Genomic DNA, 144,179 nt, shown 5'->3' on the forward strand with positions numbered 1-144,179 from the left:
AATCGACAGAGACAGCACAACGGACATAGTACAACTAAACAGAGGTCAGCCAGAGAAATTCAACAAACACGGCACTCATCCACGGACTCCACCAATAAACACATTGACATATGCCAATCACTGCAACGAACAACCAGAACAGTCAAACAAAAGCAGCAGAAACAGAACCAAATACATTCCAGAAGACACAGTACAGCAGCGCTTCACAGGAGGCTCCAACGCACTGAAGATGTCACCTCGACAGAGGATGTAACGCCTGCAAATCAACTTCCCAGCTCGGCGAGCTGCGACAATCGGCAGCCGAGCTACAAAGCTTTCCGCAAATCTTGAACGGAAGTGTAATTCCTGTCGAAATTTGAGAGCATCCTGTTTATGTCACTCAGTTCCTGCAAGCAAAAACTTTGTTGTGGTTCTGTTCGCCGAGCTGGGAATTTGTGTTGCAGACGTTTCGTCCCCTGTCTAGGTGACATCCTCAGTGCTTGGGAGCCTCCTGTGAAGCGCTTCTGTGATGTTTCCTCCGGCATTTATAGTGGTTTGTACCTGCCGCTTCCGGTTGTCAGTTCCAGATGTCCGCTGCAGTGGCCGGTATATTGGGTCCAGGTCGATGTGCTTGTTGATAGAATCTGTGGATGAGTGCCATGCCTCTAGGAATTCCCGGGCTGTTCTCTGTTTTGGCTTGTCCTGTAATAGTAGTGTTGGCCCTAGTCAAACTCATGTTGCTTGTCATCTGAGAGAGATCCCGGGTTCAAATCGCCGTTTCGGACGTGAATGACAAGACGATCCGCATGTCAGAAACCGCATTCCGGGAACAGAATGACAAGCAGATGTTCTGGAAACTCTTTGCTGCTTGCAATTCTTGGAGCAAAGTGGAATGTATTTCACACTGAGCAAGTTTCAGCTGGCTCAGAGTCTCCTGTGTACATTGCTCTCTTTCACGGCAGCTCAAAGAGAGAACAATAGGAGGGATAAAGGAGTGAATAACGATCCGTGTGGGAGGGTGAATAACTGTTAATGGAGACCGTTAGTGGCTAACAATAAGTAGTGTGTCGTAGCAGACTATGTGATAACAAGGGCTCGTATGTGTGTGGTAGGGGTCAATGACATGGGGGATTTCAGGCCCTAAAGTCATGCAACTCGATCTTGAAGACCGGAGGGCTGTAGGGTTTTGAAGTGGAATATGAGGCGTTGTTCTTCCATCTGGAGCTGAGCTTTGCTGGAACACTGCTGCAAGCCTGAGACAGAGATGTTGGCCAGGGAACAGGGTGGCGTGTTAAAGTGGCAGTAAAGCAGAAGCCCAGGGCCTTTATTTGCCGGCATGGTGGCACAGTGATTAGCACTGCTGCCCCACAGCGCCAGAAACCCGGGTTCAATTCCCGCCTCAGAAGACTGTGTGGAGTTTGCACGTTCTCCCCGTCTCTGCGTGGGTTTCCTCCGGGTGCTCCGGTTTCCTCCCACAGGCCAGGTGAATTGGCCATGCTAATTTTCCCGTAGTGTGAGGTAAGGGGTACATGTAGGGGTATGGGTGGGTTGCGCTTCGGCGGGTCGGTGTGGGCTTGTTGGGCCGACGGGCCTGTTTCCACACTGTAATCTAATCGAGAACCGAGATGTTCTGCGAAGCAGTCACCCAGTTTATACTTCATACTCCGTTGGGGACACGACACTATGAGCAGCGAATGCAGGAGACTAGGTTGCGGCAAATGTGCAGGTAAAGTGCTGCTTCACCTGGAAGGTATGTTCGAGCCTGGAAGGATATTCAGGAGGGAGCAGGTAAATTGTGCTTCTGAGTGAAATCACGGTTCGTAAAAACAGAATGTGGCAATTTAGACAGAGTTAATATTTGCTTGTCGGCGATATGTCTGCCGGTGCGTGATGGGAGCATAACCCAGAAGGGAAACCATCTTTCCTATTCACTCAATGTCGTCTTTAGCAGCTTTCCCGTATAACGGCGCAATTTTTCGCACCTCGTCTTTTCATCTGCTTCCCAAAAAACTTCGACGTAAATATTTCACATTGATGCACAGGCCCAATGGGCACAGTTGAGATGACACACTCGTGGAGGTCTGCGGGGTCTTCTCCTGTTCTCTGTACCCTATATTGAGGAGGGCAATGCTTGTCACTGGTCACTCCGGTGTCAGAGAAAAGTTTAGAAAGAAAACGATTTAATTTTCTGCCAGTAGAGAGGGCCCGGTTCCTGGGGACGGGCAAACGGCAGCAGAGAGACAGAATGAGAAGCAGCTGTTCATAGAGTCATAGAGATGTACAGCATGGAAACAGACCCTTCGGTCCAACCCGTCCATGTCGATCAGATATCCCATCCAAATCTAGCCCCACCTGCCAGCACCCGGCCCATATCCCTCCAAACCCTTCCTATTCATATATCCATCCAAACGCCTCTTAAATGTTGCAATTGTACCAGCCTCCGCCACTTTCTCTGGCAGCTCATTCCATGCACGCACCACCCTCTGCGTGAAAAAGTTGCCCCTCAGGTCTCTTTTATATCTTTCCCCTCTCACCCTAAATCTATGCACTCTAGTTCTTGACTCCCCGAACCCAGGGAATAGACTTTGCCTATTTATCCTATCCATGCCCCTCATAATTTTGTAAACCTCTATAAAGTCACCCTTCAGCTTCCGACGTTCCAGAGAAAACAGCACCAGCCTGTTCAATGTCAACTATACTTCACTCTGAGCAAGACTCAGCTGGTTCAAGAGGTAGAGCGGGGCCGCAGGTGTGGCTCGTTGGTCTAGGGGTATGATTCTCGCTTTGGGTCTTCGTCTTCGCAGACGTGCGAGAGATCCCAGGTTCAAATCCCGGACGAGCCCGCGTTTCCTGACTTATGCAAACGTGCCTGCTTAATGTCCTCAAAAAGCACCTTCGTTCAACCAGGTTGGGCTCTCTGGCGTACCAATTGGACAGAAAGCAGCGAAGTGAAATGATTGGCGATACCGTTGAATAGGTTGATGTGAGTGGTGCGGTGTTTGAGGGCTGTCAGCGATGAGGGTCGATTGGAAATTTGGGACAGCTCTCTTCGGAGAACAGAAGTTTGAAATCTGGCCCGATTGAAGCTTTCCAAGTCATGCGAGGTCTAGACAGAGAAAGTAATGTAGTCAAAATGCTCCGACGCCTGAAAAGATCGGCAACGATTCGGCAGAGTTTTAAAGTCATGAGGAAAAGAACCAAAAGTGACATTAGGAAGAACGCTTTCATACAGGGAGTGGTTGGGGTCAGTAAATCCCTAACTGACACTGACAAAGAGGCAGATTCATTAGACGCAAACGGGAATTCGGTGGTCATGTTTAAAGTAACAATGTGCAGAATTACATGGAGAAGGCAAGAGAATGATACGAATAGAGACCCACGTTTACTTACTGTGTCGACCCAGCAGAGCGAAGGTGGGCCGCATGGCGTCTATTCAGAGTGAAATCCCAGTTCGACCAACAGAATGTGGGAAGTTAGAAAAAGTTTATATTTACACAGCCTCCATACGTCTGCGCAACACCATATAAGACGACAGCAGTGGAGATCTTTGACATCAGTCTCGAACGTTCATGCTACGCGGCAGGCGAAAGGTTGAAGGGACCTGTGGAAGAAGGCGCGGTGCGTAAGAGCAGAGTGGCGCAGCGGGAGCGTGCTGGGTCCATAACCCAGAGGTCGATGGATCGAAGCCATCCTCTGCTATTGTTCACTGTCTCCTTGAGCGACTTTCCTTTGTGATGGTATCCTGTCCAGCATCTTGCCTTTCAAACGACTTCCTGCATGTCTCTCTTGGCGCTCTGTTCGTTTCCTTGCCATGTCATTTGCTTCCCAAAACTTAGACTATCTGAGCTGGATATGTCACATCGAAACACAAGTCAAACACAGTTGCGCTGGCACCCTTGTGGAGTTCTGAGTTGTCTTGTCCTGTTCTCTGTCGGTGTGTCCTGATCTCGTGTGAAACCTCTTCTCTCAGATGGCAATGAACCGGTGAAGTTGAAACACATGACTTGCTGTTTTTGTCCATTTCCTGCAGTAAAGAAACCAACAGCCGTGTAATAAAAGACTTTCTGCAGGATTGCTGTGTCAAGACAAATTCTGAACACCAAGCAGGCTGCACAAAAATGTACTCATATCAATTTACCTGAGGGAAGAGTCTCCGGTGTCCATTTCTGTCTGTCCCGACGGCACAGCATCTTTCTATCTCTCCGTTAACAAGACCTTTGGAACAAGTTCAAAGTTGCCCATTTCCTATGCATGGCTGTAACTGACTTATCCTGCCTCACGTAATAGTGTGAGACAGCAGAAGAGTGAATGGGCTCTGCCTTCCACCAGCACAGCTTGCAAGTAGAAACGAAATGGTCCAATTATCCACCAGTGGAGAGAGCCCGGTCCCTGGGGACGGGACAAACAGCAGCGTCCTGGGAGCAGGGAGACAGATTGAGAAGCAGATGTTCTTGAAACTCTTCCCTGCTGGAATTCTGGGAGCAATGCACAATGTATTTCGTACTGAGCAAGTCTCAGCTGCTTCAGGAGGTGGCTGCACCCATGGCTGGTGGCTCGTTAGTCTGGGATATGATTCTAGCTTTGGGTCTTCGAGCATATGCAGCCGCGTGAGAATTCCCGGGTTCCAATCCCAGGCGAACCATCATTCCTTAAATTGACCTGAGCAAAAATACCTGATGATTTTTCTCAAAAAGCCGCTTCGTTAAATAAGATCGGACTGCCTGAATTAGGGACGGCGCAGAGCTGCCATTGCAGTGAACACGGCGAAGGGAAACACTTGTTCAAAGTGAAAGCAAGTATTGCAGATTTTTCGCCCGCGCAATCCGAGTCTGAATGAATCCTCCACCTGTATTACGCTCAATTCTGAGGGTGACACTTCAGGAAGCGGGGAAGTGAAGTGATTGCAGGCAGCGCTGAACAGGTTAACGTGAGTGGTGCCGTCCTCAGGGATGTCAGCAATGAAGGGAGATTGGAAAATTTGGGGCAGCTCTCTTTGGAGAACAGAGGGCTGAAAGCTTGTCTGAATGAAGTTTTCCACGTCATGAGGGTTTTAGACAGAGGAAATGATGCAGTGAAAATGCTCCCAGGCCTGAAAGGATCGAGAACGATTTGGCAGAGTTTTAAAGTCATCAGGAAAATAAGTAAAAGTGTCATTAGGAAGACCGTTTTCGCACAGGGAGTGGGGTCAGTAAGTCGCTGTCTGACAGTGACACAGAGGCAGATTCAATGGACACAAAAGGGAATTCGGTGGGCATGTTCAATGTAACAATGTGCAGATTTACAGGGAGAAGTCGACAGAATGAGACACTTATTTACATATTGTGTTGAGCCAGCAGAGCTAAGGTGGGCTGCATGGCCTCAGTCTGCGCTGTCACACATTTTGTGATTCTGAGTGAAATCGGAGTTGGACCAACAGAACGTAGGAAATTTGACAACGGGTATATTCTGCCCAACAGGATACTCCATCACAGCAATGAAGGTGTTTTGACATCATTCTCGAAGGTACATGACACAATGCAGATTCAAAACCGAGTATTCCTTTGAATCACGGAGTAATTTGTTTACAGTTATTCAGTTGAGGTGAGCGGAGTTGCGCATTGGGAGCCACTCCAGTTGATAGGTCGAAGCCGTTTTCTCCTGTGTGATAGTCCCACCAGCACTCCAATTTGCTGTGCTTCCAGTCAGTAGATGCAGATCACTATCCCATACTGATACACGGGCCACGATGACCCAGCTGTGGTGACAAGCTTGTGAAAGTCTGAGTGCTCTTCTCCTGTTCTCTGTCTGGCTGCTTTGATCCGAATCATGAAACCTCTCTTCTCCGAGATAGGAATAAACTGGTGAAGGTGAAACACATCAGTTGCGGTGTGTCCCATGCGCAGGAGGCCCTGCAGTAATTCCCCACGCTGTTTCACACAGCAGCATCCTCTCGGTGAATTACGCTTGGCAAAAAAAAACGATTGAACCAAATCAGTGTCCGTCATTGGATTTTACTGACACCGTTTATAAAATTCAGGCTCACCGTTAATGTGGAGAGAGGCCCTCAGACTGTTGGTTCCGCTCCTTCTGTTGAATAAAGATAATTTTAACTGTGTCCGGTGAGAGGAAAGGATTTGCTGTTGGTGGGAAACATTTCTATCTGAACTCGCTGTCACTCTGCTCTCACAGGAGGAGCTGTGAACTCTTGATAGATTGAAATATAAAGCTGGCAATCTTTAGATTATGTTGGAAAAATATCGGTATAATGTTATTCCCACCGCGCGGTCACCAACTGAACGAAGCGGCTGTGTGTTTAAATCCCGTGATGAACAGTTGGTGCTTTACTTCTCACATTGCGGGGAGCTGAGCATTTACCCAAACAATGGGCACACCACCTCCCTGACACAGTGTTCACAAATCAAACTGACAGCAAAGCTTCACGTGTGATCGAAAGTTTCCGCAAAGAAGATTTGGCTCAACAGATATCCGGAGTGAACGTACTCCTTTCTTGATTTGAAATGTAAGAAGAGGATACTATTGAGCCTGACGTGATTTGAACACGCAACCTACTAAACTAACGTTAGACGCGCTACCGTTGCGTTACAAGCTCACTGATCGCGCGCGATCTCTATTCATGCTTAAGGGAAGTGATCGCACTACAATGCTTTTACGTTGTGTCACAACGGCGATCAACAGTTCATGTTTGTTCTGTTTCTCCCCCTCTCTCTCTGTCTCTCGAAACAATTTCCAACTCTCTCTCAATAAAAATCTGAAAAAACTGCGGATGCTGTACATCAGAAACAAAAAAAACAGGAGTTGCCAGTGACCCTCCCACAGAAATGATGGTGATTGGGAAAATGTCGGTTTCTGCAGGAGATATTGTGGGAGGAAGACGGAGATCAGGACAGAGCCCAAAGCGAAGGAAGAATGGTTGGACAGAAAAAGGAGTTGATAACAATCTGCATGGGAGGGTGAATGGAGACTGTTCGTGGCTAAGTAGTGTGGAATGACAGACTGTGATATTAAGGATTGGTGTGTGTGGTAGGGACGATGATACTATGGAGTTTAGGCCCTAGAATTATTGAATTCGATATTAGGACCGGAGGGATGTATGGTCCCCAAGTGAAACATTCGGTGCTCTTCGTTCTGCTGGTGCTGAGCTTTGCTGGGACAATACAGCAAACCTGAGGCAGAGATGTTGGCCAAGGAACAGGGTGGGGTGTGGAATTGGCAGGCAACTGGAAGCTCAGGGCCTTTTTTGCGGGCAGAACGTAGATGTTCTGCGAAGCACTCACCCAGTTTATGCTTCGTTTTCCCCAATGTAGATGAGCCCATATTGTGAGCAGTAAATGCAGTAGATTGGGTTGTGGGTAGTGCAGGTAAATTGACGCTTCACCTGGAAGGTAAGTTTGGCCCCTTAGATAGCGAAGAGGGAAGAGGTAAATGGGCTGGTGTCACACATTCGGCAGTTTCAGGGGAAAGTGCAACTCAACCTGCAAGTTTACTTTGAGAAAATCCTGGACTTGAACTCCCAAGTCTCTTTGCACTTCGGATTTCTGCATTTTCTCCCCATAATCCTTCTGTTCCAACAGTGACTATCTGGTGTCAGGGCAGCACCAGTGATTTCCTGACATATGGATAGTATTTGGGGATGCCAAGGAATGTCAGGAACTGCGAGAATCTCAGGAGCAATCGTTATTCCTGGGGGAGGCAGAGAGGAATGTGGTGTGGTCCTGTAAACTCCAGAACTTTGATAACTTCATGAGTCAGCCATAACGCTTTCTGAACCAAGAAACGAAATGGCCAATGAGAAACTGCTACAAGGGAGTTAACAAATAACATACATTAACTATCGCTGGGAAGGAGGAGGCAGAACAATGAGCTGTTTCTTTGGACAGATGTGATAATGGTGTTTAATAACTGTGTGACAAAAGGACAATTAATTCTGCCTGTAGAAGGAAGGCCTTGGCGTAAAGGGGTTAATTGCAGGACAGGCTGTTTCAAACAGGTGGAAAACCCTCAAGGATAAGAAGGTAAGCTACAGACCTGAGGTCTCCAGAAGTGTAGGGAGGTGGTGTCAGAATCTAAAGAAACGTTACACCACAAATTTGAAAGTGAGGGAACTCCACCAGAATTCAACTGCAGAATGATTTAGCAGCAGTACTTGGAAGAACAACACTGCATCAAACCCCTGTCCACTTCCAGAGATGGGCACTGTTGGTGGAAACAATGTTAAATTTCACCATCACTTGGGCGATAGCCAATATGGGGGGGCGGTGGGGTGGGAAAGAGGCTGAACTTGCTTACTTGAGGGGTTTTATTTTTTGGTTGCTACCTACAATAAAGTGTAAATCATTGTTTCAACAGTTGGTTGTCTGTGCAGTTTCTGTGTCAGTATTCAAATTAAAGCGATTCACCCACAATCAGAGTGAGAGGCTGGGATTAATAATGACTCCTTTGCATTCAGCAGGACGGCACATCAATACTGTTATAAAGCGAATGCTGAATCCCCTCCCCTCTGAGATCTCAAACCGAAACACCAAAAGAGGAGCGCATTGCCCTATAATCTATAAAATTAGTGTGAAAAGTGGTGTCATCTGCTCTAGTCTTAAAAACAAAAATAAATTCCTGACACTTCAAAAATCAACAAAAAGCAATTTACGTATCCAACTTGAATGATGAACAACTGAACTAATTTATTAATAAACCGAATAAATCCCTTCGAACTACTGACAATTCTGGCATAAAACAGGATTCTTGTTATATCCTGTTCCAATAAATACAAGACCCACTCATATAACAAGAAATAGAATTTAGTCTCTCTGATTACACCAGGTTACATGTCTTCCAGAATATTCTATGCATCCTTCTATTGAATCTTTTGTCAGGAGTGTCTCCTCCAATTCCTGCTCTTCTGTTTTTTTTTGTAAATGTATTCATATTCACAATTTATGGTGAGTGTATTAACAAACAAATGTTGCCATTTGCCATTGAATTGCCTCAAACACAATTTGAAATTCTTGAATGAGTTGATTAAGGGGTACACTGTGAATATTTATTGCGCATTTCTGAAATTCTCTGCACTGCCATTGCATTTGGTTAAACAAGATATGTAACCCCCCTCATAACTTTGTATTTCTTTGATATTTCATTTGCTATTGCTATTGCCCAAATAACTTCTTCAAATGCCAAAACATTTTTTAAGCTGTGAATTTTCGGTCTGGTAATGTCATTCAGTTGTGAACAATCTGAAGATTAATTTAAACACATATAAGAATGTCAAAGAGATATTGATAACAGAAAGTCAACATGTAGAATTGCCAATGAAATGTAAACCAAGGCTGCTCTTAATTTGGTACAGACTAAATCGCAATCAAAATAATAAGAATAAGTAGAAATAACGGCATTGTGCACAAACTGTTTGTCGTGAGTTCAGAATTTTTATGATCATTTAATTCTGACACATGTAGTGTGCAGCACTTATTTGTTCATGGAATGTGAGCATCACTGGCAGAGCCAGTATTTTTCATCATCCCCTCTTTCCCTTGAAAACTTGACTGCTCAGCACCCATATGAATATTGGGTGAGGACACAGTGAGGTTGAGTTGCAAGGCCTACTGTGGCATAACAAATTGTACTGGCTTACACTGCACCCTGACAAGACAGATTTTTGGGAGGAGAACAAAAATTGGAATTCCTACTTAAATATTGATGCTCCCATTTATATCTCTCAAAGATATTGTTTGCTCCATAAATTTGTAATGGCTCTTTTGTTGAATTATTTTCCTGCATCCGCATATATCTGGAATCATTTTCTTTTCAAGAATTTTGTATTAACGTTTGCAACTTGCTGCTGCCATCACCCCTTCAAGATCATTCCAAATCGTAATAACTTGCTTATTTTCTTAATTAAATCTTACCCCCCGCCCCTTCTCCCCCGCGCCCCAGCCCAAATCCCTTTTCTTATAAAGTGGCTGCACTATTTCGAACATGGTCACGCTTTCTAAATATTACCATGTACTTTTAATTATGAGATTTCAATGTGTCTTTTTAAATATAAAAATGCCCCTTCAAATATAGTTATGCCCTTTAAATGTGTTATGTTCCTCGAAGTGCAATCTTGTCCCTCGATATTGTATCTTTACCCCTTTAGTTATGACTGTCTCTTAAAGCATCATTTCTACTTATAAATAGGGCAACGTCTCTTCGAAATGTAGATTAATTTAGATATGACTGCGTCATTTTGCATATTAAGATATCCCTTTGAATGTGCCTACATCCCTTTGAATGTAATTTTGTCCATTTCGATTTATTTGCAGAAATAGCCCGTTAAATGTCCATGTCCCTTTTAAAATGCAGATTTCCCGCTTCAGGTAGCAGCAGTTGTAGCGCGAGGTGGCTGTTGCTTGGTGATGGTGACGCTCCCCGGCCCCGCCCATCCCCCCGTGCAGACGTCACGCGGGGCGAAGGCGGTTGGGAGGAGAAGTCGCTAAAGCGGGGAAGCGGCGGGAGGGCGGTCGTTAGGAAAATGGCGCCGTGCGGCCCGGGGCAGACACCCGTCACTGGGCACCGCTGCCTTCCTGGCGCAGCTGCTGTGTCACGGCCACACCGGCCGGCTGTACAGCAGGCAGGAGCTGGTGACCATTCTGGAGGTGGATGTTCCTCAGTCATTGAAGGGGTAGGACCTGTTGAGAATGGTTAGTGAAGTGTGTGGTGTACTGAGCCTTATTAACATGGATATAGTTTGTAATTTGTCAAAGTATACATTTTATTATTTAGAATGGTAGAGATGTACAGCTCGGAAACAGACCCTTCGGTCCAACCCGTCCTTCCAACCAGATATCCTAAATTAATCCGGTCCCACTTGCCAGCACTTGGCTCATGCCTCTAAGCCCTTCCTATACGTATATCCATCCAGAAACCTTTTAAGTGCTTTAATTGTAGCAGCCTCCACCACTTCCTCTGGCAGCTCATTCCATTCACGCACCACTCGCTGCATGGAAACGTTGCCCCTTAAATACTTTTTATATCTTTCTGCTCTCACCCTGAACCTAGGCCCTCTAGTGCAGACCTTCACCCCCTACACTAGGGAAAAGACATAAGAAAGTTGAACAGCCAGACAAGACGGAAAAGCCACAAAATATCGAGCCAGATGGGGAAAAAAGTTGTGGTTCTACCTTTTTTTTTCCTCCTATTGGCATATGGACACTTCACAATCTGTCAATAATACCAGCATCACTACTGAGCATATTGCATACGTTCCTCTGTGTCAACAAGCATTGCGCATGTTCCTTGCTTTGGGTGTCACCCTTGTTCAGGACTGGGGGTGAGTGTTGGAAGAACTGCAGAACAAGGGTGTGCTGGGAACAGGGTGGTGAATTGGGGATAGGTGGAGACAAGTAGCGGGTACAAACTGGTTGGTCACTGGGAGGAAGGAATCTGGTTGGGGGCAGGGAGGGGTGGGGAAGAACCTGGGAAGGGATTCGAGGAGTCGGGAAGGAGGTTATTTGAAATTGGAGAACTCAGTGTTGAGTCCTCCAGGTTGTAGGCTGCCCAGGTGGAAGATGTTGTGGTGTTCCTCCAATTTGTAGTTTGGTTTGTTGTGGCAATGGAGGCGGCCTAAGATGGTCATGTCAGAAAGGGAGTGGGAAGGGGAATTAAAATGGGTGGTGATTGGGAGGTCCGGTCGGCCTCTGCAGAATCAGCTGTGACGCTCGGCGAACCGTTCCCCACGTTTACCCTCTGTCTCCCGAAGACCACAATTGGCAAACACATGGCAAATACAGTACCCCAATGTGAAGTTAGAGCCTTTGCTGTGTTTAAAAAAAAAAGCAGAAAAGAGATGCATTGTTTAAATGGTGACATATTGGGATATGGAGAAAGTGAGGACAGCAGATGCTGGAGATCAGAGTCAAAGTGTGGTGCTGGAAATGCTCAGTCAACATTCGATGAGCAGGAGAGTTGCGCTTCAGGCACAGGCCCTTCTTCAGGAATGACGTGTGGATGTACAAAGGGGCCTCAGCGTCCTTCTCCAACAGTCAATGCCAGTTGTCAGGTGCAGCGAGCAATGCAAGTGGTATATTAGCAAGTGGAAATGAGTTCAGAAGTGGGGATGCCTGCCTGCAGTTAGGGGATCATTGAATATATTCAAGGCTGGGTTCATCTGATTTTTGAACAACAAAGAGGAGGATGTTTATGGGGGAAGGTGAGAAAATGGCTTTTAAGACCAGTACAGAACAGTTACAGAGTCATACAGCATAGAAACAGACCCTTCAGTCCAACTCATCCATGCTGACTATGTTCTCAAACTGAACTAGTCATACCTGCCTGTGTTTGGCCCATATCCCTCTGAACCTTTCCTATTCATGTACTTATCCAAATGTCTTTTAAATGTTGTTACTGTACCTGCATCCACCACTGTGTCGGGATGTTCATTCCACATACAAACCACTCTTTAAAAAAATAATGCTGCCCCTCAAGTCTTTTTAAAATCTTTCTCCTCTCACCTTCAAAGTTTGCTCTCTAATCTTAAAATCCCCACGCGTGGGGATTGACACCCACCATTCACCTCATCTACCTCCCTCATGATTTTATAAATCTCTAAGGTTACCTCAACCTCCTGTGCTCCAGTGAGAAAAGTCCCAGCCTATCCACCTCTATGTAGGTAGATTAATATCCAGTTATGTATGGGACTTTGGTGGAAAGTGGGAATTCACTGCACTGTAGGGATGAAACCCTACCCTATCCAGACATTTCTGCTGGTGGATGAGACTAGGCCACATAATTTGGAGGACTGGATTTCGGACAGAGATGAGGAGGAACTATTTTTCATGGATAGTAGTCCATCTATGGAATTCTCTGCCCAAGGAAGCAGTAGAGACAGTCTCATTAAGTATATTGAAGACACAGTTGGTTAGGTTTTTGCAGGTAGGTTAATTAAGGATAGTTGGGATAATGCAGGGAGGAGGAGCTGAGACGATAGATAGTTTTACCATTATTTTAATGAATGGTGGAGCAGGCTGGATGGGCCAAATGGCGTATTCCTGCTTCTGTTACTATGAAACAATAACCCTGCATTTCCCATGGCTAACCCACCGAACCTGCACATCCCTGGACATGATCAGCAATTTTGCCTGGTCAATCCAAATCAAGGCTGGTGAGCAATGTAGTGATGTGGGAAATTAACATCAGAGAATGATAGAAAGGGACAAGGAGAGTAAATATACCAGCAATCAAAACTGGATTCTGAAGATCACAAAAATGGAAACAAAAAGTGGTGTGTCTGCATGTGTGCTGCACTGTAACAAAAGTAAATGAATTGTCTGCACACATTGACGATAATAATAATGATCGGAGACGCCTCACAGAAACATGGCTTCAGGATGACAAGGATTGGATCCTGAATATTGAGGTGTAGTCAAATGGGAAGCTCGGTAAAGGTAAAGGGTTGCCACTGCTAATCGAAGGACTGACCACAGGGTAGTCTGGTGTCCGCTCTGATTTAAGGTCCTCATTTCTCTGTCCTCTGATCTCCCTGTTCCCACTGAATAAGATGTCAGTCTGTTCTCAGCTCTACTGGATTTCTGCTGAAGCTTTGACCCCCACCCCCTCTTTTTACACCTTCTGGAACAATAAAATATTCAGTCAGTCAATTAAAGCCCAATGCACAATCTCCCAGTTTCCCAACCAACCAGACACAAAAGTGTAGTCATAGCAGGGAATCAAACAAGAAAAATGAAACGACATGAGAAACAAATAGGTGCTAGTGCTTAATGTCTGTTCATTAGGAAGCAAACCAGAAATAGGACTCTCCCAGGATTCTGATTGTGTCCAACTTGAGGATCCTCTCACCCTTACATCTAACTGTTAGTACCCAGCTATGATTTACAATATTTACACCAGAAATGAAGCATCTTATCAAATAGAGATAGACACGTACAGCACGGAAGTAGACTTTCTCTCTCTCACGCTCGCGTACACACAAGTCCATGGGGGTGAATTTTTATTTGCAGATACATCCTATTTTGCTTAAAAATGCACAATCTGCAGGCAAATTTGTAAATTTGACTTTGGAAATAGAACCAGTTTGATTCAAGGTTTGGACTCTGACCTCACACATTTAATGCATTGTCTAAGCTGAGATGTCATCTTTTGTTACAAAACCTTAAGTTATGTTGAGAAGTGCCTTACAGGAAGTTGTAAATTTACATATTAATGATGCCTGCAACCCATTTGAAAAGATGAAAGACTTAACAATCCAGGTTTGCTCAATATATCATTTCAGTGGCAGGACACTGCAATGTTTTTCCATAAATTCTGTCCCTTATGATCTTATTCTCCACAACCACCTGATGAAAGAGTTTTGTGCCGAAAGCCAGTGCTTCTAAATAGCTTGGTGTTGTGTGATTTTTAACTTTGTCCAGGTTAGGGTGGATTGGCCATGCTCAAATTACCCATAGTGCCCAGGGATGTCCAGGTTAGGTGCATTAGTTAGGGGTGAATGTAGAGAAATGGGGATAGGGGAGTTACTTTCTGGAAGGTCTGGTGGACTCATTTGGTCGAGTAACCTGCTTCCACACTGTGGGGACTCTCTGAAGAGAAGAGATTTCTGCAAACTATGCAGGGCAGCACAGGTGTCTCCATGTGAGTTTGTGCGTGAGTGTGTTTTTGCATGTGTGCTTGCTTGGTGAAGTGAGTGTTATGGAGTATCAGCCTGTGTGAGGGTGAGTATTGGGGATGTGTGTGTGTCAGAGAGTATGTGCATAAGAGAGGTGTCGATAAAAGCCAGGGGTTGCATTTTGCTAAAACAAGGAAGGGCAAGAGGGTCTTCAGAGGCTGACCAGATGTCCCAGTCACCGCCCTTTTTAATTCCTCTTCCCTCTCCCTTTCTGACATGACCAGCTTTGGCCTCCTGCATTGCCACAACGATCCAATCCACAAATTGGAGGAACAACACCTCATTTTCCACCTGGAGTTGTCTAATTTCTCCCCTCCCATCCCCCAACTCCCTTCACAGCCTCTGCCCCTCCCATTCACTCTTCCCTGCCACCAACCAGATTCCTTCCTCCCATCGATCATCAGGTTGTACCCTCTGTCTTCACCAATCCCCACTTCAACACCTTGTCCCCGGCACCCCTTTATCTGCATCTTGTTCTACACCCATCCCCCATCCGGAAGAAGGATTACACCTGAAACGTCGACCTCTCCACCCCCTGATGCTGCCTGGCTTGCTGTGTTCTTCCAGCCTCCTGACTGTCTATATTGTCAATCGAGACACAGACCTGGACCAACTGTTCCAGAGTCTGTCCCCTCCCTGGATTCACTCCCTTTCCATTCAGTTGCTGCAAGTCAACAATTGAACCCCATAATGAAAAATAAATTGAAAAAGTGGGTGAGAAAAGAGAGAATTGTACTCACAGATGTTGGACAGAGGAAGAAAGTTGCAGTCTGGGGTGAAGCTCAATCTTCATTCAGAGAGAGGAGCAGCAGCATCTGTAATCAAATAGACAGAGTCATAGATGTATAGCATAGAAACAGACCCTTCACTCGAACCTGTCCATGCGGAGCAGATATCCTAACCCAATCTCGTCCCACTTGCCAGCACCTGACCCATATCCCTCCAAACCCTTCCTATTCATAAACCCATCCAGATGCCTTTTAAATGTTGCAATTGTATGAGTGTCCACCACTTCCTCTGGCAGCTTACTCCTTAAATGCACCACACTCTGCGTGGAAAAATTGCCCCTCAGAGCTCATATCTTTCCCCTCTCACTGAAAACCTACGTCTCTATTCCCCTCCCCCCACCCCACCCAACCCCGCCACTGACTCCAGGGAAACGACCTTGTCTATTTATCCTCAGCCTCTCCTTGTAGCTGAAACCCTCCAACTCTGGCAACAGCCTTGTAAATCTTTTCTGATCCTTTTCAAAGTTTCACAACATCTTTCCGATAGAAAGGAGACAAGAAATGGATGTAGCATTCCAAATGTGGCTTAACCAATGTCCAGCACAGCCACAACGTGACCTCCCATACTCAATGCTGTGACCAATAATGGAAAGCATACCAAACACTGCCTTCACTATTCTGTCTACCCGACACTCCATTTTCAATGAAGTATGAACCTGCACTCCAAGGTCTCTTTATTCTGCAACACTCCCCAGTCAGTCCTGCCTGGATTGCTTGACCAAAATGTATTTCTCTAAATTAAACTCCATCTCCCATTGGCCTATCTGATCAATTCTAATTTATAGTGAACTCTTTTTCTCTCATTCTGCAGAAGCTGAAAGTCTCCATTCCTTCATACCCTCCTTTGATGCTGCCTGACCTGTTGTGCTTTTCCAACACCACACTCTCGACTCTGATCTTCAGCATCTGCAGTAGTCATTTCTCCAACATTTCCAGAGTCTTCCCCTCCCCCCCGATTCACTCTCTTCCGTTTCAGTTGCTGCAAGTCAACAATTGAAGCCCCAAATGAAAAATAAATGGAAGAAGAGGGTGAGAAAAGAGTGCCATACTCACAGATGTTGGACAAAGGAAGGAAGTTAGTCTGGGGCGAAGCTCAATCTTCATTTAGAGAGAGAGGAACAGCAGCAGCTTCAGAAGGACATGGTCCACCTTCCACATTCAGACAGTAGGGGGGCTCTGATTGGCAGAAGGAAAAGTTTCCTTCCAGTCCGCCAATGCTCTCCTTTGGTCCATGAAGGTCGCGAACCGTTTCCGGGGACAGCGATGAGCATGCAGTTTTTGCTGACACCGGCTAACCCGCACAGACCTTGCTGACACCGAGGAGCATGTGCAGTATGCTCTGCAGCTGCTGCTGTTACTGACAGATTTTAAGTGGTCAAATGCCAACAGAGAAAAAAAAAAGAGTAGAGCCACAATTGTGTTCTCCTGTAGCTTGATGTAACCGTACATGCTCGTCGCTATTTTTGCTATTTGTCTTACTGACACCACTCATGATTTTCTAAGTCTCAATAAGGTCACCCTTCAACCTCCTGCGCTCCACTGAAAAAAATCCCAGTCTCTCCTTATAACTCAATCCCTCCAGTACTGGCAACATCCTAGAAAACGTTTTCCAAACCCCCTCCATTCTTCCTATTATTCCTAAGTATTCTTCCTATTACACGGCGACCAGAACTGTACTCAGTACTCAAAGTGGCTTCACCAACATCCTGGATATCCTCAACATGATGTCCCAACTCCTATCTCAACGTTGTGAACAATGAAGGCAATGCTGCTAAATGCCGCCTTAACCATCCTGTGTCCCAGCAATGCACCTTTCAAGAACTATATACCTGAAAGCCACCATGTCTCTCTGTTCTACAACACGACCCAGTGCCCTACCATTACCTGTACAAGTCCTGCCCTTGTTTTAGCAAAATGCAACCCCTCGCTTTTATCCACAACTCTGTCATAAACATGCTGTCTCTCAGACACACACACATATGCACCACTCACCCCAACCAAAATACTCACCCTCTTACAGACTTATACTCCAATCACACTCACACTTTACCAAGCATGCACACACGCAAACACATACACACTCACACACAGATAATAGTCTATGGGGTGAATTTGCATTTGCAGATACATTCAATTTTGCTCAAAAAGTGCACAATCTGCAGGCAGTTATTCCATGTAATATTTTATAAATTCCTACTTTGGAAATAGAACCAGTCTGATTCAAGCAAGAGTGGGATACAGACAGACTTGAACCTCACACCTTCCATGCATTATATGAGCTGAGATGTCACCTATTTTTATAAAACCTTTATAAAACCATTTGAGAATGGGGACTTAAAGTAGTTCTGGGGTTTACATATGAATGAACGGAAACCTGCAACCCATTCTAAAAGATGAAAGACTTACTATCATTGTAGGTTTGTTCAATATATCCCATCAGTTGCATGACACTGTGATCTTTTGCTATAAATTGTGTCTTATGATCCAGTTCTACAGCTACCTGATGAAGACCAGCGCTCTGAAAGCTAAATAAACCTATTGGACTATAACTGATGTTGTGTTTTTAACTTTGTCTACCCCAGTCCAACACTGGCTCCACCACATCATTTCTAGTGGAGATAGCCCATACCTCCCGGTGCTGTCTGTGAACATTATGATGCCGATGAAATGACGCAGTAACCGCACTCCTGAAAAATTTACAATTTCAAATGATATTAGCTAGTCATTCACTGCTCCATCTGATACATGACATTGGAAACTTAGTGCAGGAGGCTGAAAGAAATGAGCAGCTTTAACGCAAAAACCTCTTGGAGGTCAAAGTTTTCAACTGTACCATTCAAAATCAGAAACAATTACACAGAGTGGTGAACTAAGCCTAGACAATTACAAAGGTCAACCTCCCATCTATACAATCCATCTATCAGGCCCACTGTCAAGGACAGGCCGCCAGCATTCTCAAAGACCCATCACAGCCTGGCAATGTTTTTCTTCAACCTCTACCATCGGGGTGGATAGTACAGAAACCTGAACACATACACCAGCCAGTTTTGAAACAGTTCCTACCATACTGTCGTTAGAATACTGAATGGACTCTCAAACTCTTAACATTCACCTGGACCTGTGTTTTTGTTTTTGCAGCTGTTTATTTATTATTTACATATCTTTGCGACTTAACTCTGATCTGCCTGTACTGCTCACAAGACAAAGCTTTTCACTGTATCGCGGCGCACGTGACAATAAATCAATTCAATGAGAGTCTGAGCCCTTCAGTAAATTCAGGTAACCTTTACTGCGACCCAACTTTGTTGCAACTGCAGATCCCCCCCAGCAAAAAGGTGTTGAGAATGTAGCTTTTTCTTTTAAACAGCTCAAGGCCCAAGTGCTCACACTCCTCCCACCCCCCACTTTCTTTACTATTGGTCAGCACCAAGCTGTCCCTTTGTAATTGGATCCTTGGTACAGCCTTAACCTGTATTGCCTCACTCAGCAATTTCAACCCACACCCTGTATCCAAGTACATTTCTCCCCACTCATTTGCTGGGGGTGGCAGTGTAGAGTCAACCACACTGCTATGGGTCTGGAGTCACGCAAAGGCCAGACCGGGTAAAGGATGCAGCTGGTTTTCAGTATCAGTGGGACTGGATGAGAGACCCGACTGTTGCAGCGCACTGAGTGTGGAGTCTAAAACAGATATACAAACCTGGAAAGAGGAATTCACAGCAGGGAGGGCCTGTGCACAATTTTGTGTGCATCTGAAGCTTTAGCCACGAAGAAACCAGAGGAGTCCCGCCCTGTGGTGAAACCGTGGAAGTGTGGCAACTGCGGGAAAGGCTCCTGTTTCCCGTCTGTGTTGGAGACTCATCGGCGCAGTCACACTGGGGAAAGGCTGTTCTCCTGCCCTGACTGAGTGAATCCTTTCCCACAACGGCAGTTTCCTTCCCTAAAAAGGACATGAGTGAATCAGCTGGGGATTTTCTCCAGCTCCCCCCACCCATGAAAACGGTTTCATCATTAGATTCTAAACCACAGATTTCTGACCAAATTCCAATTCCGCCATCTGACTCAGCGGGATTCGAACCCGGGAGTCTCCGGAACTGGGTTGATAACCCAGTCAATAACAGTACTCTGTCATCACTTCTTCAATCCCCTTGCAATGGCACATGAACTCTCTGGTGCCTCCGCAGGTGGGAGGAGCGGGTGAAGCCCTTCCCACAGTGAGAGCAGTTGAACGGCCCCTCCCTGGTGTGGACCCATTGGTGTCTCAACAAGTTGGAGGAATCGCCGAAGGCCTTCCCACACTCGAGGCAACTGAAGGGCCTCTCCCCAGTGTGGACCCGCTTGTGGTTCAGCCTGTCGGAGGAATGGCTGAAGACCTTCCCGCACTTGTTGCATGGGAAGGGCCTCTCCTCTGTGGGGAACTGCTGGTGGGTCAGTAGGTTGGAAGCCCAGGTAAAGCCCTTCCTACACATGGGCAGCTGAATGGCCTCTCCCCTGTGTGGACCCACTGGTGCCTCAGCAGGGCAGAGGCCTGGGTAAAGCCCTTCCCGCACTCAGGGCAGGTGAACAGCCTCTCCCCCGTTTGGACCCACTGGTGCCTCAGCAGGGCAGAGGCCTGGGTGAAGCCCTTCCCGCACTCAGGGCAGGTGAACAGCCTCTCCCCCGTGTGACTGCGCCGATAAGTCTCCAACACAGACGGGAAACAGAAGCCTTTCCCGCAGTTGTCACACTTCCACGGTTTCTCCACAGGGCGGGATTCCTTGGGTTTCTTCATGGCTAAAGCTTCAGCTGCACACAAAATTGTGTGCCTGCTGTGAATTCCTCTTTCCAGGCCGTATATTTGTTTCAGGCTGCACACTCAGCGTGCTGCAATAGGAGGGTCTCTCATCCAGTCCCACTGATACTGAAAACGCATTCAAGCAGGAACCAAAGGCTTTGCTCCTTCTCATAAATCCATAGTTGAAAATTGTTGCGGTCTCAATGGATTGAATGACTGTCAGACATTGACATCAAAGTGAGGATTGCAGACACTGGATAGTCAGAGTCGGAAAGTGCGGCACTGGCAAAACACAGCAGGTCAGGCAGCATCTGAGGAGCAGCAAAGTCTGTTTCGGGCATAAGTCCTTCATCTGCTGATGTTGAAACTTCCGTCTTCAGATCTTCAAATACTCTGTTAAAAGAGATTACAAAAGTCGTCACTGTCAGTCCAGGGTAGAAATTCAGAACAAGGAATTTTACTTGCCGTTGAACATTCTCTTCTTTTGTTATTTCATAAATTTGAAAGCACCATCCCACACTCTCTCCCCTTCTGTTCTCACTCTGCTCTAACAAATTCTCCTGAAGGTGCTGATTCAGTATCTGAGAGGGGCAGAAAAGCAAAAACGTCAGGACTGACATCACTGAATTTTGGATAACTCCACCTGAAAGTTAATATCTTTCACAACAACATTGGGATATTGCTGAGAGTGAGCAGGTCTGATTTTGGGGAGTAAAACAAGTGTAAATTCAGGTTGAACTTGCAATACAACTTCTTGAGAAAAAAATCAGACATGAAATGGTTAACATCCCGGGAGGTGGGAGTGGAATGAGATATTAAGGCTTTGACACAGACACCAGAGAGAGACTGAACTTACAGACGTGGCAAATGTCTAGTGGAAAGCCAGAGTCAGAGATATACAGCACAGAAACAGTCCCCTCAGTCCAACTTGTCCATGCCAACCAGATACCCCAAATTAATATCGCCTCGTTTGCTGGCACCTGGCTTCTATTTCTCTGTACCCTTCCAATTCATATACCCATCCAGAGGCCTTTTAAATGCTGTAATTGTACCAGCCTCCACCACTTTCTCTGGTAGCTCATTCGTTGCAAGCACCACCCTCTGAATGAAAAAGATGCCCAAGGTCCCTTTTAAATCTGCACCCCCATCCCACAGCCCTCACCCTGAACCTGTTACCCTCTAGCTCTGGACTCTCCCATCCCAAGGAAAAGGCCTTGTCTATTTACCCTATCCATGCCTCTCATGATTTTATAAACGTCTATAAGGTCACCTCTCAGCCTCCGGCGCGCAAGGGGAAATAGCCCCAGTCTATTTGGCCTCTCGCTATCACTCAAACCTCCTGGCTACATCATTCTGAACCCTTTCAAGCTTCACAACATCCTTCCAATAGGAGGGAGACCCGAATTGCACACAATCTCCCAAAAATTACAATGGTTCTATTGGCCAATGCCAATTTAATTCCAAAATGTTAATTCCTTCATGAGAAGGGAATAATTGGCGATGTAGCTGTGAGAGGTCCCTTGCGGAAGAGTGAAGAACTGAGTGAGAATTTTCCATTACGATGGAGAGCAACAGAGTTGATCCTGAGACTGGGGACTTAAATCTAAAGCAAGGAAATTACAGGCACAAACAGGCTGCAACAAATGAGGGCACATTATTGAAAGAAATGACAAACATTTAGATAGCACCTGGAGCAACTGCAAGAGTTGTTCCATCCTGTCTGAAAAATAAAACAAAAGGTGGCCCAGCCACCGCTAACAAGGGATATTAAGGGCAGGACTGGATCCAAAGAAGTGGCATACAAATTAGCTAAAAAAAGCAGCTAATCTGAAGACTGGGAGCAGTTCAGGTTTCAACAAAAGGATTGATTAAAAGGGGAAAATGGGGTATGTGAAGGGGGGAAAAAAAAGGATTGGTGAAAACAATTACAATTAGAAACAGGCAAAGTTCTCATGTGGAACAAAGATGGCAGACCAATTAACCACATATGTTGCTGATATAATCACAAAAGGAGGGCACAAATAACGTCCCCAAAATGTTGGGGAACACATGGTCCATTGAGAGCAGAACTGAAAGAACTGAGTAGTCGTAGGGAAATGGTGTTGGAGAAATTGATGGGATTAAAAGTTTACAAATCCCCACACCTGGTAATCCACACCCCAGACTATGGCCCGAGATGCATCATGCAGTTGTGCAATTTAGGCTGATCTTAGCAGGACTTGAACACATAATGATAAGGTCTTTGGGAGTATTGCTTAACAAAGAGACCTTGGAGTCTAGGTTCATCGTTTCTTAAAAATACATTAGGAAGTGCGGTGGAGATGGTGGATTCACTAGTTATAATATTCCAAAGTTTTCTCGACGTGAGAAAGATTCATTGAGTTTATTCAAGACTGAGATAGGTAGGTTGTTGATTGTCAAGGTGATCAAAGGTTATGGGGAGAAAGTGGGAGAATGGGGTTGAGAAACCAGTCATCCATGGTGGAGATGGGCTGAATGGCCTCATTTCTACTCCGAGATCTGTGGTTCCAGTGGATTTGAAAAATGCTAATGTAACATCTGTATTCAAAAAGGGAGGGAGGCAATATGTGGAAAATTGCAGACCAGTTAGTTGAACACCTGTTGTTAGAATCAATTATCAAGGAAGCAATATCAGAATGTCTGAAAGTCAAAAACCCATCCATCATGGTTTTATGAAGGGCAAATCAGATTTGACTAAGTTCTTCAAAGATGTAACAAGCAAAGAGGATAACGGTGATCCTGTAGATGTAATATATCTGGCCTTTCAGAAGGCATTTGCTAAAGTGCCACACAAAAAGTTACTTCACAGGTGGGATCATATGGGATTAGGGGTAATTTATCAGCTTCAATAGGTGACTGGCTGATCGGCAGAAGACAGACAGTCCGAATCTATGGCTTTTTTTCTGGACGGCAAGATGTAACTAGTGAGGTGCCACAGGGTAGGGTCCTTGGACCCCAGCTATTTACAATCCACATTAGCGACTTGGATACAGGGATAAAAGGCTCTTTTGCCAAATTTGTAAATGACACAAAAATAGGTGGGACGGTAAATTGCAATGAGGAAATAAGAACCTTACAAATGGATATAGATAGGTTAGGAGAGTGGGCCCAAATGTGGTAGATGGAGTTTAAGGTGGATAAGTGTGAGATCATGCATTTTGGTCAAAAAAAAGGAAGGTGACCTACTGTCTAAATGGGGAGAGACTTTGGGGTGCTCTGGTGCAGAGGGTTCTGGGTATCCTCATTAATGAGTCACAGAAAACTAGCATGCAGGTACAGGAGATCAGAAAGAAAGTGAATGCAACGTTGGCTTTGATAGCTAAAGGAATAGAATACAAAAGGTAAGGAAATGTTGCTGCAACTATACATGGCATTGCTGAGGCCGGACCTGGAGGATTGTGCCCAGTTTTAGACCCTTATTTCCCCTTATATGGTTATGGTAGGGGATTTAACTGTCCAAACATAGACCAGGACTGCCATAGGTTTAAGGATTTCGTTGGAGAGGAATTTAAGTGTGTACAAGAAAATTTCTGATTCAGTATGTGGATGTACCTACTAGAAAACTTGACTTACTCTTGGGAAATAAGGCAGGCAGGTGACAGAGGTGTCAGTGGGGGAGCACTTTGGGTCAGCAACCATAATTCTGTAGGTTTTAAAATAGTGGTGGAAAAGGATACTCTTAGAAGAGTATAAAAGGTACAAAGTATAAACAAGTATACTTAAGAGGGAAATCAGGAGGGCAAAAGGATAGACCAGATCTAAAAGTTGAAGTTCTAAATTGGAGGAAGCCTAATTCTGACAGTATTAGGCAAGAACTTTCAAAAGCTAATTAGGGCAGATGTTAGCAGGAAAAGGGACGGCTGGAAAATGGGAAGCCTTCAGAAATTAGATAATGAGGAGACCAGAGATGGTATATTCCTGTTGGTGTGAAAGGAAAGTCTGATAGGTGTAGGGAATGCTGGATGACTAGAGAAATTGAGGGTTTGATTCAAAAAATGAAGGAAGCATATGTCAGGTATAGACAGGATAGATCGAGTGAATTCTTAGAAAAGTATAAAGGTACAAAGTATAAACAAGTATACTTAAGAGGGAAATCAGGAGGTCAAAAAGGGGACATGAGATAGCTTTGGAAAATCGGGTGAAGGAGAATCAAAAGGGTTTTTACAAATACATTAAGGACAAGAGGGTAACTAGGGAGAGAATGGGGCACCTCAAAGATCAGCAAGGTGGATTGTGTGGGGAACCGCAGAAAATGGGGGAGATACTAAATGAGTATTTTGCATCAGTATTTCCTGTGGAAAAGGTTATGGAAGATATAGACTGTAGGGAAATAGATGGTGACATCTTGAAAAATATCCATATTACAGAGGTAGTGGTGCTGGATGTCTCGAAACACAAAGGTGGATAAATACCTGGGACCTTATCAGGTGCCCCTAGAACTCTGTGGGAAGCTAGGGAAGTGATTGCTGGGCCCCTTGCTGAGATATCTGTAAATCAATAGTCACAGGAGAGGTACCAGAGGTTGGTTAACTTCTGAACTCATTTTTTCTTGCTAATGTACCATTGCCTTGCTGATTGCCTGTTGCTCCTGTCTGACAACTGGCAGTGACTGGTGTAGGAGGACGCTGAGGCCCCTTTGTACGCCCATTCCTGATGAAAGACCGATGCCCAAAACGGCGACTCTCCTGCTCCTCCGTTACTGTCTGACCTGCTGTTTTTCCAGCACCACTCTGATCTCCAGTTCTCACTTTATCCACACCCCAATATATCACCATTTAAATAATGCACCTCCTTTCTGTTTTTTTTTACTGCAAACGCTATAACTTCACATTGTGGTACTGTATTTGCCATGTGTTTGTCAACTGTGGACTTCTCTACATCGGGGAGACCAAGAGTAAACTTGAGGAACGGTTCGCCGAGCATCGCAGCCGGGTCCGCAGAGACTGACTGGTCCTCCCAGTCACCACCCATTTTAATGCCTCATCTACAGTTCCCCCTGCACTCTCCCCCACCGCCCACTCCGCCACGAAGAAGGTTTACACCCAAAACATCGCCTTGGCCACCCCCTTATGCTGCCTGGCTTAGTGTGTTCTTGCAGTCTCCTGCCGATGTATTTTGCCAATTGAGACACAGACCTGGACCAACTTTTCCAGAGTTTGTCTCTGCCTGGATTCACTCCTTTTCCTTTCAGTTGCTGCAAGTCAACAACCGAACCCCAGAATGAAAAAAAGTGAAATGGAAAAAGTGGTTGAGAAAAGAGACGACCATACTCACAGATGTTGGACGGAGAAAGGAGGTTGGAGTCTGGGGTGAAGCTCAATCTACATTCCAAAGAGAGGAGCACGAGCAGCAGCTTCAGAAGCTCGTAGTCCAACTTCCGCATTCAGACAATGCGGTGGCTCTGATTGGCAGGAAGACCAATCTCCTACTGGTCCTCCAGGGCTTCCGATTGGTCCATCAAAAACAGGTCGCGCGCCTTTCGTTTGGGCAGCGATGAGCATGCGCACTGCGTTGCTGACACCAGCAAATATTGGCAATATACTCTTGTGGGGTTCTAGTTTTACGGACAGATTTTAAGTGTCCAAATGCAAATAGGAAAACAAAGGTAGAGCAACAATTTTGTTCCCCTGTGGCTCGACATTTTATTGCTTTTGCATTTTGTCTGGCTGATCAACTTTTGTATGTCTTTTCCGCATGTTTGGGGGGAGGGGAGTCCAGAACTGGAGGGCATAGGTTGAGGATGAGAGGGGAAAGATTTCTGAGGATCTTAAGGGCCAACCTTTTTGCACAAAGGGTGGTATGTGTATGCAATGAAGTGGTGGAGGCTGGTACAGTTACAATATTTAAAATGCATTCTCATAGGGCTATGAATAGGAAGGATTCAGAGGGAAATGGGCCAAATGCTGGCAAATGGGTCACGAGATTAATTTAGTTTGTTTCTGTGCTATACAAATCTATAACTCTATTTTGACATAGTCAGAACCAATTTCATGAGACTAAGAATAGGCCATTCACCCCTTACAGCTTGTCCTGAGCTGTGGCCTAACTGCGCCTATTTCAATGCTAGTTTCAGAAGATTTCAGCAGCTCTTAAAAATTGAACATGCTTTCAGACATTAATGATGTTTCTGAATGTATCATTTTAGCTATTCTCAATTTTAAAGATCAGCCATTTGTCACCCGTCCTGACTCCAAGTTGAGTCATCACCATCTATTCTCTCTCTCTTCTGAAAAGGCCTTGATACAGTAATCAAAGAGGGCTCGAGGCATGAGAAAGGATGGGGAGAAAAGAGAGAGAATGGATGAGAGGGCAGAGGGTGGTGTGTAGAGAAATAGAAAATGGACAGGAACAGAGGGTGGGGTTAGAGAAAGATTGGGGGGCAGAGGTTAGTGGGGGGGAGGGAAGAGAAAGACCTGCAGGGCAAAGGGTAGGGGGCAAAGTGAGAGAATGGGGCAGCAGAGAATGGTGGAGGGGGCCAAGGGAGAATGGGGTACAGAGCATTGTGGGGTAGAGAAATAGTGGAGTGCAGAGTGTGAGGGGAGAGAGAATAGATGGGAGTCATTGGATTGCAGGAGAATGGACAGAGGGCAGAACGTGGGTGGAGAAAGAGAATATATGGGGGAACAGAGGGATGGAGAGCAGAGGGTTTGGGGGAGAGAGAAAATGCATAGGGAGTCAGAAGATGGGAAGAGGCACTGGACAGGGATGCAGAGGGTGGGGGTGAGAGAAAGAAAGAGAGACAGAATGGACGGTGTGCTGGGGGTGATGAGGGAATGGACAGGGGTGCCGTGGGTGGCACGGGGGAATGGAGAGGGGGGAGCCATGAATGGCGGGGGAGAATTGATGGGGGTGTTGTGGGGCCACAGGGGAGAATGGGCAAGTCGTGCCGTAGTTGGTGGGGGAGAATTGACAGGGTGCTGTGGGTGGCAGAGAGAATGGTCAGTGGATGCTGTGGGTGGCGGGGAGAATGGATGGGAGGGCGCTGTGAGTGGCAGGGAGAATGGACAGTGGCACTGTGGTTGGCAGGGGGTAAGGCCAGAGGCACTGTGGTGTTGGAGGAATGGATAGGTGGTGCTGTGGGGATGTTTGGGTCTTGGAGGGAGATGGTGGTGGTGAAAGCATCCTACTCACTCCCAGCATCCCCTTCTCAGCACACATGCGGTGCACATTTTTGTGAGTCTGGATGGGATGCTGTTTGGAGGGTCAGTGTTGATTCGATGGGCCAAATGGCCTGCTCCCACACTGTAGGGATTCTATGATTAGGAGAGCTGTCAAACCAACAACTTCTAATTGGTGAAGTAAAAGACCAGGAGCCAATCTTTAAGCAGTTTTCCATTTATTCACTCAAACTGCGCTTTCAATTGAATTCCTTGAATTTAATGTGTTCCGTTGTAGTTTAATTATGATCCATGAAAAGCAACATCCAGTCACATCTGTGGGCAAACCCAACTCAACTGACTGAACAAGTGTAACAACTCTTCTGTATGCACTTTAGATGTGAGATCCTTTCCCTCTCTCTCTGTTGACCCAACAGGATTACCAGGGCTAGAATTACCACTTTCAAAATACAATTGCTGATCTACTGTTTGCTTCTGCTGCTTAACATAAGGATTTAAAAGCTGCTAGCCTGATCTCGCAGAAAGCACAAAAACAGACTGTTCACTTGTGCCTGCGCAGAGATAAAATTTCATTTGGAATAGATCACAAAATAACAACAGGTGCCAATCCCACAACTCTGTGTTGCACATGGAGGGAGGGGAGGGGAAGGAAAGTGTTTTACTCTCAGACGTTAGAGGGGAGGACAAAGTTTCAGCCAGTGGGAAGTTAAAATTAAACCCTGTGCTGTTTTCTGTTATAAAAACTCAAATCGCATGGATTTGGGGGAAATAAAAAATGAAGGAAAGGGAGTTTGCAAAGTTTCCAAGCCCCCACAACACACACACACAATTCCCACTGCTCAGCTGGAGACAGTGCTGCCCCCCTCTGTTTAGGAGTAAACTCTGGAAAGGTGGTGGTATTGATAGTGAGGAGGATGGTCTCCGGCTACACTTTGACACCAATCAGCTGGTAAATGGGGCAGAGAGATGGAATTTAATCTCCAGGCATTCTGGGAAAAGTAATAATGGAAGAAAGTAATCAATAAATAGTAGGTCCCTACAGAGTGCTGAGGAACAAAGGAACCTTGCTGTCCAAGTCCAGAGATCCCCGAAGGTATCAGTACAGATAAAACGAGGGAGTGAGGAAGGCATAGATTTGTATTTTTTTCATACAGAGGGTGGTACGTGTGTGCAATGGGCTGCCAGAGGAAGTGATGGGAGCTGGTACCATAATAATATTTAAAAGGCATCTGGTTGGGTATATGTATTGGAAGGGTCGAGAGAGATATGGGTCAAATACTGGCAAATGGGTCACGAGATTAATTTAGGATATCCAGTCAGCATGGGTGAGCTGGACTGCAGAGTCTGTTTCTGTGCTGCATGACTCTACCCGCCTAATTCAATGCAAGTTTCAGAAACATGTCTGCAGCTTTATGCTTTTAGATTAACAATGTTTCTGAATATATCATTTCAGCTGTTCTCAATTTTAAAGATCAGCCATTTCTTGTGCTCCCCTGTCTTCCAGGTTGAGTCATCACCATCCATTCTCTCTCTTTCCCGAGAAGGGCTTGATACAGCAATCAAAGAGGACTCGAGATACAAGAAAGGATGGGGGGAAGGTAGAAGGGAGAGAGAATGGACAGGGGTGCAGAGGGTGGGGGGAAAGAGAGAGAAAGAGAATGGATGGGGGGGCAGAGGGTAGAGGGAGAGAGAGATAAAATGGACAGGGGACAGAGGGTGGAGGGGAGGAGAAAGACTTGGAGACAGAGAATGGGGGGGAGAGAGAGAATGGCTGGGCAGAGAGATTTGGTGAGTGCAGACTGTAAGGAGAGAGAGAGAATGCACGGGGACAGTGGGTTGGGGAAGTGACAGCTCAAATCCCACCTTACCCAGGAACGGTGTCAGTGTTCCATGAACTGGAACCCACTCCATCCACAGCAGACTTGGGGGCAGTCGTTTCTCAATAGACACATGGCTAAGACAGTAGATTCATATAATCCCTATATAATCCATAAAATTCAGACTGACCTTCCAAACAGCATCCCACCCACTTTCCCTGCAGTTCCCCGTAGTTAACCCACCCTAGGTTGCAGATCCCTGGACACTTCAGCATGGCCAATCCACCCTACACTTCAGATGGTTAGACTGTCGGAGGAAACTGGAGCACCCAGAGTTCACCCACGCAGACACAAAGGTGAGAACATGCCAAAGTCCACACAGAGAGCTCCATGAGAGTGGAATTGAACCCAAGTCCGTGGTACTGTGAGGCAGTGGTGCTAACCACTGAGCCACCATGCCACCCAGAGCTTTGAAGTTCTGCTTTGTCTTTGTAGCTTCTGACTTCTCATGAGCCTTCAGCAGCGGCTCTCTCCTCCTGAGATTGTTAGACCACGCCCGCTGCAACTTCCCTTTTCCATTTCTCCAGCCCTGAGCACACCGGTTCCCAAATCCTGGCGCCAGGCAGACACTGATGCAACCTGGTCTTCTGCTGCCAACTGCAGAGAATGGTGACAATCCCTGCCACTATTCTCTCCCTGACCCACACTGCCCCCTCCCCAACATTGTTCTTACTCCCACCACACAGCCAGTTAGCTCCTCGCTCGTACAGAGCTCTCTCAGATCCCCTTTATTAGATTAGATTACTTACAATGTGGAAACAGGCCCTTTGGGCCAACAAGTCCACACCGCCCCACCGAAGCGCAACCCACCCATACAGCTACCCCTTACCTAACACTACGGGAAATTTACCATGGCTAATACACCTGACCTGCACATCTTTGTGACTGTGGGAGGAAACCGGAGCACCCGGAGGAAACCCACACAGACACGGGGAGAATGTGCAAACTCCATACAGTCAGTCGCTTGAGGTGGGAATTGAACCCGGGTCTCTGGTGCTGTGAGGCAGCAGTGCTAACCACTGTGCCACTGTGCCACCGTGCCGCCCGTTCTGTCTGACTTGTGCTGACATCCTCCTGACCCTGTCCATTGAACCAGTCAGAAGGCTTTGTCCGTAGAGGAAAGACCATCTCCCAGAACTTTCCCCTTTTCCCCCAACGTGTCTGCAGCCCGGCTTCCAGCTGCATGTTTCTGAGCCGAAGGTCCACCAGCCTGTGTTTGCCCTGGATCACAGTATCCAGAGCGTCTCAACTTCCGCAAATCGAAAGACAAGGCCCACCCTGCCCTCTCCAATGTGTGTTGTGTAACTGCTTAATCGTTTCTGGTGGCTGAGCAGAGGCTGATAGCCAAATTTGGAACCCCATGAGGGTGGTCTCAACTGGGATTTTGGGTTCATGTCACACTACAGGTGACCCCACTACACTATACTCTCTCTCTCTCTCTCACTCTCACACTCATGCTCGCACTCAGACACACACACATGCACACACCCTCTCACAGGCTTATACTCCATTACTCACACACTTTACCAAGCACGCACATACACAAACACACACTCTCTCATGCAGACACACACATCAGTCTATAGTGTGAATTTGCAATTGCAGGATTTTAATTGCAAGTACATTCTATTTTGCTCAAAAAAACGCACAATCTTCAGACAGTCTATCCATGTAATATGTTATAAATTCTACGATGGAAATAGAACCAGTCTGACTCAAAATTGGGACACAGACAGACTCTGACATCAGTGAATCTCATGGGATATTTTTTCCCCAGAAAATGGTTTCATCATTAGATTCTGAACTCCAGATTTCTGACTGAATTCGAATTCTGCCACCTGCCACAGTGTGATTCGAACCCAGGAGTCCCCAAAGCTGGGTTGATAGTCCAGTCGATAATGGCACTCGGCTGTCATTCCTTAAATCAACCTGCAATGGCCTCCACAGGTGGGAGGAGGGGGTAAAGCCCTTCCCACACTTACAGCAGGTGAGCAGACTGTCTCCAGTGTGGACCCGCTGGTGCGTCTGCAGGTTGGAAGAATCAATGAATTTCTTCCTGCATTCGGAGCAGGTGATTGGCCGCTCCCTGTTGTGGACCCGCTGGTGAGCTTCTAAAATCTCAAAACAAATAATCAAGAAAGAACCCACTCTATTCACTACCGCAGACTTACAGCAAGGCTACACATTAAAAACTATGCACTTGTCTGTTCCTGTGCTGTGAGCTCTCCCACACAGATTCCACCAAGACCAGTTGAGAATTTTGTGTTTGTTAATTTTTCCTAGACGCACTCCAATGTTCAGAGATACATGATTTCAAACAACAAAGGCAGTAACTACATAGATTCACTGCTGTGTCAGCTAGCAGTGTCGGATTTTCTCTATCTCTTTCTCTTTCAGACCATGTGCTCGCTGCCTTTAGCTGTCTTTCTCTCTTTTAAAAGTGCTGTTGACTTGATTTTTTTACTCCAAAGTTCCAAAACAATGCAACAGCATATAAAACAGTAAGTGCTGCTCCTGGAATTCAAGGAAATCGCCTCCAACACTGAAAATATCTTTAAAAAAGAGCAGCTCTTACAGCCACAAATTTTCCGGTCCTCCATCTTGGATTAGTTCTTGGTGAACATTCCCATCTCCCAGGTTACAGTTATTCAAATAATCTGCTTTTCTATTTTTGCTACCAAAGTGGATAACCTCACATTTATCCACACTAAACTGCACCTGCCATACATTTACCCACTCACTCAGCCTGTCCAAATAACATTGCATCCTCCTCACAGCTCACCCTTCCACCCAGCTTTGTGTCATCTGTAAATTGTGATACATTCCAATTAGTTTTCTCATCTAAATCACTGACATATTCTGTGAATACCTGGGGTCCTAGTCCCAATCCCTGCTGTTTCCCAATCATGAATCATTATACAACATCAATCTGACGGATCCTCCCTGACTGACCGTACAAAATAGCAGATATTAGCCTGATGTTCATAACTGACGGAGACCTGATAAGCAATTATGATCCACTGAAATACTAAATCACAGAAGCAGGCCATTCAGCCCATTGTGTCCATGCAATTCTCTAAATGAGCTTTCTGACGTTGTGCCATTTTCCTGATGTTTCCTTGGAAACTGGTACATTGCTTGTCATCAAATACTTGTCCAATGCCCTTAATTGAACCTGTTTCAACCACTTCTCCATGCAATGACTTCCAGATATATTTACTCACTGTGTGAGACTTCTTTCTCACATGACATTTTCTTTCTTGTAATCAACTTTAAATTTGCGTTCTTATTCTCAATGCTTTTACCATGGTGAACAGTTTTTCACTGTCTTTTCTGGGTATGATTTTCGTCATGATTTTCAAAACTTCTTTTAAATCTGGCTTCAGAGAGCAGTCCATGACGCCAAGCCCATCAACAATTCCAGCCTCGGGCGACTGTCTGTGTGGAGTTTGCACATTCTCCCCGTGTCTGCGAGGGTTTCGTCCAGGTGCTCCGGTTTCCTCCCACAGTCCAAAGATGTGCAGGTCAGGTGAATTGGCCATGTTAAAATGCCCATTGTGCTAGGTGCTTAGTCAGAGGGCTATGGGTCTGGATAGGTTCCTCTTCAGAGAGTCAGTGTGGACTTGTTGGGCTGAAGGGCCTGTTTCTACACTGTAGGGAATATAATCTAATAAAACAATACAGAAACAACCGAGCATCTAAAAGGACGGCACCTCAGTCATCACTGTGAGCCCCACAGCAACCATTGTTACCTGGGCGGTGGTATTGGTCCACAGTTTGGAAAACTGTGATTTTCGCTACGACTATAAAATTGAATGTTTTTTTAAGGCGGTTGTTGCTGAGAAGTTTAATCCTTTCTGTCCAGTAGGAAGTCAGTGATGTATTTGGGTTTGAATGTCATGTGGAGCAAGTGGATCACAGCTCCCTGGTATGCATGAGAACATTACATTCCAGATAAGCAGGGAATTGGATCTCTTCCTACAGCCCGTACATACCTCTGGTAACTTCCCAGGGGACTGTGCTTGTGTGACACAGGTCAGATCATTGGCTGGCTTAGAATGTTTTAGAATGTTACAGTACATAAGGAGGCCATTCAGACTATGATGTCAATAATAGTTCCTGAAACACCCACCCACTCTCCATCTCTATCTCCACCATCTTGCAACTGTCCAGCATCCTCGGTAGTGTAGTGGTTAGTATCCCCTGTGACTCAGGACACTGGGAGTACAATTCCCCATCGGGGAGGATTTGATATTTTTATGGATGTCTTGTAGCACAGAGGTAGTGACCCTAACTCTAGATCGGGTTCAAGTCCTGCCTGCTCCAGAGTTCAAAAGTTCACAAATATAGGAGTAGAATTAGGTCATTTAGCCCATCAGGTCTGCTCCACCATTCAATCAAGACTGCTCATCACCCCCTTTTCCTGCTTTCTCCCCAAACCCTTGAAAGGATTCAGAAAAGATTTACACGGATGTTTCCAGGATTTGAGAATTTGGGAGAGGCTTAATGGACCAGGACTGTTTTCCCTGGAACTTCAGAGGGTAAGGGGTGACTGTATGAAGGTTTATAAAAAATGAGGGGCATGGATAGGATAAACACAAATGGTGTTCAAAGTCTGTGAGAGGATTTGTAGCTCAGGTGCTTGTTGTTGTGGTTCTGTTCGCTGAGCTGGAAATTTGTGTTGCAGACGTTTCGTCCCCTGTCTAGGTGACACCCTCAGTGCTTGGGAGCCTCCTGTGAAGCGCTTCTGTGATCTTTCCTCCGGCATTTGTAGTGGTTTGAATCTGCCGCTTCCAGTTGTCAGTTACAGCTGTCCGCTGCAGTGGTCGGTATATTGGGTCCAGGTCGATGTGTTTATTGATTGAATCTGTGGATGAGTGCCATGCCTCTAGGAATTCCCTGGCTGTTCTCTGTTTTGAGAACTGACAACCGGAAGCGGCAGATTTAAACCACTACAAATGCCAGAGGAAAGATCACAGAAGCACTTCACAGGAGATTCCCAAGCACTGACGATGTCACCTAGATAGGGGAGGAAACGTCTGCAACACAAATTCCCAGCTCAGCGAACAGAAGAACAACAACAGAAAAAGTCTTTTCCCTTGGGTAGGAAAGTCCAGAATGAGATGGCATAGGTTTAGATTAGATTAGATTACATTACGGAAACAGGCCCTTCGGCCCAACAAGTCCACACCGACCCGCCGAAGCGCTACCCAACCCCTACCCCTACCCCTTCACCTAACTATGGACAATTTAGCATGGCCAATTCACCTGACCTGCACATCTTTGTGACTGTGGGAGGAAACCGGAGCACCCGGAGGAAACCCACGCAGACACGGGGAGAATGTGCAAACTCCACACAGTCAGTCGCCTGAGGCAGGAATTGAACCCGGGTCTCTGGCGCTGTGAGGCAGTAGTGCTAACCACTGTGCCACCGTGCCGTTTAGGTTGAGAGGGGAAAGATATCAAAGGGACCTAAGAGGCAATGTTTTCACACAGAGGGTGTGCTTATATGGAATTAGCTGCCAGAAATGTGGTGGAGGCTGGTACAATTACAGCATTTAAAGGGCATCTGGATGGGTAGATGAATAGGAAAGTTTTAGAGGATATGGACCAAGTGCTGGCAAATGGGACTAAATTAGGTTGGGATATCTGTCGGCATGGACAAGTTGGACTGAAGGGTCTGTTTCCATGCTGCACATCTCTATCACTCTAACAAATAGTAAACGAACTGGTCTGCAATTTCCCACATATTGCCTCCCTCCCATTTTGAATACATTAGCATTTTTCCAATCCAATGAAACCATAAGATTATAAGACATAGGAGCAGAAATTAGGCCATCCAATCCATTGAGTCTGCTCCACTATTCAATCATGGCTGATAAGTTTCTCAACTCCATTCTCCAGCTTTCTCCCCAGAACCTTTGATCCCCTTGACAATCAAGAACATATCTATACCAATCTTAAATAAACTCAATGAATCTTTTCCATGTTCAGAGATCTTCAGAATATTGTAACTAATGAATTCACTATCTCCGCTGCCACTTCCTTCAGGACCCTAGGATGTAGGCCATCAGGCCCAGGGGACCTGTCTCTGTCCTCAATCCTACTAGTTTGCTGTGTACCTTTTCCCTATCGATGTTAGTTGTTTAAGTTCTCCCCTTTCTATAGCCTCTGACTTGTCCATTTCAATAGGAATTGTTCTGTTGTCCTCCAACGTGAAAACTGAGGACAAGTATTGATTTAGCATCTCTGCCATTTCAGTATTCCCCCATTAACTCACCGTTTTCATCTTCCAAGGTATCAATACTTACCTTAACGACTCTGTTCCCTTTACCGTACCAACAAAAGCTTTTGCTGTTCTCTTTGATTTTTAGTGCAAGGTTACTTTTGTAATTTATCTCATCTATTTTAATTAATTTTTTTAGTATCCCTTTGTTTATGTTTGAAAGTTCAATGCTTCACCCATCCAGAGGTCTGGAATACTATTTCTGAACAGGCTGAAAAGTTTTTTAAAAAGTCAAAACGTTTTTCAAACCCCTTCATGTGGCTGGGGGCCGGCAAAACGATCGCCCCGCCCCCACCGTCTCCGATTGGTTGGTGGACTCCTCCAACCACGCCCCCTCCGGTGAAGACGTCATGCACCGGAATCCCCGCCCCTTGAGAGCTGGCGCATGTGCAGTGTAGGTCCTGCAGCGGGACAAAGACAGTGTGACTGTTTGTGGGAGAGAAATGGCGCCGGCGATTTAAGGAACAAGAACAGGAGCCGCTGGAAAAGCTGAGCAGGCCTGGTAGCATGTGTGGGGAGAAATGTGAGGAGGTGTTTCGGGTCCGGGGATCCTCCTTCAGAACAGGACCAGGTTTCAGGAACATCCCGGGGAAGGTCGCCAGGCCCGAGCGCCAAGACCTGGCTCCTGCCCCCGGGGAGAGGAGACAGTGAGACAGGGTAGGATTGGGACCCGCGGGAGGAGGGAGACTGGGGAGTTTATAAACTCCTAGGGGGAGGCCTGAGGCCTCGAATAAAATCCTCACAGAGGTAAAAACAATGACTGCAGAGGCTGGAAACCAGATTCTGGATTAGTGGTGCTGGAAGAGCACAGCAATTCAGGCAGCATCCAAGGACAGGCAAAATCGACGTTTCGGGCAAAAGCCCTTCATCAGGAATCAGGAATCCTCACAGGCCCAGTGTTTACTTCACTAGGGAAGGACCTCGCGGGTTGCCCGGCAACGGCCGCCATCTTTGTGAGGGTCAGGCGCCAGTTGTCTTGGGGAGCGTGGGCGGCCATCTTGGTGAGGGCACCATCAATTGTTATTTCTGGGAAAGACTTCCGGCCTTGTGGCAGCCCCGGCCTTGGCTGAGCTTAATTCCCCATATTGTCCAGCGATGTGCAGGTTAGGGTGGATCGGCCGTGCTAAATTACTGCTAATGCCCAAGGATGTTCTGGTTAGTGTTTATCGGCCATACTAACTTACCCTGATGAAGGGCTCCTGCCCGAAACGTCAATTCTCCTGCTCCTCGGATGCTGCCTGACCTGCTGCGCTTTTCCAGCAACACTTTTTCAGTTCTTTCCGTCTGTTGTAGGGTTCCGCTGTCGGACTAGCTCCGCTCCATTATGACGTCACAACACGGAAGTGGCCCTATCAGTTTCAATGTGAAACACCCTCCTCTGGGCAACTCCTCATCCTGGGAGGGAGAGAGGGAAGGGGGAATCAACTGGAGTGAATCTAGGGAGGGAGCAGCCTCTGCAAACTCGGGTATCTGGCTTAATTACCCGGGCGAGGAGGGACAGATGATAGCGATTCCCGCAAATAAATGCATCGGGTACAAGTACAGCGCATGCAATAATCCACATTGCAGCTTCAAGCCAGCTGCAATAGTTTTACATCCTCTGTTCTTCCTCTGTCTTGGCTCCTGCATTTCGGCTTCCTTCCCCCATTCCCACCCTGGACCCGAGACATTGGTGCTTCCAAGCTGACACTCATAAGTTCGGGTTGTCCCTCCATTCTTTCTCAATTTTCAAAACCCACAAAAGATAACTTTCCCAATCTTCTGAGCATTGGAGATGGGAGGTTACATTGAGACTGGTTAGGCCGCTTTTGGAATATTGTGTGCAGTTCTGGTCACCCTCCTATCGGAAGGATGTTGTGAAAAAAGATGACAAGGATGCTGCCAGAATTGGAGCGTTTGAGCTTAATTGGTTGGTGCTGTTTTCACGAGTGTGCCTAAGGCATTTGTACACATTTATAAAATCATGTAAGGCATGGATTGGTTAAATAGACAAGGTCTTTTCCCTGGGTTTGCAGGAGTCCAGAACTAAAGGGTAATAGCTTTAGGGTGAGGTGGATGAGCCAAGAATTAAAAGAAACCTAAGGGCAACTTTTTAATTCACAGTGTAGTGAATGTAAAGAATGAGCTGCCAGAGGAAATGGTGGAGGCTGGTACAATTACAATATGTGAAAGTCCTTGCGAGATCAAGAATTTATCAATCTCTGCCTTGAAGACATTTAACATCCTGGCCTCCACTGTCCTCTGTGGCAATGAATTCCACAGGCCCACACTATATGGCTGAAGAAATGTCTACTCATTTTTGTCCTAAGTTGACCCCCTCTAATGCTCAGGTTGTGCCCATGGGTCCTAGTCTCCCTGCCTAATGGAAACACCTTCCCAGCATCCACCCTTTCTAAGCTATGCATTATCTTATAAGTTTCTATTAGATCTCCCCTCAACCTTCTAAACTCTAATGAATACAATCCCAGGATCCTCAGCCATTCATCGTATGTTAGACGTACCATTCAGTGATTCTTCTACCCTGCTGGCCCACCGGGGGCTCCACTCTGGGGAGAGGTCCTTCAGCTGCCCAAAGTGAGGGAAGGCCTTCAGCAATTCCTCTGTCCAACTGAGGCACCAGCGGATCCACACGGGCGAGAGGCCCTTCAGCTGCCCTGAGTGCGGGAAGTGCTTTACCCAGGCTTCCCACCTGCTGACCCACCAGCGGGTTCACATGGGTGAACGACTGTTTACCCGCTCTGAGTGCGGGAAGGCCATCGGTGACTCGTCAGACCTGAGGAGGCACCAATGTGTCCACACCAGAGAGAGGCCGTTCCCCTGCCCTGAGTGCAGACAGAGGTTCACGTTGTCCTGCAACTTGCAGGGGCACCAATTCTCCCAACAATCGGATTCTGCCAGCGATGCTGCTGTGGATCACCACTAGTGTTGATTCCTCGGCATTATGATCTGCCTTCAAATTGGTCAATTGGTTCACTCAGCTGTTATTGGTATGATGTGAATTCAGTCCTGAGATTGAGTCAACTTTACAGTGGTCTCCTAAAAAGCTGGAAATAAAATTCTAGGACCTTTGCAGTTGTAGAGTCATCAAGTCCAACAGCAAGGAAACAGACCTTTCGGTCCAACCAGTCTATGCTGAACATAAGCTGAAAATGTGTTGCTGGAAGAAGGATTCCTGAAGAAGGGCTTATGTCCGAAACGTCGATTCTCCTGTTCCCTGGATGCTGCCTGACCTGCTGCGCTTTTCCAGCAACACATTTTCAGCTCTGATCTTCAGCATCTGCAGACCTCACTTTCTCCTATGCTGAACATAACCCAAACTGAACTCGTCCCACCTGCCTGCTCCCAGCCCATATCCCTCTAAGCCTTTTTTATTCATGTACTTATCCAAATCATTACAAATACCAAAGGAATTCACTCCTCTTAATCCTTTATTTCCAAAAGCAATTAGGAGTCTAACTGCTTCCTCCCCCACCTCACCCTAAGCCTTTGCCCTCTAGTTCTGGACTCTCCCAACCCAGGGAAAAGACCTTGTCTCTTTATCCTTTCAACGTCCCACATGATTTGATAAACCTCTATAAGGTCACCCCTCAGTCTCCAATGTTCCAGGAAAAACAGCCCCAGCCTATTCAGACCCTCCCTGTAGCTCAAACCCTGGCAACCTCCTTGTGAATCTTGAAACAGTTCAGAAAATATCTACAACATCCCTTCTATAGCAAGGAGATTGGTTAGACCACTTTTGGAATACTGTGTGTGTAATGTCCTGTACAGTTGCAACATGACCTCCTAAGTCCAATACTCGATGCTCTGACCAATAAAGGAGAGCGTGCCAAACGCCTTCTTCACTATTCTACCTACAACTCCATTTTCAAAGAACTATGAACCTGCGCCCCAAGATCTTTGTTCAGCAATACTCCCCAGGATCTTACCATTAAGTGTATAAGTCCTGCCCTGATTTGGCTTTCCCAAAATGCAACACTTAAGTAAACTACATCGGCAGAAAAAAACACAATGTCTTTTAAAGGGATCACGCAATGCTTTCCCCATTTTGCAATTTTACACATACCACCAAATTCGAAATTCTTGCCACCCAACCTACAATTACAGAGGAACCACGATTATCCAAACGAGATGGGCGGGCACTATTTCATTCAGATAACTGATTGTTTGGTTAATTGATTCAATGCCTGTCCTGTGGGGCTCAGTTTTCTGAAGTTTCCTTCTTCCTCGCTCTGCCTGTCTCAGGGTTTGTTTCTGAGCAGACACACACTTTTATGTGTAAGGGACCTGCAGCATTTCTGAAGCCCCAGGCGCCCCCCCCATCCCCCCGCCCCCATCAGCTCCCATGAGTATCCCGCCGGCCCCCTATCCCCTCTCTGGGGCAGCCGGACTGGACACCAACAGTAAGAATGTTGCTGCCCTTGGGGATGTTGGGGGGGGGGGGGTTAAGTCTCAAATAGTGCACACACTACTTTTATTTGCAACAGGTTCCACCTTTGCCCTGTACAGGATAATGCAAGCGGGCATCAGAGCCGCCCTGCTTTTGCCACGGGACTATGCCTACATCAGGAAACTATAAGAATTCATTTTGTGTTTTAAACAGCAGTCGCAGCTTTCAACCCACAGAAATCAGCAGCTGCCGGTCCGCCCACGTGACCGGGAGATGGGAGACAGAGGACAGATAAAATCCACACTATACCAACACTACCCATGACTCATAGACCAAAACTCCGGAATTAATTAATATGGAAACCCATCTCCTAATCACATCAAGAGACTGACTGAAACACACCCATATCCATTGATACGGACCCACCCTGACACAAAGGACAGGTATCCACCAGACAGGAACGGACAGACCAATACACACCAACACCCCAAGGGAACAAAGGGGGCTGCTAGCCCCTGTCCTCACAAAGAGAGACAAGCAGATAATACCCAGACCCGTTTTACATAAACCAATTAGCACCCTATTGTGCATGCCCTGCAACTCTCCTGGGATGGCAGGAAACATTCTATTTGCACCTACTCCAGTGATGATGGGGAACTATCATCCCATTCATCCTCAAATTCCACACATCCTGACAACTAAAAGTATATAATATGTAGCAGCGTGCAGGAACAGGAGAGCGGCTGAGATTCGGACCTCTGTTGGTCTCCGCCGGCGTTACTGTAGCAATAAACGTTACCAATTGTTGAACCGCACTCTGGGCTCGGACTGATATCATTTCATCCGCGCTAACAATAATATTGGAGAGATTATCTGGGAAAGGGAAGTTGAGGGTACTCGCCTGTATAGAACTTCAGGGGAAGTGTGGGAGAGAGAGAAGCCAAGCAGTCAGTCATTGGGAGATGGTGCCTGGGCTCCCATAGATATCCAGGATTGTTGACAACATTTCAGTAAGCTGAGTGCATTTTTAATCATTATAAACAAAAGGCGCAATCAGTATTGAAACACCTCTTTGATGTAATGTTTCTATCGGGACCTTGAGCTCTTCTTCGGATAATCCAATATTCGGATAATTGAGTTTCCTCTGTACTCTATCCAACTTCACAACACATCACTTCTGGAAGATGACATTTCAAATCTGCTATTAAATTAAGAAAGAGAGGGTTTAGGGTCCTTTCTCAAAATCTTTAGAAGGGGCTGGGCATGGGTCTGGTCTGGTCCATAACAGCTGTCAGTAACTTGTTACCCACCAGCACTGCCATCAGCTTATAGTACCCAATAGCTGCCAATTATGGCCACATTGATGTGGTTTCTTGGCTCAAACACCACAGAGTAGGATATGGTCTGAATACTTCCCTGCAACACAGACCTTTATGGATCAGACAAGAACCCCTCAAAAAATGTGAAGAATGTAGGCCACACCCTAACTTGTTAATTTATTTTTTTAGGCAATTTCACAAAATTTATTTAGTGAAGTGGATATTCTAGGACTGATGCAGCTGGTCAAACCACTCAGTTTCAGACAAAACAATTTATTTACACACTACAGATGAAACACAAACAAAAGAAAATAGAATTGAGAATAACTTATATGAAAACTCAACTGACTATTGCAACTTAACAAAGCTGTTCCAATTTCGCAACATCCTGTGAACACACCTCTTGGCAAAAGGTAAATTTGAACACAGGTTCTTACAGGCAGGAGAGATTTCAGAGAGTGGAGTCAGGCAAAATAATGTCTATTAAAGCAAGTTTCATTGTAGCTGCTTGTCTAGGTCCCCAGTAATTTTCTGACTCTGCTAAAACCAAACCAAACTGGGGAAAAAAAACTGAGCTGGGAGAACTGGCCACTCCCCTTTCATTGTGCAACTGTGTTTAAAAAAACTCTAAAGGCTTCCTCTGGTTGTTGATTCAGGCAGTGTCTGTTAGCCTTTTCCACACCACTGCTTTTACAACCCTTCTTGAACAAAACCAAGGACAGTATAACCTTGTCTAAGGGGCAGAATCGTCCCATCACCATGTAATATGGGTTCTTGTGGAGGCAGATGTCTTGAAGTTTATTAAAAACACTCATTATTTGCACCATTACAATATCTCAAGCTGAGACACAGACTGGGTCCTGGGCTCATTGATGCACCACATGACTAGAACACGACTTGTGGCTGACTGAGTGACCACATATTGCATTGTGACTACTGAGGTGAGGGAACAGACTTTGTTGTGGAATGCCACATTGTGAGGTGATCTAACTGCGTGTAATGTGCATGGTCTTTCTGCAATCCATGCAAAGCTACACGAGACGTCATCCTCTCATCTTCAAAAAGGAAGATGCCGGAACTTCAGTTTTAATCCTAGGTTCTAAAATGGCCACTGCAGACTGCAGGATATTTCTCTCTTCGTGGAAGCAGGGATAAAAAATCCCCAGGACCTAATCAGGTGTACCCAAGAACTCTGTGGGAAGCTAAAGAAGTGATTGCTGGGTCTCTTGCTGTGATATTTGTATCATTGATAGTCACAGGTGAGGTGCTGGATACTGGAGGTTGGCAAACGTGGTGCCACTGTTTAGGAAGGGTGGCAAGGACAAGCCAGGGAGCCATAGACCAGTGAGCCTGACCTCGGTGGTGGGTAAGTTGTTGGAGGGAATCCTGAAAGACAGGATATATGTGTATTTGGAAAGAGAAGGACTGATTAGGGATAGTCAACGTGGCTTTGTGCTTGGGAAATCATGTCTCACAAACTTGAGTTTTTTACCGAAGTAACAAAGGATTGATGAGGGCGGAGCGGTAGATGCGATCTACATGGACTTCAGTAAGGTATTCGACAAGGTTCCCCATGGGAGACTGATTAGCAAGGTTAGGTCTCATGGAATACAGCGAGAACTAGCCATTTGGATACAGAACTGGCTCAAAGGTAGAAGACAGAGGGTGGTGGTGGAGGGTTGTTTTTCAGACTGCAGGCCTATGACCAGTGGAGTGCCACGAGGATTGGTGCTGGGTCCTCTACTTTTTGTCTTTTACATAAATGATTTGGATGTGAACATAAGAGGTACAGTTAGTAAGTTTGCAGATGACACCAAAATTGGAGGTGTAGTGGACAGCAAAGAGGGTTTGATTTTAGCAGAGTCAGAAAACTACTAGGGACCTAAACAATAGGATCTTGACTAGATGGGCCAATGGGCTGAGAAGTGGCAGATGGAGTTTAATTTAGATAAATGTGAGGTGCTGCATTTTGGGAAAGCAAATCTTAGCAGCACTTATACACTTAATGGTAAGGTCCTAGAAAGTGCTGCTGAACAAAGAGACCTTGGAGTGCAGGTTCATAGCTCCTTGAAAGTTGAGTCGCAGGTAGATAGGATAGTGAAAAAGGCGTTTGGTATGCTTGCCTTTATTGGTCAAAGTAGTGAGTACAGGAGTTGGGAGGTCATGTTGCGACTGTACAGGACATTGGTTAGACCACTGTTGGAATATTGTGTGCAATTCCGGTCTCCTTCCTATCGGAATGATGTTGTGAAACTTGAAAGGGTTCAGAAAAGATTTACAAGGATGTTGCCAGGGTTGGAGGATTTGAGATATAGGGAGAGGCTGAACAGGCTGGGATTGTTTTCCCTGGAATGTTGGAAGCTGAGAGGTGACCTTATAGAGGTTTACAAAATTATGAGGGGCATGGTTAGGGTAAATAGGCAAAGTCTTTTCCCTGGGGTTGGGAGTCCAGAACTAGAGGGCATAGGTTTAGAGTGAGAGGAGAAAGATATAAAAGAGACCGAACGGGCAACTTTTTCACACAGAGGGTGGTACGGGTATGGAATGAGTTGCCAGAGGAAGTGGTGGAGGCTGGTACAATTGCAATATTTAAGAGGCATTTGGATGGGTATATGAATAGGTAGAGTTTGGAGGGATATGGGCCTGGTGCTGCCAGGTGGGACTAGATTGGGTTGGGGTATCTGGTCGGCATGGACGGGTTGGACCGAAGGGTCTGTTTCCATGCTGTACATCTCTGTGACTCTATGAATGTAGAGGCTGCTTGGTTTAACATTAGTCACAGGGAGAAATGCTGCAATCAGTTAATAAGGAAAATAAATTGTGACATTTATAATCTTGTTGCAATCAGGCAGAGTTAACAAAGGATTGTGAAAGGGACTCACTCATTGGGAAATCTATTTTAAGAAAGTAACAAGCAATGTGGTTCATTCAATTTGATTTGCATTGCTTTATTATTGTCGCATGTACCTAAGTACAGTGAAAGGTTTTGTTTTGTGTGCAGATATACTACACAAGGTGCATCAGAGTAATAGAACAAAGCAAGGAATGCAATGCAACGGCTGCAGAGAAGGTGCACAAAGAGTGACATCAACATTAAATTTCAAATTTGAAGTGTCCAGTCAACGGTCTAATCCAGGGTCGGAGGGGTGTTTAATGTTGGCTGAGTTCCTGAGGCAGCAGGAAGTACACATGGAGTCAATGGTTGGAAGGTTGTCTTGTGTGATGTACTGGGCTATGTTTGCAACTGTATGTAGTTTCTTTCGGTCGTAGGCACAGCAGTTGCCGTACCAAGCCGCAATGCATCCAGAAAGATTGCTTTCAATGGTGCAGCCATAAACATCGCTAAGAGTCTTTACAGATATGCTGAATTGCCTTAGCTTCCTGATATATGTTAAGTGAGTGCACAAAAGTTTGGCAATTGGAGTAAATGTTAATAAATGTGAAGTCATCCATTTTGGTTGGCATAACAGTAAAAAGGATTATTACTTGAATGCTTAAAATAATTGCAATATGCTGCTGCACAGAGGGACCTAGGCGTCCTTGTGCATGAATTACAGAAGGTTGGTCTGCAGGTACAGTAGGTATTTAAGAAGGCAAATGGAATTTTGTCTTTCATCACTAAAGGGATCAAGTTTAAAAGCAGGAAGGTTATGTTGCAGCTGTTTCGGGTGCTGGTGAGGCTACACTTGGAGTACTGTGTGCAGTAATATGCTCCTCATTTAAGAAAGGATGAACTGGCACTGGAGTGTGTGCACAGGAGGTTCACTAGGTTAATTCCAGAGGTGAGGATATTGGCTTATGAGGAGAAACTGAGTAAGCTGGGATTATGTTATTGGAATTTAGACAAATGAGGTGGAATCTTATAGAAACACGTAAAATTATGAAAGGAATAGATAAGACAGACTTAGAGAGGATGTTTCCACTGGCAGGTGAAACCAGGATAAGAAGGCAGAACCGCAAAATTAGGGAGGAGCCGATTTAGGACTGAGTTGAGCAGCACTTTCTTCACACAGAAGTGGCTGTGAACTTGTGGAATTCCCTGCCCAGTGAAGTAGTTGAGGCTACTTCAGTAAATGTTTTTAAAGCTAAGATAAATAATGTTTTGAGCAGTGAAGGAATTAAGGGATACGGTGAGAGGGTGGGTACGTGGAGCTGAGGCCACGAAAAGATCAGCCTTGATGTTACTGAATGTTGAAGTGGACTCGAAGGGCCAGTTGGCCGACTCCTGCTCCTAGTTCTTATGAAGTAGAGGAACCCATGGATGTACTGATATTCCAGAAGTCTTTTGGTATGGTGCCACATCGAAAGTCATTATTCAAAATAAGAGCTCATCTTGTCCAGGTCATTTAACAGCGTGGATAGAGCATTGGTGAGTGAACAGGCAACAGTCATCAAAATGTTTCGGGTTGAAGGGGTGATGAGTGGAACACAGTGCAAGGGCTTCCATTTTTTTCACAATGTCTTTTCACAGCTTTGATGATGGAAGTATCTGCAAAGGTGTTCAGTTTGGTGATGGCCCAAACCTAGATAGGAAACTCATGTACAAACAGAGAATAAGACAACTGTTAAGTGTGGTTGACAGGTTGGGACCAGGCAAGATTGGAGTTTAATGCAGGAAAACCTGTCCAACTTAAATGAAATGTTCTCATTTCTGGTAAGGGGGTAGAATATAAAGTCAGGGGGTAGAATATAAAGTCATTATATAAAGAATATAATGTTTTGCTCCATTTGTCGGTGGGTATTGGGAAACCATATTTGGTTTCTTTACTTAGTAAATACATTCAAAGCAGTTCATAACTGAATTTACTCAACTTATAATCAGAGTCAAGGGGTTGTCGGGTTGCGATGTTATCAGTTAGAGCTTATAAAAATCAGATGATCTGATGGAGATGTATAACATCCTGTGAGGACTTAACAATGTGAATGGATGAATGCCATTGTGCCAGAGACTAGAAATGAGTGGACCCAGTTAACAAATAGGTGGCCACTCATTTAAGAGAGGAGAGATATGTTTTTCTCTGAAGGCTTCCTGAGTCTTTAAAATTCACTTCTTTAGAGAGCAGAATGAGATAGAACAGAGGTTAGCACCGCTGCCTCACAGCATCAGGGACCTGAGTTTGATTCCACCCTTGGACGACTGTCTGGGCTGAGTTTGCACATTCTCCCCCGGTGTCTGTTTGGATCTCCTCTGGGTGCTTCAGCTTCCTTCTTCCAGGAGGGAGAACAGCATGGGATTACAATCGGAATAAAGCTTCCTCTACTCTTAAATTGAAAGTGAAGCTACCGCGACACTGTCCCAAACAAATACTGCCATGACAGGCACAGCATTGGCTTGGATACAGAGTAAAACTCCCTCTACGCTTTCCTATTTAAACATTCCCAGGACAATGACAGCAGAGGATTAAATAAACAGTAGAACTTCTTCCATTCTGACTGACACTTGGTATGTTCTACACCAATCCTCAAGGATAATTCAGAAGTGAGACTATTATCCGGCACTGAATTCACACTTCCTAATGGGAAATGACCAGGTCCAGAAAATCACCTAGTGAAACATAGATAAAGCACACACAATGCACAACAGAACCAGAATTTTATTGGGATCAAAGACTTTTAAATGAGAGGAGACACGGTCCTTGCAAGAATCCGAATGTGAGCTGGACATTTTCTCACTCTCATCAGTTTCTCTGGGGTTGCAGTGTCCACCTCACTGCTGTCTGGTCAGTTCATCTGTTCTCATTCAGAGTGAGTTGTGGCTGACCACATGGTGGCCTGGGGTCAAGAGGTTAGAGGGTAAAGGTCAACTTGGATAGAGGGGATCTTGTGTCATGCTAGTGAGGTCGGGTGTTGCTGATTTACTCAACTTATAATAATCAGGGACAAGGGAATGTCAGACTGGGCTTGTATCAGTTCAAGCTTAGAAGAACCAGATGATCTGATGGAGGTGTATGACATCTGAAGAGGACTTTACATTCACATTGTTATGTCCACTCATTTCTAGCCAGACACTAGCCTCTCATTTAAGATAAGAGAGTTTTGTTTTTCTCTCAAAGATTCCCGAATCTTTGAAATTCATTTTTTTAGGGAAACATGGAGTGGTGGTACAGTGGTGAGCACTGCTGCCTCACGGCATCAGTGACCCTAGTGTGGTTCTACCCTCGGACCAACTGTCTGCGTGGAGTTTGCACATTCTGCCCCTGTGTCTGCCTGGGTTTCCTCTGGTGCTCTGGCCTCCTCCCACAAGATGTGAAGGTGAGGGTGGATTGGCCATGGGAAATGCACAGTTCCAGGATAGGATAGCAGAGTGGGTCTGGGTGGGATAGTCAGTGCTGATTCAATGGGATGAATGGCCTGCTTGCACACTATGGATTCTCGAACCGCCTGGAACCTGTAACTGACCAGATGACACGTGGACACTTTTCTTACACTGCTTTTATTCAAGCCTGCAGAGCCATTTCCACAAGATGGCAACAAACTCCCCAGATACTAAAATACATCCGTTTTATATACTGTTGTGTTATTTTAAGAGCAGTTTACATATACCAAATCAATAGTATACAGTTGTTTTATGGTTATCGTTATCCAGTTACAATTAGTGGTTCTGGTTATTTCATCTGCCTTACCTTATTGTATTCAACCAACTCCAAAATCCAATGTTCAAACAGTATTTTTCTTTTTGTCGTGACCGTTACCTTGAATACTGACTTGTGACCTCCTTATTGCTCTCAAAGTTCCTCATTTGTCCATACATTGTCAAGGTTTTACTTTAGTCGAATGTGTTCCTGGCTTTTTGCAGTTAGCACCCGATCTTCTGCTCTGGTCAACGTTTTCCCTTTCCAGGTCTATACTGAGGATTTCATGAGAAACCTCAGAATGTGGTGAGACTATGGAACTCACTACCATCGCAACAGGTTGGCATGAAAAGCATTACAACCAAGGGTAAGCCAGCCAATACAAATGAGTGTCACGGTCACCAGATTCACAACACAATGAAATTAAAACATGCAAAGTCCCTCAAAATTTCTCAACTGTTCCTAACCAGACTTGATGAACAGATCTTGCACACCAAAATTATAATTTAAACAAAAACCAACAATTATAAATACTGAAACTTTGCTAGGGCAAAGTTAAACACTATAATCTAATTAATAGCAATGATCATTTCCCCACCATCTCAGAAACAGAGACTGAAGAAAGAAAATTTTAAAATTACCAATTCAAAAATGGATTGCCAAGCATTTGTGCAATCCTTAGACAATGGATTGTTCACAGGCACGTAACTGTAAATCTAAATTCAAAGTCACTGCTGAATACGAATGGACACCCCAAAGTATTTAGCTATTTATTGTAGACTCGTTCACAGAAAGAGCCAACAAATCTTTATGTGGGCAGAAAAAACTAGAAAGAACACTCCCGGGCACAATGAGCAGCAATGCCCACTGGAAGCAAAGTTGGGGGTGGGGGGGGGGGGGGCACGCTGACTCTCCCACTGCAGTCACTGTCAGAATGGGAAGGGTTCAGTCCTGGGAGTGACCCACAGCAGTGTCACCGGCAGAATCAGATTGTTGAGAGCACTGGTGCTTCCACAAGTTGCAGGATGATGAGAACCTCTGCCCACACTAGGGACAGGACAACAGCCTGTCCCCAGTGTGGATCCGCTGGTGCCTCAGCAGGTTGGAGGAATTGCTGAAGGCTTTCCCGCACTTGGGGCAGGGGAAGGGCCTCTCCCCCGTGTGGACCCGTTGATGGGCCTGTAGGTGGGATGTCTGGGTAAAGCCCTTCCCACACTCGGGGCAGGAAAATGCCCTCTCCCCGGTGTGGACCTGCTGGTGCCTCAGCCAGGCAGAGGTATCCTTGAAGGCCTTCCTGCACTTGGGGCAAGTGAAGGGCTTCTCCCCTGTGTGGACCCCCTGGTGCCTCTTCAGGTGGGAGGAACTGCTGAAAGTCTTCCCGCACTCTGGACAGGCAAACGGCTTATCTCCAGTGTGGACTCGCTGGTGCCTCTGCAGGTGAGAGCTATTACTGAAGGCAGTCCCGCACTCGGGGCAGCTGAAAGGCCTCTTCCCGGTGTGGATCCGCTGGTGCATCAGCCGGGCAGAGGAATTGCTGAAGCCCTTCCCGCACTCGGGGCAGCTGAAGGGCCTCTCCCCTGTGTGGACCCGGTGGTGCCTCAGCCGGGCGGAGGAATTGCTGAATGTCTTCCCGCATTCAGGGCAGCTGAAGGGTTTCTCCCCCGTGTGGACCCGCAGGTGCCTCAGATGGTTGGAGGAATTGCTGAATGTCTTCCCGCATTCAGGGCAGCTGAAGGGTTTCTCCCCCGTGTGGACCCGGTGGTGGGTCAGGAGGGCAGAGGAATAGCTGAAGGTCTTCCTGCACTCAGAGCAAGTGAATGGCTTATCAGCTGTGTGGACCAGCTGGTGCCTTTGCAGGTGGGAGGAACTGCTAAAGGTCTTCCCACAGTCGGGGCAGCTGTAGGGTCTCTCCCCTGTGTGGACCTGCCGGTGCCTCAGCAGGTGGGAGGAATTGCTAAATCCTTTTCCGCACTCATGACAGGAGAACGGCCTCTCCCCGGTGTGACTGCGCCGATGAGTATCTAGGTCAGACGGGAAATGAAAGCCTTTCCCACAGTTGTCACACTTCCACGGTTTCTCCACAGGGCGGGATTCCTTGGGTTTCTCCATGACCGAAGCTTCATCCGCACACAAAAGCACGTACAGCTCTTCCTCGGCGTGAATTCCTCTTCCCAGGCCGTATAACTTTTTCAGGCTCCACACTCAGAGCGATGCAATAATAGGGTCTCTCATCTAGTCCCACTGATGCTGAAAACGTATTGAAACAGGAACGAAAAAGCTTGGTTCCTTCTCACAGAATCATAGTCGAAAATTGTTGCAGTCCTGATGAATTGAGTGACTGTCAGTCATTGACATGAAAGTGAGGACTGCAAATGCTGAAGAGTCAGAGTTGAAAAGTGCGATGCTGGAAAAAGCACAGCAGGTCAGGCAGCATCCGAGGAGCAGTAGAGTTGATGTTTCGGGCATAAGCCCTTGATCTGTTGATTTTGAAACTTCTGTCTTCAGATCTTCAAATACTCTTAAAAAAAATTACAAAAATCATCACTATCAGTCCAGGGTAGAAATTCAGAACAAGCAACTCTACTTTCTGCAGAACATTCTTTTCTTTTTCCACAAAATTGAAAGCACCATCTCTCTCTCTCTCTCTTTCTCGAGTTTTGGATACCTCCACCTGAAAGTTATTATCTTTCACGATGTTGGGATACTGCTGAGAGTGAGCAGGTCTGATTTGGGAAGCAAAAAAGTGTCAATTCAGGATGAACCTACAGCTTCTGGAGAAATAACCAGACACAAAATGGTTAATGTCCGGGGAGGTGGTGAGGAAGAAATGAGACATCAAGGCATTGGCACCAACACCAGAGAAAAACTGAACATACAGACGTAGCAAATATTAGTGGCAAGCCAGAGTCATAGAGATATACAGCACAGAAACAGGTCCTTCGGTCCAACTCGTCCATGCTGACAAGATATCCTAAATTAATCTAGTCCCATTTGATAGCACTTGACTCATATCCCTCTAAACCCGTCCTATTCATATAACCATCCAGATGCCTTTTAAAATGTTGTAATCATACCAGCCTCCACCACTTCCTCTGGCAGCTCATTCCTTGCACGCACCACCTTCTGCATGAAAAAGTTGCACGATAGGTCCCCTTTAAATCTACCCCCTCCTCACTCTAACCCTATTATCCTCTAATTCTGGACTCCGCCAATTCCCCATCTTGTCATCTATCATACCCTATCTATGCCCCTCATGATTTTATAAATGTGTATATGGTCACACCTCAGCCTCCATTGGGTAAACCTTACCCTTGGGTAAACAACCCCAGCCTATTCAGCTCAAACCCTGGCAACATCCTTGTAAATATTTTCTGAACCCTTTCAGGTTTGACAACATCCTTCCGATAGGAGGGAGACCAGAATTGCACACAATATTCCAAAAGTGGCCTAACCAATGTCCTATACATCCACAACATAACTGTCCAACTCCTCTACTCAGAGGATTGGGAATATTTTCAAAATGCACAAAAACACGACCAGGAAAGAATGCAGGGACAAACTGAACTTTTGATGGTCAGCTTGGAAGCACCAATGCCTCAGGGCAAAGATCCTTTTGTTACACAATGATTGTTCAATTTTGTGACCAAAATAATTGGATTTGTAATTACTTATATCAGATATTGTCATCATCTCAGGCAAGAACACAACCAATTTTTTTCAGACAGTACATTTACATGATTCGATACAATTCCCTATTCCTTACTTTACCAGAACATTACCAGGAATGGAGGGTTTGAATTATAAGGAGAGGCGGGATAGGCTAGGACGTTTTTCCGCTGGAGCCTAGAAAGTTGAGAGGTGACGTTGTAGAGGTTTAGAAAATTGTAAGAGGAGAGATAAGGCGTCTTTTCCCGAGGGTTGGCAGAAAAGCAGCTCAAAGTCAGTACCGTATGGAAACAGGCCCTTCAGCCCAACAAGTCCACACCAAGTCCGGAAGAGTAACCCACCTAGACATATTACCCAACATTTACCCGCTCACCAATGCACCTAACCTGCACATACACCCTCACCCCTATGCTGTATTCCATACCAGGCGCCACCTCCATGTTGCCTCCTCCTCCAGGCCCCGTCCCCACGCTGTATTCCATACCAAGCGCCGTCGCCACCTCCTTCAGGCCCCGCCCCCACACTGTATTCCATACCAGGTGCCATCTCCATGTCTTCTTCAAAGACCACCAGGGATACATTTCCCTCCCCTCCCCTATCAGCATTCCGAAAAGACCACTCCCTCCGTGACTCACTCATCAGGTCCACACCCCCCACCAATCCAACCTCCACCCCCGACACCTTCCCCTGCAACCACAAGAAATGCAAAACTTGTGCCCACACCCCCCCCCCCCCTTACTTCCCTCCAAGGCCCCAAGGTATCCTTCCATATCCACCACAAATTCACCTGCACTTAACACACATCATTTATTGCATCCGCTGCACCCAATGTGGCCTCCTCTATATTAGGGAGACAGGCCGCCTACTTGCGGAACGTTTCAGAGAACACCTCTGGGACACCCAGACCAACCACCCCGTGGCTGAACACTTCAACTGCTCCTCCCACTCCACCAAGGACATGCAGATTCTTGGACTCCTCCATCGCCAGACCATAGCAACATGACGGTTGGAGGAAGAGCGCCTCATCTTCCGCCGAGGAACCCTCCAACCACAAGGGATGAACTCAGATTTCTCCAGTTTCCTCATTTCCCCTCCACCCACCTTGTCTCAGTCAAATCCCTCGAACTCAGCACCGCCTTCCTAACCTGCAATCTTCTTCCTGACCTCTCCACCCCCACCCCCACTCCAGCCTATCACCCTCACCTTGACCTCCTTCCACCTATCGCATTTTCAACGCCCCTCCCCCAAGTCCCTCCTCCCTACCTTTTATCTTAGCCTGCTGGGCACACTTGCCTCATTCTTGAAAAAGGGCTCATGCCCGAAAGGTTGGTTCTCCTGCTCCTTGGATGCTGCCTGACCTGCGTGCGCTTGTCCAGCAACACATTTTCAGTCACCTCCACGTTGCCGCCTCCTCCTCCAGGCCACGCCCCCACGCTGCCTTCTCTATCAGGCCCCGCCCCCACGCTGCCACCGTCTCCCAAGCCCCGCCCCCACGCAGCGTTCTACCCCAGGCCCCGCCCACACTGCCGTGTCGCCCACGTGGAGACTCGAGCTGAAAATGTGGCTTCTTCAGGGCTCATCCCCGAAACGTCGATTCTCCTGCTCCTTGGATGCTGCCTGACCTGCTGCGCCTTTCCAGCAGCACATTTTCAGCTCTGATCTCCAGCATCTGCAATCCTCACTTTCTCCCCGTGGAGACTCTATCCAGCACCGGGCCTTTCCAGTCCAATGTGAGTCCCGGGTCGGTACCCAGGCCATCGCGACCGCACCAGTACTCATCCGCAACCTCGGTCTCCGACAACGCTGCCCCGGAATCTGCCGATAACAAAACTCGGACCGACCGCGACTTCATTCCAGCTTCTGACTCAAAGTAGACAGGCAGGAGGCTGAAAGAACGCAGCGAGCCAGGCAGCAGCAGGAGGGGAAGAAGTCGACGTTTCTGGTGTAACTCTTCCTCAGGTTTGGGGGTGGGTGTCGGGGAGCTGCAGATAAAGGGGGTCGTGGGGGCGGTTGGCCAATTGGAGAAACGAATCCGGTTGGTGGCCGGGGGGAGGGGAGGAGAGGGACGGTATTTGAAACTGGAGAACTCAATGGTGAGTCCTCCAGGCTGAAGGCTGCTCAAGCGGAAGTCGAGGTGTGGTTTGTCATGGCAATGGAGGCGGCCAAGGATGGTCATGTTGGAAAGGGAATTAAAATTGGCGGATCTAGGAGGTCCTGTCGGCCCGGCTGAGATGGTTGGTGAACTTTCCCTCAGTTTATGTTTTGTCTCCCCGATGTAAAAAGGACCACATCAGGCGCATCTGATATTGTAAATTAGGTTGAAAAATGTGCAGGTTAACCTCTGTCTCAGCTGGAAGGACTACTTGGGACTCTGGATTGAGGTGAGGGGGTGGTGCCTGCTTGGAGCATTTCTATCTATACATAATATCACCTTTCATAGAACAAACAATCCTAAGGAGCACCATAAAACATAAGATCACTATCTTGGTCATAGAATCATAAAGCATGGAAACAGACCCTTCGGTCCAACTAGTCCATGCTGACCCTGTTCCCAAACTAAACTGGTCCCCCTGCCTGTGTTTGGCTCATATCCCTTCAAACCTTTCCTATTCATGTACCTATCCAAATGGAGATTTGGCCAAGCAGGGGAGTGTAGCTACATCATATACCCTAGACCGGCGGAGCAATTCTCTTCTAGGGGGTCATCGTCCGCGCCAGAGCATTGAGATTCAGGAGGGACGCACATGGAACTGTGAGGGAAGAGGGACAACCCCCTACCCAGCCAGATCAGCCAAATCAACCCTGAAAATCAATGGGGTAACAGATGTCGTACCCAGATCGCACCATGGGTTGGGGGGAGTCCAGAACTGTAGGGCATATGTTTAGGGTTAAGGGGGGGTGGGGGGTAATATTTAGAGGAGACCGAAGGGGCAACTTTTTCACATAGAGGCTGGTACGTGTTGAGTTGCTAGAGGGAGTGATGGAGGATAGTATAATTGCAACCATTAAAAGCCATCTGGGTGGGTACATGAATAGGAAGGGTTTGGAGGGATATGAGCTGGGTGCTGGCAGGTGGAACTAGATTGGGTTGGGATATCTGGTCAGCATGGAGAGTTGGGTCTGTTTCTGTGCTGTTCATCGCTTTGGCTCTATGACTTTTAAACATTCAGCACTTCCTCTAACAGTTCACTTCACACACAAACCTCCCTGTGTAAAAACAGTTGCCCCTCTAGTCCTTTTTCAGTCTTTTTCCTCTCACTTTAAAAATATATGCCCTAGTTTTGAACTCCCCTACCCTTAGAGAAAAGACATTTGCTATTCACCTTATCTTTGCCCCTCATGACTTTATAAACCTCCATAAGGTGGCCCCTCTATCTCCTACACTCCAGTGAAAAGACATCCCAGCCTATCCAGTCTATAAATCATTCCAGCAACATCCTGGTCAAAAAGGGTGAGTTTTAACAATTGACCATAAGGGCAATGAAGACTCAACCAGCTCACAGTGGGTTTGGAATCACATGTAGGCCAGACCAGGTTCAGACAGCAGAAAACCAGATGAGTTTTTTTTTAAAAAAAGATTAGAATAGATTCCTTACAGATTCTTTACAGTGTGGAAACCGGGTCTTCGGCCCAACCAGTCCACACCAACCCTCCGAAAAGTAACCAACCTAACCCAATTCCCTCTGACTAATGCACCTAACATTCCTGAAGAAGGGCTAATGCCCGAAACGTCGATTCTCCTGTTCCCTAGATGCTGCCTGACCTGCTGCGCTTTTCCAGCAACACATTTCCATCACCTAACATTATGGGCAATTTACCATGGCTAATTCACCTAACCTGCACATCTTTGGACTGTGGGAGGAAACCGAAGCACCTGGAGGTAACCCACGCAGACACAGGGAGAATGTGCAAACTCCACACAGTCGCCCAAGGTTAAACACGGAGCCACCGTGCCGCCCATTTTTACAACAATACACAACAGTTTTGTAATTAGATTCTTCATTCCAGATTTATATTGAATTTACATTCCACCATCTGTCCTAGTAGGTTTTGAACCCAGGGAATGTTTACCTCTGTCACCATTGCAAAGAATGTCAAACATGACCTTGACAAGAACTGTTTCAGGGGAAGAAACCAGACTCGAGGGCTTTAAATGTGGAAGTCTGGAAAAGATGGGAATGGGTATTTCAACGTTACATCCAAACCAACACTTCCATTGATGAGATAGTAACAGGAACTTTTATTTTAGTTAGAAGATTTTCAGCAACACTGAGTAAGAAGGAACAAAATTGATATAAGAAACACAGCAATTGCTACAATGTGCCCACTCCCAATATAAGGTCATCTGGTATTCAATTAACTGTCTACAAGAGGCAATATTGGAAAGGAATGACCCAGTTCAAGGATATAAGAGGGGAGACACAGACAAAGGGACAGGAGTAGGCCACTCGGCCCTTCGAGCCTGCTGCAACATTCAATATGATCATGGCTGATCTGAATACAACCTCAGCTCTACATTCCTCCACATCCCCGACAATCTGTCACCCACTTGGTTAGCAAGAACCTATCTATCTCTGCCTTAAAGATACTGAATCCACTGCCTTTTGTGGAAGACACACAACCCTCAGAGAGAAAAGAAATCTCATTTCTGTCTTAAATGTGCAACCTCATACTTTTAACATATGACTCCCTAGTTCCAGATGTTAAGATAGGGATACAAGTTGCATTCAAATAACATCTGTGGTATAGTCAACTGCCTCAAAGTGCTTCATGTGAAAATAAGAAGAATTATTTTCTAAAATTACAATACCGGAGCACAGATAACGACAGGTGACGAAAGACTTGGTCAAAGGGGCAGGTTTAGGGCAGCTCTTTAAACAGATTCATTTCCCAAACATCAGAGGCCAAAGACAGAAACAGTAAACGCAAAATAGTAAAGTACAGGAAACAACAGCGTAGTCGTAATGTCACTGGGTGAGTAATCCAGGGACATTGGATCAAATCCCATCACAGCAAGTGGTGAAATTTGAATAAACCAACTAATAAATGTGGAACACAAAGTTAGTCTCAGCATGGTGTCGATGGCACTGATGTCAATCGTCATAAAAAACCATGTCCTTTCAGGAAGGAAACTGCCATCTTTACCTGGTCTGGCTTACATGTGATTGCAGACCCACAGCAATGTGGATGACTCTTAAACTGCTCCCTGAAATGGCGCAAGCAAGACACCTTGCAATTAAGGATGGGCAACAAACATCAACGTTGTGAAAGAGTCAAAAACAGAAATTGCTGGAGAAACTCAGCCAGCCAGTCAGGCAACACTGGTGGAGAGTGAGAAAGAAACTGAGTCAATATCCTGTCCTAAGTCCAGAACAGCTGTGAAGAAGGGTCAAAATGCACTCAAAATGCTAACTCTGATTCTTTCTCAATACGTGCTGCTAATCCTGCTGAGTTTCTCCAGTAATTTCTGCCTTTGTGTATTTCAGATCTCCAGTATCTGCAATTCTTCATTACACTGACTTAGGGAAGCTCAAATCCCATAAAAGGGTAAAGCAGAAGGGCTGGAATTACTCAGCAAGTCTGGCAGCAGCTATGGAGATAAAAACAGTTAGCTCTTCAAGTCATTGAATGATCTTACATCAGGGACATATTTTTGGGGAAGTTGTAACTGCAACATCTGGGTGAACTCTCTCAGCCATGGGTCAGGCTGACTCAGCATTCTGGTCCAAATTACCATCCTGCTCATTACCTGTTACCTGCTCAATTTGTTGCTAGTTATATTTCTACGGTTGCCACATTCCTATGTTTTAAAACGATATTGCAATCAAATATGAATTTTCAGATGTAAGTAATCAGAGGGTTTGGAATATAAGTGTAACTTTTAAACACAAAGTATTTATTCGTTCTTGGGGTGTAAGCATCGCTGGCAATGCCAGCATTTTTACCCATCCTTAACCATCCTGTGGTTGGTTGGAAAAGAGAATGAAGGTGTCTGAGATGGTCTTGATCAGCAGAGCAAAGCCCAAGACGGGTGTGTTCAAGTAAAAGTACCCTCCACTCCCACAGCCAAGTCTGCATTCACTGCAATTACAGAGGTCTTCATGACAGATAGAACAGCTCTCTCCATCAGCACTCTGTCCCATCTAAAACTCCCAGGACAGGGACAGCATAGGAATACAATCAGAATACAGCCTCCTCTACTCTTTTCAGTTGAAAGTGAAGCAACCATGACACTGTCCCAAACAAACAGTGCCAAGAAAGACACATCATTGGGTTAGATACAGAGTAAAACTCCCTCTAACGTTCCCATTCAAACACTCCCAGGACGGAGACAGCAGAGGGTTAAATAAAGAGTACAGCTCCTTCCATTCTGACCGACACTTGGTATGTTCTACACCAATCCTCAATGATAATTCAGAAGTGAGACTATTACCTGGTACTGAATTCACATTTCCTAATGGGAATGACAGGAACAGAAAATCGAGTGAAACGCAGATTGATAAAACACACAACGTGCAACAGAACCAGAACTTTATTGGGATCAAAGACTTTTAAATGACAGGAGATATTGTCCCTGCAACAATCCGAATGTGAGCTGAACAACTTTCACACTCGAATAGGTTTCTCTGGGGATGTAGTGTCCACCTCACCGCTGTCTGGTCAGTTCATCTGTTCCCATCAGAGCTGAGTTGTAGCTGACCACATGCTGGGCTGGGGTCAAGATGTTAGAGGGTAAAGGTCAACTTAGATTGAAGGCATCCTATGTCATGTCAGTGAGGTCAAGGGTCGCTGCATTACTTAGCTTATCGGGGTCAAAGGGATATTGGGCTAGGCTTGTATCAGTTTGAGCTTCGAAGAATTAGATGATCTGATGGAGATGTATAACACCCTGAGAGGACTTAATGTGAATGTATGAATTCCTTTGTGGCAGAGACTAGAAATGAGTGGACACAGTTAACAAATAAGTGGCCTCTCATTTAAGATGGAAAAGTTTTGCTTTTCTCTCAAAGGTTACGAGTCTTTGAAATTCACTCTCTCAGAGCTGCACATGGTGGTGGCTCAATGGTTAGCACTGCTGCCTCCCAGCATTAGGGTCCCAGGTTTGATTCCACCCTCAGCCAACTGTCTGTGTGGTGTTTGCACATTCTCCCAGTGTCTGTGTGGGCTTCCTCCCACAGTCCAAATGATGTCCAGATTAGGGTGGATTGACCATGGGAAATGCAGGGTTACCAGAATAGGGTAGTTGGAATGGATGGTCAGTGCCAACTTGATGGGCTGAACGGCCTATTGCACGCTGTAGGGATTCTAGAACTGCCTGGAGCCTGTAACTTACCAGATGATACGTGGACACTTTTCGTACACTGCTTTTATTCAAGCCTGCAGAGCCACTTCCACAAGTTGGCAACAAACCCCCCAGATGATCAAGTACATCTGTTTGATATACTGTTCAATTATTTTAAGAGCAGCTTACCTATACCAAATCGACAGTATACACTTGTCTTAGGGAAATCCACAGTCGATAAATGTCATGCTGGAAAAACACAGCAGGCCAGGCAGCATCCAAGGAGCAGGAGAATCGACGTTTCAGGCATAAGCCCTTCTTCAGGAAGGGCTTAAGCCCTTCTCCTGCTCCTCGGATGCTGCCTGGTCTGCTGTGTTTTTCCAGCATGACATTTTTCAACTCTGGTACTTCAGCATCTGCAGTCCTCACTTTCTCCTTCGGGAAATCCACATCCAATTACGATTAGTAGTTCTGGTTATTTTATTTGACTTATTCTATTTAACCAACGACAGCATCTCGACATTTGCCTAATTACAATATCCAATGCCTATAGAGTACATTTTTTTTGTCATGACTGTTATCTTGAACACTGACTTGTGATCTCTGCATTGTTGTCAAAGTTCCTTATTTGTCCCTACATTGTCAAAGTTTTACTTTGTCGAATATCTTCCTGGCTTTTTGCAGTTAGCACCTTATATTCTGCTCGTCAACATTTTCCCTTCCAAGTCTGTACTGAGGATTTAATGAGAAACTTCAAGATTGTGGTGAGACTGTGGAACTCACTACCACAGTGAGTAGTTAGGGTGAAAGCAAGGGTAAGCAAGCCAATACAAACGATTGTCATTATCACCAGATTCACAGCACAATGAAATTAAAACACACAATGTCCCTCAGAATTTCTCAGCTCTTCCTAGTCAGACTTGAAGAGCAGATCTTGCACACCAACACTATAATTTAAACAAAAATTAACAATTATAAATACTGCAACTTTACTCAGGCAAAGTTAAACAAGATAATTTAATTAATAGCAATGATCATGCCCCCGCCATCTCACAGACAGAGACTTAAGGGGTAAATTTAAAAAGAAAATGAAGAATTGACCAATTCAACCAGTTTCCAACAATCGATTTCCAAGCTTTTGTGCAATTTTTGGACGATGAGTCGTTCACACACACATAACCGTATATCTAATTTCAAAGTCACTGCTGAATGTGAATGGTTGTCCCGATGCATTCCGCTACTTCTTATAGACTGCGACTCATTCCCAGAAAAAGCCAACAATTCTTTAACTGGACAGAAAAAAAAAAGTACCTTCTGGGCTCAACATGCTGCAGCTCCCACTGGAAACAAAGTTGGACGGAGGGAAGTCCAGCAGGAAATAAAAATAGCTCTCTGACTCTCCACTGCCAGAAGAGGCGGGAGTTTCAGTCCTGGGGGTGACCCACAACAGCTTCACCGGTGTAATCCGATTGTTGGGAGCACTGGTGCCCCCGCAAGTTGCAGGTCAACAAAAACCTTCATCTACACTAGGGGCTGGCAAATGGCCTCTCAACATTATGGATCCGCCAGTGCCTCAGCAGATGGGAAGAATTGCTGAAGGCCTTCCTGCACTCGGGGCAGGGGAAGGGCCTCTCCCCGTGTGGACTTGTTGGTGGATCTGAAGGGTGGAGGCCTGTGTGGATGCACCGATGGGTCTCCAAGGCAGAGGGGACACAGAAACCTTTCCCGCAGTCGCCACACCTCCACAGTTTCTCCACAGGGCAGGATTCCCCGGGTTTCTCCATGGCCGAAGCTTCAGCCACACACAAATGTGTGTAGAGCTTCTACCCGCCGTGAATTCCTCTTTCCAAGCCATATTATTGTTTCAGGCTCCACAGTTCACTGCAACAGTACGGTGGCTCATCCAGTCCCACTGCTGCTGAAAACGTACTGAAACAACAATGAAAATACTTTGCTCCTTTTCACAGAATCATAGTTGAAAATCATTGTGGTCCCGATGGATTGAGCGACTGTCAGACATTGACGTCAAAGTGAGGACTGCAGACACTGGAGAGTCAGAGTCGAAAAGTGCAGCGCTGGAAAAGCACAGTTCAGGCAGCATCCGAGGAGCAGGAGAGTCAATATTTCAGGCATGAGCCCTTCATCTGTTGATTTTTAAACTTCCGTCTTCAGATCTCCAATATTCTAAAAAGAGATCACAAACATCAATGTCAGTCCAGGGTAGAATTGGTTGTTCTGAATTTCTACTTTCTGTGGAATATTCTTTTCTTTTGTTATTCCACAAAATTGAAAGCACTATCCCACTCACTGTGTTCCTCTGTTCTCACTCCACTCTAATTCTCCTGAAGGTGCTGATTCAGGATCTCACAGGGGCAGAAAAGCAAAAACGTCAAGACTGACATCCCTCTGAATTTTGGATAACTCCACCTGAGCTGGTCAAACATTCTAAATTAAGCTAGTCACATTTGCCAGCACTTGGCCCATATCCCTCCAAACCCTTCCTATTCATATCCCCATCCAAATGCCTTTTCAATGTTACAATTGTACCAGCCTGCATCACTTCCTCTGGCACCTCATTCCATACACGCACCACCCTCTGCGTGAAAACAATACCCCTTAGGTCTCTTAAATCTTCACCGCTCCCATCCCCATCCTCACCCTAAACTTATTAACCTCCAGTTCTGGACTCCCCCATCCCTAGGAAACCACCTTGTCTATTTACTCTATCCCCGCCCCTCGATTTTATAAGTAGTCTTTCAGGTTGACCCACCCCCCCAGTCTCTGGCGCGCTGGGGAAAACAGCACCTCCCACCATCCATCCGTCTCTCCTCACCTTGAATTGCAGTATCTGCTCCCTCCCTGGGTTCACTCTAGTTGCTACAAGTGAACAGATCCCCTCCAGAATGAAGAGTTGCTTAGAGGGAGGAAGTGAGTTTTACTCTGAAACGGACAGGGCCACTTCCGTGTTGTGACGTCACTAGTGCCACACTGCGCCTGCTCCGGATAGCGGCCGCCTGGACCGCATGGCCCTACGCAGTTTGCAAAAGTCCTTCCTTTCAGAGAATCCCCAGAGTGTGGAAGCAGGTCATTTGGCCCAAGGAGTCTACACCGACCCTGCGAATGGTAACCCACCCACACCCATTTCCCAAACCCTATTGCTTTACATTTAACCATTACTAATGCACTTAACCTGCCCATCCCTAAACACTTTGGGTAATTTACCATGGCCAATCCACCCTAACCTGCACATCCCTGAACCTCACGGAACAATTTAACATGGCTAATCCACCCTAACCTAGACAGATGCCGGCCAGACATCCTAAATTAATGTAGTTCCACTTGCCAGCATTTGGCCCATATCCCTCTAAACCCTTGCTATTCATGTACCCAGATGTCTTTTAAATTGTGTCATTTTTCCTCCGGCAGCAGGTTCCAAACATCCGCCAACCTCTTTGTGAAAAAGTTTCACCTCACATCCCTTTCTCCATTCACCTTAAACCTAAGCTCCTCTAGTTCTGGACCCCCCTACCATGGGGAAAAGACTTTGGGTATTCACCCTATCCATGCCCTTATAAACTTCTATGAAGTCAGCCTTCAGCCTCTGATACTCCAGGGAAAATATACCGGAGGTATTCAGCCTCTCCCTGTAGCTCAACCCCTCCAACTCTGACATCAGCCTTATAAATCTTTTCCACCCCTTTCAAAGTTTCACAACATCTTTCCTACAGCAGGGAAACCAGAACTGAATGCAGTATTCCAAAAGTGGCCAAACCAAATGTCCTGCACAGCTGCAAAAGGACCTCCCAACTGCTATACTCAATGATCTGACCAATAAAGGAAAGCATACCATGGTCTCTTTGTTCTGCAACACTCCCCTTAACTGTGCCAGTCCTGCATCGATTGTTTGACCAAAATGGAAACCACACATTTCTCTAAATTAAACGCCATCTGCCATTCCTCAGCCCATCAGCACATCCGATCAATTCTAATTTATATCTATTTCCTCTCTTATTCCAGAGAAGCTGAAAATCTCCAATCCACACACACTCCCTCCATTCCCACTTCGTTGAATCTAATCCCTGCTATACCTCATCCTAAAGGGTCTGGTTCATGCTGATTAACAGGCCCACACTCGGGGGGATCCAATTGAAACATACAGAATACTGAACGGCCTGGACAGAGTGGATGTTGGGAAGCTGTTTCCACTGGTAGGAGAGACTGGGTCCAGAGGGCACAGTCTTAAAAGAAAAGGGAAGACCTTTTAGAATGGATTCAGGGAGAAACATCTTCAGCCAGAGAGCAGTGAATCTATGGAATTCCTTGACACACAAGGCTGTGGAGGCCAAGTCAATGAGGATATTTAAGACTGAAAAAAATAGATTCTTGAGTATCGAGGGGATTGAAGGGATCGGGAGAATAGGGTTAACAAACTTATCAGACACATTTGAATGGTAACAGCAGACCTGATGGGCTGACTGACCTAATTTCTGCTCCTGTCTTACAGTTTCTTACGGTCCTGGACACAGAGAATTGGGGCAGGAGTATGCCATTTGGTCTTTCAAGCCTGCACCAGCATCGAACAGATCATAATTGGATATGGATCTACCTACATCTAGGTGGATAAGTTGGGAATTTTTCACTGGAGCACAGGAGGTTGAGAGGTGACCTTTTAGAGGATTATAAAATCATGAGGGGTATAGATGAGTTGAATGGTAAGTGTCGTTTCAAAATGAGGAGCAAATTTTTAAGGTGAGTGGAGAAAGATTTTAAAAAGACATGAGGAAAACCTTTTTCTTTTAAGAGAGTGGTTTGTGTGTGGAATGAGGAAATGGTGGATGCAGGTAGAGTAACAACATTTAAAAGACATTTTGATAAGTACATGAATAGGAAAGGTTTGGAGGAATATGGGTGAAACCAAGTGGGACTAGTTTAGTTTGTGAATATAGTCAGCATGGACTCGGACTCAAGGGTCTGTTTCTGTGCTGTTTGACTCTAACTGTTCTGTATGGTCTTAAACCATTTTATTTCCTTCCCCCACAACCATCCACTTCTTTGTTGTTCAAAAGTCAGATAAACTCAGCTTTGAATATATTTAATGACCTCCTACCTGCACGAAGACATCCCCACTTCTGAACTCAATTCCTCTTGCTGATATACTACTTGCCTTGCTGATTGCTTGCTGCACCTGTCTGACAACTGGCATTGGCTGGCATAGAAGGATGCTGATGCCCCTTTGTACATCCACACATCATTCCTGACGAAAGACTCGTACCCAAAACATCAACTCTCCTGCTCCTTGGAAGCTGCCTGGCCTGCTGTGCTTTTCCAGTGCCACACTTTTTGACTCTGATCTTCAACACCTGCAGTCCTCACCTTCATCCACATCCCAATATCACCATTTAAACAATGCCCCTCCTTTCTGTTTTTTCCCCCCACAGCAAAGGATATAACTTTACATTGAGGTATTGGATTTGCCATGTGTTTGCTAATTCAGACAGTCCTGGACCAACATTTCCTGAGTCTGCTCCTTCCTGGATTCAATCCGTTTTCTTTCAGTTGCTGCAAGTCAGCAATTGAAGCCCACAATGAAGAAGAGGGGGTGAGAAAAGAGAGTGCCGTACTCTCAGATGTTGGACAGAGGAAGGAAGTTGCAGTCTGGGGTGAAACTTAATCTTCATTCAGAGAGGGAGGTGCAGGACAACTTCCGCATTCAGACAATAGGGGATGTTCTGATTAGCAGGATGACTACCGAACTTCCGGTCCTCCAGCAATGCCCCAGTGGCTAAAGTTAAAAATCACACAACACCAGGTTATAGTCCAACAGGTTTAATTGGAAGCACACTAGCTTTCAGAGTGACGCTCCTTCATCAGGTGATTGTGGAGGGCTCGATCGTAACACAGAATTTATAGCAAAAATTTGCAGTGTGATGTAACTGAAATTATACATTGAAGAATTGATTGTTTGTTAAGCCTTTCATCTGTTAGAATACAGTGATAGTTTCACTTCTTTCATGTGAAAATCACAAAACTTTTTTTTAAAAGTTGCATTCTCGGGTTAGCTGTTAACAATGGTGATAGCTGGACAACATGTTGAAGGTGTTAGCCCCCTGTGTTCTCTGTCTATGACCTGTTGTTTAGATTGATTCCAATCTAAAAAGTGAGATAACAGAGTTTTACATAAATTCATGCAGTTTTTGAGCTCAGAGTTCTAAATTCATGTGGTTTTTGAGCAAAGTGCAATATAACTCTGAAAGTACCAAAAAAATTCACCACACAAAATATATGTCCGTCTGTATGTGTGTCTGTCGGGAGTGGGGATTGTGAGTGTGAGAAAGTGTGTGTGTGTGTGTGTGTGTAGTGAGTGCAGAGTGTCTTAAGTCTGTGAGGGGGTGCATGTGTGGGAGTCTGTGTGTCTATAAGGGTGTGTGTGGGTGTCTGTGTGCGGGTCTGTGTGTATCCGTGTCCCGTGTGTATGTGAAAGCGTGTGTGTGTAGGAGTGTGTGTGTGTGTGTGTAGTGCAATGGTGATCACCTGTAATATGACATGAACCCAAGGTCCCGGTTGAGGCCCTCCCTATGGGTACCAAACTTAGCTATCAGCCTCTGCTCGGCCACTTTCCTCTGCTGCCTGTCCTGAAGTCCACCTTGGAGGATGGTCACCCGAAGGTCCGAGGCTTAATGTCCTGGACCACTGAAGTGTTCCCCAACTGGGAGGGAACCCTCCTGTCTGTTGGTTGTTGTGCGGTGCCCATGCATCCGTTGTCGTAGCCTTTGCTCGGTTTCCCCAATGTACCATGCAATCTAAGGTTGTTCAATATAGCCCAGTTGCACGACACTGATCTTTTCTATAAAATCTGTGTCTTATGATCCTGCTCCACAGCTACCTGAAGGAGCAGCACTCCAAAAGCTAGTGCTTCCCAATAAACCTGTTCTACTATAACCTGGTTGTGTGTGATTTTTAACTGTATCCACCGCAGTCCAACATCGACTCCTCCACATTGTTTCTAGTGAACATAGCCCATACCTGGTCCGGTCTGTAAACCTTACAATGCTGACGACATAACGCAGTACCTGCACTCCTGGAAAATTTCTAACCCTACTGGCTACTCATTCACTGCTGCAACTGATACACAACATTGGAAACTTAGTACAGGAGGCTGAAAGAAATGAGCAGTTTTCAAACAAAAACATGTTGCAGCTCAAAGCTTCCAATGAGTCTGAGACCGGTGGTAAGTTCAGGTAACCTTTATTGCAACCCAACTTTACTCCAGCCTCCCAGCAAAAAGGCATAGAAAAAGTAAAACAGCACAAGGTCAGAGCATTGTCAGTCCAGGGTAGAAATTCAGAATATGCAATTCTACTTTCTGAGGAACGTTTTTTGCTTTTGTTATTCCACAAAATTGAAAGTACAATCCCACACTCCCACTCCCTGTGTTCTCACTCTGCTTGAACTAATTCTCCTGAAGGTGCTGATTCAGGATCTCACAGACAGAAAAAGCAAAAAACGTCGAAACTGGCATCTCTGAATTTTGGATAACCCCATCCAACAGTTAATATGTTTCACAACACTAGGGTACTGCTGAGAATGAGCAGATCTGATTTTGGGAAGCAAAAACAAAAGGGTGTGTCAATTCGGGGTGGACCAGCAATGCAGCTTCTTGATGAACAACCAGACATTAAATTGTTAACATCCCCAGTAAAAAAAAAAAGGGTGGGTGTGGAGGTGGTGAGACATCAAGGCAATAACACCAACACTCGAGAGAAACTAAACATACAGACATGGCGAGCATTGTTGGAAAGCCAGGGTCATGGAGATATACAGCACAGAAACAGACCCTTCAGACCAACTCATCCGTACAGAAAAGATATCCAAAATCAATTAATCCCATTTGTCAGCAACTTAGCCAATAACCCTTTAAACCCTTCTTATTCGTTTTCTTCATTCAGATGCCTTTTCAATATTGTAATTGTACCAGCCTGCATCACTTCCTCTGACAGCTCATTCCTTTCACGCACCACCCTCTGAATGAAAACGTTGCCCTTTTGCTCCCTTTTAATCTTGCTAACCCCCCGCCCCTCCCCCCACCCCCCACCCACCCACCATCCCCCTCCACATCCCCCCAACGGTGAACCGATGACCCTCTCATTTCGGACTCCCCTATCCCCAGGAAAAGAGATGGTCTATTTACCTTATCCATGCCCCTCATGATTTATAAACATCTATAAGGCCACCCCTCAGCCTCCCACACTCCAAGGAAAACAGCCCTAACCTATTCAACCTCTCCCTATAGCTCAAATCTCTCAACCTTGGCAATATTCTTGTAAATATTTTCTGAACCCTTTCAAGTTTCCCAACATCTTTCCAATAGGAGGGAGACCAGAATTGCATGGAACATTCCAAAAGTGGCTGTGGTTCTGTTGGGCAATGGTAATTTAGTTCCAAAATGTTAATTCCTTCACCGAGAAGGGAATAATTTGCAACGTAGCTGTGAGAGGCTCCTTGCGGAAGAGTGAAAAACAGAGAGAGAACTTTCCATTAAGATGGAGAGGAACAGAGTTGATTCTGTGATTGGGGACTTAAATCTAAAGCGAGAAAATTACAATGGCAAAGGCACAAACAGGCCACAACAAATGAGGGAACATTATTAAAAGAAATGACAAACATTTCAATAGCACCTGGAGGAACTGCAATAGTTGTCCCTTCCTGTCTGACAAAATAAAATACAAAAAGGTGGTGGTCCAGCCACGGCTAACAAGGGACATCATGGATCGTACTGGATCCAAAGAAATGGCATACAAATTGGCCAAGGAAAAGCAGATCTGAAGACTGGGAGCACTTCTGGTTTCAGCAAAAGGATTGATTAAAAAGGGGAAAATGGCGTATGTAAAGACAAAAAAAAAGGATTAGTAAAAATAATTACAAATAAGAACAGGCAAAGTTCTCATGTGGATCAAAGAGATGGCAGACCAATTAACCACACATGTTGCTTCTATCACAAAGGAGGACACAAGTAACATCTCCAAACTTTTGGGGAACACATGGTCATTCGAGAGCAGAACTGAGTAGTTGTTGGGGAAATTGATGGGATTAAAAGTTTACAAAGCCCCAGCACCTGATAATCCAAACTCCAGGGTATGGACTGAGATAAATCATCAAATTGTCAAATCTTGGGCTGGTCTTAGCAGGGCTTACATACTTAACAGGAAGGTCCTGGGGAGTGTTACTGAACAACCAGACCATGGAGTGCAGGTTCATAGCTCCTTGGAAGTAAAGTCGCAGGTATTTAGGATAGTGAAGGTGGCATTTGGTATTCTTTCCTTTATTGGTCAGAGCATTGAGTACAGGAGTTGGGAAGACGTTTTGCAGCTGTACAGGACATTGGTTAGGCCACTTTTGAAATATTGCATGCAATTCTAGTCTCTTTCCTATCAGAAGGATGTTGCTAGGGTTGGAGGATTTAAGCCACAGGGAGAAGTCAAACAGACTGGGGCTGTTTTCTTAGAGAATCGGAGTCTGAGCAGTGACCTTATAGAAGTTTATAAAATCATGAGGGTCATGGATAGAATAAATAGATAAAGTCTTTTCCCTGAGGTGAAGGCATACGTTTAGGTTGAGCGGGAAAAGATGTAAGAGTCCCAAGGGGTAACTTTTTCACACAGAGGGTGTTGCATGTATAGAATGAGCTTCCAGAGGAAGTAGTGGTGGCTGGTGAAATTGCAACACTTAAAAGACATCTGGATAGGTATATGATTACGAAGGGTTTGGAGATATATGGGCTGGGTGCTGGCAAGTGATACAAGATTAGGTTGGAATATCTGGTTGGCATGGACGGGTTGGATTGAATGGTCTGTTTCTGTGCTGTACATCTCTATGACTCTATGATGTTTGTCTTGAGTTTCCCATCTGAAACTTGTGACATCCACTAAACAAAATCTACAAAAAACATCACGGTGAGTACAAGATTAAAAGCTCAGGGGACAGTTCTACTTTCCACAGAACACTTTTCTTCTCTACTAGCTGGAAGTATTAAAAATTTCAATCCTACACATTGTCTCTCCTCCTGCATTGAAATTCACATCCACTTCATGTCTTTCTTCCACTCCTGGTGTTTTCTCTTTTCTCCAGTCTACAAACTGAAAACAACATCAACACGTCAATACTCTCCAGGTCACTGCGATCACCACTTTCTTGTCCAGCGCCACAAATTATCACATTCAACTCAAATTCAGGATCTCTCTCTCACTCCCTTTTCCTGTGTTAAGGGCAGATGTACCAATCTCAGCGCCAGGTCTCTCAAAGTGAAATGAGGAAATTCTAGTTGACACAAAGGCTGCCACGAGGTTGGAGTTCTCTCCCGGAAATGACCGCGAATGGTGCCTTCACCAAGATGGCCGCCCGCCCCAAGACTACATGCATCCAGGGAACAGGAGAATCGACGTTTCGGGCATAAGCCCTTCTTCAGGAACGTTCTTATGCCCGAAACGTCGATTCTCCTGTTCCTTGGATGCTGCCTGACCTGCTGCGCTTTTCCAGCAACACATTTTCAGCTCTGATCTCCAGCATGTGCAGACCTCACTTTCTCTCCAAGACAACATGCGCCTTACCAAAGATGGCGGCCGGTTGCACTGGCAATCCGAGAGGTCCTTCTCCAATAAATACTTGACCTGTGGGGCTTTTATTCGCGGCCTGAGGCCTCCCCCTAGGAGTTTATAAACTCCCCAGTCTCCCTCCTCCCGCGGGTCCCAATCCTACCCTGTCTCACTGTCTCCTCTCCCCGGGATGTTCCTGAAACCTGGTCCTGTTCTGAAGGAGGATCCCCGGACCCGAAACACCTCCTCACATTCCTCCCGACACGAGCTGCCGGACCTGCTCAGCTTTCCCAGCGGCTCCTGTTCTTGTTCCTTCAGCCGCTGGTACCATTCTTCTCCCTCACTCAGTAACTGCCTTTGTCCCACAGCGTGACTTACACTGCACATGCGCCAGTGTACGTGTTGGGGGGGTGAGAACAAGGGTGATGTCATCGTCAGCTGAAGGGACGTGATTGGACGAGTCTTCCAAGAATTTGAAAACAATGGGAGCGGGGCGATAGTTTTGCCCGCCCCCAGCCACCTGATAGATGGGTTTATGTTCAGTTTGTACAAAAGCATGTTTTCAATTTTCAGCCTGTTCAGAAATGGTATTCCAGATCTCTGGAAAGCTGAAACATTGGGAAACTTTCAGACATAAACAATGGATACTTATAAAATGAATAAAAGTAGGTAAAGTAAATTATGAAAGAAATCTAGCACAAAACATAAAAAATAGCAAACGCTTCTAGTCGTATGCTAAAGCGAACAGAGTAAATGTTGGTCCCTTGGAAGATGAAACCGGTGAATTAATCGGGGGAATACTGAAATGGCAGAGCTGCTAAATTAATACTTTTCCTCAGTTTTCACCTTGGAGGATAGCAGTATCATTCCTATTGGAACGGCCAAGTCAGAGGCGTAGCACTTAAACAATCAACGTCGATAGGTACACTATGAGGATGAAGGGCAGACAAGTTCACTGGGCCTGATGGCCTACATTTTAGGGTACTAAAGGAAGTAATGGCGGAAATAGTGGAAACATTCGTCACAATATTCCAAAATTCCCTGGACATGAGAAAGATTAATTGAGTGTATTTAAGACTGAGATAGGTCGATTCTTGATTGACAATGTGAACAAAGGTTACGGAGAGAAAGCGGGCGAATGGAGTTGAGAAACTTATCGGCCATGGCTGAATGGTGGAGCAGACTCGATAGGCTGAATGGCCTGATTTCTGCTCCTTTATCTTATGCTCTTATGTTTCCAGTTGATTGGAAAAATGTTAATGTAACATCTGTATTTAAAAAGGGAGGGAGGCAATATATAGGAAATTGCAGACCAGTTAGTATAGTATCTGATGTTGGGAAGGTATTTGTATCAATTATAAAGGAAGCAATATCAGGACGTTTGGAAATTCAAAACTCCATCCATCATAGTCAGCACTTTTTTATGAAGGGTAAATCAGGTTTGACTAAGTTCTTCGAAGATATAACAAGCAAAGTGGATAATGGGGATCCTGTAGATGTAATATATCTGGCCTTCCAGAAGGCATTTGCGAAAGTGCCACTCAAAAGGTCAATTCACAGGTGGGAATCACATGGGATTATGGGTGATTTATCAGGTTTGATAGGTGACTAGCTGATGGGGAGGAGACAGACGTTCTGAATCGATGGCTTTTTTTTCTGGATGGCAAGATGTAACTTGACGTGCCACAGGGTTGGTTCTGTGTAGCCCAACTATTTACAATCTACATTAGCGACTTGGATACAGGGATAAAAGGCACTATAGCCTAATTTGCAGATGACACAGAAATAGGCAGGATGGTAAATTGCAATGAGGAAATAAGAACCTTACAACTAGATATAGATAGGTTAGGAGAGTGAGCCAAAATTTGGCAGATGGAGTGTGGTGGATAAGTGTGAGGTCATGTATTTCGGTCACAAAAACAGGAAGAAGACTTATTATCTAAGTGGTGACAGGCTTTGGGGTGATCTGATGCACAGGGATCTGGGTATCCTCGTTCATGAGTCACAGAAAACTAGCATGCAGGTACAGCAGATAATAAAGATAGCGAATGGAATGTTGGGTTTTACAGGTAAAGGAATAGGATATAAGGTTAAGGAAGTGTTGCTGCAACTGTACTTGACATTTCTGAAACCACACCTGAAGGATTTGCCCAGTTCTAAACGCCTTATTTCAGAAAAGATGTAGTGAGGTAGTTCACAGGAGGTCCACTAGATTGATCCCACAGATGAGGGGGTTGTCGAATGAAAAGAAATTGAACAGTTTAGACCGATCCTTTTGAGAATTTAGAAGAATGAGAGCAGATCAAATTGATGTATTCAAGATGATAAAAGGTCTGGATAAAGTAGACATGGAATGGACGCACCCTCTTGTGGGGCATTCTAGGAGAGGTCACAGACTAGGACAAGGGGGAGCAAATTTAAAACAGTTGCGTGAAACTACTTCTCCCAAAGGGTTGTGAATCTGTGGAATTCACTCCCTCAAAGTGGTGGAAGCTGGGACAGTGAATAAATTTGAAGAGCTGTGAAATAGGTTTTTAATTGGTGATGGGTTGAAGAGTTATGGGGAGAAGGCAGGAAAATGGGGGTGAGGAGCATATCGGCCATGATTGAATGGTGAAGCAGTAAGATTTACAGGGACTGGTGGTTTTGAGTTGTAGGGAGAGGCTGGGGCTTTTTAAAACGTGGAGCGTCATAGTCTGAGTAGTAACATTATTAAAGGTTTCTAAAATCATGAGCGTCACAGATAGGACGTATAGCCAAGGTCTTATTCCCCAGGATGAGGAAGTCAAAAACTAGAAGGCATATGTTGAAGGTGAGAGGGCGAAAGATTGAAAAAGGAACTAAAGGGCAACGTTTTCACACAGAGGGTGGTGCTTGTATGGGATGAGCTGCCAGACTAAGTGGTGGTGGTTGGTACAATTACAATATTTAAAAGGTGTCTGGATGACTAGTTTGGGTGTAGAGGGATTTGGGCCAAATGCAGTAACTTGGGACTGGGTCAGTTTGGGACATCTGGTCAGCATGAATGAGTTGAACCAAAGGGTCTGTTTCTGTGCAGTGTGACTCTGTGTCTCTCACTCTATGACCGAAAGCAGACCGTTTAACTGATAATCTTCCTGTTGGATTTTTTTTAGTGCAGTCAGTTCAGGAGATTTGTGGTGGGTGAAATTGGCACATGTCCTGTATCCTGGAAATTCTGGAAAATAAAAATAAATAATTCTCTGTGAACGGTACAATCCACATCCCCCGACGTGAATGGTACAATCCTCTCCTTCCCCTCTGCACCTCACCCCCCTCCCACCCCGAATGGTACAATCCTATCCTTTCTGCTCCTCCCCATGAATGATGCAATCCTTCCCTCTCAATGGTACAATCCTTTGCTCCCTCACCCATGTAGGGTGCAATTCTCCCGTCTCCGAATGGTACAATCCTTCCAACTGTCAATGGTAAAGTTCTCCCCTACCCACATCCGCCATGAATGAAACAACCCTCCCTGTCTGAACTGTACAATTCTCCTTTTCCCATGTCCATGGGATGATTCTTCCTCACCTGCACCCCCATGAATGACAGCATCCTTTTCATCCCCATTCGCCACCCCGCACTACCACCCCAACCAGGAATGGAACAATCCTCCGTCGGGGAGTCCAAAACTAGAGGGCATAGGCCTAGGGTGAGAGGGGAAAGATATAAAAGAGACCTAAGGGGCAACTTTTTCACACAGAGGGTGGTACGTGTATGGAATGAGCTGCCAGAGGAAGTGGTGGAAGCTGGTACAATTGCAACATTTAAGAGGCATTTGGATGGCGATATGAATAGAAACGGTTTGGAGGGATATGGGCCTGGTGCTAGCAGGTGGTGCTAGATTGGGTTAGGATATTTGGTCGGCATGGATGGGTTGGACCGAAAGTTTGTTTCCATGCTGTACATCTCTATGACTCTATAAGTTTAAAGACTTCATATTATGTATGTACACTATCTTTGCCACTTGTAATATTTCATCCTTTTGAAGAAGTCCTTCAAAAAATATTAGCACAAGGTATGAAACCCATGCAACAAGGGCTCCTGAAGAAGGGCTCATGCCCGAAACGTCGATTCTCCTTGGATGCTGCCTGACCTACTGCGCTTTTCGAGCAACACATTTTCAGCTCTGATCTCCAGCATCTGCAGTCCTCACTTTCTCCTACCCATGCAACAATCAAGGCACAACAATGCATTTTCTTCCACATGAGACTTAAGAAATTCAGCATGTCCATAAGGATCCTCACCAACATTTACAGATGCACCATAGAAAGCATTGTATCTGGGTGCATCACGGCCTGCAACGGCAACTGGTCTGCCCAGGACCAGAAGAAACTACAGAAGGTTGTGTGCACAGTACCATCCATCCTGGAAGCCAACCTTCCATCCATGGAATTCATCTTCACTTCTCATTGTCGTGGAAAGGCTGCCAACATCATTCCCGCACCCAGCCCCGCCCCGGCCCCCAGGAATGATCTCCTACACCCTCTTCTGTCAGGCAGAAGATACAGAAGCTTGAACATACGAACCAAAAGTTTGAGAATAGCTTCTTCCCTGCCATTATTAGACTGTTGAATGTAACTCATGAATTTGAAATCTCTTTTGACCTTGCTTTGATGCACCTTCTGTGCAGCCATAATCCTACACGCCTCACTCTGTCTCAGCACAGTATGACCTGCATGTCCTTGTTTGCTAGGATCTGACTGTACTGCTCACAAATCAAAACTTTTGACTGTACTTTAGGTACATAGAACAATACAACACAGTATAGGCCCTTTGGCCCTCGATGTAGTGCCGACCCTTTATCCTACTCTTAGATCAAACTAATCTGCATATCCTTCATTGTACTAACTTCCACATGCCTATACAAGAGTTGCTTAAATGTCCCGAATGTAGTATAACCGCTGGCAGTGTATTCCATGCACCCACCATTCACTGAGTGAAGAACCTACTCTAACATCTCCCCTGAACATTCCTCCAATAACCTTAAACTTATGCCCTCTTGTAAGAGCATTTCTGCCAAGGCTATCCACTCTATCTATGCCTCTCAACATCTTGTACACCTCTATCAAGTCACCTCCATCCTTTTTCGCTCCAATGAGAAAAGCTTTAGCTCCCTCAACCTTTTTTCATAAGACATGCCCTCCAGTGCAGGCAGCATCCTGGTAAATCTCCTCTGCATCCTCTCTAAACTTCCACATCTTCCGACAATGAGCCAAACAGAACTGAACGGAGCTGCAGAATAGCCTCATAGCATTTACACGAAGTCCTCCTGCTAATGAAAGCCAACATACCATACGCCTTCATAACAGCCCTATCAATCTGCATGGCAACTTTGAGGGATCAGTGGACATGGACCCCAAGATCTCTGTCCCTCTACACTGCCAAGAATCTTGCCTTTAACCCTGTATTCTGCATTCAAATACAACCTTCCAAAATGAATAACTTCACATTTTTCCACGTTGAACTCCATCTGTCACTTATCAGCCCAGTTCTGCATCTTGTCAATGTCTAATTGCAAACTAGAACAGCCCTCCACACTACCCACAACTCCACCAACTCAATGTGGGACATATGGCAATAAATCAAGTCAAAAAGCTCTCACAACGAACTCTCAGAGGGAATCTCACCCCTGACCAGTGCCGTTTCTCATGTAGATCCAATATTCTTGTATCTATGTTAGAGTGGTGATGGAAAATCAAATCAGGTCAGGCAGCATCCGAGGAGCAGGTAAATCGACGTTTTGGGCAAAAGCCCTTCATCAGGAATAACGTTGATTTTCCTGCTCCTTGGATGCTGCTTGACCTGCTGTGCTTTTCCAGCACCACCTTAATCTGGACTCTGGTTTCCAGCATCTGCAGTCCTTGTTTTTACCTACATTCTCGAATCTATCCTGACTGCAGATCAAGAGGCCATCCTTTTTGAGAGACAAATAATTGTGTCAAGTTGAGGAAACAAAGCCTGTCAATGTCTTTAATAGACACAGATCGAGACCAACATTTTCCAGAGACTGGCCCCTCCCCTGGATTGACTTGCTTTTCCTCCAGCTGCAACAAACCAACAGTTGAACCCGAGTATGACAAATAGAAAAGGAGGGGAGGGTGAGAAAAGAGGGTAAGATTAGATTACATTACAGTGTGGAAACAGGCCCTTCAGCCCAACAAGTCCACGCCGACCCGCCTAAGCACAACCCACCCCTACATTTACCCATTACCTAACACTACGGGCAATTTAGCATGGCCAATTCACCTTACCTGCACATCTTTGGACTATGGAAGGAAACCGGAGCACCCGGAGGAAAGCCACGCAGACACGGGGAGAATGTGCAAACTCCACACAGTCAGTCGCCTGAGGCGGGAATTGAACCCGGGTCTCTGGCGCTGTGAGGCAACAGTGCTAACCACTGTTGTGCTCACAGATAGAACAAAGAAATTTTATAGTTCAGGAATATGCCCTTCAGCTGTCCAAGCCTGAGCCAATCCAAATCTTCTGTCTGTCTAAACCTGTTGCCCAATTCCTAAGCATCTGTATCACTCTGTTCCCCACCTACTCATGCATCTGTCCAGGTGCATTTTAAATGAATTTACCGTGCCTGCCTCTACTACCTCTGCTAGCAATACATTCCAGACACCCACCACCCTCTGTCTAAAGTACTTGCCACATGTATCCCCCTTAAAAACTTTTCACCTCTCGTTATTGAATCGTTCATCCTGGGAAAGGAAGTTCATCTCTATCGACCCTGTCTATATCATTCATCATTTTGTAAACCTCAATCAGGTCCCCCCTCAATCTCCTTTTTTCTAATGAAAACAAACCTAACCTACTCAACCTTTCTTCATAGCTAGCACCTTCCATACAAGGCAACATCCTCATAAACCTTCTCTGCACCCTCTCCAAATTGTCCACATCATTTTGATAATGTGGCGACTAGAACTGTACACTTGTCCGACCTGCCTAGCTCCTTTTCCACCTATTCACTCCACCCTCTCCTCCCTGACCAATCACCTTCATCTCCTCCCCCACTCACCTATTATACTCTATGCTACTTTCTCCCCACCCTCACCCTCCTCTAACTTATCTCTCCACGCTTCAGGCTCTCTACCTTTATTCGTGATGAAGGGCTTTTGCCCGAAATGTCGATTTTGCTGCTCGTCGGATGCTGCCTGAATTGTTGTGCTCTTCCAGCACCACTGATCCAGAATCTGGTTTCCAGCATCTGCAGTCATTGTTTTTACCACAATATTCTAAAAGCAGTCGAACCAACATCATTTAAACTTTTAACATGACCTGCCAGCTCTTATATTCAACACCCTGTCTGATGAAGGCAAGCATACCATATGCCTTCTTGACCACTCTATCCACCTGTGCAGCAAACTTCAGGGGACAATGGACCTGCGCTCCCAGATCTCTCTGCTCATCAACTTTTCCCAAGGCTCTTATGTTCACTGTATAATTCACTCTAGAATTAGACTTGCCAAACTGCATCACCTCATATTTGCCTGGATTGAACTCCATCTGCCACTTCTCTGCCCAACTCTCTAGTCTACCTATATTCTCCTGTATTCTTTGACAATCCCTTATGCTTTCCGCTACTCCACCAATCATTGTGTCATCTGCAAATGTGCGAATCATACCAACAGTGCTCTCTTCCTGTGCAACACCACTGGTCACCTTTCTCCATTTCAAGAAACTCCCTTCAACTATTACTCTGTCTCTTGTTGCTCTTTATCCGCCTAGCTAGAACACTCTTTGATTGGTAGGAGGACCAGACTCTTTCCGATCCTCCAGGGTTTCCCAAAGGTTGGCGAAGGTGAAAGTGAGGACAGTAGATGCTGGAGATCAGAGTCTAAATTAGAATGGTGCTGGAAAAGCACAGCAGGATCAGGCAGCTTCCGAGGAGCAGGAAAATCGACATTTCGGGAAAAGCCCTTCATCAGGACCAAAGGTTGGTCTGCCGTCCATCAGAACAATGTGGGGCGGGCCCCATTCCCATCTAACACATGCGCACTGCCTGCGACCGACAGAGCGGGTTCTGCAGCGCATGGGATTGTGGGAGATATAGCCGCCAGTAACGAGGTGAAATGAAGTGTTCCACATGCCGTCTTAATCATACTATTCACGTGGTATTGAAGTACACGTTAGGAGCCAACCTTTAATCGATTTTAAATGTATACACTGAATGAAATACTATAGGTGTTTAACTCTAAACTCTATTTCCAATTCAGTGCCAGTATATTGCTCCTTATCTGTCCTCAAATAAGGACCGAATCAATGCCCTCCATCTGTCCCTCCTTAACGTTAATTTTTCTTTAGTTTGCACAATTCAACGCTCTGTTTCAACGATTTATTAAAAGTTACTCGTGGTAAATGGGCGTTGCTAGCTGGCCAGCATTTTATTCCCCTTGTGGTGGTGGTGGGCTGCCTTCTTGAACTACTAAGGTCTATATGTTGTATGATGACCCATAATGCCCTTAGGGAGGGAATTCCAGGATTTACACTCAGCAACACTGAAAGAATAGCGATACGTTTCCAAGTCAAGATGGTAAGTGGTTTGGAGGGGTACTTGCAAGAGGTTGTGTTCCCAAGTATCTGTTGTCCTGGTCCTTCTAGATGGAAGTAGTTGTTGGTTTGGAAGCTATTTTCTAAGGATCTTTGGTGAATTTCTGCAGTGTATCTTGTAGATAATACACACTACTGCTTCTGAACAGTGGGGCAGAGGAAGTGAATGTATGTGGAAATCGCGCCAATCGAGCAGGTTATTTTGTCCTGGCAGTTATCAAGTCTTTGCTTGAAAGCTGTTGAAACTGCAGCCATCCAAGTTGATGGGAGAGTATTCGATTACATTGCTGACTTGTGCTTTGTAGAAGATGGACAGATGAAAATATTTGACAAATACACTATTTCCACAAGACCAGTATTCCCAAAGTTAAAGTATTTTTAATAACCCCTTTATATTTTCCAGGATTGAGGACTTGCAGCACTTTTACCCACCACAAATCTCTGAAACTGAGTGCACTAAAAAAAATCCAGCAGGACGATTTTCAGTAAAAAAAAAGGTCTGGTTTTGATCATAAAAATAATCAACTTATAGAGTGACACTGCATGGAAACAGACCCTTCAGTTCAGTCCACGCTGACCAATTGTCCAAGATCTGACCCAATCCGAATTTCCAGTATTTGGCCCAGATCCTTCTCATCCCAAATTATTCATCCAGGCACCTTTTAAATGTTGTAATTGTTCCCAACTCCACAACTTCCCCTGGTAGCTTGTTCTACACCTACACAACCGTCTGCATGAGAAGCTTGCCTTTTAAGTCCCTTAATCCACATCCTTGCCACTCTGTCCATTCAAGACTGTCACCTGCAGTGACCCCTGTCTCTTCCCCCCGCCACACACAGCGTCCCCTGTCCATTCCCCAACGCCACCCACAACACCTCCTGTCCCTTCCACCCTGCCACACACAGCGCCCCCATCCATTCCCTATGCCACCCAAAGCACCCTCTGTCTAGTTCCCCCCATTAATCCCCCATGGCACCCAAAGCTCTCCCGGTCCATTGCCCCCCACGCCACCTACAGCGCCTCCTATCTATTCTGCTCTGCCACTAACAGCATCCCCTGTCCTTTCTGCTCCGCCACCCACAGTGCCCCGTCCATTCATCCACGTGACCTATAGCACCCCCTGTCGATTTCCCCTGTCACCTCAGTGCCCCCGTCTATTTCCCCAACAACCCCCAGCGCTCTGTCCATTGACCCCCACATTCCACAGCAACCACTGTCCACTCCCACCTGCTACCCAATGCACTCCGAGTCCATTCTCTCTCTATCCCCAGCTTCTTGTCTATTATCCCTCTCTACCCCGAACACCCCGTCCATTCTATCTCCCCATCTTCTGCCCCTGTCCTTTCTCTCCTCACCCAGTGCATCCCATCCATTCTCTCTCTCCCCACACTCTGCATCCCCAACCATTCGCTCTCTCCTCACACTCTGCACCCCACACTATTCTCTCTCACTCCTTCCCAACACTCTGCCTCCCCCATTCTCCCTCTGTGGCCCCTCTCACATTCTCTGTCCTGCCATCCTCTGTCCGCCCCCCCCCCCCCGTCTTTCTCTACCCCCACCCTCTGCTCCCCTGTCCATTCTGCCTCTTCTCTCCCCAGCCCACAAACCCACCCACCCCCGTCCTTTCTTGTGCCTTGAGCCCTCTTTGGTCGCTGTATCAAGCCCTTCTAAGGTGAGAGTGAGAGAGAGACAAAATATGTGATGACTGTACCTGGGAGAGGGGAGGGACGAGAAATGGTTAATCTTTAAAAGTGAGAATAGCTAAAATGTTATATTTAGAAACATCGTTAAAGTTTGAAAGCACGTACATTTTTTTTAAAAAGAGCTCCTGAAATCGTTCTGAAACTTGCAGTGAAATATGCGCAGTTAGGCTACAGCTCAGGACAGGCTGTAAGGGGTGAATGGCCTACACCTTGTCACGTGAAATTGGTTCCCCTTGTGAATTAGAGTTGTAAAGCACGGAAACAAAAGCTTCAGTGCAGGCCGACCAGATATCCTAATTTGGCCGATATCCCTCTAAACCCTTCCATCCAGATGCCTTTTGAATGTTGTAATTGTACCACCTACCACGACTTCCTCCGGCAGCTCATTCCAAACACACACCACCCTCTGTGTGAAAAGTCGCCCCTTCGGTCCCTTATAAATCTTTCCCCCCTCACCCTAAACCTATGCTTCTAGTTCTGGATTCGCCCCTTCCACTACCCTGCGGAAAAGGCATAAAAATGTTGAGCAGCCAGACAGAATGCAAAAGGAAAAAAATTGTGGCTCGACCCTCTTTTTCTCCTATTGACATTTGGACACAACTGTCAGTAACAGCAGCATCTCTACGGAGCATACTGCGCATGCTTTACGGTGTCAGTAAGGCACTACGCATGTTTCTCAGTGTCAACAAATCACTGCGCATGCTCCTTGCTGTCCGCGGAAAAGGCGCGCGACCTACTTTTGATGAACCAATAGGAAACCAAGAGGACCGGACGATGACTGGTCCTCCCGTCAATCAGAGCCCCCATTGTCTAAATGCGGAAGTTGGACCATTAGCTTCTGAAGTTGCTGCTGTTTCTCTCAATGAATATTGTGCTTCACTCTGGACTGCAACTTCCTTCCTCTGTCCAACTTCTGTGAGCACATAATTCTCTTTTCCGACTCCGTTTTCCATTTATTTTTCATTCTTAAATTAAGGGGCGTGGGTTTCCTCCAAGTGCTCCGTAGTCATCCCACAATGCAAAGACGGAGAGGTGAGGCGAATTGGCCATGCTAAATTGCCCATAGTAATCAGGGATGTGTAGGTTAGGTGCATTAGTCAGGGTAAATTTAGAGTACTAGAGTAAGGCAATGGGTCTGGGTGGGTTGGTGTGGACTTGTTGGGCTGAAAGGCCTCTTTCCACAATGCAGGGATTATATAAATTGTTGACTTGTAGCAACTGAAAGGTAAGGAGGAGACAGACTCGGAAAATATTGGTCCAGATCTATGTCTGAATTGGTAAAATTCACAGGCAGGATGCTGGAAGAACACAGCAAGCCAGGCAGCGTCAGGGGGTGGACAAGTTGATGTTTTGGGTGTAAACCTTCTTCAGGACTGAGCGTGGAAACTGCAGAACAAGTGGGTGCTGGGGGCAGGGTGATGAAGTGGGGACAGGTGAACACCTGGTTGGTCAATGGGAGGAAGGAATCTGGTGGCAGGGTGGGAGAGGGGATCGGGATGGGAAAGGAGGTTACTTGAAATTGGAGAACTCAATGTTGAGGTGTTGTTCCTCCATTTTGCAGTTTTGTTTTTTGTGGCAATGGAGGAGGCCAAAGATGATCATGTCAGAAAGGAAATGGGAAGGGGAATTAAAATGGGTGGTGACTGGGAGGTCCAGTTGGCCTCTGCGGACCCAGCTGCGATGCTCTGTGAAGTGTTCCCCAAGTTTACACTTGGTCTCCCCGATTGTAGAGAAGGCCACAATTGGCAAACACATGGCAAATACAGTACCACAATGTGAAGTTATAGCCTTTGCTGTGAAAAAAGTAGAAAAGAGGTGTATTGTTTAAGTGGTGATCTATTGGGATGTGGTGAAAGTGAGAACTGCAGATGCTGGCGATCAGAGTCAGAAAGTGTGGCACTGGAAAAGCACAGCAAGTCAGGTAGAATCCGAGGAACAAAAGTCCTTTATCAGGAATGATGTGTGGATTTACAAAGGGGCCTCAGCGTCCTTCTACACCAGTCAATGCCAATTGTCAATCAGGTGCAGCAAACCATCAGCAAGGGAAGTGGTATATTACCAAGAGGAATTGAGTTCAGAAGTGGGGGTGTCTTCCTGCAGTTGGAGTGTCATTGAATATATTCAAGGCTGAGTTAATCTGATCTTTGAACAAGAAAGAAGGGGATATTTATCGGGGAAGGCAAGAAAATCCTTTTAAGATCAATACAGAACAGTTACAGAGTCATACAGCATAGAAACAGATCCTTCAGTCAAATAGACCATGCTGACTGTGTTCTCAAACTAAAGGAATCCCACCTGCCTGTGTTTGCCCCATATCCCTCTGAACCTTTCCTATTCATGCACCTATCCAAATGTCTTTTAAACATTGTAACTGTACCTGCATCCACTACTTCCTCTGGACATTCATCCCACACACAAATCACTCTCTTAAAGGAAAAAAGGTGCAACTCAAGTCTTTTTAACATTTTTCTCGTCTCACCTTCATAATTTGCTCATGAATGTTGAAGATCTGTCGGAAAGGATACCTGCTGTTCACCTCCTCTATCACCCTCATGATTTTAAAAACCTCTATAGGGTCACCTCTCAACCTCCTGTGCTCCAGTGAAAAAGTCCCAGCCTATTCAACTAAATGTAGGGATATTCATATCCAGTTATGATCTGTTCAATGCTGGTGCAGGCTTCAAAGACCAAATTGCTGACAACTGCTCCCAATTCTCTGTGTCCAGGACAGCAATAGACCATAAGACGTAGGAGCAGACATTAGGCCATTCAGCCCATCAGGTCTGCGCATACCATTCAACCATGAATGATGGGGTTTCTCAACCCCATTCTCCCACTTTCTCCCCGTAACCCTCAGTCCCCTTGATATTCAAGAATCAATCTATTTCAGTCTTAAATATCCTCAGTGACCTGGCCTCCACAGCCTTCTGTGGCAAAGAATTCCATAGATTCACCGGTCTCTGGCTGAAGGAGTTTCTTCTTATCTCCATTCTAAAAGGTCTTCCCTTTACTCTAAAGCTGTGCCCTCAGGTCCTAGTCTGTCCTCCCAATGGAAACATTTTCCCAACATCCACTCTGTCCAGGCCATTCAGTATTCTTTATGTTTCAATTAGATCTCCCCTGAGTGTAGGCCTGTTCATCAGCATGAACCAGGCCCTTCAAGATGAGGTGCAGCAGGGATTAGGTTTCGCGAAGTGAGAGTGGGTGGGATGGAGATTTTCAGCTTTGAGGGAATAAGAGAGGAAAAAGAGTTCACTATGAATTATAATTGATCAATGGATCATGAATTGGCAGATGGAGTTTAATTTGGAGAAATTAGTCAATCCAGGCAGGACTGACACAGTTAAGGGGAGTGTTGTAGAACAAGGAAACCGTAGAGTGCAGGTTCATATTTCCTTGAAAGTGGAGTCTCAGGCAGACAGGATAGTGAAGAGGGCATTTCATGTGCTTTCCTTTATTGGTCAGAGCATTGAGGAAAGGAGTTGGGAGGTCATATTGCAGCTGTACAGGACATTGGTTAGGCCACTTTTGGAATACTGCATTCTGTTCTGGTCTCCCTGCTACAGGAAAGATGTTGTGAAACTTCAAATGGCGTCAGAAAAGATTTACAAGGCTTTTGCTAGATTTGGAGAGTTTGAACCACTGGGAGAGGCTGAATAGGCCAGGGATATTTTCCCTGGAGCATCGGAGGCTGAGGGGTGATCTTACAGATGTTTGTCAGGGGCATGAATAGGGTGAATATCCAAGGTGTTTTCCCCAGGGTAGAGAAGCCCAAAACTAGAAGGCATATGTTTGAGGTAAGAGGACAATGATTTAAAAGGGACCTGAGGGGCAACCTTTTCACTCAGAGGGTGTTGCATGTATGGAACGAACTGGCAGAGGAAGTGTGGAGACTGGTACAATTACAACATTTAAAGGCATCAAGATGTCGATCTGTTCTCAGCTCTGCTAGATTTCTGCTCAAGCTTTGACCCCCCTTTACACCTTTTGGAACAGTAAAACAAGACCCAACCCACAATGTCCCAGCCTGTCAACCATCCAGACACAGTGTAGTCATAGCAGGGAATAAAACAAGAAAAATGTAACAAAATTACAAATGAATAGGTGATCATGCTTAATGCTTTGTTCATGAGGAAGTAAACCAGAAATAGGGCTCTCTCAGGATTCTTCTGGTGCCCGACTTAAGGAATTCTGTCTCCCTTACATCTAACTATTAGTACCCAGCTGTGATATACAATATTGACACCAACAGAAATAAGGCATCTGTTATCAAACAGGAATAGAAATATACAGCACAGAAATAGACCTTTTTTCTCTATCATGTGCATACACATGTATAAATCCATGGGGGAGAATTTGTACTTGAAGAATGGTATTTGCAGATCCATTCTATTTTGCTCAAAAAAAATGTACAGCCTGCAGGCAGTTGATCCATATACTATTTCGCAAATTCCACTTTGAAAATAGAATCAGTCTGACTCAAGATTGAGATACAGGCCGATTCTGACCTCACACCTTAAATACATTGTCTGAGCTGAGATGTCACCTTTTGCTATAAAACCTTAAGTGCTCTTGAGAAGGTGACACACAACAAGTTATGGGATTTACATAGTAATGATACCTGCAACCCATTCTAAAAGTTGAAAGACTTAACAATTCAGGTTTGTTCAATATATCATTTCAGTGGCAGGTCACTGAAATGATTTTCCATAAATTCTGTCTTATGATCTTATTCTCAACAACCACCTGATGAAGGAGCAGCGCTCCAAATGCTAGTCCTTCCAAAAAATCCTATTGGACTCTAACCTGGTGTTGTGTGATTTTTAACTTTGTCCAAGTTAGGGTGGAATGGCCATGCTAAATTAGCTATAGTGCCCAGAGATGTGCAGGTTAGGTGCTTGAGTCAGGGGTAAATATAGAGCAACTGCAGGGAGGAGAATGGGTGTGAGTGGGTTACCCTTCGCAGGGCCAGTGAGAACTCATGGGGGTTCTCTGAAGGGAAGGGATTTTGACAAACTCATTTTTTTGCTTCCCAAAATCAGACCTGCTCACTCTCAGCAGTATCCCAATGTTGTGGAAGATATTAACTTTCAGGTGGAGTTATCCAAAATTCAGAGAGATGTCCGTCTTGATGTTTTTGCTTTTCTGTAAGATCCTGGATCAGTACCCTCAGGAGAATTAGTTAGAGTGGAGTGAGAACAGCAGGGGGGAAGAGAGAGAGAGAGATTTTTGTAGAGTAACAAATCTGAATTTCTACCCTGGTCTGACAGTGATGACTTTTGTAATCTCTCTTTACAGAGCATCTGAAGAGCTGAAGATGCAATATTCAAAATCAGCAGTGAAGGGCTTATGCCTGAAGCGTTGACTGCCCTGCTGCTCGGGTGTTGCCTGACCTGCTGTGCTTTTCCAGAGCCACACGTTTTGACTCTCCAGTTTCTGCAGTCCTCACTTTGACATCAAAGTCTGACATTCATTCAATCCATCAGGACTGCAATGATTTTTAACTGTAATTTTGTGAGGAGCAAAACGTTTTGGTTCCTGTGGAGTATGTTTTCAGCATCACTAGGACTGGATGAGACCCCACTGTTGCAGCACATTGTGTGGAGTCTGAAACAGTCAAACGGCCTAGATAGAGGAATTCACGGTGGGGAGAGGCTCCACACATGTTTGTGTGCGGTTGGAGCTTTGGCTATGGAGAAACCCGAGGAATCCTGCCCATTGGAGAAACGATGGAAGTGTGGTGACTGTGCGAAAGGTTTCCGTTTCCCATCTTGCCCTGGAGATGCATCGGCACAGTCACACAGGGGAGAGGCCGTTCCCCTGCAGTGAGTGCAGGAAAGCCTTCAGCCATTACTCCGACCTGCTGAGATACCAGCGGGTCCACATGGAGGAGAGGCCCTTCAGCTGCCCTGAGTGTGGGAAGGCCTTCAACAATACCTCCCACTTGCTGACCCGCTGGCAGGTCCACACAGGGGAGAGGCCCTTCAGCTGCCCTGTATGTCGGAAAGCCTTCAGTAATTCTTCCTCCCTGCTGAGGCACAGGCGAGTCCACTCGGGGGAGAGACCCTTCAGCTGCCCCGAGTGCGGGAAGGCCTTTAGCGATTCCTCCAACCTCCAGACCCACCTGCGCGTCCACATGGGGGAGAGGCCATTCACCTGCCCCAAGTGCGGGACGGCCTTCAGCAATTCCTCTGACGAGTTGAAGCAAAAGTGGGTCCACGAGGAGGAGAGGCCCTTCTGCTGCCCTGAGTGCGGGAAGGAATTTATTCAAGTGAGCAACGTGCAGAGGCACCAGCAGGTCCATACCAGGGAGACGCCCTTCAGTTGCCCTGAGTGCAGGAAGGGCTTCACCCGCTCCTCCCACCTGCAGAGGCACCAGCGAGTTCACATGCTGTCGCAGGGTGATTGAAGGAGCGACGGCTGAGTGTCATTATCGACTGCACTATTAACCAAGTTCCAGGGATTCCCAGGTTCAAATCCTGCCACTGCAGATGGCGGAATTAGAATTTGGTTAGAAATCTGGAGTTCCGAATCTAACGATGAAACAATTTTCAGGGGGATGGGCCTAGAGAAACTCCTATCTGATTCACTTACATCATTTTTGGGGAAGGATGCTGCCGTTGTGGGAATGGATTCACTCAGTTGTCCCAGCTGCATCCTTTACTCATCTGGCCGGCACGTGACTCCAACCCAAAGTAATGTGGTTGACTCTACACTGCCCCAACCTGGCAAATGAGCAGGGAGAAACTTAATTGGATACAGGATATGGGTTGAAATTGCTGTGTGAGGAAATACTTCCTATAGGTTGAGGCTGTACTAAGGATCCAATTACAAAGGGACAACTCAGTGGTGAGCAATATTAAAGAAAGGTGCGGTGAGTACGTAGTGGAGTGTGTGCGCTTTGACCTTGAGCTGTTTTTTTTTTTAAAAGAACTACTTTTTGTATGTGATTTTCCTGGGGGGATCTGAAGCTGTAACAAAGTTGGGTCACAATAGAGGTCACCTGAACTTACAGCTGGGTTCAGGTTCTCATTGAAAGATTTGAGCTCCAAGAGGTTTTTGTTTTAAAGCTGCTCACTTCTTTCAGCCTCCTGCACTAAGTTTCCAATGTCGTGTATCAGAAGGAGCAGTGAATGAGTAGCTAGTATCGTTAGAAATGGTAAATTTTTCAAGAGCGCAGGCACTGCATCATGCCATTGTAATGTTTACTGGCAGCACCAGGAAGTCTGGGCTGGGTTCACGAGAAATGATGTGGAGGAGCTGGTGTTGGCCTGGGGTGGATAAAGTTAAAAATCACACAACACCAGGTTAAAGTCCAACAGGTTTATTTGGAAGCACAAGCTTTTGAAGCGCTGCTCCTTCATCAGGTAGCTGCGGAGCAGGATCATCAGGCACAGATTTTAGAGCAAAAGATCACAGTGTCATGCAACTGATACGGCATATTGATCAAAACTAGATTGCGGATTAGTCTTAAAAATTAATCTTATGTAAGTCTACAAGGTCACCCCTCAGATGCTATTCTTCCGTCTCTCCTCACCCAGGTAATTAAGAGACATACCATAGTTTGGTCCCTTCCTGAATTCAATCCAGTTGCGACAGGTGAACAGATCTCTCCCCCCCCCCGCCGGATTCAGTCCAGTTGCTACAACTGAACAAATTTCCCCCCGCCCCTCCCCCCATCCCCCGCTGGATTCAATCCAGTTGCTCTAAGTGAACAGATTTTCCCCCATCTCTTCTCGCAGGATGAAGAGTTAGCTAGAGGGAGGGTCTGCGTTGTGATGTCATCAATGGATCGGCAGGCCGAAGGTTTGGGAGATGGGGCGAGACAAAGGGGTTGGGCCAAGACAGTGGGCGGGGCGAGGCAGGCAGCAGAAACCCCCACCGCGCCTGCTACGGGCGGCTGGCCTGCACTTTCCTGCATAGTTTGCAAAATTACCAACCTATCAAAGAATACCCACAGTGTGGAATAGGCCATTCAGCCCAAAGACTCCACATCAACTCTCCCAAGGGTAATCCACCCACACTCATTTCCCTATTGCTCTACATTTACCCCTGACTAATGCACCTAACCTGCACATCCCTAACACTATTGTGTCTGAATTACCCGAATGAGGAGTGACGGTAGGATAGATTGGGATGGGGCAGTGGTTGAAATCTTGCTGTTTTTATTTTTAAAATGCTCCTGAGTCCCACAAATAAATGCAACCAGTACAAGTACGCACATGCAATACTCCTCATTGTAGCTCCAACCCAGATTTGCATCTTCTGTTCCTCCTCCACCTTGGCTCCAGCACACTCTTCTTCCTTCCCTCACCTCATGGATGGTAAAGAAGGCATTTAGCACCATTGCCTTTACTGCTTACATCATTGAGTGTAGGAGTTCGGATATCATGTTAAGGTTGTACAGGATGTTGGTATGGCCACTTTCTGGGTACTGAGTACAGTTCTGGTGGCTCTGTAATAGGAAGAATACTATTAGAGACGGTTCTGTAAAGATTTACCAGGATGTTGCCAGGACTGGAGGGTTTGAGGTATAAGGAAAGGTTGGGACTGTCTTCATTGGAGTGTTGGGGTTGAGGGGTGTCCTTATTAAGATTTATAAAATCATTAGGAGTGCAGGTAAGGTGAATAGCAAAGAGGTCTTCCTTAAGACCATAAGGCACAGGAGTGGAAGTAAGGCCATAGGTCCACTCCACCATTTAATCATGGCTGATGGGCATTTCAAATCGATTTACCCGCACTCTCCCCATAGCTGTTAATTCCTTGTGATACCAAGAATTTATCAATCTCTGCCTTGAAGACATTTAATGCCCTGGTCTCCACTGCACTCCATGGCAATGAATTCCACAGGCCCACCACTCAGTCTGAAGAAATGTTCGTCACTTGCATTCTAAATTGACCCCCTCTAATTATCAGGCTGTGTCCATGGGTGCAAGTCTCCCCACCTAATGGAAAAAACTTACCAGCATCCACTCTTTCTAAGCCATGCACTATCTTGTAAGTTTCTAATAGATCTCCCCTCGACCTTCTAAACTCTAATGAATATAATTCCAAGATCCTCAGCTGTTCATTGTATGTTAGGCCTACGATATCAGGGATCATCTTGTGAATCTCCGCTGGACATGCTCCAGTGCCACTGTGTCCTTCCTCAGGTGTGGAGCCCAAAATTGGACACCGTATTCTAAATGGGGCCGAACCAGAGCTTTATAAAGTCTCAGTAGCACATCGCTGCTTTTATATTCCAACCCTCTTGAGATAAATGGCAACATTACATTGCTTTCTTAACCACTGACTCAATCTGCAAGTCAACCTTTAGACCAACAGTCCCAGATCCCTTTGTACTTTGGCTTTATGAATTTTCTCACTGTTTAGAAAATAGTCCATGCCTGTTTCTTTTTTTCAAAGTGCAAGACCTCACATTTGCTTACATTGAATTTCATCAGCTATTTCCTGGACCACTCTCCTAAACTGTCCAAATCTTTCTGCAGCCTCCCCACCTCCTCAGAACTACCTGACTGTCTGCCTAACTTTGTATCATCAGCGAACTTCGTGGGAATACCCCCAGTCCCTTTATCCAGATCATTAACATCTAAAGTGAACAGCTGCAGCACCAACACTGAGCCCTGCGGGACACCACTTGTCACCGGCTGCCATTCTGAAAAAGAACCTTTTATCCCAACTCTCTGCCTTCTGCCAGGCAGCCAATGCTCAATCCATGCCAGTAGCTCACCTCTAACACCATGGGCCCTCACCTTACTCAGCAGCCTTCCATGAGGCACCTTATCAAAGGCCTTTTGGAAATCTAGGTAGGTGACATCCACTGGGTTTTCCAAGTCTAACTTACTTGTTAACTCTTCAAAGAATTCTAACAGGTTTGTCAGGCACGACCTCCACTTACTAAATCCATGCTGACTTATTGTAATCTAACCATGCACTTCCAAGAATTTAGAAATCTCATCCTTTACGATGGATTCTAGAATTTTACCTACAACTGAGGTTAGGCTAATCGGCGTATAATTTTCCATCTTTTGTCTTGATCCTTTCTTGAACAAAGGACTTACGACAGTGATTTTCAATTGCCTGGGACTTTCCCTGACTCCAGTGACTTTTGAAAGATTACAACCAACATCTCTGCGAATTCTTCAGCCACCTCCCGCAGAACGCCAGGATGTAGCCATCAGAACCAGGAGATTTCTCAATCTTTAGACCTTTTAGCTTTTCCAGCACTTTCTCTTTTGTAATGGCGACCATACTCAACTCTGTTCCTTACCTCCTTAATTGTTAGGATATTACTCATGTCTTCCACTGTGAAAACTGATACAAAGTATTTATTAAGTTCTTCAGCTATTTCCTTATCGCCCATCACTATCTTCCTGCATCAATTTGGAGCAGTCCAATCTCTACGTTTGCCTCTTGTTTGTTTCTTATGTATTGCAAAAAAACTTTTACTATCATTTCTAACATTACTGGCCCGCTTACCTTCACATTTGATCATCTCATTCCTTATTTCTCTTTGTTATCTTCTGTTTGTTTTTGTAGTCTTCCCAGGCATCTGATTTCCCAGTGGTCTTGGCCACATTGTAGGTTCTCTTTTTTTTCATTGATACATTTCCTGACTTCCTTTGTCAGCCATGGCTATCTTCTTCACTGCCCTCCCCCCCGATAATCTTTTTTTGGGGGGGGGGGGGATGAACTTCTGTACTGTGTCCTCAATTACACCCAGAAATTCCTGCCATTGTTACTCTACTGTCTTCCCCACTAGGCTCTACTTCCAATAAATTTTTGTCCGTTCCTCTCTCATTGCCTTTGTAATTACCTTTCTTTAACTGTAACACCATTACATCCAATTTTGCCTTCTCTCTTTCAAACTGCACACTGAACTCGACCATATTATAATTGCTGCCTCCTAAGTGTTCCTTTGCTTTAAGATATTTTTATAAAGTCTGGCTCATTACATAGCACTACAAATTGAAATATGCTCAGTTAGGCCACAGTTGAGGACAGTGTGTAAGGGGCGAATGGCCTATTCCTAGTCTTGTGAAATTGGTTCTGGCTCTGTAGAAATAGAACCATTGAGTTGTACAGCACAAAAACAACCCTTCAGTATATGATGACCAGATAGCCTAAATTAATCTAGTCCTGTTTGACAGCACTTTGTCCATATCCCTCTAAAACTTCCTATTCATATACTTATCCAGATGCCTTTTAAATGTTGTATTTGTACCAGCCTCCACCATTTTTCCTGGCAGCTCATTCAGTTCACACACCAACCTATATGTGAAAAAGTTGCCCCTTGGGGCCCTTTTAAATCTTTCCCCTCTCACCCAAAAACTAATGCCCACTTGTACTGGACTCCTCCACCCCAGGGAAAAAACCTTATCTTTTTGTCCTATCCATGCCTGTCGTGATCTTATAAGCCTCCATAAGGTCACCCCTCAGCCTCTGGTGCTCCAGTGAAAACGGCCCCAGCCAATACAGCCTCTCCCTGGAGCTCAAACCCTCCAACCCTAGCAACATTCTTATAAATAATTTCTGAACTCTTTTAAGTTTCACAACATCCTTCTTGTTTAGCGACTAATAGGCTGTGAATAATCTATTTTGTTCAGGTCGTAAGAGGGAGCTTTTCTTGAGGTGAACTAACTTTCACACTTTTTTTTCTAATCCATGGGACCCTTTTAAATTTTTCCCCTCTCACCCGAAACCTGTGCCCTCTAGTTTGGGATTCCCCTCCCCTCCCCTCCCCTCCCCTGGGGAGGAGAAAAGCAAGGAGAATGAGAAGTGCAACCACAGGGAAAAGAAATTGTGGCTCCTGCTATTTTTATTCCAAATTGGCAATTGGACACAAAACCTGTCAATAACAACCGGCGCCGGTCGCCATTGGTCAGGTGGAGTAAGGTGCGCTCTGATTGGGCGGAGCGTGGATGACGCGCGTCACAGAAGGAGGAGACAGAAAGAAGAGTAAAACAAAGATGGCGGCGCGAGGCTGCGGTTTTCTCATCGACTCAGCGGGCGGTTTCTGACGGAGGGAGGGGGGCAGACAGGCATCGTTTACCTCAGAAAATACCTTTAAAATACATTTCACATTAAAGACGGAACCTTTCAAACAAAAGTTGTGAAGAAAAGGAGACAGTCCCCGGTGGGGTTTATTGTTTATTTGTGTATAATTCCCGGGGCCCGGGAAGGGGGAGGTGACGGTTACCGGGTGAACGAGGAAACAAATTAAAAATGTCGGCGGTGGAGGAGAGAGAGCCGGCGCCTGCGGCTTCTTCGGCGGCGGGAGGTGGAGGAGCGGCGGCGGGGGGTAAAGTCCGGCGGAGCACAAGCTGGAGGAGAGGCTGCACTCGGTGCTGTGCTGGACCGTGAGCCTGGAGCTACCCGCGGCTTCACTCAACCAGGTACAGGGCTGGGCTGAGGGGAAACCCGGGGGATAAGGCGGATCGCCATTAGCCTGGAGCCACAATCACTCCCATTCCTCAAACAAACATAATTTCTATTAGAATCACTATCTAATCCTCCATACACCTCCTATAATCCATGTAGGAGGGCAGGCTGTACCATCTGACTGAACTGTTCCGATATTCAATTGTGTATAATGTATAGATATCTTTTTTATAAAATATACAATGTTATTTAACACATTGGATATGAAATACTGTCATCATGGGATTTGCAGCACTTTACAGCGCTGTAGAAGGTCACATCAATATTGTGTACGAGAGCCTGTGTAAACGTCGATGGTTATGTTTTATAATTGTGATTTGAGGTAATTGCACGTAAAATGTGGTCACATGCAGTCATTGGGTAGGATTGTGTGTGCGTGTGTAGGCATGTTATTTAGATCCTAGGGTTTTGTCTTGTCCAGTGATGATTCGGCTATGGAGGGAGGGGAGTGGGCATACTAATTAATCTTTCTACCAAATCCAGCATTTTGAAGACCGTCACTTCTTTGCGATTGTTATCTTCCAAAGAATCAACCTACCCAGTATTTAAATGGACATATGCATATGTATCGTTGTGCCTGAATGCTAGAACTCTCTTTAAAAAAATATCCTTTGGTATATTTCCTGTGTTCCATGCATGGCAATTGGACGTGTTTGATTTTTTTTCTTGCAAGTGTTGTGAAAAGTAGTCTGATCATGTAAAAGTCGACCCTAGTTCTTCAAAGTTGAAACTTTATTGCTGGAACAGCACAGCAGGTCAGGCAGCATCCAGGGAACAGGAGATTCGACGTTTTGGGCACAGGCCTGTGCCCGAAACGTCGAATCTCCTGTTCCCTGGATGCTGCCTGACCTGCTGTGCTGTTCCAGCAATAAAGTTTCAACTTTGATCTCCAGCATCTGCAGACCTCACTTTCTCCTAGTTCTTCAAAGACAAACAGACCAATATTTGAGAGTCAGTGTGATGGCCGTCATGTTCCACTCCAGCTTTGTAGTCTGTCGGTTGTTCGGCTCTGCTCCCGTCTTGTCAGTATGTTCCACTCAGTTTTCAGAATTACCATAACTTTTTTTTTGCTTTATTCATCATTTGAGCTTCTGCTTATGATACGGTATGAATCTTGACAGGCATGAATTTCAAGTAGTATCCAAGTAACAGTTGACCCCCTAAATTTAACCTTGAAAAGTAGTCAAAACTTTAACTATTATTTGAGTATATACAATATAAATGAATTAATGTTCATTGCTTCTTCACTTTACGCTATTTTGCCTTATGAAAGGTTTCATATGAACGCTCCACTTTCGGATAGTGGGGAAAATCTGTATCAGTACAATACAGCACAGTCACAAGCCCTTCTTATTTGGTTTAGGCACCCCTGTCAAGCCTGTGCCAATTCTTAATCCTCACTTGGACCTGCTATTTATTGCCCATTTGCGGTTTCTATCCTTCTGTTCATCTCGCGTTCATGTGCCTATCAAGATACACCTTAAACGTTGCTAAGGTGCTTGTTTCCACCACCCATCACCCCTCTGTGTGAAAGACCTTCCCCTCCACTTCTCCTGTAGACTGCCCTCTTCTTGCCTTGAACCTGTGCCCTTTTGTAGTTGACCTTTTCACCCTGGGGAATTAAAAAAAACCTCTGAGTAACATAGAATCCCTAGTGTGGAAAAGACCATTCGGCGCAACATGTGCACACTGACCCTCTGAAGAGTAACCGACACAGACTTATTCACCTACTCCTATTACGCAACATTAGCCCTTGACAAAAGCACCCTCTCCCAGAGCATCCACGTCCTTCTGATAGCATGGTGACCAGTACTGCATACAATATTCCGAATGTGGTTGAAATAGATAGCTGTAACATAACTTGCCAACTCTTACACTCAGGGAAGGCAAGCATGCTGTATGCCTTCTTGACCATCATACCCACCTCTGTTTCCACTTTCAGGGATCTATATGCCCAGATCCCTCTGCATGCCAGTGCTCCTAAGAGTTCTGTTATTTATTGTACAGTTCTTGTATTTCTTTCTTCCTTGTGTCTGTATCCAGCTTCCCCCTAATTCTACTCCCCTCTTCATCTCTTTGCCCACTCATCACCTCTCCACACATCAGCATATCATAAGACCATAGGAGCTGAAATTAGGCCATTCACGCCATTGAGTCGACTCCACCATTCAATCGTGGCTGTTAACTTTCTCAAGCCCATTCGTCCCAAAACCCTTGATCCCCTTTAATACTCAAAAACATTTCTGTCTCCATCTTAAATATGCTCAATGACCTGGCCTCCACAGCCTTCTGTGGCAGTGAATTCCATAAATACACCACTCTCTGGCTGAAGAAGTTTATCCTTATCTCCCAACTAAAGGGTCTTCCTTTTCCTCTAAGGCTGTACCCTCGGTTCCTAGTTTGTCCTAACAATGGAAACATCTTCCCAACATCCACTCTCTCCAGGCCGTTCAGTATCCTGTAGGTTTCAATTGCAACCCCCCTCATCCTTCTAAACTCCATGTCGTCCCAGAGTCCTCAAAAGTCCCTCATATGTTAAAATTTTCATTCCTGGGACCATTCTCGTGAACCTCCTATGAACACTCTCCTGGGCCAACACATCCTTGCTAATAGGAGGCCCAAAACTGCTCTCAATGCTGCAAATGTGGCCTGATCAGAGCCTTATAGAGTCTCAGAAGTACATCCCTGCTTTTGTATTCAAGTCCTGTGTAAAATAAATGGCATCATTGCATTTGCTTTCCTAACTACTGACTCAACCTGCAAGTTTACTTTGAGAAAATCCTGGACTTGAACTCCCAAGTCTCTTTGCACTTCGGATTACTGTATTTTCTCCCCATAATCCTTCTGTTCCAACAGTGGCTGCCTGGTGTTAGGGCAGCACTAGTGATTTCCTGACATATGGATTGTATTTGGGGATACCAAGGAATGTCAGGAACTGCGGGTATCTCGGGAGCAATCGTTATTCCTGGGGGAGACAGTGAGGAATGTGATGTGGTCCTGTAAACTCCAGAACTTTGATAACTTCATGAGTCAGCAATACCTCTTTCTGGACCAAGAAACGAAAGGGCCAATGAGAAACTGCTACAAGGAAGTTAACAAATAACATACATTAACTATCGCTGGGAAGAAGGAGGCAAAACAATGAGCTATTTCTTTGGACAGATGAGATAATGATGTTTAATAACTGTGTGACAAAAGGACAATTAATTCTGCCTGTAGAAGGAAGGCCTTGGCGTAAAGGGGTTAATTGCAGGACAGGCTGTTTCAAACAGGTGGAAAACCCTCAAGGATAAGAAGGTAAGCTACAGACCTGAGGTCTCCAGAAGGGTGGGGAGGTGGTGTCAGAATCTAAAGAAACGTTACACCATAAATCTGAAAGTGACGGAACTCCACCAGAATTCAACTCTAGAATGATTTAGCAGCAGTACTTGGAAGAACAACACTGCATCAAACGCCTGTCAACTTCCAGAGATGGGCACTGTTGGTAGAAACAATGTTAAATTCCGCCATCACTTGGGCGATAGCCAAGATGGGGGGGCGGTGGGGGGAAGAGGCTGAACTTGCTTACTTGAGGAGTTTTATTTTTTGGTTGCTACCTACAATAAAGTGTAAATCATTGTTTCAACAGTTGGTTGTCTGTGCAGTTTCTGTGTCAGTATTCAAATTAAAGCGATTCACTCACAATCAGAGTGAGGGGCTGGGATTAATAATGACTCCTTTGCATTCAGCAGGACGGCACATCAATACTGTTATAAAGCAAATGCTGAATCCCCTCCCCTCTCCGAGATCTCAAACCAAAACACCAAAAGAGGAGCGCGTTGTCCTATAATCTATAAAATTAGTGTGAAATGTGGTGTCATCTGCTCTAGTCTTAAAAACAAAACTAAACCCTGACACTTTAAAATCAACAAAAAGCAATTTTCATATCCAACTTGAATGGTGAACAACTGAACTAATTTATTAACAAACCGAATAAATCCATTCGAACTACTGACAATTCTGGCATAAAACAGGATTTTTGTCATATGCTGTTCCAATAAATACAAGACCCACTAATATAACAAGAAATAGAATTTAGTCTCTCTGATTACAGCCAGGTTACATGTCTTCCAGAATATTCTGTGCATCCTTCTATTGAATCTTTTGTCAGGAATGTCTCCTCCAATTCCTGCTCTTCTGGTTTTTTTTGTAAATGATGCTCTCTCATTCACAAATGACTGTCAGGGCTGATTTCTCTCTCTCGTGCTGAGGACTCTTAGCTCTAGAATGGGGAGTTAGCACTGGGGCTCTGTTCAACTGTCCCCTTCTTTTATACCCTTGATGCTATATTGAGTTTTTACAATAGGATTGGTCCTCTGTTGTCAGATTTAAACTTAATAGGTTTTAGTAGCCAAAGGACCTGATTTAAATTAATTGGCTAAATTGAAAAGTCATTATCTCGGCCTGCTAACTGTACGACCTTTTGATAGAAATGTTTCAGCTTGTGTGCTCTCTGTTGTGATGATGTTACTCCTTTAAGGAGATTATGTTGTTCTTGATTTTTTTTCCGCAACAGGGGTTGTAAAAGGCAGAGGGTCTGATTCATTTGGGCTAAAGGACTTCACTAATGGCCAACAGATATTGGCAAAGGCAACAAAGGTTTGAGATTTTTTTTCTAAAACGCTTCTACCGCAAAACCGTCTGCAAGGTCACCCCTCAGCCTTTGACCCTCCAGGGAAAATAGCCCCAGTCTATTTCAGCCTCTTGCAGCAGTTCAAACCCTCCAACCCTGGCAGTATGTTTGTAAATCTTTTCAGAACCCTTTCATGTTTCACAACTTGTGACAAACATGTCGACTAATTCAGAGAAGCCTCTCAATTACAGCTGTAAATGGAGAAAGTGTGTTTAATAATGAGTCATGAATAAAGGCTGCATTAATCTTTTACCATGAAGTTTTACTCCTACATCTCAAAACAGAGCATACAAACCTGGTCAAAAGCAGTCCATGTGATTTAAGACACTATTGGTTGTTTTCCAATGAGGACTGACTTTGCACAGAAACCATAGATATTTTAAATGAAGGGGTACCATTTGTTTTAAGGTCAGGTAAACTTAAGTGGCACTGCATTGGTTTAGAAATGAGAGATCCTTGACACACACACACAGCTGAAATCATCACTGCACCACTATTAACAAATTGGAATTAAGGCTGGGATGTTTTCCCCCTGGATCAGAGGAGGATGAGAGGTGAAGTTTATAAAACCGTGAGGGTTACAGATAGGGTTAAGGATTGTTGTCTCTTCCCAAGTATGGCGGAATTTCAAGACTGGAGACACATTTGTATGGTGAGAGGGGAGAGATTGTAAAATTTTTGCCCCACATATTTTTTCAGAGTGTGGTTTGTGTATGGACTGAGCTGCCAGTATAAGTGGTTAAGGTCGGTACATTAACAACATTTAAAATGCATTTGGTCAAATACATGGAGAGGAAAGGCTTAGAAGGATAGTGGCCAATTGCAAGTAAATGAGGTTACTTTTGATGGACATTTTGGTCGGCATGGACCAGTTCGGCCGATGAGCTTGTCTCCGTGCTGTAGCACTGACTCGTGTCTTTTTGTCGCTCCAACAGTTTTGAGTTTTCAGATGAGCATCTCACTTAATCACACTGAATAAAATCTGATCTCATTAGTCAACTCTGATGTGGAAGTGCTGGTGTTGGATTGGGCTGGACAAGGGCAGAGGTCAAATGGCACCAGGTTAGAGTCCAACAGGTTTATCTGAACTCACGAGATTTCGGAGCACTGCTCCTTTGTCAGTGAAGTGACGAAGGAGCAGCATTGAAGAAGGAGCAATGCTTCTAAAGCTTGTGATTTCAAATAAACCTGTTGGTCTGTAAGCTGGTGTTGTGTGACTTCTGATGTCTTCAGCTGTGGGTTTGTGTCGAACTTAATGGGATATTTTGTCCAATACGGCATTTTTAAACAGTATCATTTGGTGGGATTCATTTGAAACCTTTCAAGAGGTGTGTTCAACAAGACTGAACTATTCAAAGTTACTTGGACTCCATTTTAAAACTTACATCAGGACCGGTAGACATAGACTTACAGCACAGAAACAGACCCTTTGGTCCAACTCATCGATGCTGACAAGACATCCTAAATTAATTTGGGCCAATTTGTCAGTATTTGGCCCATATCCTTCTCAACCCTTCCTATTCATGTCCGAAACCAGATGCCTAAGTGGTATAATTGTACCAGCCTCCACTTTCTCTGGAAACTCATTCCATACACACACTACCCTCTGCGTGAAAACATTGCCCCTTACGTCCCTTTTAAATCTCTCACCCAGCCAAATAGCCTCTCCCTGCAGCTCAAACCCTCCAACCCCCGGCAACATCCTGGTAAATTGTTTCTGATACAGAAGTCAATGTTTCGGGAAGAACCCTTCTTCAGTCCTGAAGGAGGGTTAATACCTGAAATGCCAACTTCACCTCCTAATGCTACCTGGCTTGCTGCGTTCTCCCAGCCTCCTGCTTGCCTACTTTGATTTCCAGCAACCACAATTTTTTTTTTGTTTCTAACAAATGGCGGAGCAGACACAATGGGCTGAATGGCCTCATGTCTGCTCTTGTGGTCTTAGCTTTCTGTGGATTGTTTAAGTGGGAACGTGCAGTCCCAGACTCCGAGTAGCGTTGCCCACTGGAAGCAAAGTTTATGGATCACAGAATCCCTCCAGAATGTAAACAGGCCCTTTGGCCCAACAAGACAACACCAACCTTCCGTAGAGTTACCCACCCAGATCCATTCTCTTAACCCTATTACTTTACATTTACTTGGAGAAAGTGAGGACTGCAGATGCTGAAGATCACAGTCGAGAGTGTGGTGCTGGAAAAGCACAGCAGATCAGGCAGTATCCGAAGAGCAGGAGAATCAATGTTTCAGGCATCATTGCTGAGGAAGGACTTATGCCCAAAACGTCGATGCTCCTGCGCATCAGATGCTGCCCGATCTGCTGTGCTTTTCCAGCACCACACTCTTGACCAGTCTACATTTACCACGCTGACACATCCCTGAACACTATGGACAATTTAGCTAGGCTAACTCACCCTAACTTGTACATCTTTGTATTGTGGGAGCAAACCGGAACACCCTGAGGAAACCCACGCAGACACGGCAGGAGAACTTACAAACTCCATTCAGTCTCCCCAAGAGTAGAATCAAATCCGGTCCATGGCTCTATGAGGCAGCTATGCTAACCACTGAGCCACCATGCCGCCCTGAGCCACTGTGGGGTTGCAGTTGGGGGTGCGAGGCGGTGTGCAGTCCAGAATTTTTTTTTTAAAAAGCCCACCAACTTTCCCACTGCACCCATTGCAAGAATGGGGCAAGATTTAGTCCACAGTAGCGTCACTGACTGAATCTGATTGCTGGGAGCACTGGTGCCCCCGCTGGGGTCTTCGCAAGTTGCTGGAAAATGTGAACCTCTTACCACACTCAGGGCAGCTGAATGGCCTCTCCCCTGTATGGACCCGCCGATGGGTCAGCAGATTGGAGGAATCGCTGAAGCCCTTGTCACACTCTGGGCTGCTGAGTGGCCTCTCCCCTCTATGGACCCGCCGGTGGGTCAGCAGAGCAGAAGAATTGCTGAAGCCCTTCCTGCACTCGGCAATAGAATGGCCACTCTCCCATGTGGACCCGCTGGTGGGTCAGTAGGTGGGAGGACCGGTTAAAGCGTTTCTCGCACTCTGGGCAGGAGAACGGCTTCTCCCCAGTGTGGACCCGCTGGTGCCGCAGCAGGTGGGAGGAATTGCTGAAAGCCTTCCCGCACTCAGGACAGCTGAAGGGCCTCTTTCCCCCGTGTGGACCCACTGGTGGGCCACGAGGTTGGAGGAGACCGCAAAGCCCTTCCCGCACACTGAGCAGGAGAATGGCTTCTCCCCGGTATGGACCCGCCGGTGGGTCAGCAGTTGGGAGGGCTGGGGAAAATTCTTCCCACACTCAGGGCAGGCAAACGACCTCTCCCCAGTGTGGACCCGCTGGTGTGTCAGCAGGGAGGAGGAACTGCTGAAGCCCTTCCCACATTCAGGGCAGGGGAACGGCTTCTTGCCTGTGTGGACCACTGGTGCCTCAGCAGGGCAGAGGAATCGCTAAAGGCCTTCCCGCACTCGGGGCAACTGAATGGCCTCTCCCCCGAGTGGACCCGCTGGTGCTTCAGCAGGTCAGAGGATTTGCTAAAGGCCTTCCCACAATCAGAGCAGGGGAAGGGCCTCTCCCCGGTGTGGACACGCTGATGCGCCAGCAAGTGGGAGGAGTGGGTGAAGCTGTTCCCGCACTCGGGGCAGGTGAATGGTCTCCTCAGTGTGGACTCGGCGGTGGTCCAGCAGGTGGGAAGAGCGGATAAATCCCTTCCCACATTCTGGGCAGGAGAACCGCCTCTCCCTGGTGTGACTGCGCTGATGAATTTCCAGGGCAGATGGGACACTGAAGCCTTTCCCGCAGTCACCACACTTCCACGGTTTCTCCTTGGGGTGAGATTCCTCTGGTTTCTCCATGGCCAAAGCTTCAGCTGCACACAAACGCATGTACAAACCCTCCCCGCCGTGAATTCCTCTTTCCAGGCTGCAAAATTGTTACAGGCTGCACATTCAATGCGCTGCCACAGTAGCGTCTCTCATCCAGCTCCACTGATGCTGAAAGCGTACTGAAACAGAAACACAAAACAAAGAGTTTTGCTCCTTCTCACAGAATCATAGTGTAAAATCCTTACAGTCCCAATGGATTGATTGACTGTCTGTCATTGACATGAAAATGAGGACTGCAGATGCTGGAGAGTCAGTCAAAATGTGTGGTGCTGGAAATACACAGCAGGTCAGGCAGCATCCAGAGAGCAGGAGAGTTGCTGTTTCGGGCATAAGCCCTTCAACTACTGAATTTGAAACTTCAGTCTTCAAATCTTCAAATGCACTGGAAAAAAACAGATTACGAAAGTCATCACTGTCAGTCAGGGTAGAAATTCAGAACAAGCAATTCTACTTTATGCGGAACATTCTTTTCTTTTCTCATTCCATGAAATTGAAAGCACCATTACCCTACTCTGATTGCTCTACATTTACACCTGATTAATGCATCTAACCTACACATCCTGGACACTATGGACAATTTAACATGGCTAATTCACCCAAACCTGCACATCTTTGGATAGTGGGAAGAAACAGGTACACTGGAAGAAATCCGCCGCAAACACCAGACGGAGAATGTGCAATAACCACACAGACAACGGCCCCGAGGCTGGAATTGTATCTGGCTCTCTGGTACCGTGAGGCAGCATCACTAACCACAGACACCGTACCTTCTTTTTCCAGTCCTGCCACCAAGTCACTCAGCTTGAGCTCAAGCAAAGCACTACGTTTAATTTTCACTTCACACACACTGAACTTTCGGCCCGTCCCCACTTCCCCACAGGAAATGCAAACAGCTGGGGGGTTGCCACATCGAATCCCTACAGTGCGGAATGAGGCCATTTGGCCCAACAACTCTCCATTTACCTCCGACTAATATACCTAATCCACACATCCCTGAACTCTATGGGGCAATTTAGCATGGCCAATTCACCCTAACCTGTACATCTTTGGACTGTGGGAGGAAACCGGAGCATCTAAATGAAACCCACACAGCTACGCGGGGGGGAGGGGGGACAATGTGCAAACTCCACACAGACAGACCTGAAGCTGGAGTCAAATCCTTGTCCCTGGTGCTGTGAGGCAGCAGTGTAACCACTGAGCCACGTGCTGCCCGTGTGTGCTGAAAGAGATGCAATGTGGAACTTTATTGACTGTACCGCACAGTGGATTGTTGAGTAACGTTGAGACTCAAAGGATCTGGAAAGAGGTAGCCAACATTTAGGAGCGCATTGTGACAGATGCTGGAATCCGTCCTGAAAACAACAAATGCTATAGATCACAGCTGGTCAGACAGCGTCCACATAGAGAGAGCAAGCTAACATTTCAGGTCTTCTTTGAGATTTATAAAATCTTGCTGGATACAGAGAAGGTGAATGCCAGGAGTCATTTCCCTGGAATGAGGGATTTCAAGACTAGTGGACATATTTTTAAGGTGAGAACAGAGAGATTTAAAAACAAAATAAGGGGCAACATTTTTACACAGAGTGCTCCACGTGTGGAATGAATTTCCAGAGGAAGTGGTAGATGCGCCTACAGTCACAACATTTAAATGACATTTGGATAAGTACATGAATAAGAAATGTTCAGAGGGATATTGGGCCAAGTACATGTAGGTGGGACTAGTTTAGTTTGGGATTATGGTCAACATGGACTGGTTGGACCGAAGGATCTGTTTCCGTGCTGCGTGACTCTGACTGGATACAGTGGATGTGGGGAAGATGTTTCCACCAGTAGGAGAAACGAGGACCAGAGGACACAGGCTCAGGGTGAAGGAATGCCTTCAGAACTGAGATGAGGAGGAAATTCTGCAGCCAGAGGATGGTGAATCTGTGGATCTCATTGCTGCAGAGCGCTGTGGAGGCCAAGTCGTTGAGGGCATTTAAGACAGGGATGGATAGGTCTTTGATAAGTAAGGGGATCAAGAGTTACGAGGAGAAGGCAACAGAATGGGGTTGAGAAACATATCGGCCATGATCGACTGGTGGAGCAGACTCAATGGGCCAAATGGCCTCATTCTGCTCCTGTATATTGTAGTCTTAAAACTGGGCAGATTACTGAAGTGGTTTTCATGAACAATTTCAGAGTCCTGAAGTAAAGCCGTAGAGGTGTACAGCACGGAAACAGACCCTTTAGTCCAACTCGTCCATGCCGACCAGTTATCCTAACCTAATCTCGTCCCATTTGCCAGGACTTGGCCACTATCGCTCTAAACCTTTCCTATTCATATACCCATCCAGATGCCTTTTAAATGCCTTAGTTGTACCATCCTCCATCACTTACCCTGACACTCATTCCATACATTCACCACCCTCTGCATGAAACACTTGTCCCTGAGGTCCCTATTAAAATTTCCCCTCTATCTCTGAACCTATGCCCTCTAGTTCTGGACTCCACAACCCAGGGAGAAGACCTTGTCTGTTTATAAAATCATGAGGATTATTGATAGAATAAACGTGTCGAAGGTCACCCCCCCCCCCCCCCCCCACAAAAGCTTCTGACGCTCCAGGAAAACAGCCCGAGTCTATTCTGCCTCTCCAGATAGCTAAAATCCTCCAAACCTGGCAACATTCTTGTAAATCTTTTCTGAACCCTTTCAAGTTTCACAGCATCCTCCTGTTAGGAAGGAGACCAGAATTGCACACAATATTCCGAAAGTGGCCTAACCAGTGTCCTATACAGCTGCAACGTGACCTCTCAACTTTCCTACCCAATGCTCTGACCGATAAAGGAAGGCATACCAAATGCCTTCCTCACTGTTCTATCTACCTGCGACTCTATTGTCAAGATTCTATGAACCTGCACTCCAAGGTCTCTTTGTTCAGCAACACTCCCTCAGACCTTACCTGATTTGCTTTTCCAAATGTAGTACCTCACATTTATCTAAATTAAACTCCATCTGCCATTCCTTAGCCCATTGGCCCATCGGATCAAAATCCCATTGTCATCTGAGGTAACCTTATTTGCTGTCCACTACACCTCCAATTTTGGTGTCATCTGCAAACTTACTAACTATACCACTTATGCTCACATCCAAATCATTCATATGAATGATGAAAAGTAGTGGGACCAGCACCAATCCATGTGGCACAACACTGGTCACAGGCCTCCAGTCTGAAAATCAACCCTTCACCACCACTCTCTGTCTACTACCTTCAAGCCAGATCTGTATCCAAATGGCTAGTTCTCCCCGTATTTCTCGAGATCTAACCTTGCTAACCAGTCTCTCATGAGGAACCTTGTTGAATGCCTTTCTGAAGTTCATGGAGATCATGTCGACTGCTCTTGTCAATCCCTTGTTGCTTCTTCAAAAAATTCAATCAAGTTCGTGAGGCATGATTTCTCACGCACAAAGCCATGCTGACAATCCCTAATCAGTCCTTGCCTTTCCAAATACATGTAAATCCTGTCCCTCAGGATTACCTCCAACAACTTGCCCTCCGGCAATGTCAGGCTCACTGGTTGATAGTTCCCTGGCTTTTCCTTGCAATCTTTCTTAAATATTGGTACCACGTTAGACAACCTCCAGTCTTTCATCACCTCACTTGTGACTATCGATGGTACAAATACCTCAGCAAGGGACCCAGCAATCACTTCTCTAGCTTCCCACAGAGTTCTAGGGTACAACTGATCAGGTTCTGGGGATTTATCCACTTGCATGCATTTCAAGACATCCAGCACCACCTCCTTTGTAGTATGGACATTTTTACATTTTTCAAGATATCATCATCTATTTCCACACATTCTATTTCTTCCATGTCCTTCCCTACAGTAAACACTGATGCAAAATACTTGTTTATTATCTCCCCCAACTCCTGCAGCTCCACACATAGGCTGTCTTGCTGATCTTTGAGGGGCCCTGTTCTCTCCCCAGTTACCCTTTTCTCCTTAATGTATTTATAAAAACCCTTTGGATTTTCCTTAACTCTACTTGTCGAAGCTATCTCATGTTCCCTTTTTGCCCTCCTGAGTTTACACTTAAGTATACTCCAACTGCTTTATACTGTCAGGATTCACTCGATCTCTCCTGTCTATACTTGTCATATGCTTCCTTCTTTTTCTGAACCAAAACCTCAATTCCTCTAGTCATTCAGCATTCGCTACACCTACCAGCCTCCCCTTTCACCCTGGGTTCCAGATGAGAGTGGTGCTGGAAAAACACAGCAGTTCAGGCAGCATCCGAGGAGCAGGAAAATCGATGTTTTGGGCAAAAGTCCTTCATCTAATCTAGAATCTGGTTTCCAGCATCTGCAGTCCTTGTTTTTAACCTAGTTTTTCCCCTTTCACCCTAACAGGAATATACTGTCTCTGGACTCTCAGTTTCTTATTTTTGAAGGCTTCCCATTTTCTAGCCATCCCTTTACCTGCGAACATCTGCTCCCAGTTAGCTTTTGAAAGATCTTGCCTAATACCAAGTTAGCCATCTTCCAATTTAGATCTGGTCTATACTTTATCATCACTCTTTTATAGCTCATAGAATTATGGTCACTGGCCCCAAAGTGCTCCTCCACTGATAGCTCAGTCACCTGCCCTGCCTTATTTCCCAAGAGTAGGTCACGGTTTGCACCTTCACTAGTCAGACCATCCACTTACTGAATCAGAAAATTTTCTTGTACACATTTAAATTCCTCCTTAACTCTACTTGTCGAAGCTATCTCATGTTCCCTTTTTGCCCTCCTGAGTTTACTCTTAAGTATACTCCAACTGCCTTTGTACTGCCTTTAAACACTATAGCAGTCCCAGTCTATGTTTGGAAAGTTAAAATTCCTGACCATAACAACCCTATTATTATTACAGATAGCTGAAATCTCCTTACAATTTTTTTCTCAATTTCCCTCTGACTATTAGGGAGTCTTTAATAAAATCCCAATAAGGTGATCATCCCTTTTCTTATTTCTCAGTTCCACCCAAATAAGCTTCCTGCATGTATTCCCAGGAACATCCTCCCTAAGCACAGTAATATATCCCTTATCAAAAAAGCCACTCTCCCTCCTCTCCTGCCCCCCTTTCTATCCTTCCAATACCATGTGTGTTCTAGAACATTAAGCTGCCAGTGCTGTCCATCCTTGAGCCATGTTTCTGTAACTGCATGATATCTCAGTCCCAAGTTCCTAACCATCACCTGCCTTCCCTGTTCGGCCTCTTGCAATTGAAATAAATGCAGTTTAATTTACCAGTCCTACCTTGTTCTCTGCTTTGTTACTTCCTGCTCTGATTGTTTAACTCAGTCCCTTTCCCAACTGGACCAGTCACAGACTGATCTCTTTCCTCACTATTTCTCTGGGTCCCAGCAATCCGTGCCCCCCACCCACCCCTACCTTACTAGTTTAAATCCTCCTGAGCAGCTCTCGCAAATCTCGCCGCAAAATATTAGTCCCCTTCCAATTGGGGTGCAATCCATCCTTCTTGTCCAGGTCTTTTCTACCCCAGAAGAGATTCCAATATTCACATTTTTGGATCCTTTCTCCCATGCACCAGTTCCTCAGCCACGCATTCATCTGCCCTGTCCACCTATTCTCACCCTCACTAGCAACATTCCCCATTAACTGGTTAAGTCCTGGATTGCTTTCCTAAAATGCAACACCTCACGTTCGTCTAAATTAAACTCCATCTGCCAATCCTCGGTCCATTATTCCATCCGATCGATTATAATTTATAGCAAACTCTCTTTCCTCCCTTATTCCCGAAAAGCTGAAAATCTCCATCCCACACACTCTCCTTTCATTCTCATTTTACTGAACCTAATCCCTGCTCTGCCTCATCCTGGAAAGTCTGGTTCATGCTGATTAACATGCCTACACTCAGGGGGGATTTAATTGAAACATAAGAATGCTGAATGGCTTGGACAGAGTGCATGTTGGGGGAGATGTTTCCAGTGGTAGGAGAGATGGGGACTCGAGGGCACAGTCTTCGAGTAAACGGAAGATCTTTTCGAACGGAGATAAGGAGAAACTTCTTCAGCCAGACAGTGGCGAATCTATGAAATTTACTGCCACAGAAAGCTGCGGTAGCCAAGTCACTGAGTATATTTAAGACTGAAACAGATGATAGGTTCTTGAGTATCAAGGGGAGAAAGCTGGAGAATGGGGTTAAGAAACTTATCAGCCATGATTGAATGGTGGAGCAGACCCAATGGGCTGATTGGCCTAATTTCTGCTCCTGTGTCTTATGGTCTCTTGCTGTTCTGGACACAGTGAGAGAAACTTGGGAGCAGGAGTAGGCCATTTGGTCTTTCAAGCCTGCACCAGCATTCAACAGATCATGACTGGATATTAATCTACCTACATCTAGGTGGATACACTGGGATTTTTTTCACTGGAGCATAGAGGTGACCTCACAGAGGATTATAAAATCACGAAGGATAGAGATGTCCTTTCGCTCAGATGTGAGCATCAAGATTAGGGTGCACATTTTTAAGGCCAGAGGAGAAAAATTTTAAAAAGACATCAGAAGCACCCTTTTTTAAGAGAGTAGTTTGTGTGTGGAATGAATGTCCAGAGAAAGCCCAGAGGTCAGATCAGTTTTCCTTCGTGTGAATCCAAGGAAAGCGATGGGATCAGACGTAGGACCAGGCCGTGCACTCAGAGCATGGGCAGATCAACTGACAGAAGTCTTCTCGCACACCTTCAACCTCTCCCTGCAGCAGGCCATTGTCCCTGCCTGTTTCAAGAGGGCCAACATCATCCCTGTGCCTCAGAAGACTCATGCAGCACTTCTCAATGACGACCACCCAGTTGTCCTAACTTCGGTGGTCATGAATTGCTTTGAAAAGTTGGTCATGGCATTAATCAACTCCAGCCTTCCCACTACTCTTGCCCCACTCCAATTTGCCTATCGGCAAATTGGGATCCACGTCAGATGCCATATCATTTGCCCTTCCCTCCTCCCTAGAACATCTTGACACCAAGAACAGGTACGTAAGAATCCTACTTGACTACAGTTCAGCCTTCAACACTGTTATCCCTTCGAGACTGATTACTAAACTTAGTGATCTCGGACTAAGCCCCACTCTCTGCAACTGGATCCTCAGTTTCCTGACCCACAGGCCACAATCAGTGAAGACTGGGGACAATATTTGATCCTCACTAACACTCAACACTGGAGCCCTCCAGGGGTGCATACTCAGCCCCCTACTGTACTCACTGTATACCCATGACTGCGTCACCAAATGCAAGACTAATGCCATTTACAAGTTCACTGGCACCACTATAGTCAGTCAAATCTCAGATGGCAACAAAACAGACTGCAGACGGGAGATGGAAGACCTGGAAAAATGATGCACTGAAAACAAACTAGATCTCAATGCTCGCAAAATCAAGAAACTCGTTATTGACTTTTGGCGGGATGTTACTCATGCCCCCATACACATTAACAGCACAGAGGTGGAATGAGAGGAGAGTGTCAAGCTCCTGGGAGTGGTCATCCACAACAAGCTGTCTTGGATGTATCACGACCTGGTATGGCAACTGTACCATTCAAGATTGGAGACGGTAACAGAGAGTGGTGAACTCAGCCCGGACAATCACAAAGGCCAACCTCCCATCTATAGAATCCATCTACCAGGCCTGCTGTCAAGGGAAGCCACCAGCATTCTTAAAGATCCATCCCACTCTGGCAATGTTTGTCTACAACCTCTACCATCGAGGAGAAGGTACAGAAGCCTGAACAAACGCACCAGCCAGTTTTGTAACAGTTTCTACCCTACTGTTGTTAGAACACTGAATGGACTCTCAGGATTTGCCTGAACCTTTGTTTTTGTTTTTGCCGCTGTTTACCTATTATTTACTATGCTACTTAACTATGTGATCGCAAGACAACGCTTTTCACTGTGCCTCAGTACATGTGACAATAAATAAATTCAATTCAGTTCAAGTGGTGGATGTAGTCCAGTTAAAAGGGTTAAAAAGCATTTGGATCAGTACATGAACAGGAATGGTTCAGAGGGATATGGGCCAAACACTGGCAGGTGCAACTAGTTTAGTTTGAGAACATAGTCAGCATGGACTAGTTGGACAGAACAGTCTGTTTCTGCACTGTCTGACTGTCTAACTGTTCTATACTGGTCTTAAACCCATTTTCTTGCCTCCCCCCATGACCATCCACTTCCTTGTTGTCGAAAATTCAAATGAACTCAGCCTTGAATATATTCAATGAACCCCACCCCCAACTGCAGGAAGACATCGCCACCTCTGAATTCCTCTTGCTAATGTACCACTTGTCTTGCTCATTGCTTGCTGGTATAGAAGGACGCTGAGGCCTGTTTGTACATCAACACATCATTCCTGATGAAGGGCTCGAGCCTGAAACGTCGAATCTCCTGCTCCTCAGATGCTGCCTGAACCTGCTATGCTTTTCCAGCGCTTCACTTTTCGACTCTGATCTCCAGCATATGTAGTCCTCACTTTCTTCACATCCCAATATATCACTATTTAAGGAATGCGTCTCCTTTCTGCTTTTTTTTTTAAAAACAGCAAATGCGATAACTTCACATTGTGCTCCTACATTTGCCACGTGTTTGCTAACTGAGACACAATCTTGGACCAACTTTTCCAGACTCTCTCCCCTCGCCGGGATTCACTCCCTTCCCTTTCAATTGCTGCAAAACAAAAATTGAACCCCAGAATGAAAACAAATGGAAAAGGGGGTAAGAAAAGAGAGTGCCGTACTCACAGATGTTGGACAGAGGAAAGAAGTTGCAGTCTGGGGTGAAGCTCAATCTTCATTCAGAGAGGAACAACAGCAGTAGCAGCTTCAGAAGCTCATGGGCAAACTTCCGTATTCAGACAATAGCAAGGCTCTGATTGACAAAGGAACCAGGCTCCTTCCGGTCATCCCGAGCTCCCCATTGGCCCATCAAAAGAAGGTCGCGGTCCGTATTTGCGGACAGCGTGGGCATGCGCAGGTCTTGTTCACGCCGCCGAACATGCGCAGTACTTTCTGACACCGAGGTGTATGCGCAGTGTGGTCTGTGGCGATGCTGGTGTTGCTGACAAGATTTTGTACCCGAATGTCAAATGTCAACAGGAGTTAAAAAAAGCTGAAGCCACATTTTTTTAAACCTGTAGCTCGACATTTTATTGCGTTTGCATTTTGTGTGACTCCTCAACTTTTGAATGTCTTTTCCCCAGGGTAGGGGAGTCCCCTAGAGGCATAGATTTCGGTTGAGAGGGAAAAGATTTAAAGGGACCTCAGGGTCAGAAAAAAAACAGTTTGAAAGTTAATTCCCCTCAACAAATGCCCCCTCTTATGCCCTGAACAAGATAGATTGTTCACAGCCTATTAATCATGAGTAGCAATGATGTTGTGAAACTTAGAAGGGTTCAAAAACGATTTACAAATATGTTGCAAAGGTTGGAGGGGTTCAGTTGCAGGGAGAGGCTGAATAGGCTGGGGCTGTTTTTCATACAGCGTTGGATGCTGAGGGTTTATAAAACCTTATAGAGATTTATAAAATCATGAGGGGCATTGATAGGTTAAATAAACAAGGTCTTTTCGCTGGGGTGGGAGAGTCCAGAACTAGAGGGCATTCATTTTGGGTGAGAGGGGAAAGAGATTAAAAGGACCTAAGGGGCAAATTTTTCACGCAAAGGGTGGTGCATGTATTGAATTAGCTGCCAGAAGAAGTGGTGGAGGCTGGTACAATTACAAAATTTAAAAGACATTTGGATGGGTATATGGGTCAAGATTAATTTAGGATACCTGGTCAGCATGGACCGACGGGTTTGTACAACTCTATGGTTCTATTTCTGCATAGTCAGAATCAATTTCACAAGACTAGGAATAGGCCGTCCACAAATTACACCCTGTCCTCAACTGTGGACTAACTGGACATATTTGAATGCAAGTTTCAGAAAGATGTCTGCAGCTTTTCTATAAAGTTGAACATGCTTTCATGATATTTCTGAATATATCATTTTAGCTATTCTCAATTTTAAAGGTCAGTCATTTCTCGTGCAGCCGTGTCTACCAGGTAGAGTCATCAACATCCATTCTCTTTCTCTCTTCCTAGAAGGGTTTGATACAGCGATCGAAGAGGGTTTGAGGCTTCCGCAAGGACAGGGAGTGGGTGGAAGAGAAGGAGAGAGAATGGACAGAGGGGGCAGAGTGTCAAGGGGTGAGAGAGATAATTGACAGGGGGACAGAGGGTGGGAGGATGAGAACACTGGGGGGAACAGAGGGTGATGGGGATGGAGAAGATTGTGGGGACCGATGGTGAGGGAAAGAGAAAGACTGGTGGGCAGAGGTGGGGAGGAAGAGAATGCAGGGCAGAGGGTGGGGGTTGAGAGAGAATGGACGGGGACAGTGGGTGAGGAGAGATTGGACAGGGGGGCAGAGGGTGGAGGGGAGAGACTACCCAAATCCCACCTTCCCCAGGACCGGTGTTGATATCTCACGAACTGGAACCCACTCCTCCCACAGCAGACCTGTGTCAATCATTTCTCAATATATACGTGGCAAAAGCAGTAGAATCATAATTCTGACAGGCCATTCGGCCCATCGAATTCACAATGACATTCCAAATAGCATCCCATCCAGACCCATCTGCTGACCCTACAGCCCTGCAGTTCCTCATGGCTAACCCACTCTAATCTGCACACTTCAGCAAGGCCAATCCACCCTAAACTGCAGATCTTTGGACTGTGGGAGGAAACCAGAGCACTCGCAGGTAACCGACACAGACACAAGGAGGAGGACGTGCCAAAGTCCACACACACAGTTGCCCAAGGATGGAATCAAACATGAACCCCTGGCACTGTGAGGCAGCGGTACTAACCACTGAGCCACTGTGCCGTCCAGAGTTAGCTTTTAACTTTTCACGCAGCCTCAGCAGAGGCTCTCTCCTGACATTTGTGGACCACACCTGCTGTAACCTCCCTTTCCCACATCTTGGGGCGGCACGGTGGCACAGTGGTTAGCACTGCTGCCTCACAGCGCCAGAGACCCGGGTTCAATTCCCGCCTCAGGCGACTGACTGTGTGGAGTTTGCACGTTCTCCCCGTGTCTGCGTGGGTTTCCTCCGGGTGCTCCGGTTTCCTCCCACAGTCCAAAAATGTGCAGGTCAGGTGAATTGGCCATGCTAAATTGCCCATAGTGTTAGGTAGGGGGTAAATGTAGGGGTATGGGTGGGTTTCGCTTCGGCGGGTCGGTGTGGACTTGTTGGGCCGAAGGGCCTGTTTCTACACTGTAAGTAATCTAATCTAATCTTCAGCCCTGAACACATTGGTTCTCAAATCCTGGCACCAGATAGACACCGATGTCATCTGGCCTCCTGATACCAATTGCGGAGACCGGAGACAATCCCTGTCACTATTCTGTCCCTTACCACCACCTCCCCAATGTTGTTCGTACTCCCAGCACCCAGCCAGTTCGATCTTCCACTCCCTTGCAGCCCTCTCTCAGATCCCCTTTACCTGCCTCATCCACGCTCACACCTCCTGAGTCAGTGGACAGGGTCTGTCCGGAGAGGAATGACCAACTCCTGAAATAAAATGTCTGGTTATTTTTTTCATAAAAGGTCTGCAGCCTGGCTTTCAGCTCCATTCTCTGAGCCAAATGTCCACCAGCATGTGTTTGCCCTGGATCACAGCATCCAGAGCCTCCCACCTTCTGCAAATCAAAAGACAAGTCCCACCTTACACTCTCCAATGTTTGATGTGTAACTGCTTAATCATTTCTGGTGGCCGAGCAGAGGCTAAGTTCTACTTGGATTCCAAACTTGGGTATCAATAGACATGAGGATGGCTTCAAATGGACCTTGGGTTGATGTCACACTAGATGTGACTCCACTACACTATACAGTCTCTCTCTCTCTCTCTCTCTCTCACTCACACACACACACACACACACACACTCATACACACACACATGCACGTAAATCAATAGGGTGAATTTGCGGAATTATATTTGCAAATACATTGTATTTTGCTCAAAAAGTGCACAATCTGCAGGCAGTCAATGCATGTAATAATTTTATAAATTCCTACTTTGGAAATAGAACCAGTCTGACTCAAGATTAGGATGCTGACAGACTTGAACCTCACACCTTCCATGCATTGTCTGAGCTGTCACTTCTTTCTTTAAAATAGAGTCATAGAGTCTTAGAGATGTACAGCATGGAAATAGACCCTTTGGTCCAATCCGTCTACGCCGACCAGACATCCCAACCCAATCTAATCCCACCTGCCAGCACCCAGCCCATATCCCTCCAAACCCTTCCTATTCATATACCTATCCAAATGCCTCTTAAATGTTACAATTGTACCAGCCTCCACGACATCCTCTGGCAGCTCATTCCATACACGTACCACCCTCTGCGTGAAAAAGTTGCCCCTTAGGTTTCTTTTATATCTTTCCCCTCTCACCCAAACGGAATGTCCTCTAGTTCTGGACTCCCCGATCCCAGGGAAAATACTTTGTCTATTTATCCTGTCCATGCCCCTCATAATTTTGTAAACCTCTATAAGGTCACCCCTCAGCCTCCGATGCTCCAGGGAAAACAGCCCCAGCCTGTTCAGCCTCTCCCTATAACTCAAATCCTCCATCCCTGGAAACATCCTTGTAAATCTTTTCTGAACCCTTTCAAGTTTCACAGCATCTTATGGGTGGCACGGTGGCACAATGAGTAGCACTGCTGCCTCACAGTGCTAGAGACCCGGGTTCAATTCCCGCCTCAGGCGACTGACTGTGTGGAGTTTGCACGTTCTCCCCGTGTCTGCCTGGGTTTCCTCGTGTGCTCCAGTTTCCTCCCACAGTCCAAAGATGTGCAGGTCAGGTGAATTGGCCATGCTAAATTGCCCGTAGTGTTAGGTAAGGGGTAAATGGGTGGGTTGTGCTTCGGCGGGTTGGTGTGGACTTGTGTAGCTTGTTTCCACACTATAATGTAATCTGTAATCTTTCTGATAGGAAGGAGACCAGAATTCCATGCAATATTCCAACAGTGGCCTAACCAATGTCCTGAACAGCTGCAGCATGATCTCCCAATTCCTTTACTCAATACTCTGACCAATAAAGGAAAGCAAACCAAACGCCTTCTTCACTATCCTATCTCGAGGATATGACTTAAAAGAAGTTCTAGGATTTGCATATTAATGAACTGAAACCTGCAACCCATTCTAAAAGATGAAAGACTTAACAGCAATCTTGGTTTGTTCAATATATCATTTCAGTTGCATGATACTGATCTTTTGCGATAAATTCTGTGTCCTATGATCCTGCTCCACAGCTACCTGATGACGGAGCAGCGCTCCGAAAGCTAGTGCTCCCAAATAAACCTGTTGGACTATATCCTGGTGTTATGTGATTTTTAACGTTGTTTCTCGTGAACACAGCCACAACACTTCCTGCTGCTGCCAGTAAACATTACAATGCTGATGAAACGATGCAGTACCTGCAGAGATGAAAATCTTAACAGTTTCTAACGATACTTGCTACTGATTCACTGCTCCTTCTGATACACTTCTTTGGTAACGTAGTGCTGGAAGCTGAGTGAGCAGCTTTAAAACAGAAACCTGTTGGATTTTAAATCTTTCAATGTCTGAGTCCGAATTGAGGTAACCTTTATTGCGACCCAATTTTGTTACAGCTTCATGATCTCTCCAGCAAAAAAATTACAAAAAGTAGCTTTCCTTTTCTTCAACAGCTGAAGCTCAAAGCGCACACACACACCCCTGACCTCCCCTGCCACCCCAGTTGCTTTATTATTGGTAAGCACTGAGGCGTCCCTTTGTAACTGAATCCTTGATACAGTCTTAACCCGGAGGAAGTAATGCCTCACTCAGCAATTTCAACCCATATACTGTATCCAAGTAAGTTTCTCCCCATTCATTTTCCGGGGGCAGGGGTGGGGACGGGGTTTAAAGTCGACCATATTGCTGAGAGTCTGGAATCATGTGTAGGCCAGACCGGGTAAAGGATGCATCTGGGACGACTGAGTGAATCCTTTCCCACAACAGCAGTTTCCTTCCCTAAAAAAATCATGAGTGAATCAGATGAGGATGTTTTCCCCCTGAAAATGGTTTCATCACTAGATTCTGAACTCCAGATTTCTGACCAAATTCCAATCTGCCATGGCGGGATTCAAACCCGGGAGTTCCCAAAGTTGAGGTAGTGATCCAGTTGATAATACCACTCGGCCATTGCTCCTTCGATCCCAGTGATGGCACATGAACTCACTAGTGCCTCTGGAAGTTGTCCACCCAACTAAATCCCTTCCTGCACTCAGGGCAGGAGAACAGCCTCTCCCAGTGTGGACCCACTGGTATGTCTGCAGGGTGGATGAACTCATGAACCTCTTCCTGCAGTGACAGTAGGTGAACGGCCTCTCCCCAGTGCGGACCCAAGGATATTTCAGCAGGCCAGGAGAATTGACGAATGTATTCCTGTACTTGGAGCAAGTGAATGGCTTCTCCCCGGTGTGAACATGCCAGTGCATCAGCTGATTGCACAGCCAACTGAATCCCTTCCCACACACAGAGCAGGAGAATGGCCTCTTCCCTGTGTGAATGCTTCTATGAGTCTCCAGCACTGACGGGGAAGTGAACCCTTTCCCACAGTCCCCACATTTCCACAGTTTCCCCATGGGGAGAGCTTTCCTTGTGTCCCTCTGGGTTTGAAATTACCAACAGAATGGGTACACAGTCTCTCTCCAGCGTGAGGGGTGAGACTTTGATTCCCCAAACTGAGTAACTGGTTTCAAGTGACTGCTTACCCAATCTGCTCAACTTCTCCTCATAAGACAATCCTCTTCATGCCAGGAATCAGTTGAGTGAACCTTCTCTGAACTGCTTCCAATACAAGTACATCCCTCCTTAAGGAAATGACCCAGAAATGCACAGAATATTTGAGCTGTGGTCTCACCAATACCATGAGCAGCTGGAAAAAGCCCTCTCATCCTATAAACTCTACCCCACTTTCATCTCCTGCAAAGTCAACAAGTTAACCTCAGAATGAGAAAATAAGTGGAAAAGGAGAGGCTGAGAAAAGAGTATGTGGTACTCATAGATATCATACAGAGGAAGGAAGTAGCAGTCTGGGGTGAAGCTCAATCTTCATTCAGAGAGAGAGGCGCAGCAGCAGCAGCTTCAGGAACTCATGATCCAACTTCTGCAATCAGACAATAGGGGGTTCTGATTTACAGGAAGACCTAAAAGCCTTCCGGTCCTCCAGGAATTCCAATTGGTCAATCTCCAACCACAGCTCACAATGGTCTTTATGATGCGAGGGCGGTTGACCAATGCGAGACAGGCAGTTTAAAACACATGGACATCACTGGCTAGCACTGCGGCTCCAAGGCCTTCAAATTTCTTCCTCTCCTGGGGTCCCCACTGGTACCCCTCCAATTACACACATTCATTTGGCTGAACTGGTTCTCACCCTCAATAATTTCTCCTTTGAATCCTCCCACTTTCGCCAGACCAAAGGGGTAGCCATGGGCACAGACGTGGGCACCACCTATGCCTGTCTTTTCGTCGGGTACATAGAAAAGTCAGTCTTCTGGAGGTACACCGGGACCATTCCCCACCTTTTCGTCCGCTACATTGATGACTGTATCGGTGCCACCTCCTGCTCCCACGAGGAAGTTGAACACTTCATCAATTTCACCAACACATTCCACCTTTTGGTCGCTTCAATTAAACTTCGTGACTTTTCGGTTTAAAGAACCGCCGATTGCCTTCGTTACTTTTTGGGATCGTGTCGTTAAACTTCGTTACTTTTCGGGTTTTCCCGCCTCAGGCGACTGACTGTGTGGAGTTTGCACGTTCTCCCCGTGTCTGCGTGGGTTTCCTCCGGGTGCTCCGGTTTCCTCCCACAGTCCAAAGATGTGCAGGTCAGGTGAATTGGCCATGCTAAATTGCCCGTAGTGTTAGGTAAGTATGTGTAGGGGTAAAGGGTGGTTTGCGCTTCGGCGGGTCGGTGTGGACTCGTTGGGCCGAAGGGCCTATTTCCACACTGTAATGTAATCTAATCTAAAAAAAAAGAACTCCGATTGACTTAACTTCGTTTATTTTCGGATTCGTGTCATTTATACTGAGCAAGGTTTCGAGGAGTGGGGCGGTAGGCAAATGCCTGCTCTCTGCCTTGTTGGTCTAGGTGTATGGTTCTCTCTTAGAATCCTTTACTGTACCTTTACAGAGGTCCTGGGTTCAAATCCCGGACGAGCCCACGTTTTTTAACTTGACTTGTGCAAAACTGCCTGATTAATTTTCTCAAAAAACACCTTCGTGAAACGAGCTTGGGCTGTCTGGAGTACGAATGAGGCGGAAAACAGGGAAGTGAAATGGCTGGAGATAGTGTTCAACAGGTTGACGTGAGTGGTGCGGTGTTTGAGGAATGTCAGCAATCAAGGTAGATTGGAAAATTGGGACAACTCTCCTCGGAGAAGCGAACTTTTCCAAGTCATGAGGGATCTAGAAACAGGAAATAATGTTGTGAAAATGCTCCCACACCTGAAAGGATCCACAACGATTCGGCAGAATTTTAAAGTCACGAGGTAAAGAAGGAAAAGTGACATGAGGAAGAACGTTTTCGTTACAGGGAGTGGTTAGGGTCAGTAAGTCCCTGTCTGACACTGACAAAGAGGAAGATTCAATGGACACAAAAGGGAATTCGGTGGTCACGTTCAGATGTGCAGATTTACGCTGAGAAGGCGAGAGAATGAAACGAATAGAGACACACGTTTACTTAAGTGTAGAACCAGCAGAGCGAAGGTGGGCCGCATGGCCTCCGTCTGCGCTGTGACACATGTTGTGATTCAGTGTGAAATCACAGTTCGACCAACAGAGTGTGGGAATTTAGAAATAAGTTTATATTTACACAGCCTCCATACGTCTGCGAAACAGCATATTACACGACAGCAGTGGAGGTCTTTGACATCAGGCTCGAAGGTGCCTGCCGTGTGCCAGACGAAAACCTGAAGTGTTCTGTGGAAGGGGCGCCGTGTGCGGCAGCAGAGTGGCGCAGCGGGAGCGTGCTGGGCCCGTAACCCAGAGGTCGATGGATCGAAACCTTCCTCTGCTATTGTTCAATGTCGCCTCGTGCTGCTCTCTTCTACAAGCCGCCTTTGCATCTACTTAATGGCATTTAGCATATCGATGCACTCGCCAAAACCACTCAATTCAAGTGGCATGATTTTAGAGGTCTCAATGGTTTTCTGTCCTTCGTCTGTTTCCTCTGAACTGAATCGCAAACCCAGTTCTCTGCGATGCCAATCAGCTGGTAAAGTTGAAACACATGCCTTGCGGTTTCGTCCATTCCTTGCACTAATTCACCACCCTGGTCCAGACGAGAATGACAAGCATGTCAGAAACCGCATCACGACTCAGACATAGTCCTCTACTATTAGGACGGATACCACCGATTGTGAATAACCTCAGAGAGAGAGACACGTGACAGACAGTCGCCGTGGACTCGATGGGCTGAACGGCTTCTGTCTGCGCGAGAATGATGCTACGTGTTTATGCCGTCCCACTGCCTGTCTCTGGGACAGAGAGGCTGAGGGAGCAAAACTGCTTCATTTTTAACCGTCCCTTCCGTGTTGGATGCCTGCAGTCCCTCAGCTCAGGGCCGTGGGGATGACTCTCAGTGAGTGAAGGTTTCACTCGGATTCTCTTCATCTGGGACACTTGGGGCTCAGATGTTAACTGCTGAGCGATCGCAGCAAAGAAAGCGATGCCCACTTTGCAATAGACTTTCCGTAAGATTGCTGGGTGAAGACGATTTCTGAACACCAAGAAGGCTGCACAACAATGTGAATTTACCTGGGAGAAGAGTTCTCGGTGTCCATTTCTTTCTGCCCTGCCAGCACAGCATCTTTCTATCTCTCCGATAACAGACCCTTGGACAAAGTTCACAATCAAAGTTGTTCATGTTCCCCGCATTAATATAACTGACACCTCTCACCCCAAGGGTTTCAGAGAGAGACAGAGAGAGAGAGAGCAGAAGATCGAATGGACTCTACCCGCCCCCACCCTACACCCCGTCCCACCCCCCAGAACAACGTCCAAGTAGAAATAAAATGGTTTAATTATCCACCAGTGGGGGTAGTCCAGTTCCTGGGGATGAGACAAATATCAGCGCCCCGGGGACAGAATGACAAGCAGATGTTCTGGAAACGCTTTGCTGCTTGCAATTCTTGCAGCAACGTGGTATGTACTTCATACTGAGCAAGTTTCAGCTGGCTCAGAGTCTCCGATGTACATTGCTGTGTTTGCCGCCAGCTCACAGAGAGAACAATAGGAAGGACGTAGGAGTGAATAACGATCCGCGTGAGAGGGCGAATAACTGTTAATGGAGACTGTTAGCGGCTAACAATACGTAGTGTGTCATAGCAGACGAGGTGATAACAAGGAGTCGTTTGTGTGGTAGGGGTCAAGGACATGGGGGAGTTCAGGCCCTAAAGTTATGGAACTCGATATTGAAGACCGGAGGGCTGTAAGGTCTCCAAGTGGAAAATGAGGTGTTGTTCTTTCATCTGGAGCGAGAACACTGCTGCAAGCCTGAGACAGAGATGTTGGCCAGGGAACAGGGTGATGTGTTAAAGTGGCAGGCAACCGCAAGGCCAGGGCCTTTTTCCTGCGGGCAAAACCGGGATGTTCTGCGAAGCAGTCACCCAGTTTATGCTTCATGCTACATTGGGGAAATGACACTGTGAGCAGCGAATGCAGCGGACTAGGTTGTGGCAAAAGTGCTGCTTCACCTGGCAGGTATGTTTGAGCCCTTGGATATTCAGGAGGGAGCAGGTAAATGGGCAGGTGTTACACATTCGGCGGTTGCAGGGGAAAGTGCCTTGGCACTATGGGAGGTGGGTATGGGGTGTTGCGAGTGAAGGAAGAGTGGAACCGAGGTGGAACCCCTGGCACAACGGGTGCGTGTTGGGACCATAACCCAGCTGAGAACGCATTCTCTCCTATTCATTCAATGTCGTCTTTAGCAGCTTTCCGGTATAACAGCGCTCTGTTCTGCACCTCGCCTTCTCATCTGCTTCCGAAAACAGCTTGGACATAAATATTTCCCAGTGATATACTGGCCCAATGTGCACAGTCGCGTTGATACACTCGTGGAGGTTTGCGTGGTCTTCTCCTGTTCTCTGTATCCTTTGTTGAGGAGGGCAATGCTTGTCACTGGCCACTCGGGTGTCAGAGAAAAGTTTCGAAGCAAAATGGTTGAATTATCTGCCAGTGGAGAAAGCCCGGTTCCTGGGGACGGGGCAAACAGCAGCAGGGAGACTGAATGAGAAGCAGCTGTTCGGGAAACTCTTTGCCGCTTGCAATTCTCAGAGCAATCTCAAATGTATTTTATACTGAGCAAGTCTCAGGTCACGCAAGCGGTGTGGGTCGTCAGGAGCGCTCTGGCCCACTGGCTCGTTGGTCTAGGCGTATGATTCTCGCTTAGGGTCCTTTCCAGTGCCGAGTTGCGAGAGGTCCCGCGTTGAAATCCCGGACGAGCCCGCGTTTTTTTAACTTGACTTGTGCAAAACTGCCTGATTAATTTTCTCAAAAAACGCCTTCGTGAAACGAGGTTGGGCTGTCTGGAGTACGAATGAGGCAGAAGACAGGGAAGTGAAATGGTTGGAGATAGTGTTCAACAGGTTGACGTGAGTGGTGCGGTGTTTGAGGAATGTCAGCAATCAAGGTAGATTGGAAAATTGGAACAGCTCTCCTGGGAGAAGCGAACTTTTCCAAGTCATGAGGGATCTAGAAACAGGAAATAATGTTGTGAAAATGCTCCCACACCTGAAAGGATCCACAACGATTCGGCAGAATTTTAAAGTCACGAGGTAAAGAAGGAAAAGTGACATGAGGAAGAACGTTTTCGTTACAGGGAGTGGTTAGGGTCAGTAAGTCCCTGTCTGACACTGACAAAGAGGAAGATTCAATGGACACAAGAGGGAATTCGGTGGTCACGTTCAGATGTGCAGATTTACGCTGAGAAGGCGAGAGAATGAAACGAATAGAGACACACGTTTACGAAAGTGTAGAACCAGCAGAGCGAAGGTGGGCCGCATGGCCTCCGTCTGCGCTGTGACACATGTTGTGATTCAGTGTGAAATCACAGTTCGACCAACAGAGTGTGGGAATTTAGAAATAAGTTTATATTTACACAGCCTCCATACGTCTGCGAAACAGCATATTACACGACAGCAGTGGAGGTCTTTGACATCAGGCTCGAAGGTGCCTGCCGCGTGCCAGACGAAAACCTGAAGTGTTCTGTGGAAGGTGCGCCGCGTGCGGCAGCAGAGTGGCGCAGCGGGAGCGTGCTGGGCCCGTAACCCAGAGGTCGATGGATCGAAACCATCCTCTGCTATTGTTCAATGTCGCCTCGTGCTGCTCTCTTCTACAAGCCGCCTTTGCATCTACTTAATGGCATTTAGTATATCGATGCACTCGCCAAATCCACTCAATTCAAGTGGCATGATTTTAGAGGTCTCAATGGTTTTCTGTCCTTCGTCTGTTTCCTCTGAACTGAATCGCAAACCCAGTTCTCTGCGATGCCAATCAGCTGGTAAAGTTGAAACACACATGCCTTGCGGTTTCGTCCATTCCTTGCACTAATTCGCCACCCTGGTCCAGACGAGAATGACAAGCATGTCAGAAACCGCATCACGACTCAGACATAGTCCTCTACTATTAGGACGGATACCACCGATTGTGAATAACCTCAGAGAGAGAGACACGTGACAGACAGTCGCCGTGGACTCGATGGGCTGAACGGCTTCTGTCTGCGCGAGAATGATGCTACGTGTTTATGCCGTCCCACTGCCTGTCTCTGGGACAGAGAGGCTGAGGGAGCAAAACTGCTTCATTTTTAACCGCCCCTTCCGTGTTGGATGCCTGCAGTCCCTCAGCTCAGGGCCGTGGGGATGACTCTCAGTGAGTGAAGGTTTCACTCGGATTCTCTTCATCTGGGACACTTGGGGCTCAGATGTTAACTGCTGCGCGATCGCAGCAAAGAAAGCGATGCCCACTTTGCAATAGACTTTCCGTAAGATTGCTGGGTGAAGACGATTTCTGAACACCAAGAAGGCTGCACAACAATGTGAATTTACCTGGGCGAAGAGTTCTCGGTGTCCATTTCTTTCTGTCCTGCCAGCACAGCATCTTTCTATCTCTCCGATAACAGACCCTTGGACAAAGTTCACAATCAAAGTTGTTCATGTTCCCCGCATTAATGTAACTGACACCTCTCACCCCAAGGGTTTCAGAGAGAGACAGAGAGAGAGAGCAGAAGATCGAATGGACTCTACCCGCCCCCACCCTACACCCCGTCCCACCCCCCAGAACAACGTCCAAGTAGAAATAAAATGGTTTAATTATCCACCAGTGGAGGTAGTCCAGTTCCTGGGGATGAGACAAATATCAGCGCCCCGGGGACAGAATGACAAGCAGATGTTCTGGAAACGCTTTGCTGCTTGCAATTCTTGCAGCAACGTGGTATGTACTTCATACTGAGCAAGTTTCAGCTGGCTCAGAGTCTCCGATGGACATTGCTGTGTTTGCCGCCAGCTCAGAGAGAGAACAATAGGAAGGACGTGGGAGTGAATAACGATCCGCGTGAGAGGGCGAATAACTGTTAATGGAGACTGTTAGCGGCTAACAATACGTAGTGTGTCATAGCAGACGAGGTGATAACAAGGAGTCGTTTGTGTGGTAGGGGTCAAGGACATGGGGGAGTTCAGGCCCTAAAGTTATGGAACTCGATATTGAAGACCGGAGGGCTGTAAGGTCTCCAAGTGGAAAATGAGGTGTTGTTCTTTCATCTGGAGCGAGAACACTGCTGCAAGCCTGAGACAGAGATGTTGGCCAGGGAACAGGGTGATGTGTTAAAGTGGCAGGCAACCGCAAGGCCAGGGCCTTTTTCCTGCGGGCAAAACCGGGATGTTCTGCGAAGCAGTCACCCAGTTTATGCTTCATGCTACATTGGGGAAATGACACTGTGAGCAGCGAATGCAGCGGACTAGGTTGTGGCAAAAGTGCTGCTTCACCTGGCAGGTATGTTTGAGCCCTTGGATATTCAGGAGGGAGCAGGTAAATGGGCAGGTGTTACACATTCGGCGGTTGCAGGGGAAAGTGCCTTGGCGCTATGGGAGGTGGGTGTGGGGTGTTGCGAGTGAAGGAAGAGTGGAACCGAGGTGGAACCCCTGGCACAACGGGTGCGTGTTGGGACCATAACCCAGCTGAGAACGCATTCTCTCCTATTCATTCAATGTCGTCTTTAGCAGCTTTCCGGTATAACAGCGCTCTGTTCTGCACCTCGCCTTCTCATCTGCTTCCGAAAACAGCTTGGACATAAATATTTCCCAGTGATATACTGGCCCAATGTGCACAGTCGCGTTGATACACTATTGGAGGTTTGCGTGGTCTTCTCCTGTTCTCTGTATCCTTTGTTGAGGAGGGCAATGCTTGTCACTGGCCACTCGGGTGTCAGAGAAAAGTTTCGAAGCAAAATGGTTGAATTATCTGCCAGTGGAGAGAGCCCGGTTCCTGGGGACGGGGCAAACAGCAGCAGGGAGACTGAATGAGAAGCAGCTGTTCGGGAAACTCTTTGCCGCTTGCAATTCTCAGAGCAATCTCAAATGTATTTTATACTGAGCAAGTCTCAGGTCACGCAAGCGGTGTGGGTCGTCAGTGGCGCTCTGGCCCACTGGCTCGTTGGTCTAGGCGTATGATTCTCGCTTAGGGTCCTTTCCAGTGCCGACTTGCGAGAGGTCCCGGGTTCAAATCCCGGACGAGCCCGCGTTTTTTTAACTTGACAGGAAATAATGTTGTGAAAATGCTCCCACACCTGAAAGGATCCACAACGATTCGGCAGAATTTTAAAGTCACGAGGTAAAGAAGGAAAAGTGACATGAGGAAGAACGTTTTCGTTACAGGGAGTGGTTAGGGTCAGTAAGTCCCTGTCTGACACTGACAAAGAGGAAGATTCAATGGACACAAGAGGGAATTCGGTGGTCACGTTCAGATGTGCAGATTTACGCTGAGAAGGCGAGAGAATGAAACGAATAGAGACACACGTTTACTTAAGTGTAGAACCAGCAGAGCGAAGGTGGGCCGCATGGCCTCCGTCTGCGCTGTGACACATGTTGTGATTCAGTGTGAAATCACAGTTCGACCAACAGAGTGTGGGAATTTAGAAATAAGTTTATATTTACACAGTCTCCATACGTCTGCGAAACAGCATATTACACGACAGCAGTGGAGGTCTTTGACATCAGGCTCGAAGGTGCCTGCCGCGTGCCAGACGAAAACCTGAAGTGTTCTGTGGAAGGTGCGCCGCGTGCGGCAGCAGAGTGGCGCAGCGGGAGCGTGCTGGGCCCATAACCCAGAGGTCGATGGATCGAAACCATCCTCTGCTATTGTTCAATGTCGCCTCGTGCTGCTCTCTTCTACAAGCCGCCTTTGCATCTACTTAATGGCATTTAGTATATCGATGCACTCGCCAAATCCACTCAATTCAAGTGGCATGGTTTTAGAGGTCTCAATGGTTTTCTGTCCTTCGTCTGTTTCCTCTGAACTGAATCGCAAACCCAGTTCTCTGCGATGCCAATCAGCTGGTAAAGTTGAAACACATGCCTTGCGGTTTCGTCCATTCCTTGCACTAATTCGCCACCCTGGTCCAGACGAGAATGACAAGCATGTCAGAAACCGCATCACGACTCAGACATAGTCCTCTACTATTAGGACGGATACCACCGATTGTGAATAACCTCAGAGAGAGAGACACGTGACAGACAGTCGCCGTGGACTCGATGGGCTGAACGGCTTCTGTCTGCGCGAGAATGATGCTACGTGTTTATGCCGTCCCACTGCCTGTCTCTGGGACAGAGAGGCTGAGGGAGCAAAACTGCTTCATTTTTAACCGTCCCTTCCGTGTTGGATGCCTGCAGTCCCTCAGCTCAGGGCCGTGGGGATGACTCTCAGTGAGTGAAGGTTTCACTCGGATTCTCTTCATCTGGGACACTTGGGGCTCAGATGTTAACTGCTGCGCGATCGCAGCAAAGAAAGCGATGCCCACTTTGCAATAGACTTTCCGTAAGATTGCTGGGTGAAGACGATTTCTGAACACCAAGAACGCTGCACAACAATTTACCTGGGCGAAGAGTTCTCGGTGTCCATTTCTTTCTGTCCTGCCAGCACAGCATCTTTCTATCTCTCCGATAACAGACCCTTGGACAAAGTTCACAATCAAAGTTGTTCATGTTCCCCGCATTAATGTAACTGACACCTCTCACCCCAAGGGTTTCAGAGAGAGACAGAGAGAGAGAGCAGAAGATCGAATGGACTCTACCCGCCCCCACCCTACACCCCGTCCCACCCCCCAGAACAACGTCCAAGTAGAAATAAAATGGTTTAATTATCCACCAGTGGGGGTAGTCCAGTTCCTGGGGATGAGACAAATATCAGCGCCCCGGGGACAGAATGACAAGCAGATGTTCTGGAAACGCTTTGCTGCTTGCAATTCTTGCAGCAACGTGGTATGTACTTCATACTGAGCAAGTTTCAGCTGGCTCAGAGTCTCCGATGGACATTGCTGTGTTTGCCGCCAGCTCAGAGAGAGAACAATAGGAAGGACGTGGGAGTGAATAACGATCCGCGTGAGAGGGCGAATAACTGTTAATGGAGACTGTTAGCGGCTAACAATACGTAGTGTGTCATAGCAGACGAGGTGATAACAAGGAGTCGTTTGTGTGGTAGGGGTCAAGGACATGGGGGAGTTCAGGCCCTAAAGTTATGGAACTCGATATTGAAGACCGGAGGGCTGTAAGGTCTCCAAGTGGAAAATGAGGTGTTGTTCTTTCATCTGGAGCGAGAACACTGCTGCAAGCCTGAGACAGAGATGTTGGCCAGGGAACAGGGTGATGTGTTAAAGTGGCAGGCAACCGCAAGGCCAGGGCCTTTTTCCTGCGGGCAAAACCGGGATGTTCTGCGAAGCAGTCACCCAGTTTATGCTTCATGCTACATTGGGGAAATGACACTGTGAGCAGCGAATGCAGCGGACTAGGTTGTGGCAAAAGTGCTGCTTCACCTGGCAGGTATGTTTGAGCCCTTGGATATTCAGGAGGGAGCAGGTAAATGGGCAGGTGTTACACATTCGGCGGTTGCAGGGGAAAGTGCCTTGGCACTATGGGAGGTGGGTGTGGGGTGTTGCGAGTGAAGGAAGAGTGGAACCGAGGTGGAACCCCTGGCACAACGGGTGCGTGTTGGGACCATAACCCAGCTGAGAACGCATTCTCTCCTATTCATTCAATGTCGTCTTTAGCAGCTTTCCGGTATAACAGCGCTCTGTTCTGCACCTCGCCTTCTCATCTGCTTCCGAAAACAGCTTGGACATAAATATTTCCCAGTGATATACTGGCCCAATGTGCACAGTCGCGTTGATACACTATTGGAGGTTTGCGTGGTCTTCTCCTGTTCTCTGTATCCTTTGTTGAGGAGGGCAATGCTTGTCACTGGCCACTCGGGTGTCAGAGAAAAGTTTCGAAGCAAAATGGTTGAATTATCTGCCAGTGGAGAGAGCCCGGTTCCTGGGGACGGGGCAAACAGCAGCAGGGAGACTGAATGAGAAGCAGCTGTTCGGGAAACTCTTTGCCGCTTGCAATTCTCAGAGCAATCTCAAATGTATTTTATACTGAGCAAGTCTCAGGTCACGCAAGCGGTGTGGGTCGTCAGTGGCGCTCTGGCCCACTGGCTCGTTGGTCTAGGCGTATGATTCTCGCTTAGGGTCCTTTCCAGTGCCGACTTGCGAGAGGTCCCGGGTTCAAATCCCGGACGAGCCCGCGTTTTTTTAACTTGACAGGAAATAATGTTGTGAAAATGCTCCCACACCTGAAAGGATCCACAACGATTCGGCAGAATTTTAAAGTCACGAGGTAAAGAAGGAAAAGTGACATGAGGAAGAACGTTTTCGTTACAGGGAGTGGTTAGGGTCAGTAAGTCCCTGTCTGACACTGACAAAGAGGAAGATTCAATGGACACAAGAGGGAATTCGGTGGTCACGTTCAGATGTGCAGATTTACGCTGAGAAGGCGAGAGAATGAAACGAATAGAGACACACGTTTACTTAAGTGTAGAACCAGCAGAGCGAAGGTGGGCCGCATGGCCTCCGTCTGCGCTGTGACACATGTTGTGATTCAGTGTGAAATCACAGTTCGACCAACAGAGTGTGGGAATTTAGAAATAAGTTTATATTTACACAGCCTCCATACGTCTGCGAAACAGCATATTACACGACAGCAGTGGAGGTCTTTGACATCAGGCTCGAAGGTGCCTGCCGCGTGCCAGACGAAAACCTGAAGTGTTCTGTGGAAGGTGCGCCGCGTGCGGCAGCAGAGTGGCGCAGCGGGAGCGTGCTGGGCCCATAACCCAGAGGTCGATGGATCGAAACCATCCTCTGCTATTGTTCAATGTCGCCTCGTGCTGCTCTCTTCTACAAGCCGCCTTTGCATCTACTTAATGGCATTTAGTATATCGATGCACTCGCCAAATCCACTCAATTCAAGTGGCATGATTTTAGAGGTCTCAATGGTTTTCTGTCCTTCGTCTGTTTCCTCTGAACTGAATCGCAAACCCAGTTCTCTGCGATGCCAATCAGCTGGTAAAGTTGAAACACATGCCTTGCGGTTTCGTCCATTCCTTGCACTAATTCGCCACCCTGGTCCAGGCGAGAATGACAAGCATGTCAGAAACCGCATCACGACTCAGACATAGTCCTCTACTATTAGGACGGATACCACCGATTGTGAATAACCTCAGAGAGAGAGACACGTGACAGACAGTCGCCGTGGACTCGATGGGCTGAACGGCTTCTGTCTGCGCGAGAATGATGCTACGTGTTTATGCCGTCCCACTGCCTGTCTCTGGGACAGAGAGGCTGAGGGAGCAAAACTGCTTCATTTTTAACCGTCCCTTCCGTGTTGGATGCCTGCAGTCCCTCAGCTCAGGGCCGTGGGGATGACTCTCAGTGAGTGAAGGTTTCACTCGGATTCTCTTCATCTGGGACACTTGGGGCTCAGATGTTAACTGCTGCGCGATCGCAGCAAAGAAAGCGATGCCCACTTTGCAATAGACTTTCCGTAAGATTGCTGGGTGAAGACGATTTCTGAACACCAAGAACGCTGCACAACAATTTACCTGGGCGAAGAGTTCTCGGTGTCCATTTCTTTCTGTCCTGCCAGCACAGCATCTTTCTATCTCTCCGATAACAGACCCTTGGACAAAGTTCACAATCAAAGTTGTTCATGTTCCCCGCATTAATGTAACTGACACCTCTCACCCCAAGGGTTTCAGAGAGAGACAGAGAGAGAGAGCAGAAGATCGAATGGACTCTACCCGCCCCCACCCTACACCCCGTCCCACCCCCCAGAACAACGTCCAAGTAGAAATAAAATGGTTTAATTATCCACCAGTGGGGGTAGTCCAGTTCCTGGGGATGAGACAAATATCAGCGCCCCGGGGACAGAATGACAAGCAGATGTTCTGGAAACGCTTTGCTGCTTGCAATTCTTGCAGCAACGTGGTATGTACTTCATACTGAGCAAGTTTCAGCTGGCTCAGAGTCTCCGATGGACATTGCTGTGTTTGCCGCCAGCTCAGAGAGAGAACAATAGGAAGGACGTGGGAGTGAATAACGATCCGCGTGAGAGGGCGAATAACTGTTAATGGAGACTGTTAGCGGCTAACAATACGTAGTGTGTCATAGCAGACGAGGTGATAACAAGGAGTCGTTTGTGTGGTAGGGGTCAAGGACATGGGGGAGTTCAGGCCCTAAAGTTATGGAACTCGATATTGAAGACCGGAGGGCTGTAAGGTCTCCAAGTGGAAAATGAGGTGTTGTTCTTTCATCTGGAGCGAGAACACTGCTGCAAGCCTGAGACAGAGATGTTGGCCAGGGAACAGGGTGATGTGTTAAAGTGGCAGGCAACCGCAAGGCCAGGGCCTTTTTCCTGCGGGCAAAACCGGGATGTTCTGCGAAGCAGTCACCCAGTTTATGCTTCATGCTACATTGGGGAAATGACACTGTGAGCAGCGAATGCAGTGGACTAGGTTGTGGCAAAAGTGCTGCTTCACCTGGCAGGTATGTTTGAGCCCTTGGATATTCAGGAGGGAGCAGGTAAATGGGCAGGTGTTACACATTCGGCGGTTGCAGGGGAAAGTGCCTTGGCACTATGGGAGGTGGGTGTGGGGTGTTGCGAGTGAAGGAAGAGTGGAACCGAGGTGGAACCCCTGGCACAACGGGTGCGTGTTGGGACCATAACCCAGCTGAGAACGCATTCTCTCCTATTCATTCAATGTCGTCTTTAGCAGCTTTCCGGTATAACAGCGCTCTGTTCTGCACCTCGCCTTCTCATCTGCTTCCGAAAACAGCTTGGACATAAATATTTCCCAGTGATATACTGGCCCAATGTGCACAGTCGCGTTGATACACTATTGGAGGTTTGCGTGGTCTTCTCCTGTTCTCTGTATCCTTTGTTGAGGAGGGCAATGCTTGTCACTGGCCACTCGGGTGTCAGAGAAAAGTTTCGAAGCAAAATGGTTGAATTATCTGCCAGTGGAGAGAGCCCGGTTCCTGGGGACGGGGCAAACAGCAGCAGGGAGACTGAATGAGAAGCAGCTGTTCGGGAAACTCTTTGCCGCTTGCAATTCTCAGAGCAATCTCAAATGTATTTTATACTGAGCAAGTCTCAGGTCACGCAAGCGGTGTGGGTCGTCAGTGGCGCTCTGGCCCACTGGCTCGTTGGCTTAGGCGTATGATTCTCGCTTAGGGTCCTTTCCAGTGCCGACTTGCGAGAGGTCCCGGGTTCAAATCCCGGACGAGCCCGCGTTTTTTTAACTTGACAGGAAATAATGTTGTGAAAATGCTCCCACACCTGAAAGGATCCACAACGATTCGGCAGAATTTTAAAGTCACGAGGTAAAGAAGGAAAAGTGACATGAGGAAGAACGTTTTCGTTACAGGGAGTGGTTAGGGTCAGTAAGTCCCTGTCTGACACTGACAAAGAGGAAGATTCAATGGACACAAGAGGGAATTCGGTGGTCACGTTCAGATGTGCAGATTTACGCTGAGAAGGCGAGAGAATGAAACGAATAGAGACACACGTTTACTTAAGTGTAGAACCAGCAGAGCGAAGGTGGGCCGCATGGCCTCCGTCTGCGCTGTGACACATGTTGTGATTCAGTGTGAAATCACAGTTCGACCAACAGAATGTGGGAATTTAGAAATAAGTTTATATTTACACAGCCTCCATACGTCTGCGAAACAGCATATTACACGACAGCAGTGGAGGTCTTTGACATCAGGCTCGAAGGTGCCTGCCGCGTGCCAGACGAAAACCTGAAGTGTTCTGTGGAAGGTGCGCCGCGTGCGGCAGCAGAGTGGCGCAGCGGGAGCGTGCTGGGCCCATAACCCAGAGGTCGATGGATCGAAACCATCCTCTGCTATTGTTCAATGTCGCCTCGTGCTGCTCTCTTCTACAAGCCGCCTTTGCATCTACTTAATGGCATTTAGTATATCGATGCACTCGCCAAATCCACTCAATTCAAGTGGCGTGATTTTAGAGGTCTCAATGGTTTTCTGTCCTTCGTCTGTTTCCTCTGAACTGAATCGCAAACCCAGTTCTCTGCGATGCCAATCAGCTGGTAAAGTTGAAACACATGCCTTGCGGTTTCGTCCATTCCTTGCACTAATTCGCCACCCTGGTCCAGACGAGAATGACAAGCATGTCAGAAACCGCATCACGACTCAGACATAGTCCTCTACTATTAGGACGGATACCACCGATTGTGAATAACCTCAGAGAGAGAGACACGTGACAGACAGTCGCCGTGGACTCGATGGGCTGAACGGCTTCTGTCTGCGCGAGAATGATGCTACGTGTTTATGCCGTCCCACTGCCTGTCTCTGGGACAGAGAGGCTGAGGGAGCAAAACTGCTTCATTTTTAACCGTCCCTTCCGTGTTGGATGCCTGCAGTCCCTCAGCTCAGGGCCGTGGGGATGACTCTCAGTGAGTGAAGGTTTCACTCGGATTCTCTTCATCTGGGACACTTGGGCCTCAGATGTTAACTGCTGCGCGATCGCAGCAAAGAAAGCGATGCCCACTTTGCAATAGACTTTCCGTAAGATTGCTGGGTGAAGACGATTTCTGAACACCAAGAAGGCTGCACAACAATGTGAATTTACCTGGGCGAAGAGTTCTCGGTGTCCATTTCTTTCTGTCCTGCCAGCACAGCATCTTTCTATCTCTCCGATAACAGACCCTTGGACAAAGTTCACAATCAAAGTTGTTCATGTTCCCCGCATTAATGTAACTGACACCTCTCACCCCAAGGGTTTCAGAGAGAGACAGAGAGAGAGAGCAGAAGATCGAATGGACTCTACCCGCCCCCACCCTACACCCCGTCCCACCCCCCAGAACAACGTCCAAGTAGAAATAAATTTTTTTAATTATCCACCAGTGGAGGTAGTCCAGTTCCTGGGGATGAGACAAATATCAGCGCCCCGGGGACAGAATGACAAGCAGATGTTCTGGAAACGCTTTGCTGCTTGCAATTCTTGCAGCAACGTGGTATGTACTTCACACTGAGCAAGTTTCAGCTGGCTCAGAGTCTCCGATGTACATTGCTGTGTTTGCCGCCAGCTCAGAGAGAGAACAATAGGAAGGACGTGGGAGTGAATAACGATCCGCGTGAGAGGGCGAATAACTGTTAATGGAGACTGTTAGCGGCTAACAATACGTAGTGTGTCATAGCAGACGAGGTGATAACAAGGAGTCGTTTGTGTGGTAGGGGTCAAGGACATGGGGGAGTTCAGGCCCTAAAGTTATGGAACTCGATATTGAAGACCGGAGGGCTGTAAGGTCTCCAAGTGGAAAATGAGGTGTTGTTCTTTCATCTGGAGCGAGAACACTGCTGCAAGCCTGAGACAGAGATGTTGGCCAGGGAACAGGGTGATGTGTTAAAGTGGCAGGCAACCGCAAGGCCAGGGCCTTTTTCCTGCGGGCAAAACCGGGATGTTCTGCGAAGCAGTCACCCAGTTTATGCTTCATGCTACATTGGGGAAATGACACTGTGAGCAGCGAATGCAGCGGACTAGGTTGTGGCAAAAGTGCTGCTTCACCTGGCAGGTATGTTTGAGCCCTTGGATATTCAGGAGGGAGCAGGTAAATGGGCAGGTGTTACACATTCGGCGGTTGCAGGGGAAAGTGCCTTGGCACTATGGGAGGTGGGTGTGGGGTGTTGCGAGTGAAGGAAGAGTGGAACCGAGGTGGAACCCCTGGCACAACGGGTGCGTGTTGGGACCATAACCCAGCTGAGAACGCATTCTCTCCTATTCATTCAATGTCGTCTTTAGCAGCTTTCCGGTATAACAGCGCTCTGTTCTGCACCTCGCCTTCTCATCTGCTTCCGAAAACAGCTTGGACATAAGTATTTCCAAGTGATATACTGGCCCAATGTGCACAGTCGCGTTGATACACTCGTGGAGGTTTGCGTGGTCTTCTCCTGTTCTCTGTATCCTATGTTGAGGAGGGCAATGCTTGTGACTGGCCACTCGGGTGTCAGAGAAAAGTTTCGAAGCAAAATGGTTGAATTATCTGCCAGTGGAGAGAGCCCGGTTCCTGGGGACGGGGCAAACAGCAGCAGGGAGACTGAATGAGAAGCAGCTGTTCGGGAAACTCTTTGCCGCTTGCAATTCTCAGAGCAATCTCAAATGTATTTTATACTGAGCAAGTCTCAGGTCACGCAAGCGGTGTGGGTCGTCAGTAGCGCTCTGACCCACTGGCTCGTTGGTCTAGGCGTGTGATTCTCGCTTAGGGTCCTTTCCAGTGCCGAGTTGCGAGAGGTCCCGGGTTCAAATCCCGGACGAGCCCGCGTTTTTTTAACTTGACTTGTGCAAAACTGCCTGATTAATTTTCTCAAAAAACGCCTTCGTGAAACGAGGTTGGGCTGTCTGGAGTACGAATGAGGCAGAAGACAGGGAAGTGAAATGGTTGGAGATTGTGTTCAACAGGTTGACGTGAGTGGTGCGGTGTTTGAGGAATGTCAGCAATCAAGGTAGATTGGAAAATTGGAACAACTCTCCTCGGAGAAGCGAACTTTTCCAAGTCATGAGGGATCTAGAAACAGGAAATAATGTTGTGAAAATGCTCCCACACCTGAAAGGATCCACAACGATTCGGCAGAATTTTAAAGTCACGAGGTAAAGAAGGAAAAGTGACATGAGGAAGAACGTTTTCGTTACAGGGAGTGGTTAGGGTCAGTAAGTCCCTGTCTGACACTGACAAAGAGGAAGATTCAATGGACACAAGAGGGAATTCGGTGGTCACGTTCAGATGTGCAGATTTACGCTGAGAAGGCGAGAGAATGAAACGAATAGAGACACACGTTTACTTAAGTGTAGAACCAGCAGAGCGAAGGTGGGCCGCATGGCCTCCGTCTGCGCTGTGACACATGTTGTGATTCAGTGTGAAATCACAGTTCGACCAACAGAGTGTGGGAATTTAGAAATAAGTTTATATTTACACAGCCTCCATACGTCTGCGAAACAGCATATTACACGACAGCAGTGGAGGTCTTTGACATCAGGCTCGAAGGTGCCTGCCGCGTGCCAGACGAAAACCTGAAGTGTTCTGTGGAAGGTGCGCCGCGTGCGGCAGCAGAGTGGCGCAGCGGGAGCGTGCTGGGCCCATAACCCAGAGGTCGATGGATCGAAACCATCCTCTGCTATTGTTCAATGTCGCCTCGTGCTGCTCTCTTCTACAAGCCGCCTTTGCATCTACTTAATGGCATTTAGTATATCGATGCACTCGCCAAATCCACTCAATTCAAGTGGCGTGATTTTAGAGGTCTCAATGGTTTTCTGTCCTTCGTCTGTTTCCTCTGAACTGAATCGCAAACCCAGTTCTCTGCGATGCCAATCAGCTGGTAAAGTTGAAACACATGCCTTGCGGTTTCGTCCATTCCTTGCACTAATTCGCCACCCTGGTCCAGACGAGAATGACAAGCATGTCAGAAACCGCATCACGACTCAGACATAGTCCTCTACTATTAGGACGGATACCACCGATTGTGAATAACCTCAGAGAGAGAGACACGTGACAGACAGTCGCCGTGGACTCGATGGGCTGAACGGCTTCTGTCTGCGCGAGAATGATGCTACGTGTTTATGCCGTCCCACTGCCTGTCTCTGGGACAGAGAGGCTGAGGGAGCAAAACTGCTTCATTTTTAACCGTCCCTTCCGTGTTGGATGCCTGCAGTCCCTCAGCTCAGGGCCGTGGGGATGACTCTCAGTGAGTGAAGGTTTCACTCGGATTCTCTTCATCTGGGACACTTGGGCCTCAGATGTTAACTGCTGCGCGATCGCAGCAAAGAAAGCGATGCCCACTTTGCAATAGACTTTCCGTAAGATTGCTGGGTGAAGACGATTTCTGAACACCAAGAAGGCTGCACAACAATGTGAATTTACCTGGGCGAAGAGTTCTCGGTGTCCATTTCTTTCTGTCCTGCCAGCACAGCATCTTTCTATCTCTCCGATAACAGACCCTTGGACAAAGTTCACAATCAAAGTTGTTCATGTTCCCCGCATTAATGTAACTGACACCTCTCACCCCAAGGGTTTCAGAGAGAGACAGAGAGAGAGAGCAGAAGATCGAATGGACTCTACCCGCCCCCACCCTACACCCCGTCCCACCCCCCAGAACAACGTCCAAGTAGAAATAAATTTTTTTAATTATCCACCAGTGGAGGTAGTCCAGTTCCTGGGGATGAGACAAATATCAGCGCCCCGGGGACAGAATGACAAGCAGATGTTCTGGAAACGCTTTGCTGCTTGCAATTCTTGCAGCAACGTGGTATGTACTTCACACTGAGCAAGTTTCAGCTGGCTCAGAGTCTCCGATGTACATTGCTGTGTTTGCCGCCAGCTCAGAGAGAGAACAATAGGAAGGACGTGGGAGTGAATAACGATCCGCGTGAGAGGGCGAATAACTGTTAATGGAGACTGTTAGCGGCTAACAATACGTAGTGTGTCATAGCAGACGAGGTGATAACAAGGAGTCGTTTGTGTGGTAGGGGTCAAGGACATGGGGGAGTTCAGGCCCTAAAGTTATGGAACTCGATATTGAAGACCGGAGGGCTGTAAGGTCTCCAAGTGGAAAATGAGGTGTTGTTCTTTCATCTGGAGCGAGAACACTGCTGCAAGCCTGAGACAGAGATGTTGGCCAGGGAACAGGGTGATGTGTTAAAGTGGCAGGCAACCGCAAGGCCAGGGCCTTTTTCCTGCGGGCAAAACCGGGATGTTCTGCGAAGCAGTCACCCAGTTTATGCTTCATGCTACATTGGGGAAATGACACTGTGAGCAGCGAATGCAGCGGACTAGGTTGTGGCAAAAGTGCTGCTTCACCTGGCAGGTATGTTTGAGCCCTTGGATATTCAGGAGGGAGCAGGTAAATGGGCAGGTGTTACACATTCGGCGGTTGCAGGGGAAAGTGCCTTGGCACTATGGGAGGTGGGTGTGGGGTGTTGCGAGTGAAGGAAGAGTGGAACCGAGGTGGAACCCCTGGCACAACGGGTGCGTGTTGGGACCATAACCCAGCTGAGAACGCATTCTCTCCTATTCATTCAATGTCGTCTTTAGCAGCTTTCCGGTATAACAGCGCTCTGTTCTGCACCTCGCCTTCTCATCTGCTTCCGAAAACAGCTTGGACATAAGTATTTCCAAGTGATATACTGGCCCAATGTGCACAGTCGCGTTGATACACTCGTGGAGGTTTGCGTGGTCTTCTCCTGTTCTCTGTATCCTATGTTGAGGAGGGCAATGCTTGTGACTGGCCACTCGGGTGTCAGAGAAAAGTTTCGAAGCAAAATGGTTGAATTATCTGCCAGTGGAGAGAGCCCGGTTCCTGGGGACGGGGCAAACAGCAGCAGGGAGACTGAATGAGAAGCAGCTGTTCGGGAAACTCTTTGCCGCTTGCAATTCTCAGAGCAATCTCAAATGTATTTTATACTGAGCAAGTCTCAGGTCACGCAAGCGGTGTGGGTCGTCAGTAGCGCTCTGACCCACTGGCTCGTTGGTCTAGGCGTGTGATTCTCGCTTAGGGTCCTTTCCAGTGCCGAGTTGCGAGAGGTCCCGGGTTCAAATCCCGGACGAGCCCGCGTTTTTTTAACTTGACTTGTGCAAAACTGCCTGATTAATTTTCTCAAAAAACGCCTTCGTGAAACGAGGTTGGGCTGTCTGGAGTACGAATGAGGCAGAAGACAGGGAAGTGAAATGGTTGGAGATTGTGTTCAACAGGTTGACGTGAGTGGTGCGGTGTTTGAGGAATGTCAGCAATCAAGGTAGATTGGAAAATTGGAACAACTCTCCTCGGAGAAGCGAACTTTTCCAAGTCATGAGGGATCTAGAAACAGGAAATAATGTTGTGAAAATGCTCCCACACCTGAAAGGATCCACAACGATTCGGCAGAATTTTAAAGTCACGAGGTAAAGAAGGAAAAGTGACATGAGGAAGAACGTTTTCGTTACAGGGAGTGGTTAGGGTCAGTAAGTCCCTGTCTGACACTGACAAAGAGGAAGATTCAATGGACACAAGAGGGAATTCGGTGGTCACGTTCAGATGTGCAGATTTACGCTGAGAAGGCGAGAGAATGAAACGAATAGAGACACACGTTTACTTAAGTGTAGAACCAGCAGAGCGAAGGTGGGCCGCATGGCCTCCGTCTGCGCTGTGACACATGTTGTGATTCAGTGTGAAATCACAGTTCGACCAACAGAGTGTGGGAATTTAGAAATAAGTTTATATTTACACAGCCTCCATACGTCTGCGAAACAGCATATTACACGACAGCAGTGGAGGTCTTTGACATCAGGCTCGAAGGTGCCTGCCGCGTGCCAGACGAAAACCTGAAGTGTTCTGTGGAAGGTGCGCCGCGTGCGGCAGCAGCGTGGCGCAGCGGGAGCGTGCTGGGCCCATAACCCAGAGGTCGATGGATCGAAACCATCCTCTGCTATTGTTCAATGTCGCCTCGTGCTGCTCTCTTCTACAAGCCGACTTTGCATCCACTCAATTCAAGTGGCATGATTTTAGAGGTCTCAATGGTTTTCTGTCCTTCGTCTGTTTCCTCTGAACTGAATCGCAAACCCAGTTCTCTGCGATGCCAATCAGCTGGTAAAGTTGAAACACATGCCTTGCGGTTTCGTCCATTCCTTGCACTAATTCGCCACCCTGGTCCAGACGAGAATGACAAGCATGTCAGAAACCGCATCACGACTCAGACATAGTCCCCTACTATTAGGACGGATACCACCGATTGTGAATAACCTCAGAGAGAGAGACAAGTGACAGACAGTCGCCGTGGACTCGATGGGCTGAACGGCTTCTGTCTGCGCGAGAATGATGCTACGTGTTTATGCCGTCCCACTGCCTGTCTCTGGGACAGAGAGGCTGAGGGAGCAAAACTGCTTCATTTTTAACCGTCCCTTCCGTGTTGGATGCCTGCAGTCCCTCAGCTCAGGGCCGTAGGGATGACTCTCAGTGAGTGAAGGTTTCACTCGGATTCTCTTCATCTGGGACACTTGGGGCTCAGATGTTAACTGCTGCGCGATCGCAGCAAAGAAAGCGATGCCCACTTTGCAATAGACTTTCCGTAAGATTGCTGGGTGAAGACGATTTCTGAACACCAAGGAGGCTGCACAACAATGTGAATTTACCTGAGCGAAGAGTCCTCGGTGTCCATTTCTTTCTGTCCTGCCAGCACAGCATCTTTCTATCTCTCCGATAACAGACCCTTGGACAAAGTTCACAATCAAAGTTGTTTATGTTCCCCGCATTAATGTAACTGACACCTCTCACCCCAAGGGTTTCAGAGAGAGAGAGAGAGAGAGCAGAAGAGCGAATGGACTCTACCCGCCCCCCACCCTACACCCCGTCCCACCCCCCAGAACAACGTGCAAGTAGAAATAAAATGGTTTAATTATCCACCAGTGGAGATAGTCCAGTTCCTGGGGATGAGACAAAGTGGCCATTCTGCCCCGGGGACAGAATGACAAGCAGATGTTCTGGAAACGCTTTGCTGCTTGCAATTCTTGGAGCAATGTGGAATGTACTTCACACTGAGCAAGTTTCAGCTGGCTCAGAGTCTCCGATGTACATTGCTGTGTTTGCCGCCAGCTCACAGAGAGAACAATAGGAAGGACGTGGGAGTGAATAACGATCCGCGTGCGAGGGCGAATAACTGTTAATGGAGACTGTTGGCGGCTAACAATACGTAGTGTGTCATAGCAGACGAGGTGATAACAAGGAGTCGTTTGTGTGGTAGGGGTCAAGGACATGGGGGAGTTCAGGCCCTAAAGTTATGGAACTCGATATTGAAGACCGGAGGGCTGTAAGGTCTCCAAGTGGAAAATGAGGTGTTGTTCTTTCATCTGGAGCTAGAACACTGCTGCAAGCCTGAGACAGAGATGTTGGCCAGGGAACAGGGTGATGTGTTAAAGTGGCAGGCAACCGCAAGGTCAGGGCCTTTTTTCCGCGGGCAGAACCGGGATGTTCTGCGAAGCAGTCACCCAGTTTATGCTTCATGCTACATTGGGGAAACGACACTGTGAGCAGCGAATGCAGTGGACTAGGTTGTGACAAAAGTGCTGCTTCACCTGGCAGGTATGTTTGAGCCCTTGGATATTCAGGAGGGAGCAGGTAAATGGGCAGGTGTTACACATTCGGCGGTTGCAGGGGAAAGTGCCTTGGCACGAAGGGAGGTGGGTGTGGGGTGTTGCGAGTGAAGGAAGAGTGGAACCGAGGTGGAACCCCTGGCACAACGGGTGCGTGTTGGGACCATAACCCAGCGGAGAAAGCATTCTCTCCTATTCACTCAATGTCGTCTTTAGCAGCTTTCCGGTATAACAGCGCTCTGTTCTGCACCTCGCCTTCTAATATGCTTCCGAAAAAAGCTTGGACATAAATATTTCCCAGCGATATACTGGCCCAATGTTGAATTATCTGCCAGTGGAGAGAGCCCGGTTCCTGGGGACGGGACAAACAGCAGCAGGGAGACTGAATGAGAAGCAGTTGTTCAGGAAACTCTTTGCCGCTTGCAATTCTCAGAGCAATCTCAAATGTATTTCATACTGAGCAAGTCTAAGGTCGCGCAAGCGGTGTGGGGCGATAGCAGCGTGCCGGCTCTTTGGCTCGTTGGTCTAGGCATATGTTTCTCGCTTAGGGTCCTTTACTATGCCGAATTGCGAGAGGTCCCGGGTTCAAATCGCGGGCGAGTCCGCGTTTTTAACTTGACTTGTGCAAAACTGCCTGATTAATTTTCTCAAAAAACGCCTTCGTGAAACGAGGTTGGGCTGTCTGGAGTACGAATGAGGCGGAAAACAGGGAAGTGAAATGGTTGGAGATAGTGTTCAACAGGTTGACGTGAGTGGTGCAGTGTTTGAGGAATGTCAGCAATCAAGGTAGATTGGAAAATTGGGACAGCTCTCCTCGGAGAACCGAACTTTTCCAAGTCATGAGGGACCCAGAAACAGGAAATAATGTTGTGAAAATGCTCCCACACCTGAAAGGATCCTCAACGATTCGGCAAGTGGAAAATGAGGTGTTGTTCTTTCATCTGGAGCTAGAACACTGCTCCAAGCCTGAAACAGAGATGTTGGCCAGGGAACAGGGTGATGTGTTAAAGTGTCAGGCAACCGCAAGGTCAGGGCCTTTTTAGTGAAACTGACACCTCTTACCCAAGTGATTCAGAGAGAGGGAGACAGCAGAAGAGCAGGTGATTGGATTCAGCGCTGAACAGGTTGTCGTGAATTGTGCCGTGTATGAGGAATGTCAATAATGAAGGCAGATTGGAAAGTTGGGACAGCTCTCCTTGGAGACAGAAGTTTGAAATCTGGCCCAGTTGACATTTTCCAAGACATGAGGGGTTTAGACAGAGAAAATAATATAGTGAAAATGGTACCACGCCTGAAAGGATCGCTAACAATTAGGCAGAGTCTCGAGGAGAGGAAGTAAAAATAACATTTTGAAGAACGTTTTCGTGCAGAGAGTAGTTAGGGTCAGATTTACACAGTTGCGCTGGCACCATGTGGAGCTCTGAGTTGTCTTGTCCTGTTCTGTCGGTGTGATCTGATCTCAAGTGTGAAACCTCTTCCCTCAGATGGTGAAGTCGAAACACATGACTTGCTTTTCTTTGTCCATTTCCTGCGGTAAAGAAACAGACGCCCGTGTAACAAAATACTTTCTGCAGGATTGCTGTGTCAAGGCAAATTCTGAACACCAAACAGGCTGCACAAGCAGGCACTCATATCAATTTACCTGAGGGAAGAGTCTCCGGTGTCCGTTTCTGTCTGTCCCGATAGCACATCACCTTGCCATTTCTTCGATAACAGACCTTTGGAACAAGTTCAAAGTTGCCATTTGATGCATTCGTGTCAATGACGTCTCCTACCCCAAGTGATAGTGAGAGAGAGCAGAAGAGCGAATGGGCTCTGCCTTCCACCAGCACAGCTTGCAAATAGAAACAAAATGGTTCAATTATCCGCGAGTGGAGAGAGCCCGGTCCCTGGGGAAGGGACAAACAGCAGTGTTCAGGGAGCAGGAGACAGACTGAGAAGCAGATGTTCTTGAAACTCGTGGCGGCTTGAAATTCTGGGAGCAATGTACAATGTATTTCGTACTGAGCAAGTCTCAGCGGCTTCTGGAGCTGGTTGCGCCCATGGCATGTGGCTCGTTGGTCTCAGGTTATGAACAGGTTGACGTGAATGGTGCCGTGCCTGAGGAGTGTCAGTTCTGAAGGTAGATTGGAAAGTTTGGACAGATCTCCTTGGACCTGTAGTTGCTGTGGAGGAGGATCATAAGACACAGAATATAGAATAAAAGATTATAGTGTCATGTAACATAAATGATATATTGAAGAAACCTAGATTGCTGTTGAGTCTTTCATCTTTTAAAACGGGTTGTAGATTTCAGTTCATTAATCTGTAAATCCCAGAACTTTTTAAAAATCACATTCTCCAGGTAATTTAAGGTTCTATAAAAGGAGGTGACACCTCAGGTCAGACAATGCATGAAAGCTGTGAGGGTAGGGTCTATCTGTATCCTAATCTTGAGTGAGACTGGTTCTATTTCCAAATATATAATCCTGCAAACGCAGATTCACCCCAAAGACTTCTGTATGTGAGTGCATGCATGAGAGAGAGCGTGTGTGTGCGTGTGCATGCTGGGTACAGTGTGTGTGTGTGTGTGTGTGTGTGTGTGTGTGTGAGAGAGAGAGAGAGAGAGAGAGATGGAATATAAGCATGTGAGATGGTGTGTGCGTAGGTTTGAGTGTGGGGATGTATTACTGTGTGTCTGAGAGAGAGCATGTCTATCAGAGAGGATCTGCACGAGCGTGTGAGTATGTAAGAGAGTGTGCTTGTGTGTGTGAGAGTGTATTGTGTTGCTGGGTCTCCTGTAGTGTGATGTGAACCCAGGGTCTCGGCTGAGGCCATCCTCATGTGTTCTAAACTTGGCTATCAGCCTCTGCTCGGCCACTAGATCAAAGAGGGCTGAGGCACAAGAAAGGACGGGCGGGGGCACTGGTGGTGGTGAAGAAGGGAGAGATATGGAGAGGAGACAGAGATTGGGGAGTAGAGAATGACTGGGGTTCAGAGGGTTGGGGAGAGAATCGGGGTGCAGTGTGAAGAAGGGAGAAAGGGCGGGGCAGTGGGTGGGGAGAAAATGGACAAGGGGCAGAATGGGAAGCGAGAGACAGCACAAATCCCACCTTCCCCAGGACTGGTGTCAGTGTCCCACGAACTGGAACCCACTCATCCCACAGCAGATTTGGGGTAACCATTTCTCAATATAAGCATGGCTAAGGCATATCATCCCTGCAGGCCATTCACACCGACCTTCCCAGCAGCATCCCACCCAGACCCACCCAGACGCTGCAGCCATGCAGTTCCCCATGGCTATTTTCTGATGAAGGGTTTTGCCCAAAACTTCGATTCTCCTGCTCCTCAGATGCTGCCTGACCTGCTGTGCTTTTCCAGCACACACTCTCGACCCTAATATCCAGCATCTGCAGTCCTCACTTTCGCCCTGTAAGGGGTGAATATTATATTCCGAGTCTTTTAAATCTTTTAAAATCTTTTCCCCCTCACCCTAAACCTATACCCTGTAGTTTTGCAATACCTCTACCCTGGGGAAACGACAGGGTAGAGCCAGACAAAATGCAAAAGGAATAACATGTCTGGGCACAGGGGAAAAACATTTCGACAAAATTTGCTTTGGTATTTTTCTCTCGTATTCGCATTTGGACACTTAAAATTTGTCATGATGTGGAGGTGCCCGTGTTGGACTGGGGTGTACGAAGTTAAAAATCACACAACACCAGGTTACAGTCCAATAGACTTGTTTGGAAGCACTAGCTTTCGGAGCGCTGCTCCTTCATCAGGCGGTTGTGGAGTATACGATCATAAATTCTGTGTCTTACGATCTTATACTCCACAACCACCTGATGGAGGAGCAGCGCTGTGAAAGCTAGTGCTTCCAAGCAAGCAGATTGGACTGTAACCTGGTGTTTTGTGATTTTTAACTTTAAAATTTGTAACAAATTCCTGCACACTGAGCATGCTCCGCGGTGTCAGCAAGTACTGCGCATGACCGCCAGTGTCAGCAAAGCACTGCGCATATTCCTTGGTGCCCGCAGAAACTGCGTGTCAGCTCCTTTCCATGGACCAATGGAGAACCTTGGAGGACCGGAAGGAGACTGGTCCTCCTGCCAACCAGAGCCGGCCATTGTCGAAATGTGGAGGTTGGACCGTGAGCTCTGAAGCTGCTGCTGCTCCTTTCTATGTGAACTTCACCCCAGACTGTAACTTCCTTCCTCTGTCTAACTTTCGTGAGTACAACAGTCTGTTTCTCACCACTGTTTCCATTTTTTGTTTCATTCTGGGGTTCAATTGTTAACTTGCAGCAACTGAAAGGAAAGAGTGAATCGGGGGGCGGCGGGGGGACAGACTCTGGAAAAGTTGATCCAGGTCTGTGTCTCAGTTTGCAAACACATGGCAAATGCAGTGACACAATCTATAGCCTTTGATGTTTTAAAAAAAAACGCAGAGAGGAGGCGCATTGTTTAAATGGTGATATGTTGAGATGTGATGAAAGTGAGATGATGGAGATCAGAGTTGAATATTGTGGAGCTGAAAAAGCACAGCAGGTTAAGCAGCAACTGAGGAGGAGGAGAGTCAATGTTTTGGGCACGAGCCCTTCATCAGGAATGATGTGTGGATGGACAAAGGGGCCTCAGCGTCCTTCTACACCAGTCACTGCCAGTTGTCAGACAGGAGCAGCAAGCAATCAGCAAGGCAAGTGGTATATTAGCAAGAGAAGCTTCGAAATCCTCATTTCCCCTTCCCCCACCTCATCCTAGTTTCTAACCTCCAGCAACACTGTCCCCTTGACTTGTCCGACCTGCCTAGCTCCTTTTCCACCTATCCACTCCACCCTCTCCTCCCTGACCTATCACTTTCATCTCCTCCCCCATTGACCTATTGTACTCTATGCTACTCTATCCCCACCCCCACCCTCCTCTAGCTTATCTCTCCACGCTTCAGGCTCTCTGCCTTTATTCCTGATGAAGGGCCTTTGCCCGAAATGTCGATTTCGAAGCTCCTCGGATGCTGCCTGAATTGCTGTGCTCTTCCAGCACCACTGATCCAGAATCTGGTTTCCAGCATCTGCAGTCATTGTTTTTATCCTATTAGCAAGAGAAGTTGAGTTCAGAAGTGGGGATGTCTTCCTGCAGTTAGGTCAATCATTGAATGTATTCAAGGCTGAGTTCATTTGACTTTGAAGAACAAAGAAGTGGGGGAAGGTAAGAAAATGGTTTTAAGACCAGTATAGAACAGTTACAGTCATACAGCACAGAAACAGACCGTTAAGCCCAAGTAGTCCATGCTGACTGTGTTCTGAAACTAAACTAGTCCCACCTGCCAGTGTTTGGCCCAGACTCTCTGAACCTTTCCTATTACAATTGGAACATTTAAGAGGCATTTGGATGGGTATATGAATAGGAAGGTTTGGAGGGATTTGGGCCGGGTGCTGGCAGGTGGGACTAGATTGGTTTGGGATATCTGGTCAGCATGGACGGGTTGGACCGAAGGGTCTATTTCCATGCTCTACATTTCTATTACTTATCCAAATGTCTTTTAAACACTGTAACTGTACCTGCATCCATCACCTCCTCTTGACATTAATACCACATGAGAACTATTCTCTGTCTTAAAATAAAAAGGTGCCCCTCATGTCTTTTTAAAATATTTCTCCTCTCATCTTCAAAGTTTGCTCCCTAACCTTGAAACACCCATCCCAGGGAAAGAATGCCTGCTATTCACCTCATCGATACCCCTGAAGATTTTATAAATCCTCTCTAAGGTCATCTCTCAACCTCCGATGCTGCAGTGAAAAAAATCCCACCCTGTCCACCTAGATGCCGGTATATTTATATCCAGTTATGAACTGT

At 46.5% G+C, this 144,179-nt stretch overlaps 1 protein-coding gene and 2 non-coding genes across 3 annotated transcripts; 2 read left to right on the forward strand and 1 right to left on the reverse strand.

Moving 5' to 3' along the window:
• Positions 1-48,824: 48,824 nt before the first annotated feature.
• On the reverse strand, positions 48,825-100,564 carry LOC148144222 (uncharacterized). The gene is made up of 3 exons (XM_087975311.1): positions 100,516-100,564; positions 99,771-100,009; positions 48,825-49,838 (listed from the first exon to the last, which is right to left on the reverse strand). The coding sequence occupies exons 1-3, from the start codon at positions 100,562-100,564 to the stop codon at positions 48,825-48,827; spliced, it is 1,302 nt and encodes a 433-aa protein (XP_087831437.1).
• Positions 100,565-117,634: 17,070 nt separating this feature from the next.
• On the forward strand, positions 117,635-117,706 carry trnat-cgu (transfer RNA threonine (anticodon CGU)). The gene has a single exon. It is a non-coding gene; the product is annotated as a tRNA-Thr (tRNA).
• A 3,213-nt stretch (positions 117,707-120,919) lies between these two features.
• trnat-cgu (transfer RNA threonine (anticodon CGU)) lies at positions 120,920-120,991 on the forward strand. The gene has a single exon. It is a non-coding gene; the product is annotated as a tRNA-Thr (tRNA).
• Positions 120,992-144,179: the final 23,188 nt, after the last annotated feature.

This window comes from Chiloscyllium plagiosum, unplaced genomic scaffold (genome assembly GCF_037043375.1).
Source record: "Chiloscyllium plagiosum isolate Xiang-an unplaced genomic scaffold, Cpla_swu_hap1 HiC_scaffold_27, whole genome shotgun sequence".
Taxonomy (NCBI): domain Eukaryota; kingdom Metazoa; phylum Chordata; class Chondrichthyes; order Orectolobiformes; family Hemiscylliidae; genus Chiloscyllium; species Chiloscyllium plagiosum.

Bases quoted from the DNA above. Each gene is read 5' to 3' on its own strand.
- LOC148144222 (XM_087975311.1), bottom strand. From the start codon at position 100,564: ATGGAGAAACCAGAGGAATCTCACCCCAAGGAGAAACCGTGGAAGTGT. The intron at 100,010-100,515 runs GTGACTGCGGGA...GCCTGCCCTGAG, and splicing joins GGAGAAACCGTGGAAGTGTG to TGTGGGAAGAATTTTCCCCA. The intron at 49,839-99,770 runs TTCTCCTGCCCA...CCGTGGAAGTGT, and splicing joins TCCACACTGGGGAGAAGCCG to GACAACTGTGGGAAAGGCTT.